Genomic DNA, 144179 nt, shown 5'->3' with positions numbered 1-144179 from the left:
CTCTATAGTTCAACCTTGAACTATGAATTAGTAAACCTAGGGACTGATACTAAACCACAAAACATTAATCTAAGCCTCGGCCTAGCCCCTGAAGAGAAACTAGCGTATATTCGTCTTTTGAGACAATATAAAAATGTTTTTTCCTGGAAATATGATGAGCTGAAAACATATGACACTTCTATCATCCAGCATACTATTCCCATGATCGATAACGAAAAACTTGTCCAACAAAAACTGAGAAAAATCCACCCCAATTTAGAAAATCAGATAAAAACCGAGCTCAACAAGTTATTAAAACCCAGGATAATTTTTCCCGTCAGGCATTCCAAATGGGTCTCCAATATGGTACCCTTTAGGAAGAAAAACGGAGATATTAGGATTTGCATTGACTTTCGGAATCTTAACAAAGCCTATCAAAAAGACAATTTTCCTCTTCCACCTATGGAGCAAATACTGCAGGTGGTGGCAGGTTTAGAACTAATGTCTTTCTTGGATGGATTTTCAGGGTACAATCAAGTGTTGGTACATCCTGATGATCAGTTGAAAACCACATTGAGAACTAAATGGGGCACATATGCATATCGGAAGATGCCATTTGGTTTGATTAATGCTGGTGCTACATTTAAGAGAGCCATGGACATCGCATTCAAAGGTTTAGTCAATAAATCTGTAGTAATTTATTTGGATGATATAACAGTGTACTCCAAGAAGCGAAGCGACCATCTCAAAGACCTGAAACAAATCTTTCAACGGTGTTTAAGGTATGGAATTTCACTTAACCCAAAAAAATCTTTTTTCGCATTAAGCGAAGGGAAACTTCTAGGATTCATAGTGTCAAAGTCCGGTATTCACATTGATCCTGACAGAATCAAAGAAATTTATGAAATATCCCTACCTCATAACAAAAAATCCATGCAATCTTTCCTTGGTCAAATCAATTTTGTAAAGAGATTCGTTCCAAATTTTTCGCAAATCGTGTCTCCTTTGCAAACCATGATTAAAAAGAATTCAAATTTTAAATGGGGTCAAGATGAACATGAAGCATTCAACCTGATCAAGCAAGCTATTATTAATGCTCCATCTTTAGCAACCCCGAATTTTTCAGAATCTTTTATTTTATACGCATTTTCCTCAGATAAGTCATATGCCGCGATACTAACTCAAGCGAATCAAGAGAAAGTGGAAGCTCCAATTGCATTTTTTATCTCAAATTTACAAGGTGCTGAACTCAATTATTCTGATGTGGAGAAACAGGCTTATGCTGTTTTCAAAGCGGTCAAGTACTTCAGACCTTTCTTACTTAAAACCCATACTAAGATCATAGTACCGTTTCCAAAGGTAAGGAATCTTCTAGTACAGAAGGATGTGGCTGAGAAAAGGGCCAATTGGGTTACTGCCTTACAGGAATACAACCTTGAGATCAAACCAAAAAACATTTTGAGAGGTCAAGGCTTCTGCAAAATGCTGGACGGAGCATCGCAAATTTCTGAAACTCCATCTAAAGAGGTACAAATGGGTGAGGTAAGCCTGAACGATGCAGAATCATTATATGCTGATATCATTTATTATCTTAAGAATGGGTATGCTCCTTCACACCTTGATCATACTAAGAAAAGAGCTCTAAGATAAAAAGCTAAACAATATCAGCTCATAAATGATGTTCTTTTCAGAAAAAATTATGATTCTATTCTTCTTAGGTGTCTTGAAAAAACTGAAGCTGAAAAAGTTTTGCAGGACCTCCACGATGGGCCAGCAGGAGGACACTATGCTGGAGATGCTACTGCACATAAAATCTTACACGCAGGATATTACTGGCCCACACTGTTCAAAGACTCACACAGTTACGTGAGGAAATGTCAAGTCTACCAAACTACTGCTGGAAGACAAAAGAAGCCGTCCCTACCACTACAGCCGGTAAACATCGAGCAACCTTTCAGTCAATGGGGCTTGGACATAATAGGTGAGTGTTGTGGGGAAAAGTATCTGACTCGGAATGACCCTATCCCTACTCTAAGGGTGATAGTTCCTTAGCAACAACTGAAAGTAAAGCTTTGATATTTTTCCTTTATGAAAGTACAGAGAAGGAAGAAAAGATTGACCAACCGATGTCTTTCGCTTTTGTCGATCCTGTCTTCTCTCTTTGCCTCTTGTTCCCAGCTCCTTGCTCCTTTTGCCGGCCCAGCTACACAAAGATCCTGCAAAAACAAGAGAGGGAAACTACAAGAAACATGTACTCATAACTGATGCATGGATTAGAATGAATCAAATATATAGATAAAAACAATACATCATTGCGATACAAGTATATAGGAGAACACCAAAGCTTTATTGATAGAAGAAAAAGGTTCTGAGAAGGTTACAACCATAAATGGCTCCAATCCAGCAGCACCTCCCCAGCAGCAAGAAATCTCCTCTTCCCCTCTATAAAAGCAATCACCCAATAGCTCTAACTGTGAACCAACAGCACTTCCTTGCTTTGCACAAAATTCCAGCCTGCTGAGCTCATAGGAGAGAGCTCAATATATAGATGAATTGAGAAAGGATGAGTCAGCTTGCAACTGATGTGTAGCTACCCTGTGTCCTCTCTCTCTTCAGTTAATCTTTAGTTGATCTTCAGTTCTTGAGTCCACTTGGTGAACCTTGCTTCCACTTGGAGAAACAAAGCCTCTGACTCATCACAAGGCGAAATACCTGATCCAAGTGTCATTTTTGGAAGATTCCAAAGAAATGACTCACTGTGCCACTTGTCCTTTCTCGCTCAGCGCAGGTGGCCTTCATTGGTTTTGACTTTCAGCGTAGGTACAAGGAGGAGCAGTTGACATTCAGCGCAGATGCTCAGTGGAGCAGCTGACATGATCCAAAAATAGCCTGTTTTTGAGTGTTTTCAGGTGGAGAACTGATAGGAAGTGCTGTGGTTTGCTGACCTTGTTCCTCTAGGGGTAAGAACAACATGTTTAGGGACTGAGGATCCCTGTAATTATTGACATTTCATGCTCCATGCTGCGAGGCACAAAAATGTCTATAATAGTTGCCCCCTAAAGTATGAGGCCGTTTATCGGGTGAAATGATTTATCCAGAGGGTCCGAAGTTCATTCAAGTGCTGAGAGGTGCCCTGTAATACAATACAATACAATACATTATTTTTCATTCTGTTTTCATGATCTAGCTGAGGCGGGAATTCCCATGCTCAGCTTTATAAATACATTTTGGTACATAGAACAGACGATCGTCTGATGGTAGACTGATAATTTTCTGCTGAAATTATCATCCTTTTGAGGAGGATGATCATCTGCTGTAATGATGTACATATCAAATGTCTTTATGTCCTGAATATATATCGCAGCCCGGATGGATGAAACTAGATCCGGGGTCTTCAATCTCTTCCGATCTTCACTCGATGTACAAGTCGATCCATGAGAGAATTTCTTGAAGTCGAACATGGAAAGACATCGCTTGATTACCGGTCAATGATGTAAACCGTTAACAAGCGCGAGAGGAATCACCGATAAGGATGATGACCCTCAAGGTACTGCATTACAGTTCACGTGGCGTGAATAAAGGACTTGGCGTCAAACGCTACGCAACATCTTCTGGTCGAAGGTCATTGATGTATACCTGTCGCCGGAAGTGAGAAACTTGCCATTGAGGCATGCAAGCTTCAAAGTACTGATGGGGTTGTTCCTAGATCAACTTCTTGGATAATGAGCTCAAGTCGACAAGAAGCGATCCGTCAAAGGAGGGCCTTAATGAATCCCACATCAATGACACGGGACGGAGCTAATGATTTTAGTGGAGGTGAAAACAAACTGTGACATATGATTCAGGGTGGCGATCATGAATGGATGAAGGATAATGTATGGCAGTGGATGGGACACGGTTGACACTTTCAGAATGACCTCTCTTGAACATATAACGACACTGATGCGATGGATCGGTAGCATTACCCCAAAAATGTGGATGGTTTGGCGAAGACCATGGTGATGAGACCGGTGAATGAAACAACCCAACCCGATGTGGTACGGAAGAAAAGTGTCATGTTCAAGAGCGACTTGCTACCATTAAGCTTTGATGTTCTCCCAATTTTTCCCCAGTCATTTCTGACCAGTACCTCTTTATTTTTGTCAAGCTTGAGGAGGATAACATATGCTTGTTCTATAACCTGCCCTTCGGGCAAGCCCATCGCTATGATTTAACGAGCTTAGCGATAGGGAAACTCGTTCTCGTCTAAAGACAAGTTTGTCGCTATTTAATCATTTTAACGAGTCTAACGACAAGGAAAACTCGGTCCTTTTCATTTTTAGAGAGTCTGAAAAGGTACAGAAAGTTAACTCCATAATTCCTTTTTCGTCATCTAATCCCTTAAGCCCGAAAAAGTATAAAACAATACAGAAGGGATGGGTGTTCGGTACTTTTAACGAGCCGAACAAGACAAGCGCTCGATCTTTTTGTGTAATAATCCCTCAGGTCCAAAAAGATTAAAATCTAAAAGAGAGATAGCTCTTCCGGTCCCTTTAACGAGCTGGAAGGCCAGAACTCGGCAAACTTTTCATATTTTACGAGTCAGAAAAGAGCTCAAAGATGACTCGTCTTTTGAGGAACGAGTGATAAACAGGGATAGCAACTGATTCCAGGTACAAAATTGGAATTTTCCAATCACGGCAGTGTCACAAGGATGGCTAGGTGAAATCACTCTTCGCAGATGTTCCTCAAAATGGGTAAACACACAAATGGAAGTGAATGATCGGCCAAATGACGGTGGAGGTGACAATGCACAAACACGACCAAGGCTTTTATGGCTGATGGATTTACAATCTCAAAAGGTTATTTACCGGGATAGGTTCTTTTTTTAGATAAAAATGAGCTTAAACTCTGGAGGGAACATTGCTCACTGCTTTTATTTATTTTTTAACGAGCATGAAGACCGCGTTAAAACTGCTCGGATCTTGCGTTTATTTTTTAACGAGCATGAACCATGTGCTAAAACTGCTCGATATACCAGTCATAAGATAAGAATGCCTCCTCTAAGGATCCATTTTTTATAGAGCTTGTGCCTTACCACAGCTATGCTCCAACTCATCCTTCCTTTATGTAAGTTCGGAAAACGGTCAGATAAATAACCGTCCCTAGCTTACACTCCAAAAGGTTTGCATGCCCCCAGGTATAGGGTAGGATTTCGAGGCTGCCCCTCCTCTCCCCCACCTCTGTTTTTCTTTGGGTGTTCACAGCTACTTGTCATCTTGCCAATCTAATGTTAACGATACTAGTCTTCTCGTTATTTTAAGGGGTCTTACGCGGTACTCAGTCTTCCCGTCGGCCCAACTTTTAACGAACAGCTGTTTGCGACAAGAGAAGAACACTTCTCAAAGACAAAACATTGGTGTTATTGAAGGAGGCTTGCCTTTTTCTTATTATCCGAAGAGGGTTCTATTTGCTGCCGCAAATCAATCTCTTTCTTCGGCGATGTCTATCATTAGGTTACTCAAAGATGGTTATCCTATGTCACAACAATAGAATCTCTTTCTTTGGAGGCTGCCCCTACTTATCCTTCAAAACATTTGTTTTAATGGGTGAGGCTTTCTTTTCCCCAAAGATGGTTACTGCTTGTCGCAATAAGGGAATTCCTACTTGGGCATTGCCCACCTCTTTAGACAAAGGTGCATGACTCTTTTGCCAAACACATAACTTTAACAAAAGAATACTATTCCAGAACAACCCCTCTTCCATCCACGGACGGGGTACGGACTAGTCATATTCTTCTGCGGAAATTCTACCTTATACCCAGGGTTTCTTCTGCCCGAAGCAGACCAGGGTGCATGCCCCCTGGGTTCCAGTCTTTCTTTCCGAATCACTCGCACTCATCGGGAAGGAGGACTGGGGGTGGAGGCATATCTTGGGTGAACAGACCATTTAGGATTGGTATTTGACTATTTGCGATGCGAGATCCCGGAAATGAAAGTTGGTCTACGAGCTTGACCACCCTCCCTTCGTGTGGAAAACACATTACTCTAAAGAGTGAGGAGACTATCGCTCCCATGCAATAAATATAGTCACGTCCAAGGAGTAGGTTATAATCCAAGGGTCCTTGGATGACCATCACGTTCAAATTAACGGTCTTCCCTTTCAATGTAACAGGCACATTGGGGAGGATTCCTAATGGTCGACTGGTTCCTTTATCAAAACCTGAGAGATTTCTTAACTCAGGTAAAAGCGCCGGGGAACCCAGTGCTTTCCAAGCAACAGAGGAAAGGATACTCACAGACGCCCCTTCATCAATGATAGTACCAGCCATAATCATTCTATAGATCTGGACAATGATTCTGAATGGTATACTGGCTGGTAACCGGGGTCTGCCTAGTTGATTCCAATCAAAGGATACAACTAGGTTGCTTGGTGGTGGGACCGAATATACGGTCGGGTATGACCCTGATGATGTTCCTTCCTGCAATAAAGGAATGGGCGCATTTCCCTGACGCTCATCAGAGTCGGTGCTGATGAAAAGAACCTGGATGGTGTCATCCTTATTCTCTTCAGTGAGGGTGTCGCATGAAGATGACTCTTCGGCGACGGTGTCATTTGAAGATGATACTTCTGAAGGTAGAACCGGGTCAACTGCCGTATCGACCTTTGGACTTTCGTCCGGTCTGGATTCAGTAGGTTCATTTTCAGTGACTGACGCTTCAGCCGACCACTTGAGCGGGCCAGCCGTATTTTCAACCAACGAAGGACTTGGCACGAGTTTTTTGTATCCAGGAGGAAGTTTTACCGGTGAAACCGGATGATCTTCCAAAACTCTCTTCGCTTCGTCTAAGAAGGGACAACGGTGGATGGCATGACTGCCTTCACACAACTTACAGGGGAATCTTACTCCCCCTTTTTGTCTTGATCCTTCACTTTCGCTGGTTGACGGAAAGCAATCAACCTGACTGTCAGAGGTTGATGCCCCCAAATTGTGCAGACGAGGGGACCAGTCCCTTAGTATCCGGGGAATATAGGGACAATCTCTATGGAAATGGTCTCCTCTACATATGACACATGGCGATTTAGGCCTGGTCTGTGCAGTGTGTGGGTTTTTGTCAGATGTCTTTTGCTTGCCCCCAGTCACCTTAGGCTCCTTCTTCTTCTTCTCTTTCTTCTTCTTCTCCTTCTTCTCCTTGGGAGGCTGACTTTTGCCGGCTCTACCTTGCGAAGATGAAGGATTGGAGGAAGAGTTATCAGAAGTAGAAGGCTGGTGGGCAGCTCTAGACTGATCTAACAGTTGACTCGATTGATCAGGAACCATGGTGGCCTGAACTACATTGGTCGAGAACAACCAAACTGGCAGGCCTATTGTCAGTCCTGGAAGCGACAATGTGGCCATATGGGGCGCACCCACTTCTCCCCAAGAGGAGAAAGGACTAGGAGTTCCATCTTGTGGACTTCCTTGGTTGGGGCGTTCCATGTTCTCAACTTACAGATCAACGCGGGAGTAAGAGGTGATTATGTTCCGTTTAAAATGAATTTTATAACGACGCTTTATTAGACACAACTTTGCTTTTCATGTTTTAAGAGTCGAGAAAAAGCTAAAGATGACTCTAGTCGCCTTCGATATATTAACGAGCCCGAAGTGACAAATGCTCGGTTGGACTTTTTCAGTTATAGAGTTTGAAAAAGGCCAAAAGAAACGGCTCTGGAGATCTAGGCAGAGGGTGTGCCAAACCTTTCGCGAAACCACAGAATACGTTTTACGGTACGGGTGGTCGATCTTTGTGAATGCTGTGTTCACTGCATCGCGATCAGTAGGGCGGCCGACACGGCTTCCTAAGGATAAAGGCTTTATTCCTATAGGGGTCTCCCAATATACTCGACGGTACGCGGGAGCACAAGTCCGTATTGATACTTATCGCTTCACCGTGGAAGAATCACCCAACCACTCAACGCTAAGATATCACGTTTAACGACGCCGGAACACGTCTCTAGCTTAGACCTCTATGTGTTTGCGTTATGTTTCAATGCGTTGTTATGTAAATTCAATTCATTTTAATGTTGATCTTGCTTAGCAGTTTGCCTTTAAGGATCACCACGAGATGTATATATACAACTTCCTAAATGCAATCTAAGATGAGAAGCAAAACTTTTCAATCTTTCAACTTTGAAAACCTTAATCTACTGAGGGAAAAGAAAGACATCAACTTTTCACACAGATCATAGAACACACACTAAATGCACTTTTTCCTAAATCAACATGCAAACTGTCAATAATGCACATGCACAATGCAGATATTTCTTTTCTTTATCCTTAATGTTGATGTAAGACAAAAAGGAAACTGTTGTATAACTTTGAATCTAATTTCAAGCGAAAGTAAACAAGCTTGTCCAAAATCAAAAGACACCTTAAGATCGACTTGTTTAGACACTGGAAATGTATAGATTCAAACCACAAAATGAAAAACAAACAAACTCAAACAACCATGAACAGTAATAAAACTAGCTCTTAAGATCACAAAGACACTTTTACAGTTCAGGATCTAAGAGGCCACAGCTATACTGGTTTGCTTTTCCCAATGGGAAACTGTAACTGAAACAAGAAATACTGAAAGAACAATCACAATTTCATCACACAACTGAGGCGGAATAATTTCAAGGAAAGTTGGTTTACAGCAAGTACAAATGACAAGCAATCAGCAGCAAAACAACAGTGAAAACAGGGCCAAGACTCAGTGGGAAACCTCAGGAAGACATAGCCTAACTGGTTCAGCGCAGGCTCTGGTCTGTCAAACTGACTCTCAGCGCAGTTCCCGAAGGGAGTACCTGCGCTGAAATGCAGACTGCCTTTGGACAGCCTGCACTGAGACACGAGAGTTGCGTTTACAAGGGTTTCCGGGTCATAAAAAGCTCAAAAATTCACTGTTTTTGCTGAAATAAAAAGCTATAGGTCAAGTACAAGCTAAGGGATGATCAAGAGGATGAAAAGCTATCACAAAGAGCACAAGAGGCCTTGTGGATCAGCTCTTCAAATCATAAACTTGCTCAGAAACTGAGCCAGAGCAGCTGCCCTCTACTTTGCAATTGAAGGACTCAATTGCAGTTCGATTTGGTGCTCTCCTTGTTTATGAGATGAATAGCAAGAAACACAATAAACCAACAAGATACTAGCTCCCCAGTGGAGTCGCCAGTTTGTTGTGGGGAAAAGTATCCGACTCGGAATGACCCTATCCCTACTCTAAGGGTGATAGTTCCTTAGCAACAACTGAAAGTAAAGCTTTGATATTTTTCCTTTATGAAAGTACAGAGAAGGAAGAAAAGATTGACCAACCGATGTCTTTCGCTTTTGTCGATCCTGTCTTCTCTCTTTGCCTCTTGTTCCCAGCTCCTTGCTCCTTTTGCCGGCCCAGCTACACAAAGATCCTGTAAAAACAAGAGAGGGAAACTACAAGAAACATGTACTCATAACTGATGCATGGATTAGAATGAATCAAATATACAGATAAAAACAATACATCATTGCGATACAAGTATATAGGAGAACACCAAAGCTTTATTGATAGAAGAAAAAGGTTCTGAGAAGGTTACAACCATAAATGGCTCCAATCCAGCAGCACCTCCCCAGCAGCAAGAAATCTCCTCTTCCCCTCTATAAAAGCAATCACCCAATAGCTCTAACTGTGAACCAACAGCACTTCCTTGCTTTGCACAAAATTCCAGCCTGCTGAGCTCATAGGAGAGAGCTCAATATATAGATGAATTGAGAAAGGATGAGTCAGCTTGCAACTGATGTGTAGCTGCCTTGTGTCCTCTCTCTCTTCAGTTAATCTTTAGTTGATCTTCAGTTCTTGATTCCACTTGGTGAACCTTGCTTCCACTTGGAGAAACAAAGCCTTTGACTCATCACAAGGCGAAATACCTGATCCAAGTGTCATTTTTGGAAGATTCCAAAGCAATGACTCACTGTGCCACTTGTCCTTTCTCGCTCAGCGCAGGTGGCCTTCATTGGTTTTGACTTTCAGCGTAGGTACAAGGAGGAGCAGTTGACATTCAGTGCAGATGCTCAGTGGAGCAGCTGACATGATCCAAAAATAGCCTGTTTTTGAGTGTTTTCAGGTGGAGAACTGATAGGAAGTGCTGTGGTTTGCTGACCTTGTTCCTCTAGGGGTAAGAACAACATGTTTAGGGACTGAGGATCCCTGTAATTATTGACATTTCATGCTCCATGTTGCGAGGCACAAAAATGTCTATAACAGTGAGATCATTCCTCACTCTTCTAAGCAGCATAGATACATCCTCACGGCAACAGATTATTTCACAAAATGGGTAGAAGCAGTTCCGCTTAAGATAGATAATTCTGAGAATATTGTAGAGTTCATTGATCAATTTATAATCACTGGTTTTGGGTTGCCATCTGCTTTAATGTTTGACAACGCATCATACTTTTCTGGAAATGCAATGACTGATTTTGCACTTAAAAGAGGATTCAAACTTAAATATTCAGCCAATTACTATCCGCAAGGCAATAGGTTAGCTGAGTCAACAAATAAAAAGCCTAATTAGGATTATTAAAAGAACAGTTGACTAGAATCAAAAGAATTGGCACAAAGCTTTGGTATATGCTTTATGGGCAGATAGGATAACGTAAAAAGCTTCAATCGGCACTTCTCCCTTTAATTTTGTTTATGGGAAAGGAGTGGTTCTTCCAACTCACTTAGCCATTCCATCTTTGTCGTTAGTACAATACATTGATGAAATACCCACTTCCTCTTTACAGCTGAGACAAATGGAAATAATTAAATTAGAAGAACAACGAGAACAAGCTAAGAAAACGCATGCTCATCATCAAGCGCTAGTAAAATCCTCTTTTGATTCAAACATAATGACCAGAAAAGATTTTCAGATGGGAGATTTAGTTTTAAAGTGGGATAAGGCTCATGAAGAAAAGGGAAAACACACAAAATTTCAAAGGATGTGGCTTGGTCCTTTTCAGATTGTTGAAGTCATAGGTCCATCAACATTTGTGTTACAGGATTTAGCAGGTAGGAGGGATCCTTTGCCTATTAATGGAAAAATTCTCAAAAAATATTTTCCATAGAATATTATTCTTCTATTTTTGGTAGAATAGTTTTTCTTTTCATAATAAAACCAGTTGTGAGTGGTTACATTAGGTATTTACGAAAAAGACACCAATTCTCTTTCAGATTTTGAGCTTTTCGCTTGTATAAATAGCAAATCTTTTGAAAATTGGTCGTTATTATTGACAGATACAGTTAAAAACTTTAGCCTAGATATGATACGAGTTTCAACTTCAAAAAAATTGATGAAAGCAACTTTTAGTGAAGAAATTGTTTTATATTAGCACAATGAAAGGTATCAATAACAAAATGAAGATTCTCTGTACAATAGCTATTTCCAAAAACTGTATTATTGTCGTCCAGAGCTATCTTAAAGAAACAATGACTTCCTCCCTGCTAAGGAAAATCGTAGCTTTCAGAGGGATAATCCAAGGATACACTATATCTTAAAGAATAAGAGGTCTCATCACGAGCCGGCTTATCATGATCACGGATATCATAACTTGCTGACTTTGCCAGTATTGTCTACCACAACAGGGAAATGACTCAAGATTGTTGCAAACAAAAGACAAGGGGTCTCATCACGAAGCCAGCTTGTTCAGCAAAGTTATAAATCAAGTGAGTGACAGTGTCATAATTTGGCTACCAAACCACGACATTGTTCTTTAAGAATAAAAAGAAAATCAAAGCAATAAGTGTAAATATGGATTTTTCTTTGAAAGTTGTAGCTCACCTTAAGTAGGATACAGGATCATTGTTGGGTAACAGGTTACCGTGTCGAGGCTATAAACGCCTGCTGATAGCAGAGGCTCTACCTACGACAAATGAGCATATTTAAAACTGGCTTACAGAGGAGACTTTATTTATCTTTACAAGACCAAGTAACGGCTAATGTAAATACAAGGACTAGCCTAAGGAAGCAAATAATTAGAATGAAAAGAGGTTGAAACAAAATATCATTGACAATTTAAAGCATAATGTACTCTATCTGTCCATAACAAAGTTTAATTTTCTTAAAAAAAATTCTGCTTTGGAAGTTTGAAAAATTCAATAGGAAAACAGAGATAACTGGTTCTTCCAAGTGAAACGCCAATTGTTGTGGCCACCAACAACCCCCCTCCTTATTTAGTATTAGCAATAACACTAGATAAGTGGGGACCCTTAGTAAAAAATTCAAAGATTTAATTAAAACTCATGTATTATACTCCTTAAGAAAATATCGCATCGCGCGAAGAAGATAGGACATTTCCTTGTGAGTAAAATGATAACATGCGAGAGTGCGATGCGAAATCCATCGCATCACATGCATTAAGAAATGCTCACAAACAAAATCTTTAAGAAATCGCCGATGGCCGATATACAACATCACATATCACAACATTGCATAAAACAGCACATAACTATTTAACGAATTGTAATAATCTGCGATCTTGTGATAATGCGATACTACGATCGGTGTGATCGGTCAACCCTGCGAGAACACATCTTGATAAAAATGCGATAATGCGATAACGCGATGATGTGATGCTACGATGCAAATCGCAGAGATTGTCCATCACAGATTTTCCTCGGCTCAACATTCAAGAAAAATTGAATACGCGCGTTAATGAAAATTAATGAATCTATGCCAAGTGTTAATGAAAGACAGATATATGTTTTTTGAAGAGTTAGTTCATGTTAGGTGGCATGTTTTTGTACATCCATAGAGCTTAGAGCTTTCTTGTCAATTTTTATTATCATTGCTCTCTCCTCATGTGTGAACTGTAGGAATGAAAAACAGAAACAATATGAAGCAATGTGCAGGGAGCGATTAACGAAAAAGGATAAAGCTCCAATGCTCGGAAGCAGAGAAGAAATGCCCTCATGAACATACTGCATGCAACAGAGCCATGAATTCCAGAGCGCTGTTGAGCTATCCATTACAGACCTATCAGTCAGAGCCATGTTTCAATGAGTAGTTGGACAACGTTGATATCAATAGGCGATTTAATGCTCAAGGTTAGAAGCTCACAAAAGCAGTATGTTTGCAAAATTTTAAAGCTTATACCTAGTGAAGGAAAGGCGCTAAAGGCGAAAAACGGACCAGAAAGGACCAGATCAAAAAACAGAGGCAGTTTTCGATGCGCGATTAGCATGCATCACTGAGAAAATTTCTCAAAAAGCAAATTCGCTAACTTCTTAGTCACTCGCAAGCCTGGAAACGCAAAAAAGCAAGGGCAGAGGAAATTTGAGGGTTAACCAAGTGGAATTTGGGGTATTACTGAGCATACACAGTAAATCCACATAGCCAGAGATGATTCTCAAGTATATTTGCTATTTTTCTGGAAAAAAATGGTGCCAGCACTTGCCATCTATTTTTTATTAGCTCAACCAAAAGCGGAAGACAGTCAGCCGACTCTACCCAGGCAAATATTGAATGCTCGCAACATTAAGGAGAAAATGCAGAAATAGTTAGATATTAGATTTAATTTTTAGAAATAATTTTGCTTAGAAAAAGGGCGGTCATTTAAACCGTATCCTGAATCTGTGTAATTAAGTTATTTAGTTAGTAGTATTTAAACCCTTCTCATGCATTTAGAGAAGCGTCCAGAAATTTATCAAAAACTTGTCCTCAGAACATGCACTTTTGCACCCTCCGAGAAGGTTTTGGTGAATGAATGGATCAAGATTTGTTGATGTTTGCATTTGATATCTACTACTGATGTTGCACTTCTGTACTTTTAGTATATGTAAGAGCAAGGAGAAATAAATCATTATTGCTTGAAGCTTATGAGTAGGACCAATCATAAATGGCACTTTTATCTCTTGACCATTTCTGCTTATATGTTAAAGTGATATACAGTTTTTAGTTGTTTATATGTTATTGCATGAATGCTTGAGTTACCATTTGGCACTTTTGTACGGTGGTAGCTATTTATTTATGTTTAATATATGAATAGCTTATTATGCGATATGTTGTTCATAACTGTTTTTCCTAACTTTTTATGCGAAATAGTTCATCTTAATTGATTTCCTTTCTTATAATCACTGAATGATCTTTATTACCAGTTGTTATATGAAATCTCTCTAGATCGCATAATAGAAGAGTTTCATCCCGGGTTAGCATAGATTAGATGTGTTGTTTTTTATTAGATTAAAGTTTGAATTAGAATAGCTTAGATAGTTAGATCAGCAACATCCAATTCTACACACACACACACCCATAGATTGGGAAACTGGTCCCATTATCCCCAGTGGGACCCGCTATACCAAACGGATAAGGAGCTGCCAACCAAGGTCCGGACCGGGCGGGTATCCCCCTTGTTGTCGAACCGATTTTTGGGGCTTCAACAGGTGGTTAGTAAATGAATCACACTCTAATTTAAGTTCAATAGACTGTGAATTAGTTTTTTTTACAAGTTTGTTATCTATACGTTGGTTTCATTCATTATAGTCACAGAAATACATTGTTTGGTTTCTGTAAAATTGCCTATATAGTTTCAAAAAGAAAATTATTATTGTGAAAGTTTAAATACTAATTCACCCCATAGTGCCCCCCCCCCCCCCCCCCCACCCCAAGTTCTTTTCAAAAACAAATGAGTTTATGTTAAGTGAAGGAGTGGGTGAAGTTGATCTTGAGGGGGAGCTGATTAGTGTTGCAGAAGAAACTAACATAATGAAGTAAAAGAACATAAAATAGGATGAAATTATAATGAAATATGTTAAAGAAGATCCTAAGCCTAGAAATATTATCCATTCAAAAGTTGAATTAGAAGAAGCCAAAAATATCGAAGACATCTTATTACACTAAAAGAGAAGGGCAAAGAATGTGAGAATTTGAAAGAATAAGTAGTTTCTCTAAGAAGGAACCTAGAGAAAACATAGGTTGAGTTGAATATGAACCTTAAACACATTAAGGAGTATGAAACATGGCATGAGATTCTAAATTCCCAAAGATATCCTCTTATTAAAAATGGTTTGGGTTATAAAGGAGAAACAAATGAGAAGAAGATAGAGGATAAAAAGATAAGTAATTTTTTCAAAATTTTCCGAAGAGATAATCACAACCATCAATAGCTAAGGTATAAGCTTTTTTGTAGAACACCTCAATGCTAGGAAGGAAATAATGCACTTTAATAGAAACCAAGGAAGAACACAAATCAACAACAATAAAAGATTCATCCCACTCAATAGCATCAAAGGAATAATCCTACATAGTAACAACCAAAGTAACATGACATGAGGACACGAGAGACAGAGGACACGTAAATATGAGTATTCAACTTGAGACAGGGCAACCTCGGAAATAAGACATGGGTGACACATTATATATATATATATATATATATTAAAAAAAAATACTGAAAAAATATTGCTTGACCCATATTTTTTAGAAATTAAAACATCTATAGATATGAATCATGATGATATCTAATACTAATTTTCTAATTTACTATTTAAAATTTTAAAATTTTAGAACTAGCTAGTTTTATTAGTTTACTAAGTCAATCGCATAACATTATATACCAACCAACCAATACCAACTTATATAACAACCATTCTATAGAAAGTTATATAATGTTGACAAAAGTTTAGAAAACCCTTCTATATCATGTTGGTTAAGACTCATAACTTCCTACATCAAATCTTAATAAAAATCCTTTCTAATTAAATTATTAATGTATTGTTAAATTCCTAAACAAACAGTGTTGACTCAGGTGCATAAATTCCCACATATTCACTTGAAAATCAAATATTATACTACCTATTTCTTGTTGGGATTAATAATGTAGAGTCAAATCTCAGGAAACCCTTTCCTCTTCATGTTGGTTTAGATTCATAACTTCCCACATAATAAAAACTATAATTTTTGTTTCAACTCTTTTTTTCGTGTTTACACACAAATGAAAAAGGAAGAGGATCAGGGCATTGGAATATGGAAACTCGCGAGGTATAGCCATCTCTAGCCCTTATTAGATAAATTCATACCCATACTTATTTAACTTATAAATAAAATATTATCTTACCTGGTTGATTCACGCTAGTCTGAGATTGATTTGCACTAGTTTATGGCCTTCAAAAAAGACATATCTAGTTCGATTAGCCATGTAAGAAAAATGTGAATAGTGTTATCTTAACTCTAGGAAGATGTGAAATGAAAATAACGACTAGAATTTGCAAAACCTCATGAACATATATTAAAAAAGACAAAAAACCAAGATGAAATGTTTTAAATTGGGTATTTTCACGGGACACATATCCTAAAATCAAAATATGTTAGGGCATGTTTTTGAAACGACCCAAAAAAGTTTCATGATTTTAGAACATGATGAAAATCATGTCTGACACATTTAATTACTTGTATCATGTCTAGCACGAGGAATGTGAGACATAAGGCTCTAAGGGACACGTCTCGTGAATTGGGTAGAAACAAACAAGAAGATTTGACAAGAAGGAATTAAGTTAACAGAAACCTTATTTATTAAAAAGACAAAATTATCAGATGCCAAAGAGAACATATTAAAAATCACTATCGCTCCCCACATTATGACTTCTTTCTATGGATATTGTTATTTGTGTAGACAAATTGGCCACAAGGCTGTGAACTATAGAGCATATATCAGAAGGGCTGGAATAAGAAGTTAGAAAATAAAATAAGTTATTAACAGATTTGAAATGAAAGGACAAACATAAGCAGGAACAATGACCCATTTTCCTTTCTTTCTAATGTATTTGAATGCTTGTAGTTCCAGAACTATGGACATACATCTTATGAATGTCAACTCAAAAACTTTAGACCACAGCCTTAGGAAAATCACAAGATAGAGGAATACATGCTATGGAAAAAGAAAAAGGAAGAGAAGGAAACTAGTAAGTATGGCCTAGTTCTTTATGATCATAACCATGCGGTCAGTGGTATGTAGACTATGCTTTCCCCATACATATGACCAGAGATAAGAGCAAGTTCCTAACCCTAAATGAAAAAAAACATGGAAATGCCACTTTTGGCAATAATGCACAAGGGAAAAAAATGGGAAAAGGTATAATATGCTTGAATAATGTTAAAGGCAAGGAGAAATATGTATTATTCATAGATGGACTAAAACATCAATACTTGAATGTGAGTCAAATTCACAATAGAGTATATGATGTCACCTTTAGGGCTCAAGAATGGGAAATAAAGTAAGCTAAAACAAGAATGATAGTAGATAAGGGAATCCAAACAAGAAACAATATATATGCTTTGAATGAAGATAGCGAAGAATGTCATTTCAAAAAATAAGATGAGTGTTGGTTGTGACATAAAAGACTAGGGAATAATCTTTGACCATATCATTAGACTCAACAAAAAGGGAGTTGTGAGAGACCTTCCCAAAATCATAAAGCCTCAAAATCCTATCCGCAAATAATGTCAAATAGGGAAACAAACTCATATTCCTTTGAAGACTAAAGATCAACTATCAACTAGGAAGCCTTTGTAAATAGTACACATGGATCTATTTGGACCTTCTAAAACAGAAGAAGCTAGAGGTGAGCATTACTTCATGATCATAATGGGTTATTTTTCCATATTAACATGGTTAGATTCTTGGAGTTATAAATAAAATGCATTTGAGAAATTCAAGGTATTCAAAATACTGGCGGAGAAACAAACAGGTTGTAAGATAAAGTTCATATTGTCATAAAACAGAGAGTTTACATAAAATGAGTTTGCAAATTTTTGTGATGAATATGGAATAAAAATACATTATACTATTGCAGACACACCCCATCAAAATGGAGTTGTTGAAAGGAAGAACATATCATTACAGCAAATTACTAGAGCTATGACATATGAAAGGAACATAACATAGACCTATTGGGAAAAATATATTCACACAAGAGTTCACATACTAAACAAATCATATCTCAAGCCTAACTATGATAAGACAGCATATGAGTTATGGCATTGAAAATGAACATCATTCAAACACTTCAAAGTGTTTGATATTAAATGTATATTAAAAACAATGATGAGAAATTCAGAAAGTTTGATGCTAGGGCAGATTAAGTAATCTTCTTAGTGTACTCTATGAAAAGAAAAGGGTAAAGGTGTTATAATAAAATATTTCACATGATAATTGACTGAATATATGTGAAATTTGATGAGAAACCACCTATCTAAAGGAAGTATACAGGATTTATCAATCCCTGTGATCAACTAGTATTTCAAGAAGATGAGGAATGTGTTGAAGATGTAAACAAAACATAGATCCATTCAAAAGCACCTTCGAGTTATGTACAAATGAACCATCGTGAAAATAAAATTATTGGTAACAAGGATGTAGGATTTCAAATAAGGAAACTTGTTGAGACATCAGATCAATCTCAAATTTCCATGTTGTCCATGATTGAATGAAAGCAATTTTCCGAAGTAAGATAACATGAACATTGGAGATATGCCATGAATGAGGAACTGGAATATATAGAAAATAATGAGACTTGGGAGCTTAAACAAAGACCAAAAGACAAAAACATCATAGGTACAAATTGCGTCTTCCAAAATAAATTGAATGAACAAGGGAAGATTATTAGGAAAAAAGAAAGGTTGGTGTGTAAGGGCTATTCATAGGTAGAAGGATTAAAATTTGAAGAAAATTTTGCTCCAATGGCAAGGCTAGAAGAAATCAAAATGTTTCTTTCTTTTTCATGTCATAAGGACTTCAAAGTATATCATATGGATGTTAAGTCTACCTTTATTAATGGAGATCTTGAAGAATAAGTATGTATGTATAGAACAACTTGAGGCCCACCGACTATCAAATAAACCTAATGATGTTGGTATATTAAAGAAGGCACCATATGGGGTCAAAGAAGAACCATGAGCATAGTATTCTTGCTTAGACATATCTCTTTGAAATAAAGTTTTCAATAGAGGGGTAGATGAAAGCCACTTGTACATAAAATCAGATGACAAAAAATTCCTAGTTGTAGTTGTATATGTTGATGAAATAATGTTGTGAGGCAACAAAAGATCCCTAGTTCAATGGTTTTCTAATGAAATGAAGTCAAAGTTTGGAATGCCAATGATTAGAGAACTTTATGTCTTCTTTGGTCTGCAAATCATATGAAAATCAAAAGGCATGTTCATCTCTCATGAGACATTTTAAAAATAAATTTTCAAAAGGTTTAGAATGGAGGATTGTTCCCTTGTCACCACTCCCATGGTTATTGGATGAAACCTAAGCAAGGATGATGAATTGTAGTAAGTTGATCAAAATATATATAGATCTACGATACAAATTCTATTATACCTAACAACTTTAATACCATATCTGATTCTAGTAGTTGGGTTAGTAGAAAGATATCAATCAACTAAAAACAAAAGTCGTCTCTTAGCGAAAAAAAAAAAAAATATTCAAATATTTAAAAGGAACAATGGATTATGGACTATGGTATCCAATAGGAAAATACTTTTCATTGATATCTTACACAGATGCAGATTGATCCAATTTCATAGATGATAGAAAAAGTACAATTGGTAGTGTATTTTTCTTAGGAAAACCATTGTTTGCTTGGCTAAGCAAGAAGAAAAACTTAGTCTCACTATCTACTACTGAAGTTGAATACATTCAATTCAAGACATGAAGATAACATAAAGTGAACCTATTTCCACCAAATTTGATAATACAAGTGTAATAAGAATACCATATAATCTCTTCCTTCACCCTAAACCTAAACGCATTGTTGGCTTAAGGGGGCCTAACGCAGGTTCACAGTTATTCGCACCAACCAACAAAACCCTAACTACTGGCCCTTTCAATGACAACCTACATAAGACAGGCCGCAGTCTCACCTGAAGTAATACTGGGAGATGGTAGAACCAGGTTTCTACATCTAGATACCATGTGATGTGTATTTTGAAGCCCTTGTAGCTCATATATGCCTTCGCATAGATCTGTATCTTCCTATAGTCCACTACTACAACTCTATCAAACTGCTTCGAGATCTTCGTGAAGGTCTACGATCAGGATTTTGAAACCTAAAAGAAGCAGACTCAAAACATTCGCTTAGTAAATAATAACCCTAGATCTGCCTTCATGCAGATCTCCCTGATTCGCACAACTACCATAACAAGTCTAGTTGCTACCTTCACAAAAATAGTTCATCATATTCTTCATGCATGAATATTAAATGTTTAACAAATTCGTGCTGAAAATACACTTTATTTCACAGAAAATAGATCATTAAGAGATAATGTATAAATTTAAACATAATTAAGAACAAGGCACATGTGCAAGAGATTCTATCCAAATAGTCTTTATTAGATTCAACGTTCAATTTCTAGACTCTTATTCCCTGTATATCCATCTGTAGGGATGCGCTCACTCAGCTATGGACTTGCCAAGGTCTCTGCTTACTCATCTCTAGGAGCCTTCCCCTTTCGCATAAGTATAGGAAACAGAGCTTTCCTTCCTTAGCAATTTTCCCTTACACTTATTCTTCACCAAACGTTATCTCTCTAGACTCACTATGAATCAAATAATTATAGATTTTCTATTACAATACCATGGTCTGCAGCCTATGGGTAAGTCTCAAAAGCATCCTATCACTTACCCATACAAGGTGCTAAAGCCCCTTTGAATCCTACTTCGTTGCGCTCTCCACTTCCACATTTTATGAAGATTACATTCTTTACAAAATTGTACTAAAAAATTTATTAATCTAAACCAAAATTGACCCTAGGGACCCTATCCCAACAGGCCCCCAACATAAATATGGTGACTCTCCCTCGAGTCACTCAGATGGCTTCTCAACCTTGTGGTGGAGCCCACTGAACTGCAACTTTAATGCATTCATCTCCGTAGTACTTTGTACTGCAACCTTCTTCACCTCTACGACTAGCTTTTCTATAGTTCGTCCCTCTACTGCAAACTGCATGGTCCTATGAGTCTGGTGTAGAGCTTTTAGCTTCTCCTGAATGGTCTGAGAAATCTGGCTGGCCTCTTTTGTTCAAGGTTGATGTCGAGCCTTTAACACTAATTCTTTTTGGTGCAATTCATGTAATTGTGCATGTACCATCTTCCCGTCTCGAACTGGCGCTAATGTGTGCACAGTCGCCCTGATCTCATCATATTTATGTTGGGTCTCTTTGATTTTTGTACTCAACCTCTGCAGGTTTCATTCCTCCTGCAAAGTGTCCCATAACTTCAACCTCCAGAGTATTCATATGCTCCTTAATGGATTCATTGCATTGCTCCCTGACCTTTGGCAGAGTAGTCGACTATAAATTTAACTGTAATTTATATATCTTCGTCTGGAAATCAAACGTGGCTTTCTCGATCTAATGTTTTGATTCATTGACTGTAGTTTCCAATTTTACGACCTTCGTTGTAGCTGCAACATCTTCCAGAATTTGTAACTCTGGGACTGAATTGTACACATACATTATTGCTTTTTCCAAGCTCTAACTCTGCGCTTCTAGCTCTTCCTTTTCCTTCAGAGCTTGAGCCTTCTCAAGAAATATATGTTCATCGTTTACCTCAACCTCTGTTGAATCGTAATTTTTCTTATTTTTGATGGTGTTTTTGAGGTCTTAACCCCTTTATTTTGAACCTTTCTTAATGCTTGAACACCCCCTTTTACCATCATTTATGTATTTTGACCAAGAAGGTGTTGTGAACTTGAAGATATGCAAATTATTTGAAAAGGGTATGATTCCACTTTAATTCATAAGTATTTTTGAAGTTAAAAATTTATCTAATTGAATCACCTACAATATCAAAGAATTTGACCACATCTTGTGTAGATAACCCATTTTCTGAAGTAGTTTTTAACAAAATAGCTGCGGAATCCTGTGCTAGCTGCGGAAACCTGTGTTGGCTGCGGAAACTGACAAGTTTCCGCAGCTGCCTGAACAAAAATCTAAACCAAACAACAGTCATAAGCATAGTCAGAAAACCATGTAAAAATCTCTTTTTAGACTATAATGCAATGATTTAACAGCTTGGTGGATGAAGTAAGTGGAAAAAGAAGGCTGAGAGGGTGTATAGGAAGGTGCAGGTTTGAGGCTCAACAATACGTGTTGTGGATGACCATTTTCCTGATATCATTCATTTTTTAACCATGGGTACAACTCTATAAGGATATTCCACTCATCAGAAGAAGGAATTAGTAGTCTCCTCTGCATATTTTTTAGTGACTTCGAGTCACTTGTATAAGATGGGAACATATGAAATATTGCGAAGGTATGTTCCAGAGTTTGAACGCACTAATATCCTTGCCAAAGCACATAGAGGAGTATTAGGAGGACACTACATAGGAAAGGTGACTGCGCAGAGGATTTTACACACTGGGTTATGGTGGCCAATATTACATAAGGATTCTAAGGTGTATTGTAACGCGTGTGATGCTTGCCAAAGGATAGGAAATCCTTTGCGACAAGATGAATTGCCTTTAAATCCTTAGGTTTGATCACATGTATTTGATAAGTGGGCTATTGATTTCATAGTCCCAATACAACCACCTCGAAAGAATACAGGCACGCAATATATTATTATTGCAAATGAGTATTTAACTAGTTGGGTAGAAGCACAACCAGTGAAGGATTGTACAGCTGCCACTACTGCGAAGTTTTTGTTTGAATATGTATTAACTTGGTTTGGATCCCCTAAGGTGTTGATGAGTGATAGGGGTACACATTTCTTGAATGAAATGATCACCACAATGCTTGAAGAATTCCACTTACACCACCAAAAGAGCACGCCCTATCACCTGCAGGTGAATGGAATGGTTGAAGCATTTAACAAAATCTTGGAGAATGTGTTGAAAAAGGTCTACAACACGCAGAGGATTGAATGGATATGCATGTACCAATAGTTCTATGGGCATACAGGATGACCTACAATATCTTGACAGGCCAAATACTATTTAGGTTAGTCTATGGGATTGAAGTGGTGATGCCTATGGAGTACATTGTTTCAAGTCTACGTATTTTAGCTTTGACAGAGATGGCTGATCATGGGACTTTGGAGGAATGAATCGCGCAACTGATGGAGTTGGAAGATAACCACTTTCTTGGAGGATTTCACTAGCAAGTGCAAAAGGAATGCGAGAAAGCATGGTATGATAAGCATATTAGGATGTGCACTTTCGAGGTCGATGATTTAGTGCTGCTATATGATAGCAAATTCATGAGTTTTCCAGGGAAATTTCAAATTCACTGGTTAGGGCCCTATGTTATTAAGGAAAACACGAATGGTGGCGCAGTTGAACTTGCAAAGCTGAATTGGGAGCCATTCCCTGGGAGAGTGAATGGAAGTAGGTTGAAGTTGTATACAGGGGATCCTACCCCTGTGCAATGACTACATGGTAGAAGAATAGTCTTAGTGATCCAGGAAACTAAAAGGGCTTGTGGGACTATAAACTATGTTGCCTAAAGAGGAGAAAAAAATAGTAAGTAGGTTGCGCGATGGAAGCAACGAGTGCACTAGGATGATGCCTCACAGTCAGGTCCAAAAGTAGCTGTTGAAGTCACTATTCATCATTTGATAGCGAAAATATCATTAGGAGGAGCGGGTAGGCGACATTTATGGTGAAAATATTTGGAGATCTGTTGCAAAAGATGCATTGATGATCAGAAAATGGAGGGAATGATCAGATTTGAATTTGAAAACCCCTATAAATATGGCATGGCAACCTACAGAGAAACAATTTGCATTTTTAGAATTGTTTATGAGCTCTAGTTTTTTAAATTTATGAAGCGCGCAAACTAGGAAGCTCCCTTTTCATGTCCATCATTTGCAAATGTATCTACAGTGACCCGTGAACTTAGTTTTGAACAAATGACTGAAACAAATCCCGCAAAGGCTATTAGTTCTGAAGTTATTGTCTTTGACATGGCGACCCCTGAAATTGAAAGCATGGAAGCTACGCCCTCAGTGCCTATGGCGCTGAGGTCGCCTAGGCCAAAGAAATCAGCTACTAAGGAGAAGCAAAAGAAGCATGTACTAGTGAAGCACTCACTGAGGAAGAACTGTAGGTTCAATAGAAAGAAAAGAAGGAAAAGGCGAAGCAACTGGAGAAAATAATGGAATTGGAGGCAAAGGAACTCTGTGATGGAGTTGAGGAATTGGATGATGAGGAGGGTGAGCCTATCACTAGGCTCCTGAAGTATGTCCCTCCATGTAAATGGAAAACAAAAGTAACCAAGGACCTAGGTTCTGGTAAATTTATGGTCTCTATGCCACTATTATCATAATAGGTCATTTTTTAAGGTGCGATGTTAATGTGCATCTCAGTGTTGAAGATGGAGGATTTGGATCTCATTAGCCATGAGAAATTCCCTCACTTAGCTACTAATAGGTACATGATGAAGATCTACTATGAAGAAACCAAGGTTACATGGTTGGAACCCATGAAATGGGTCAAAGGCATCGAGCAGGCCAGTTTACTGCACATGCTTTGTCTACCAGACTTCCACTGGTCGATTATCAAAACTTTGTGTGTGCGCCATCTGCTTGCGCTAGTACATGATGGGTGCTTATGGCTTGATTAACCCATACCTATAACCAATATGCTCATCCATAGGATTACAAAGCTTCCTTATAAAGGGGCGGACCTTGAGAAGGAGTTTGGAGGAAAAAGTGGAGAAAAGGAGTTGGTCGATAAGATCAAAACTAAATTTGGATTGATTAAGAAATAGCACGGATATTCTATCCACTCCATTGAAGACCAAGCGGTGTAATTTTCTGCCCAAATTCTAGCACGAAAGATTATGAGGATATGCCACACGGACAAACTTCTAGCACCAGTGGTATCATTGGCTACCCAGTGCATGAAGGGAGTATAGTACAACTGGGTGCAATATTTATGCAAATAATTCCACATGCACTAACACGGAACATAGGAGGAAGGCAAGGAATTTCACTATGGTTGGTTTCTATTGATAATTTTACTAGTACCATGGCGCCTTCTGGAGGATAGTTAGTTTCCTCCACATGAAGAAGATTTACCAGAGGCAATGAAGTTTTCTTTGTTGTGGGTGATAAAGGATCTGAAGAGGATCAAGGAATTCAAGATTTTATGGATATTGGTTGAAATGGACCTCCACATAGTAATCAGTAAGCAGTCAAGGTTGTCTCCAACCTTGTACGAGTAGTTGAGGGCCTTCGTGGACTTTAAGTCTGACTTCCATAATGTACTAATCAAGGCAAGGCGGGACCCTAAGCATTTATGGAACAAGTTTACATACATAGATTCAGAAACAGATGTGCAAGAAATTATAGGAAGTTGGCCAGTGGAATGGCAACAACCCATGGATGTTGGTGCAGGTACTAGTCAGGGTAGATAAACCATTGCTACTAAGATGACAAATCTACAGAAAGGAAAAGAAGCAGCACCTACAATTTGCAATGTAATTTTTGGAACTGTTTCTATTAGCACCCCACTGTACTTTGTTTTATATATGTTGCTGCTGCTTTAATACATGAGAAGACTACTTTGTTGAGCTCGTTCTTGTGACTGTTCGTTGACTGGCTGAGGTGGAAGAGGGCCCCTACGCACTAAAGCCCTGTATAGTTGTCATTTGATTTCATTATGTTTCTGTCTTCATAATCATTAGCTTGTATATAACATGTTGTTTAGATGTTTTTAAATTCACTATTGTTTACATGTTCACTTCCGTTTTTTTATAGCTGTCAGCTGATCAATGCTTTTCTGCAGGTTTTCTTAGGCAGCCCGGGCAAATTTTCATCTTTTTGATAACTATTGACATATGAGATCATCTTTTCCTTCCTGCTAACTTTCATTTTCTGAAGTTTAATTCCAGCAATGTTCTTTTTCAAGTTGTGATTTGCTTATTTATTTTTCTGTTACTTGGACATCATACTACTCATCAGTTTATGGTTTCTTTCTATAGTCAAGTGACTCTATTAGTAAGAAATCAGAATATTACTTATTGTAGTGTGATTTAGTTATCATATTGCTTAAACTCATTCATGATTACTTCCCATAAGGTAGATTGAGCTGAAGGGTAAAGGATCAGAAGAGTTGAAGTAGTGTGAATAGTTTCCTTTCTGCAATTTAATTCCTTGCAATTTAGTTATCATATTGCTTAAACTTATTCATGATTGCTTCCCACAAGGTAGATTGAGCTGAAGGGTAAAGGATCAGAAGAGTTGAAGTAGTGTGATTAGTTTCCTTTCTGCAATTTAATTTCTTGCCATTTAGATATCATATTGCTTGACTTGTTCATGATTGCTTCTCACAAGGTAGATTGAGCTGAAGGGTAAAGGATCTGAAGAGTTGAATTAGTGTGAATTAGTTGCTTTGCTTTTAGTTTGAGTTTCTTTAAGTTCAATTTTTACTTTCTTTTTCATTCAGTAGCAAGGATACTGGGCCATTGTCATTAGTTCACTGTTTGATACATTTACTTCCTCTTAAGAATTGATTTCATTACAGTTGTTTTAAAGCTTTCTTTTTGAGCACTTTTAAGTTTGGGAAAATCACTGTAGAAATCACCATCACCATCCATACTTAACTTTCATTTTCGCCATCACACATTAGGGAAAGATAAGTCCAAAAACAAACTAAAAAAAAAACTCAAAAAAACGACAAAAGACTAAGGAAATGGTCATCTAGTACATATAGTACACTTCACTTTGTCAGTTTACGAACCCCAGATTGACATTTTAAATAGCAATTTAGAACACACTAAATTGACCAAACATTTTGGCGCCGTTGCCGGGGAAGTGAAATTAGGTAGCCAATTTCTTAAAAAAAAAAAAAACAAGAAAATTTCAAGGAAGGAAAATTGATAACCTTTCAAAGTATGCTCTCCTCTTGCACTTAGTGTGATCTGGAGGATCAGAAAAGAGAAAGTTATTGGTTTAATAGTTTCTTGAGTATGCTCTCTTCTTGCACCTATAGTGACCTGGAAGATCAGAAAGAGAATTATTAGCCCGACTTGAAGAGAAAAAAAAAATAGCATGCATAGAGCAAGAGACTCTAGGGGAAGGTTTTTAGCTAGAGTCAAGAGTTCGATTTTTACAACTCCTTCTACTTCGAGGAATAGACAAGAGAAACCTCCATCATCTCCAACCTACACTCCTAGCCCTAGGATTCCTGGAATTCAAGAGGCAGTAGTTGACTCTCCCACGCCATCCATCGAATCTGAATTAGGAATAGATCCTTTCTTTTCTTCTACAAGGAGACACATTGTAATTGAAGAAGTAGAATCACCTGAGGAAGAAGAGGGAGAAATTCCTCCTTGTTCGCCATTAGTAGAAGAACCAGAGGACTCTGAAATCTCTAAGAAAACTACCATGACAGAAGAGCGAGTAAACGGATTTGGTAGAGGTAGAGGTAGAGGAGGAGGAGGAGGAAATAATGGAGGAGGTAGAGGTAACAATGGAGGAAATAGGGATGGAGATAACTCATTCAGATTTCCTATAGTCGATGAGGATTCTTGAGCAACAATGAAAAATATTTTACCATCTGTCCTCCCAAACTTTCATGGGTTAAGAAATGAAGATCCTGAAACATTTCTATTTGAGTTTGAGGTCGTGTGTCGAACCTATGATTATCTGGAAGACTCTCAAAAACTCAAACTCTTTCCTTCAACATTGAAAGGAGTAGCTTTGAAATGGTTCATGGGATTACTCACTCAATCCATTAGGACTTGGAATGATATGAAACAAACATTTTTGGATAGGTACCTGGACTATTGTATGCCCACCAATCACAAGGATGAGGTATTCAAAATGGTACAAAAAGAAGATGAAAACTTGGAGGATCTACTTGAAAGATTTCAATACAACCTGAAAAGAGAAAAAATGAGTAACTTAGATGAGGAGACCTTGAAAGCCCTTCTATTAAAAGCCATTAGAGATGAATGGATAGATATTTTGAACATGATGGGAAAAGGAGACATATCTCAACTTCCACTTCATGATATAGCAGAACTGTCTGTCCATCTCTCAAGAGGAAAATCTAAAACTGGAAAAGGGCCTAGAGATCCTTCCCTCATCAAAGCAAACAAATCTGCAACTGGATCAATAAGTAGGGCTGAGATTGGCAACATGCTTGATGAATTCAAAAATGATATCTTAGGGAGTCTTAGTGAGCAACTAGACACTCTTAAGATCCACAATAAGTAGAAAGCAGAAGCTGAAGCTTTAGCCATCTTTTGCCCAAAATGTAGAAAAAAACATGCTCTCAGGGAATGTCCCCTGGATGCAAAAGTTGTAGAAACATGTGTGATCTGTTTAGATAATCATGAGACCAAGGATTTTCCTTCAATTCCTGGGCTCAAGGCTGTCTTTCAAGAAGATCCAAATACAATTGAGTCTCTCTGTTTTGTTGCAAGGAGACCTTGGCAAGGGCAACAAAATCAAGGGTTTAATAACTCTATGAACTTTCAACCCCCACCAAATTGGAATCCTTGGCAACAACCTTGGTCCCAACCTCAAAATCCTTTTCAATCATGGGTACAAGGTATGCAAAATCCTTATGGGATATTTGCTCAATTTTATCAATATCCTCCATCTTTTCAAAACCAACAAGCTCCACAATTTCCAAATCAAAATCCACAACTATCATTTCCATATCAACAACAAAAACAACCCTCTCAACAAAATCCAAATTCTCAACTCTTGCTTCCATTCCAACAGAATTCCAATCAATTTCCTTCTTAGCCATTGCCAAACCCCAATAATAAAAACCCTCAAAATGCTTACATGATAGAAGGTCAACAATTTCCTGCCTATATGATTGTTCCTCTCAATGATGTACAACTCAGATCTGGTAGAGTTCTAGATAAACCTCCTATAGATGCCCAAAATCAAAGCATTCCTGAGGAAGAGTCTCTTGAAGCCAATAAGGGCTCTGAAGCATCTCTTCAAAACCCAAATACTCAGAAAGAAAAAGAAAAAGAGCTAACCCCCACAACTCCTATAGTTGAGCAACCTGCATCTTCATCCACACCTCCTTTTCCTAAAAGATTACAAATTGACAAAAGGGTGGAAAAACAAATCTTGTTGCCTGACTATGATTTTCTAGATGAATTGAAGAATGTCTGTATCAAGATTCCCTTGTTACAAGCCATTAAAGAGATTCCTATTCTAGAAAAAACAATAAAGGAGTTGAGTTTTAAAAGACCAGGGAGGAAACCTAGAGACACAAGAAGAATCCACCTGGTAGGGAAAATTGCAGACATCATGATGGGAAAAATTACTATGCAGAAGTATGTAGATCTCGGTAGTCCAATTGTCAAAACACATATCAATGGGGTTGAAATTCCAAATACTTTGATTGATTTAGGGGCTGCTATCAACATTATGAGTAGACAGACTATGGAACAACTGAAACTTCCTAATCTTCTCTTTACACCTACATTACTGCAACCTGCAGATCAATCAATTATTAAACCAGATGGTGTATTAGAACAAATTTCAGTCTCCTTAGACTCTTGGGAATATCCAGTGGATTTCATGATTTTAACTCCCAAGAGTAATTTAGGAGGACATCCTCTCATCTTAGAAAGATCTTGGCTAGCCACAGCCGATGCTTTCATCAGTTGTAGGTCTGGGGATATGTATATTTCTGATGGTAATTCGACAAAGAAATTCAATCTGTATCCTCCAGCAAAAGCAATTACAGAAATAGGAGATAATGAGTGGGTTGATGATGAAGATACTATACAACCTGTCTTTACCATTTTTGAAGTTAGTGAAGATAGTCAAATTCTGAACACATTAGAAAATTTTGAAACATCTTCAGAATATGACCACACACAATTTCATTTAGATTCCGACATTGAGTATCTATCATCTAGACAAATGTCTCTTTTCTCTATGGAAGAATTTGGTAGTTCCGCCATTGAGATCTTTCCAGGAAAAACATTGAATATCAACAAAAATTTGGAAAGATCACAATAGGAAGAACTAACCAAAATCTTGCAAAAACATTCTACTGCTTTTGCATGGGAGTATACCGATATGAAAGGTATTGACCCTAAGACTTGCATTCACCACATCTACATTGAGGAAAACAGTAGACCAATCAGACAACCTCAGAGAAGGATGAATCCAATCCTTAGGGAGATAGTGAAAGAAGAGCTCCAAAAGTTACTTAATGTGAACTTCATTTATCCAATTTCAGATAGCCGATGGGTTTCTCCTTTGGTTATAGTACCTAAAAAGAATGGTAAATGGAGAGTATGCATTGATTACAGATAATTGAGCAAAGCAACTTTGAAGGATCACTTTCCTTTACCCTTTATCGATCAGGTTTTAGATACTTTAGCAGGCAAAAAGTATTTTTCATTTTTGGATGGTTTTAGTGGTTACAATCAGATTCAGGTAGCACCTAAAGATCAGGACGAGACCACATTTACCTATCCATGGGGAACTTTTGCTTACTGAGTACTTCCTTTTGGATTATGTAATGCACCCGCAACATTTCAAAGGGCAGTACTAGGAATCTTTTCCGATCTAATCCATGATTGTGTAGAGGTTTATATGGATGATTTTACAGTTTATGGTAATTCGTTTGAAGAGGCATTAGAGAATTTGGAAAAAGTCCTTATAAGATGTAAAGAAACAAACCTATCATTAAGTCATGAAAAATGATTTATGATGTTTACTGAAGGGATTGTTTTGGGACATCATATTTCAGGAGATGGGATTAAAGTTGATAGATCAAAAGTTGAGGTCATCTCCAAGTTGCCTATTCCAAATTGTCAAAAAGATGTTAGAATTTTTCTTGGATTTACTGGATACTATAGAAGATTTATTGAAAACTTCACCAAAATAGCATCTCCACTCTTCAAATTACTTACAAAAGACTGTGAATTCAAATGGGATCCTAATTGTCAATCTGCATTTGAAACTTTGAAAACAAGAATATCTGAAGCACCCATTTTGAGAGGTCCAAATTGGAAACTTCCTTTCCATATTTCTACAGATGCTTCAGATACAGCTCTAGGAGCTGTGTTGGGACAAAAGGATTTAGTTCCCTATGCCATTTACTACACCAGTAAAAATTTGACTCCCACTGAGTTAAACTATACTGTGACTGAGAAAGAGTCCTTAGCTGTTGTTCATGCAATCAACAAGTTTACACATTATATAATAGGCTATGAAACTTTTTTCCATACTGATCATTCTGCAATTAGATATCTCATGAACAAACCTGTTACTAATGGCAGAGTTACAAGATGGCTTTTACTTTTACAAGAATTCAATATTATTGTGTTGGATAGGCCAGGGAAACAAAATACAGTAGCTGATTTCTTGTTTAGAATCCAAAATACTAACGAAGATTCTCCTTTAGAGGATAAGTTTCCAGATGAATATTTGTTTGCAGTAACTACTAAGACTCCTTGGTATGCAAATATTGCTAACTACTTGGTTACAGGGAAGCTACCTCCACATCTATTTCCTGGTGAAAAAAGAAAAATTATTCAGGAGAGCTCAAGTTATTCATGGATTTCTAATGAATTGTTTAAAACGGGGCTAGATTGTGTGATCAGAAGATGTGTTCGGGAAGATGAAATGCCTGACATCCTCAAGGAATGTCATGATGAACCATGCGGTGGACACTTTGCTGACAAAAGGACTGCCTATAAAATCCTTTCTTTAGGATATTATTGGCCTTCCCTTTTCAAAGATGCAAAACAATATGTCAGAAGGTGTGACAGCTACCAAAGAGTTGGGAGACCGACTCTTTCAAATGAAATGCCATTACAACCACAGTTACTCATCGAACCCTTTGAAAAATGGGCTTTAGATTTCATTGGACCCATTAATCTACCATCTAAACAAAAGAAGGATATATTGGTATGCACTGATTATGTCACTAAATGGGTAGAAGCTAAAGCATTGCCTTCTGCCACTGAAAATTCAGTTGTTCAATTTCTTTTTGAGGATATTTTTACTCGTTTTGGTGTCCCAAGAGAAATTGTGATAGATCAGGGAAGTCAATTTACATCTAACTTGATGGAGAAGCTGATGGAAGAATACAAAATCAAGCAGAGAAAATCTACTCCTTACCATCCGCAAGCAAATGGCCAAGTGGAATCTACAAACAAATTTCTTGAGAATATCATCACCAAAACTGTTCACCTACACAGAAGAGATTGGGCAGAAAGGCTCCCTAAAGCCTTATGGGCCTACAGAACTACATGGAGGAACACAACAGGATATTCTCCCTATGAACTTGTTTATGGGAAAGAAGCCCTGCTCCCCATTGAGTTTCAAGTCAAGACTTTCAAGATGGCAGTTCAGTTGGGGATGAATCTATCAGAAGCCCAAAAGCACAGAATGGAGCAACTAAGTGAGCTAGATGAGATCAAACAAGATGCAATTTTAAGGACTGATCTAGTTCAACATCAAAGAGCTAAGTGGCATGACAGATATATCAAAGAGAGAAAGTTTCAAGAGGGAGATTAGGCGTTACTGTTTGATTCCAAGTTTAAAGACTTCAAAGGAAAATTTCAGACTCATTGGCTTGGGCCATATGAGATTGACAAAGTCTTTAACAATGGAGCGGTAAGAATCAAGACCATTGATGAGTTTCAAACTCCTTTCATTGTGAATGGCCACTGATTGAAAATTTATCATAAGCCACTCTCAAAAGAGGAATTTCTCAAAATGTTCCAAGAGAATTTTGCAATAAGGCTGGTGGAGAAGAATCCTTCTCCCCCATCAGCCTAGCCTTTGCTTCTTTCAGCTAAAAAAAAAAAAGAAAAAAAAAAAATCATATAGGCCTGAAAACCAATCATAGATTGGCAGTCTTATACAGAAAATATAGAGTGAAAATGAGGGACACTTGACACTCTATATTTTCGAAAAAAAAACTCCCGTCCTTCTCTTTCCATCTTCACTCCATCTCATTTGCCATTCCACTTCACCTCCATCTCATTTTCATTTCCATTTCACTTCACTCCACTTCATTTTCATTTCATTCCACTCATTCCATTTCACTCCATCAATAAAAGTCCCTTCCAGGACTCTTTTCATTCAGTTAGTTCTTCTCTAACTATCTTTGTGTAGTTAAGGGGGTGTTGTCTCAGTTTCCGTAGCTGGAAACCGTTTCCGTAGCCAGAAGCAGTTTCCGCAGCCAGAAACAATTTCCGCAGCTAGCATCACTCTATTTTCAAAATTCACAGTCAGTTGTTAGTGCCATAATCATGAAATGCAGGAGTAATTGAGCTAAAGACATGGGGCATCTCCAAGACATCAAAGAAGAGTAATTGGTTAGAAGTCTTGAGCAAGAAATGACAAAGTTTCCAAAGGTATGATAAAAAATCTTTATCAAATAACAATTCAAGTTGTAATTATGCATAGTTATTAAACGATAACAAGTTCTACTATGTGCAATGATTTGATACGATAGCTCCACTACCACTCCTATTCCACGATATCACTCCAGACACCTTGCATTCATTTCTCCAACGGTCTTATGATTATTCTGATTTTAAACTCAAGACTGACTGCACTTCTATTTATTACCCGTACTCTTGAGACGTGACCTATTGTGTTACGGCTCTTCTTAGCCGTAATTTCCGCAGCCGCCTGCTGAGACGTGTAAAAAATTCATACACAGTCACCTAATTCGAAAGAATCCCACCGTTATTCCACTCATTTACCACTCCACTAATACCATACTCCTTGCATGCATCCACATTTTAAACTTGTTCACTACTGCTCACCCTCTGTTCCTTCGGTAATTTGAGTACTTCCATTACCTGTTCTCCATTTCCGACTGCAGTCACTACAGTCATCCTAAAACCCCGACTGCAGTCACTACAGTCTATCCTAAACCATGTAACAGAGCTGTTTTTTTTTTCTAAACCTCACACGCAGAAGAACTCTCTGTTGGGATTTAAAACAGCAGATGGGAAAATTACTGAGACCCGAGCCAGAAGGACCGAAATACTTGGAGGGTTATCCTCAAACTAAGGAATTGCTGAAGAAAGCCAGATGGCTACGATTTATCCAAAAGTTTAAAGGGCATAACAAGGAGGTGACCAAAGCTTTTGTGCGGTCTTTTGATGGACAAACAGTGGAGTTTGGAGACTTAAAGTTTACAGTGACTGAGGCCACAGTAGCAGCTGCCACAGGCCTACCTCAAGAAGGTGAAAGGTGGTTTAAAAATAGAAGTATGGACGATCAAATATGGAGAATCATGCTACAAAACCAAGGTATGGATACCACCGTATTTACAAGAGGCATCCCTGTTCATGCACTAAAACAGGAATGGTCTAGTCCACTGTTAGTCATCCAGAAATTTATCACATGTGAAGGTCGTTTTGGTTCTATGTATATGTATCATGCCAAACTGAAGATGAATTTCATAGAGGGTCACACTCTTAATTTGCCTCATTTTCTGCTATTAAGTTTGAAAAAGATGAGTTTTACAGTTCAAAAACATGTAGGCAACATTGAACCTCATCTTTACCATCATGGATTCATAAAAATTCTTACTGAGGACCAGTTAAAGAAAACTAAGGATACTTGGGAGCAATTCTTGACAAGGAACTACTTCCAAGAGCCGTCTGAGGCCTCTGGAAGCAGTCCACCAAAGATTCCAAGGAAAAGTAGGAGGAAAGAAAGAACATTACAGTCCAAGACTCCCCTACAATAGAAATTCAAGAAATTGTCCAAAAAGAAGAAGAAGATAGAGCTAAAAATAAGAAACAGAAGAAAGAAAAAGGCAAAAGAACCATTCAAGAAGTCTATCCATCCCCTGAGCAATCCATAGAAGAGGATTATCAACCTCTATCAGAAAGATTAATACACCTTCAGGCTGCTGCTATAGCCAAGAAAAAGAAAAAAGGAAAACAGAGTGCACAAGAGAAGAGTGTTAGTCCATACTTAAGGAGGAGCACTAGGCTAAAAGGGAGAGGGAATAGAACCCAAGAAGAACAGTCTCACTTTATTGATTTAGGTGAAGAGACACTTGAGAAATCTCCAGCTCAGCCAAGCATTGAATCAAGTCCTCCACGTGAGTAAAGCCCTTTTCAGCTGGAAAGAGAGAGCAGTCTTCCTCCTCCACTAGATTTTGAGCCTAGTCCGAGAAAGACACCTGAGGTAGATCCTAATCAGCAAGAGGTATATAACTACCTAGAATCCTTAGAACAATCAGCTGCAGGACCGAGTACCAATTTGCCACTTGATGCACAAGTTCAGTCTTTGAAACAGGAAGTATTTGAATTAGAATTCCTAAATAGGCATATCAAATAGGAAAATGAAGCACTCAAAGAGCAGAGTAAGGTAGACAAGATTTTCCATGATAACACTATTCTCCATTTAGGACTGTGGCAAAAGAAAAACAGGAGGCTGAAGAAAAAGTACAAAAAGTTAAGCAGAGCATTGATTAATCTCAAGTTCAAATGTCTAGTCAGGAAACCAAGGATGATGTTAGCATCAAAGAAGAAGAAAAGAGGGCTAGATGTCCTTGCAGAAGCCTCAGAACATATGGATTAGAGGGAAATAACTAAATTTTGGTTGCATGAGGACATGCAACACCTTCACAGTGGATGTTGAGCCTCAAACCTGCACCTTCCTATACACCCTCTCAGCCTTCTTTTTCCACTTACTTTATCCACCAAGCTGTTAAATCATTGCATTATAGTATAAAAAGAGCTTTTTACATTGTTTTCTGACTATGCTTATGACTGTTGTTTAGTTTAGATTTTTGTTCAGGCAGCTGCGGAAACTTGTCAATTTCCACAGCCAGCACAGGTTTCCGCAGCCAGCACAGGTTTTCGCAGCCAGCACAGGATTCCGCAACTATTTTGTTAAAAGCTATGCTACAAGTGTCTTATGATGAAATGAGCCACATGGGCAAGCTACAGGTGACGGGTGCATGGAACGTGTCCCTTCAAATCAGCCAAATCATCCATAGAAGGTCACGGTCAACAAGGGTCAAAGGCAAAGCCAACCAAGGAATTTAGCAGTGGCACGTCTCTGTTTTGAGCACGTGAACGTTTACGTGGCACAGTCCTCAGCCCACGAAGACACCGGCACACCTGGAGATCATCCCCGTAACCTGAATCCAACAGCTACCACTCCGAAGATTTAATAGACATGATGGCAGTTACGCTAGATCTTGGCTGAGGAGATCTATGTGTCCTTGGCAACACAGTTAATAGCATAGGATTCAGTTAGTTAGTTTCACCACTTTTTCATTATAAATAACGCGTTGATGAACGTTGTGTAGAAGCTTTTGCAATGTAATTTTTGGAACTGTTTCTATTAGCACCCCACTGTACTTTGTTTTATATATGTTGCTGCTGCTTTAATACATGAGAAGACTACTTTGCTGAGCTCATTCTTGTGACTGTTCATTGACTGGCTGAGGTGGCAGAGGGCCCCTACGCACTAAAGCCCTGTATAGTTGTCATTTGACTTCATTATGTTTCTGTATTCATAATCATTAGCTTGTATATAACATGTTGTTTAGATGTTTTTAAATTCACTATTGTTTACATGTTCACTTCCATTTTTTTTATAACTGTCAGCTGATCAACGCTTTTCTGCAGGTTTTCTTAGGCAGCCCGGGCAAATTTTCATCTTTTTGATAACTATTGACATATGAGATCATCTTGTCCTTCCTACTAACTTTCATTTTCTGAATTTTAATTCCAGCAATGTTCTTTTTCAAGTTGTGATTTTCTTATTTATTTTTCTGTTACTTGGACTTCATACTACTCATCAGTTTATGGTTTCTTTCTATAGTCAAGTGACTCTATTACTAAGAAATCAGAATATTACTTATTGTAGTGTGATTTAGTTATCATATTGCTTAAACTCATTCATGATTACTTCCCATAAGGTAGATTGAGCTGAAGGGTAAAGGATCAGAAGAGTTGAAGTAGTGTGATTAGTTTCCTTTCTGCAATTTAATTTCTTGCAATTTAGCTATCATATTGCTTAAACTTATTCATGATTGCTTCCCACAAGGAAGATTGAGCTGAAGGGTAAAGGATCAGAAGAGTTGAAGTAGTGTGATTAGTTTCCTTTCTGCAATTTAATTTCTTGCCATTTAGATATCATATTGCTTGACTTGTTCATGATTACTTCCCACAAGGTAGATTGAGCTGAAGGGTAAAGGATCTGAAGAGTTGAAGTAGTGTGAATTAGTTGCTTTGCTTTTAGTTTGAGTTGCTTTAAGTTCATTTTTTATTTTCTTTTTCATTCAGCAGCAAGGATACTGGGCCATTTTCATTAGTTCACTGTTTGATACATTTACTTCCTCTTAAGAATTGATTTCATTACAGTTGTTTTAAAGATTTCTTTTTGAGCACTTTTAAGTTTGGGAAAATCACTGTAGAAATCACCATCACCATCCATACTTAACTTTCATTTTCACCATCACACATTAGGGAAAGATAAATCCAAAAACAAACTAAAAAAAAAAACTCAAAAAAATGACAAAAGACTAAGGAAATGGTTATCTAGTACATATAGTACACTTCACTTCGTCAGTTTACGAACCCCGGATTGACATTTTAAATAGCAATTTATAACACACTAAATTGACCAAACACGTATCGTAAAGACTTCTGTGTCTTGCAGTCCTTCCTCCAAACTGTTTGGTTCTTTCTCCATTTCAATCCTTGACAGATGGTCTCATCCAACATTTAGCCTTCCAAGCTTCACAATCACTTCAAAGTCATATTCTTGAAACAAAATAACCATTGGAAGGTCTCCCCCTACAACATAGGCTTATTGACCAAGTACTTTAGCATGGAGTGATATGTATACATTTTAAAATGTCCACCCAAAAAATAATGTCGAAACATTTGGAGCGCAAAGACCATTTCCAGCCCTTCATGCTCTATAGTGGAATAATTCTTCTTATCCTTTCATAACTTTATGCTCGTGAACACTATTGGATGATCAATTTCTCCTACTTTTGCCTGTGTTAATACCACACCTGGCACAATGCAAGAGGCATCTACATGCACATGGAATTCTTTCTTCCAGTCTAGAAACACGAGAATAGGCATAGTTACCATATTTTCCTTTAGCACATCCAGACTATGCTGAAATTCTTCATCCCAACAAGACATCGCATCTTTCTTCAATAATTTTTCCATTGGCACAGTTATCTGAGCATACGCCTTGATAAAATTTCTATAATACCCAATGTGTCCCAAGGTCACGCGCAGTTTTTTTACATTCCAGTGAGCTTCCAAATTTATAGTCATAGTGATCTTCGTAGTGTCCACCATCAATCCTTGCTTCCATACTACATGGCTGAGAAAAATTCCAAAGGGAACACAAAATATGCACTTATTCAAATTCAGTGTGATCTGATAACATCGAGATGTATCCAGCATAAGGTGCAGACTTGCGACAACGCACTTTACCAACCCAAACACATTCCAATCGTCAAAATAATCCTCCAAAAATATATGGATAAACTCTTTGAACGTCGTGTTGACAACTTGGGAGACGATTGCAGGCACGTTCTTTAATCTGAATGGAATTACTGTATACTGAAAGCAACCCCACTCTGTCACGAAGGTCATCTTACTTCGATCTTCTAGCATGATATTTATTTTATGGTATCCTGAAAATCCATCAGTAAACGAATAAGCCTCATGTCATCCAACATTATCTAATACTTCAACCGTAAATGGTGTTGGAAATGGATCATGCACGCATGCATCATTCAACTTTCTTAGATCAACACATATCCTGATTTCTCCTTTTTGTTTCTTCTCCTAGAAAACAATTGGGCTCACCCAATCAAATTCCTCTAATGCATCAATAATACTAGCATCCAACATCTTATCAAGCTCTTGGCACACCTTTTCCTTATACTTCAAATTGACCCGATACGGTCTTTACTTGACGAGATTCGCATTAGGTTTCAAAGTGATTTTAATTATACCTATAACTCCTACTATCCCCTTCAAATCTTAAAACTTTTTTAGGAATAGATCTTGGTATTCACATGACAGTTCAGCCACCTTTACTTCTTTAGTGTTCAAAGGCTTCAATATATCTGGGATTTCTGCTTTCGTCCTTAAACTTCACGTTGTCCTTCTGTCTCTGGAATTTTAATATTCTGTGGGTCTTCCTCTTCCTCTTCAGCAGTCACATTGTAACATTCCATTGCATGGTGCAACTATGTACTCCAATCTGGATGACCCCATTTGACCAGTTCCTTAGGCGTTCTGAATATAACTTCTTTTATCTCTTGGAGAACTTCATCAATGCATTCAAACCCATCCCCAAAGTTGAAAGTCAATAAGAAACTCTCCCTTAAGATATTCCATTTAGTTATCCCATGGAGAAGCTCTATTTTGCAAATACTAGTTCATGGGGATTGTATCTAAGGTATGACACAATATGTGCACCCATTGTGGTTGTGGCTTTGTTCCCTAGTTCTTAGTCCATCGTGCTAGATGATCATGTGGATCATCCTTCCCACTGTACTTTCCTATAATCTCGTTATTATCATACCCAAACCTTAATATCATCATTCTTTTCTATTCCTTCCATCTAGACATTCTCTCTTTGTGCGTACCCCACCAACAGGCAGGCGTAGCATGCAGTGCCAACTCGAGGGCTTGGAAGCGATGTTCTTTAGGTCCCTCCCTTTTAAATTCATCTAAAAAATAGATCCACATTAGTCAAACCATCATATTGTGGAATCTTCCTTACCTCAGTTGAGACACACTACAATGATTTGGTCATCATATTGCAACGGAGCGTAGATACTTCATGCAACTGATTCTGCTAATGTTCAAGTGCTATTCATCCAAGCCTGAGGTGCAGGGGCTATCCTTGTCGCACCCAATTCATCCATTGGTTGCATGATTGATCCAATATTAATTTCATGTTGTGATCTTATATATCTGATCCAGGTCATCATCATCTTCCACAAATTCATGAACAAGTTCAGTATAACATGCTCCTTCAACAGGGTCCAGTGGTACTACCACCCTAAGCGACTTCCTTTCAAATGTCATCTTCTTCTTCTTCAAGTGTATTATTGTGTCCATATCAAAAGTCCAGTCAATTCCTAGTAGCATGGGGTATGGGTTACTATCATCCACTATTTCAATGACCTCAAAGTCATCCAGCACGCTTACGCCTTCAATGTCTACCGGTACACTATATAAGCACCCCATCGGAATAATCTTTTATTGATTTTCCATACACAGCTAAATAGGATACCATTGTAGTGCATGTCTCCCCATCCTTTCCCACATCTTCTTAAGCAAGACATTTTCATTATATCCCAGATCCAAGATTACCTAGTCCATTTCATATTCTCCTATTTGAGTGGTCAACCTCATCTCGCGCCCTGTTCGCTTCTTATGCTTATTTTTCTCATGGTGCTGTATTCAGCTGGGGTCTTTTATTTATTTGTGCATTTTTCAATTAACTCTTGTATCCATTCTACTTATTTCTTATCACGGATTAACTTCAGCAAGTCTTTAGAAATGTAGCTAATACCGAAGGATCTACCTCTTGTGTCGTACAAGTTTCTGACATTTTCTCCTGGGTTCCTAAGATGGAGGCCTCACTGAAGTTCTTCTTTACTTCCATGAAGGTCTCTTTAGTGCAATTAAGGTCAAATCACATTTCTTTCTTGGCAGCCTTGCACACCCACCAATCTTTCTCTGGCTACTTTCCCTTATCTCCACTAGTGGCCATACCACTTCTTGTTACTATATTTATGCTATGATCTTCTTTGCAGGGCTCCAACCTCATCATCTGGATGTTTTAGATAGGTTGTTGGGGTTGTGTATTGTTTTCTTGCATATATTCCATAAGGATTAAACATTCCTCTATCACATAGTCAAAATGCCTGCAATACTGACAGGACATATGCGTGGGGTTTGGGCAATCTCACACAAAGTGTCCTGCTTTGCCACAATTATAGAAAATTATCTACCCACATCTTCGGCCAACTCTTCCCCCTCTTCCCCATCCTCGACCTTGGAATCCTTTGCACACTGGCCCTGCGCCCTGATCATAAGGCTGGCTTTCTACCTGCATTGTGTAGGTAGGGGTTCTACCCATCATCATCTCATAACTCCTACAATGGCATTCGTCATGACATACAAATTTACAGAAATGGCAAAACAATTGTTAAGGGGTCTGTACAAACTTTTGTAGTAAATGGAAATTATCAGTTGCATGCTGCCTTGTAACCTGACAGATAGCACACCATGGAACAACTCATATGCTCAACCCATCTTTACATTTTGATTTCATGGGAACATACCCTCCCCCAATAAGATAGTTCTTATAAACTAGGCAATGGTCCTTATTGTGGCCATGACCCTTGCATTTTAAACACCAGACTTCAATGCGAACCTTTGGCTAGGCTTCCTTTCCTTTCTTCATGGTCTACAACTCCATATGCATGCTTTATAGCTGTGAGTGAATCTGTTTCACTCTAAGGTTTATATCTTGTATGGTTAAAGCTTCCAGCCTCATAGCTATTTCCAAGGCTTCTGCTTGCGTTGCTATCCTTTTTTGTGACAACAACAATCTTAAGTGTGGTAAGAGCAACACAATATACTAGTCTCGATGCTAGGAATCTGTAATCACCCTATTGGATTGCCTAATCAGGAATTTCAACCTTTGATCAGAATCCCAGGGCGTCTCATCTATATTTTGTCAAATTTCTTTAAACTTAGTCATCGACTGTGCCCCTAACTTAGGTTTCCTAAACTCCTTGTTCAGATCTTGTTGGGTTTCTACCAATGTCATGGTGGGGTTGTCAGTGCAGTACTTGATCTACCATGCCAATGGTCAATCTTGTAAGGCTGTGACTAGTTGCACTTTCCTGATGGTAATCTGTTGTGTCGTCCATATAGCTCTTGCAACAAACTAGAACTGTTTGTGATCTTCTCTCCTGTTGAGGGCCAAAAATGTCTACCTCAACATTGGGGGATAACCACCCAGTCTGGACCTTAAAGCAGCTCCTTTTCCATTTGGAGTAGTGGCTCCGACTGGTTTAACTAGGTCCAGATACCTTTTCCCCATCGCTATTGGTTTATGATGTATCTTTAACTACCAATAGACAAGGATATCAGATCACTTCTTCTCACTGACCGGGCAAGAAAATGACCCTTAAGTTGATTTGGGTTCAGCCAAACCACAACTAAGATTTTTCCTCTTTGAAAAGAGGACTTAAAATAATTTAGAACTTAATCTAAATGCAAGCTTATTCTATAATGCATGCAAAAGAAACTAATCTTAATCCTATCTCAATTAGGTAGATATAGATCTCACCCAACCAAGAGCAATATATTTAAAGTATTGAGATTTAAATATGTCTTGTTTATAATAAATATCAAATTAATGAAGTAATTCAATTAACTAACATTATGGACACCAAAACACATCCTATTGAGACCTATTAACTGAAATAATCAATCAATAACACTCACGAATAAATTCACAAAAATGATATTGATTGTCAAATTAGTAAATTCAATAATTAAACAATAATATGCAGAAATAGTCACAACATAATACTATTTAATAAATCAGTTTTATAAGACAGATTTCTGAGTAAGTAGTTACTCAGAAATCAAAATTTAATCCAGAAGAACATAGATACATAATAACAACATTGAGACAAATTACCCATATTGACAAAAGTGCACAAACATGAATAAAATGACACATTCCTGTTACCATAAAAATGAGACTGATATTTGAAACAATAGTATTAAAAATATCAATTTTTTGCATCCATTTCTCTGTCCCTGGTCTCCAATAGCTCTTTACATTGCTTGAACTTCTACTTTCAGAGCTGAAGCCACAATAGTGCAATATTTGTCTTTCATGGATAATTCAAGTTAAAAAGTCAAAATCCTCAATAATCCCCAAAACTAAGATTTTCTCTCCTGCCTCCTACAATTCTAAATTCTTATTACAGAAGTGTTTTTAGAAGTTCAAAATTGTAGAGGAGATAAACCTCTTATTACATTCTGTAATCTCTTATTTATAATATTTGCAAAGGAATTCTTGAGAAGAAAGTTTGTTGAAGAAAAATCTACCCATTCTAAATTTATTTGCTAAAAAATCCAATCTTTAATTATTGAAGCCTTCTCATTGATTGAGATCCTTTTCTCCCTATCTCTTCTATCTTTTTCCTGCAAAAAAAAATCAAAATAAATTAAAATGCAACAATAAAATCAAAATATCATTTCTGGCATTAAAACAAATCCAATCAAATGCAATTAATTAAATAATTGAAAATAAAATATAAGCTTTCTATTGATACCTGGGATGGTTTAATTGGCCAAGGATATCATTAACGAATAGATCTGCATTCAAAAGAGGCTTGGACAAATGAAAATGCAGAAAATAAAACTTAGAAAAATTGATTTTGTTGAAAAATTCAGAGCTTGATATTCTGCATAACTTTCGACCCAATAAATGACCAAATATGTTAGTGAAACCTCCTCAGAAATGTTCTCCTTGATTTTATCTTTCCAATGAGCCGTCCTGAGCCTCATTTGGCCAAGTAAAACTTAATCTATGAGCTTGCAAAGTTGAAGAGTCAAATTTGGCATAATTTTGGAATTTCTGTTGCTGTGCTAAAAAAATCAGATTTTTAATGAAAAATTTAATCTTAAATTAGACTCTAATTATCTCATAATTAATTCTAATTAAATTGTTAATTTTATGAACTAAACTAATTATTTAATAAACTGTTATTAATTAATCTAACTAATTAATATAATTAACTATTTATAAACTAATCAATCTAAATAATATAAATAATAATTACATTTTAATTTAATTAATTTAATTAAAAGTTATATATTAATTAAATTAATTAATTTAAAATTTATTATTTAAACATTAAATATTTTAAACTAATAATAAAAAATATAAACTAACCTACCACTTCTCTTTACTCATTCACCCAGGTATGAGTATTGAAACTTTTAAATGAAAACAAGTTTATGAATGCCGCTTTTGACTTTTAATGATCAGCAATCGGAATCGGGGAACGGAGGTGTCGGGGTTTTATGAATGATGCGATCAAAAACTCTGATCCGATTAGAAGCCCCGATGCGAGCGAATTTTTTTATTATTTTTTTAATTTTATATATATTTTATATTTTTAATTTTTAATTTAATTAAATTAATTATATTTTATATATTAATTAATTTAATTAATTTAAAATTTAATATTAAACATTAACATTTTTTTATTTTGGTTTTATTTTCATGAATTTTAATTTCTAAACTACAGCCATTTCAATGTTCTGGGTTTTGGAGATTAGTAATTAATTTGAGAATTGGAATAAGTTATTAAAATCTCCATGTTTCATGATTTGGTTGGAAAATGAAAAGTGTTAGTAATAATTAACTTGGGGTTTATATTTAAAATAAATGCATTATTGAACTAATTTATTTACAAAAAATGGAATATTGTACATTTTATGCATTTTTAACGCAGGCGACATAAATGATTAAACTTCAAAAGAGTGTCATTTACGAACCAGTTGTTTAAATGAGGTGAAACAAGTATCAATGGGAAGCATATAAAAAATGATTTTAACAAAGCAATCAAAACAAGAATCCAAATAAAACAAAAAATTAACAAAAGTGTAGGATAATCAACTAAATAAAAATCCTACAATGTGTTTAGCCAAAATTTTTATAAAAAGGGTCCCCATTATTTGAGATGAACAAGTCAAAAATGGGGGAGTTGTGTTTTACCACAACAATGGTGACACACGGAAGAAGAACAAGTTATCTCTGTTTGGTATGAATGATATTTTCCCAGAATTCAAGTAAAAGTAATTAAATAAGAGAGACTTATTTTTGAAATGTTTGATTAGTTTCATTAATCTGAATAAAAGCAAGAATCATCTTACTATAGTTTTTCTTAAAATTTCTCATAAATTATTGTATTTCTAAACTCTATATTAGCCCTTAATTAGTTGTAGAGATAAAGCAGGGGTCACTTTACAGCTTAGCTTTTAAAATATACTCATTTGTCACAGGTAGAGCCACTGCTGCCAGCAAACATCTATAGTCTCGATAAGGTTACCTTTTAATCATAAATGATTCAGAATCTCATCTATTTAAGAATTATTGATCTAGAGATAAATCCATTTATATATGTTTATTTTCCTTGAATTTGTTTTTTTATTTTTATTATTTTTATTTTTTATTCCTAAAAGCCATTGTCCTGGTTTGGTAGCCAGATAGTTGACAATGCCATTCACTGGTTATAATTGGATTGAACAAGTTGGCTCGTGATGAGACCCCTTGTCTTATAATTGTTTGCAATCATAAGCCATTACCCTGGTTTGTTTAGCAGTGTTGGTAATTTCAGCCTATTTTCCCCTATGATCATGGTAAGCAGGCTCATGATGAGACCTCTTATCTTTTAAGTTTAAATATATTTCTGGATTACACTCTAGAAAAAATAAGACTTTTTGGGATAGGGAGAATCATTGACTCCTTAAGAGTTAAGAATGACAATTTCAGAGTTAAAGGTACTTTGTTGTAAAGTGTCTTTACTTGGTTAAAAATAATTTTTCTTCATTGATAATAGAAGTTTGAAAAATCTTAATAAAATATTGAAATCTCAAAATGGTTACAATTTTGATGAAAAAGAAATTTCTCAAATTTTTTGATACTTTGTCAACTTCTCTTGTTTTGTAATCTCTTCCTTAAGTATGTCTACCTTTATAATAAGAAAATCAAACTTTATTAAGAGATTTTAAGAAAAAGCTAATAGGTGACTATTAACAATTTTTCCCTATGTATGCCGACCATTGTTAGGTAACAAGAAAGCCTTCCATATAAATTATGAAAAGTCACCAAAATCAAAACTGAAAACCAAAGGAAAAGAATTCTTAAGCTAAAGTGAGAAAAGAAATCAGCAAACAAAAATACAAATTAAGAAATTTAAAAGTGGAAAGAAAAATCCAAGTTTTGAAAGATAAACCCAAATAAGAATGTTTATACCAATGTCTCAACAAAATGAAGTAAAGGAAAATAATCATGTAATGGTTCCTTCTTATGTCGAGATTCAGAAAAATCATAGCTTGCAGGGTTGTAAATGTTTTAGGTTTTAGATAATAGTGATGATAAAATTTAGCCACAATGAAAATTTTTTGTCTCATGTCAATCTTCTTGTTTCAAAGTATCATCTTAATCATTTTCTAAAAAATGAATTCTTAAAGAAACAGATTAAAAGTTCAGGAACATCCTAGTGTAGCTATTTCAATGAAGATTATCGCTGCTTCTTGAAATAAAACCAGGAGAAGAGTGTAGGACTCTGAAAATATGATCTGGAAGAGGATTGAAAGCTTTTATGAAGAGCTACAAAATAGACTTTTATATCAGCATAATTTTAAAAACAAAAATGAGACTAAATTAACGAAATGGAAATTAATGAAAGTGGGTAAAAGAATCTTACCATTAGATAATTGCTTTTAATCTTACCTAAAAGGTATCAACTTCTCCAAACTCGCTGACTTCTTATTTTAATTAAAATTAAGAACATGAAGAAGTCAAACTAACCAAAATCCTATAACCCAAAATCATTATTTATTTTATTTAAACTAAAGCAAACAGAAAAATGTAAAAATGGAATTGTTTGTGTTCAAGGGAATCGAAATTAAAACAAATGCATTAGAAATAAGAATGAGAATTTGAAGTAATTAATTATTCTCAAAATATTATAAGTTTCATAAAAATTGATGATTTTTATAGATTGTCCAGAATTAAGACCAAATCCAAGATAATGAAATTTAAATATGAAGATAGAAAGATCTTGAATTTCTTATTAAATTATGGGATCATATATTTAAAGCTGAAATGTATGAGAAATCGAAATGATTTGAATATGCCGCAAATTTGTCATCAATCCCTTTCTTACCATAGTGGTTTCTAAATATTGCTTTAAATTAACACAATGCCTTATCGGATGATTCACATTGCATGTAGAAGCATGTGTTGGAGTTTATTGCATCAGAGGTTGCAATAGCAAATTGCTAATATGAGATCATGCAAAAAGAATATGTGCGATGAGATGGAGCGATCACATCATTGAAGAAATGTTATATTGAGCAGCGGGGAATAGCCACATTGTGCCTTGCACATCGCACATCGCACATTTCCGATTCGGAATTGTGATGCAAGCATAAATAAAAATGCGATGAAGTGATTGCAATATTGGCATATCAAGATATTAAAAAGTAGTCATGTTGTAAATGCCAATATGATACTTGCAATAGGGTCGATGCGATGGATGGCAGGGCTCTTAGGTGGGACTGGATTTGGACCTTAAAAGAAATTGGCAATCAACAAAATTGAATACCTGCTGTAACATTGTTGATACACCGATATGCGATGAAAAATGGACCCAATGGATTTATTATGAGAATTTAATATCATATCAGATCCGAAACATCAGTACTTTTTAAAATTATGCCTCTATCATTATTGCGATTGAACAGGCATGACATTTCTTATGAACTTGATTTAAATGTCATATTGGGTCCAAAATTATGTGTACAACACAATATTGGTAAGTCAATTATCGAAGAGCGGTGATTCAAGATAACTGATAATATATTCAACTGAAAAACTCTGATATGTGAAATGCGATATGGCATTTTACAAGAAACTGAATGAAGTAACACATCGGAGGTCTTGTATCAACAATTTTTTATCGGTAAACAATAAGAGTCACTTATGATGGGATATTGTGAATATATATCCATTGTAGTATTAGCAATATGAAGATCAAGTTGAAATGTTTGTGATATGAATCCTGGGATACTATTTTAAATTTCACTTGAGTTTTCTAATGACTAAAAGAAAAGTTAAAGAATACTCAAATTCTAATGAATCACAAATAAAGTTTCCCTGAAACTGTTGCAAATTTGGAATGGGTTTGCTGTTTACTTCAAGTTTTGAAAACAAATGAAAATCTGCAAATAAAACACAACAAGAATAAAAAAATAAACTAAGGAATAGAGAAACTAATAATAGATGAAAATGAACTTGTAAATGCGTACCTGGAAGAGAATTGTCTGTGGATTTTACCTCATGAATCTTCCAATTCTTCCTTCGATTTATCAAAATTCTAACTTTGTTCAAACTCATCTCATTATTTATTCTAAATTAGAGTTGGAAATCAATCTAAATAAAATCTATTTATTCATGCTGAGGAAATCTGAAATTCATAAAATTTACCATAAATAATATGAAAATATGCTTCCCTTTGAATTGCAACAACAATTTATTACCTATACTCATTCTGAATTAACTTGAGAAAAATATGTATTGTTATAGTGACTGTTCAATAATGTATTTAGTAAATAAATATGATGTGTATTGCAGCATCAAATAATAAACTAAAGATCAGAATGGGATAAAGCCATTAATTATGGAAAAAATCAAAATAGAATTAAATGTGTGCACACAGCAAAATGGACACCCTTTAGGTCATTTTAGCAAATTTAGAGGAAGATAATATGAACTTAATGTGATTACCATGAAAGGTTATACTAACTAATAATGATTGAATTGGAATTAAGCTTATAATAGACAGTCATACATTTCATGGGATAATGAGATCATGAAACTTTATCTCATCGAAATCTTTAACAAATAAATTTCAGAAAAAAAATATTATAAGGACATCTCGAAATGGAGAAAATTGGCTTTGAGGTAATTGGTGCCAAGTACAACCTCAATTGAATTTAGTCAAGACATTATTCAAAATAGGCAGAGTAGAGGTATTGCTGCAAGAAATTTTGATTTAAAAATGGGAAGCAAGAATTAAAAAGTTTATGATGAGGAGAAAATGTTTCATTGAACATGCATGAGAAGGGTTGATTGCTTTGCTTTATTTATATCTATAAAACTCTTGAAAATCAATTAACTATATGAATTATACTCCTATTCTAACCATATACATGAAAATGACTAGGTATAGTCATATTTCCAATGTAACCACTTTCTCATTTTAATTCTTGCATATATGTATAGCTCAAATGTTAGTAATAGAAATACAAATATAATTACACTAAGGAAGATAAATTTGTAAATAGAATTTACAGTTATTGTTAGCAACTTAATTAAAATCTCATCCTCTTGAAATTTCGTTTCCTATTGAATACTAATTGGATCATAGAAATCTGGATGGATTTCTATTAATGATTTGGAAATGTTCAAAAGAGGAGATGACAAGCTAGATTGTGGATATAAGCTTTTAAATTCAAAGGCCTCGAAAAAATTGTTAGTGTTATGTACAAATGTTAAGTTCTTAACAATTTTCCTCGGAGGAAAATTTTCCAAATATTTTTCAAATGAATTAATGAAAAATTGATGAAAGTTTGTTAGATATAATGGAAGATTATTAATTCAATTAGATTGCTGGCCATATTATAAAAATACACTCTCTTGTTGATATTTCCTTTGAGAAGGTAGAAACAATTGGTAAGAGATGAACATCGATTGAAATTGAAATATTAATAGCTTTTGATGTTCATGATTATAATATGAAACTTCAATTTCCCAATCGAGCAATGCAGCAATTGAGTGTTCACTATTAAAGTGTTCAATATGCTAGCGTAAAGTGTCAAAAAAGATATTAGAAATAAAATTAGAAAATAAATCTAAATTTGAACAAAATAAGTATAAAAGAAAAATGAAATGAAATTACTATTTATACAACTAATGTTACAGCACAATTGGGATTGTTTTGAAATAATTTCTTTTTTATAAGGATCGGCCACAATTATGGAATTTGAATAATTGCCAATTCCAACTTGTGAATTAGAAAGAGAATTATGATTATGAGTAGGAATGAGAGTTTGATATGAATCATAAATTGGAATGTTTTCTCGAATAGTGACATCATGAAGATAGTTTGCTATTATAGAATGAGGATTGGTTTGAAAAAAAATTTAATTGAAATGTCCCTCATTCTCAGATGTTATTTGAATTTTCTCAAGAGAATTCTCTTAAGAAGAATAAAAATCATCATCTTCAATGTCAGAGTAATTATCATAAGTGACTTCACAATATTCTCTAGAATTCCCTTTGATTTTGTCCAATATATCAAAACAAGGAGGAATAAAAATTTCATGTTCATTAAAGGCAAAAGAATGATCAATAATTGTTTCTCTATCTTGATAAAAATTAATTGATATTTAATTTAGATCAGCCTCTATATTTTCTGAAAGATCATTAATACCAAGAGGGGAAAAATTACCATCATTAAAAATATCAAGATAAAGGGAAAAATGTGAATCTGAAATAATGCAATTAAAAATGTCACTATTTGAGAACTCTTGTACATTATGATGATTGTAGATTTTAGATTCTAGATCATTCCTTTCTGTACTCACGCTTTCTTGAAGAGGGTTGCTTTGCTTCTTTGATTTCAGCATTTGTTCATCATGGAAAAACTCATAAATTTGTACAGCAATTTGCATTTTATTATTTACTTTGATTGCTGCTTGCACTTGTTGATTTGAATCTTATTTTCTGAATTTAATACAGAGTAATTTTCAGATTTCAAAGTAGTTTTTTCTCCAAAATTGTTGTTGTTGTCTTCGTGCATTTGAATAAAAATATTTTCCAAGATTTGTGATACCACTTCATCATAATTTATTTTCACATCCATATTGGAATTCTCATTTATGTTGGAAGGGGATGGAACAAAGATTGAACAAATTTCATATGGATTAGTAATGGGAGAAAGAAAACAAATATATTCAAACCAATCTAGTGATTCTTCTTTCGTAGGTTTATCTTCGACTTTAAATCTTAAACAGTTCAAATGAAATCGAATATTAAAATCAATAACGTACTCATTTTCAAACCTTCGTAGATATTCAATTTCATCACATACATGTTCATAATCATAGCCGTCAAATTTAGAAATGAAAATTGTAACAAATTGATCCCAGTTGTGAATTGAGGCAATCGGAAGAGCTCTACACTATTTTTTGGCTTTTGCTGCAAATGTGAAAGCAAAAATTCTGCATAAAATGCCTTCATCAATTCCTTGAAAATCATAATTTAAAACATTTTGAATAAGTTGAAACACATGATTAAAAACAGAAGAATTTCTCTTACCATTGAACTTTGCCTCAGACTAGAGTCTTACCACTTTGGGTGGAGTATTGGAAGATGCACGTCCGTGAATACAACTCCAAATTGAAAGTTTAAGAGGAGACATTATGATTTAAAATTGAAAAGACTTGAATAGACAATAAGTCTCAGGCCCTCCTTCTAACACCAAAAGTGTTGAGGGCCAAAAATGTCTACTTGAACATTGAGGGATAACCACTTAGTCTGGACCTTAAAGCAGCTCCTTTTCCATTTGGAGTAGTGGCTCCGACTGGTTTAACTAGGTCCAATTACCTTTTCCCTCTCACTATTGGTTTATGATCTATCTTTAATTACCAATAGACAGGGATATCAAATCACTTCTTCTTTCTGATCGAGCAAGAGAATGACCCTTAAGCTGATTTGGGTTCAGTGAAACCACAACTAAGATTTTACCTCTTTGAGAAGAGGACTTAAAAGAATTCAGAACTTAATCTAAATGCAAGCTTATTCTATAATGTAAGAAAAAGAAACTAATCTTAATCCTATCTCAATTAGCCAGATATAGATCTAACCCAACCAGGAGCAAGATATTTAAAGTATTCAGATTTAAATATGTCTTGTTTATAATTAATATCAAAATAATGAAGTAATTCAATTAACTCACATTATGGACATCAAAACACATCCTATTGGGACCTCTTAACTGAAATAATCAATCAACAACACTCAGGAAGAAATTCAAAAAAATGGTATTGATTGTCAAATCAATAAATCCAATAATTAAATAATAATATGCAGAAATAGTTCACAACATATTACTATTTAATAAATCAATTTTATAAGATAGATTTCTGAGTAAGTAGTTACTCAGAAATCAGAATTTAATCCATAAGAACAGAGATACATAATAACAACATTGAGACAAATTACCCATATTGACAAAAGTGCACAAACATGAATAAAATGACACATTTCTGTTACCATAAAAATGAAACTGATATTTGAAACAATGGTATTAAAAATACTAGTTTATTGCATCCATTTCTCTGTCCCTGGTCTCCAACGACTCTTTACATTGCTTGAACTTCTACTTTGAAAGATAAAGCCACAATAGTGCAAACTTTGCGCTTTATGCATAATTCAAGATACAAAGCCAAATCCTCAATAATTCCCAGATCTGAGATTTTCTCTCCTCCCTACTACAATTCTAAATTCTTATTACAAAAGTGCTTTTAGAAGTCCAAAGTGCGAGAGAAGAGTAGCTTCTTATTATATTCTGCAATCTCTTATTTATAATATTTGCAAAGGAATTCTTGAGAGGAAAGTTTGTTGAAGAAAAATCTGCCCGATCTAATTTTATTTGCTCAAAATTCCAAATATTTAATTGTTGGAGCCTTCTCATTGATTCAGATCTTTTTCTCCATATCTCTTCTACTATTTTCTTTTAAAAAATAAATCAGAATAAATTAAGATGCAACAATAAAATAAAAATATCATTTCTGGCATTAAAACAAATCCAATCAAATGCAATTAATTAAATAATTGAAAATAAAATCTAAGCTTTCTATTGATGCCTAGGATGGTTTAATTGGCCAATAATATCATTGACGAATAGATATGCATTCAGAAGAGGCTTGGACAAATGAAAATACAGAAAATAAAACTCAGAAAATTGATTTTATTGAAAAATTTGGATCTTGATATTCTGTTTGATTTTCGACCCAATAAATGACCAAATATGTTAATGAAACCTCCTCAGAAATGTTCTCTTTGATCTTTTCTTTCCAATGAGTCATCCTGGGCCTCATTTGGCCAAGTAAAACTTAATCTATGAGTTTCCAATGTTGATGAGTCAAATCTGGCATAATTCTGGAATTTCTGTTGCTGGGCTTGTTATCGACATATTTGGGCACTGCAAACCCAATCATATGTTCCATAAACCAAGGGCTTATAAGCCCCTAAAAATTTTGTTTCATACCCTAAAGGAGCAAGGTCATCTGAGATTATACGACTGGCACGAGCAGTTTTACGCGAAGTTCAAGCTCGTTAAAAAATAAACCTAGCAATGAGCATATGTTCCACTAGAGTTTAAGCTCATTAAAAAATGAACCCACCTTCAGTAAATAACCAGTGCGACCACATTATTATCTTCTTTTAAGCCTTGGTCGTGTTCTTACCATCACCTCCACTCTTTTTTTAGCCGATCATATGCCTCCGTTCAATTGTTTACCCTTTTTGAGGAACAGTTGCGATGAGTGATCCTATTAGCCACCTTCTTTACACTGTCGTGATTGAAAAGTTCCAAACATTACCTCGAACCAACTGCTATCCAAGAAAATCACTCGTTCCTCAAAAAACGAGTCTCCTTTAAGCTCTTTTCATCTAACTTGTAAAATATGAAAAGATTGCCAAGAAATTGGCCTCTCCAGCTCGCTAAAGTGATTGGAAGTGCCATCCCTCCTCTAGATTTTAAACTTTTTGGACCTGAGGGATTAGTACACAAAAAGATCGAGCGTTTATTTTGTTCATCTCATTAAAACTATTGAAAAGTCATCCCTTTGGCATTGTTTTATACTTTTTCGGAGTTAAGGGATTATATTACGAAAAATGAATATTAGAGTTTCCTTTTTGTCTCTTTTCAGACTCTCTAAAATTGAAAAGAACCGAGTTATCCTTGTCGTTAAACTCGTTAAAACAATAGCGACAAACTTGTCCATTCAGACAAGAGTGAGTCTCACTGTCACTAGGCTCGTTAAAACATAGCGACAGGTTTGCTCAAAGGGAAAATTATAGCACAAGCATATGTTATCCTCCTCAAGATTGACAAAAATAAAGAGGTACTGGTCATAAATGAATGGGGAAAATTGGGAAAAAAACTTGAAGAAACTTTATTGGTAGCAGGTCACTCTTGAACATGACACTTTCGCTCTATCACCATGATTTAGTTGGGTTGGGTTATTCCATTCACCGGTCATATCACAATTGGTCCACCGTACCATCCACTTTTGGGGTTAATGCTACCAATCCATTTCAGTGTCGCTGATATGTTCAAGAGAAGTCGCTCAGAGAATTCACCTATCCAGCTTGTGCCTCATCCGTTGCAATACTTTTACGCTCCATTCTTTCATGACCGCCACCCTGAACCTTGTATCATCAGATCGTTTCACCTCCACAAAATCATTTGCTCTGTTTCTTGTCGTAGATGTGAGATTCATTAAGGCCCTCCTACAATGGGTCACTTCTTGTTGACATCAGCTCATTATCCAATAAGTCGACCTAGGAACAACCCTTTCAGTACTTTGAAGCTTGCATGCTTCAATGGCAAATTTCTCACTTCCAGCGACAAGTTTACATTAATGGCCTTCTACCGAAAGATTTTGCGTGGTGTTCGACATTGACTCATGTATTCGCACCATGTGAATTGTACTGCAGTACCTTGAGGGTCATCATCACCATCGGTAATTCCTCTCGCGCCTGTTAACAGCTTAATCATTGGCTGGTAATCAGGCAATGTCTTTCCATGTTCGACATGAGAACATCTTTTCACATGGACCAACTTGTACTTTCAGGTGAAGATTGAATGAGTTTTGAAGACCCTAGATCTAGTTTCATCCATCGGGGCTATGATATATTTAGGAAAATAAAGACATCAAATCTACGTCATTGCTGCATATATAATCATCCAAACCAAAGGATGATGGCTCTACCATAATCATCAATCTGCTACACATACCATTGTCTGTCTTATGTACATGAAAATGAATTTATAAAGCTGAGCATGGGAATGCCTGCTTTAGCTAGATCATGAAAATATTATGAATATAATGTATTGTATTTTATCTTATTATAGATCACCTTCTAGGTCAAAAAACCTTGGATCCTCATTATAAAGCATTTCACCCGACATCAAAATATTTACGACCTCATGCTTTAGGGGGCAACTGTTATCAATATATTTGGGCACTGCAACCCCAACCATATATGTCCATAAACCAAGGGCTTCTAAGCCCCTAAAAGTGTTGTTTCCTACCTTAAAGGAGCAAGGTCAGCTGATTACATCATCTCCGAGAAGTTTTCCATTAAAAACTACTCAGAACTAGTCAAAGCAGGGCCATACAGACTGCCCAGTGCTAAGGGTGTGATGCATCTCACCTGCCTCATGCAAAAATTGCGATGCACACTGGAAAGACCTTCTGTAGGGTGCGATGAGCGAGAGCAGACAAATGGCATAAGCAGTTTGCTAGGTGGAGACCCTGAGAATCTTCTAGAAGCTGATCATTTGACACTTGCCTCTTTGAATTCACCCAAGGATGAGTAAGAGATAATGAAATCTCCAAGTGGAACTAAGAACTATCAGAGAGATGACACTAATCAAGTTCCCGGAAGCTGACTCACCCCCTTGCAAACATTTATATATGGACCCCTCATCCCAGACATCCAAGAGCTGGAATTTTGTAATTTGGAAGGGAGTGTTGCTGGTTTCTCTTTGAAGACATTGTTGGGTGATCTTGCTTTGTATGAGGTGAAAAGAGCTTTCATGCTAGGAGGATGGCGCTGGGTCAGACCAAGTGGTTGTAATTCTCTCTTATACTACTTCTATCAATAAAGCTATTTGAGTTTTCCTCCATATTCTTGTGTATCTCTGAATATTGTGTTGATATATGCATTTGTATGGTCAATATATATCTGATCCTACATTGTTTACAGTGATAGATCTCTATACTTCGATGGTATTATGATGCTTTGACTGTACAGGTGCTCTTTGAAGCGGGACAAGTAAGGAAGGAGTGGCGAGATTCTATCGAAGGGGAAAGGAAACAAGCAAGGAGCCAAGCGAAAGACTGAGGTTGGTATTATCTGCTTCTTTCTCATCTATCTCTCGTAAAGGAAAACACAAGTGACTTTAGTTTGTTTGTTTCTAAGATAGCTACCCATCTTAGTGGGACTAGCAACTCTGAGTAGACACTAGTTTTCCCGATAACAAGACTAAAAAATCATAATTTTAATTAAAAATTTAATCTTAAATTAGACTCTAATTATCTGATAATTAATTCTAATTAAATTGTTAATTATCAACTAAACTAATTATTTAATAAATTGTTATTAATTAATCTAACTAATTAATATAATTAACTATTTATAAACTAATTAATCTAAATAATCTAAAAATTAAAAATATAAAATATATATAAAATAATAAAAAAATTCGATCACATCTCGGCTTTTGATTGGATCGGAGTTTTTGATCACATCATTCATAAAAAAAACCTGACACCTCCATTAAAAGTCAAAAGGGGCATTCATAAACTTGTTTTCATTTAAATGTTTCAATACTCACTCATACGTGAGTGGATGAGTAAAAAGAAGTGGTAGGTTAGTTTATTTCTTTTATTATTAGTTTAAAATATTTAACATTTAAATAATAAATTTTAATTTAATTAAATTAATTAAAATTTATATATTAATTAAATTAATTAATTTAAATTTTATTATTTAAATGTTAAATATTTTAAACTAATAATAAAAAAAATAAACTAACCTACCACTTCTCTTTACTCATTCACTCACGTATGAGTGAGTATTGAAACTTTTAAATGAAAACAACTTTATGAATGCTCCTTTTGACTTTTAATGACCGTCAATCGGCATGGGGAAGGTGTCGAGGTTTTATGAATGATGCGATCAAAAACTCTGCTCTGATCAAAAGCCTCAATGAGATCGAATTGTTTTTATTATTTTATATATATTTTTTATTTTTTATTTTTAATTTAATTAAATTAATTATATTTTATATATTAAGTAATTTAATTAATTTAAAATTTAATATTAAATATTAAAATTTTTTATTTTGGTTTTATTTTCATGAATTTTAGTTTCTAAATTATAGATACTTTGATGTTTTGGGTTTTGGAGATTAGTAATTAATTTGAGAATTGGAATAAATTACTAAAATTCCAATGCTTCATGATTTGGCTTAAAAATAAAAAATGTTAGTAATAACTAATTAGGGGTTAATATTTAAAATAAATTCATTAATGAACTAATTTATTTACAAAAAATGGAATATTATACATTTTATGCGTTTTTAACCTAGGGCACATAAATAATTAGACTTCAAAGGAGTGTCATTTACAAACCAGTTGTCCAAATGAGGCGAAACAAGTATCAATGGGAAGCTTATAAAGAATTTATTTTAACAAAGCAATCAAAACAAGAATTCAAAGAAAATAAAAAATTAACAAAAACGTAGGATAATCAACTAAATAAAATTCCTAAAATGTGTTTAGCCAAAATTTTTATAGAAAGGGTCCCCATTTTTTGAAGTGAAAAAGTAAAAAATGGGGGGGTTGTGTTTTACCACAACAACTTCCTATCCCTTTAAAAACTGGCATCCTCATCGCATTCGCCATGTTGAATGCTGGAAGTGGAGGTGGAGGTGGAGGTGAAGTTGTATGCATATGAGGTGGAGGAGGAGTTGGAGGTGGAGTGGACAGATGAGGTATCCTTGGGATACCTTGCTTAATTAACTGATGTACACTTCGCGGTTCAGTCAACATCATCCCTTTGTTGTCACTAGAAGGGGGTTCAATGAGCAGACTGTACTCTGAGCATGATCCTTCGTTTCTTCTAAAGAATCTCCCACTTCACGTCACCACAAACATCAAGGTAACTTCATAACCCTCTTTTCACATAGCAGCATTTTAATCCAAGTCTTTAATGATTTCAAATACTTACCTCATGACCCCTTAAAGAGCTTATGTTATGCTTCGTTATAGCTGATATTTCTATCGATCATGAACTCAGTCACAAAACTTCCAAGTGTGTGATTAATCCAATGATCCATAGCCCGTGAGATATTTCTTCTTGATGCTTCCAGATGTCACACCAGTTCCGAAGTCCACACTATAGGGTCGTCAAGCCTCTACATCCCTTCACTTTCTGCCAATTTAAACAGCCATTCCTGTAGTTCATCAGTGAAGAAATAAAATAATTATTTGGTCTCATCTTTGCATAAATATATATAAAACCACATGCTCCTTGGATAATTTAGGGCTCTTGTTCTCTTGCACCTCAAACGCATGTAATTTTATGTCAATCCACTTCTCAATATCTTTCTTTGTAGGAAACCAGTTATGACACATCTCTTAGATCAAACTTACGACAATAGATTCAATTGTTGGCTTAAGGGGGCTTGACCTAGGTTCAAAGTTATTCGCACTAACCAACAAAACCATAACTACTAGCCCTTTCGGCAACAACCTCCATAGCATAGGCTACAGTCTCACCCGAAGCAGTATTGGGGGATGCTAAAACTAGGTTTCTGCATCCAGAGACTGTGTGATGTGTATTTGGAAGCCCTTGTAGCTCAGGTTTTCCCTCATGTAGATCTGTATCTTCCTATGTTCCACTACTTAAAATCTATGAAACAGCTCCTAGATCTTTGTGAAGGTCTACAATCAGGCTTTGCAGACCTAAAATAAGTAGACTCACAAATTTTTTTTAGTAAATAATAACCCTAGATCTGCCTTCACACAGATCTACCTGATTAACACAGTTATTACAACAGATCTAGTTGCTACCTTCGTGAAAATAGTTCATCATGTTCTTCATGCATGAATATTAAAGATTTAACATATTCGTGGAAAAATTCATTTTATTTCATAGAAAACATATCATTAAGCGATAATGCATAAACTTAATCATAATTAAGAACAAGGCAGAAATGAAAGAGATTTGGTCCAAGCAGTCTTTATTAGATTCAACATTCAATTTATAGACTCTTCTACCCTGCGCACCTAACTGTAGGGGCCCGCACGCTCATCTACGGACTTGCCAAGGTCTCCACTCACTTAGTTGCTGGAGCCTTCCCCTTTTGCCTCAGTATAGGAAACAGAGCTTTCCTTCCTTAGCACTTTTCCCTTACACTTATTATTCAGCAACAGTTATCTATCTAGATTCGATATGACTCAAATATTTATATATTTTCTATTACAATACCATGGCCTGTGGCCTATGGATGAGTCTCAAAACCATCCTATCACTTACCCATACAAGGTGCTAAAGCCCCTTTGACTCCTACATAGCTGCATGTTGTGCTTCCACATTTTGCAGAGACATTGTACATTCTTTACAAAATTCTACTAAAATTTTGATTAAAGTAACACAAAATTGCCCCTAGGGGCCCTATTCCAACAAACATTCCTATAAAATATAAGTTTCTCAGAGAGAATGTTATAAAAATGGAGTATATATCAACTAAAGAACAAATAATTGATATATTCATCAATCCTTTTGGTAAGAGAGCCTTTTGAATATGTAAGGAAAAGATGTGAATAGTCCCTCCTCCTTCTTATCATTAGTTTAACTTCAAAGAGGAGCATCTAAATATTGTTGGACGATTGAAAAATCAGAAGATGGTCTAAGGGGGAAATACAAGGATGGGTAAATTTCATCATGTAGAGAAATATCAATTTGGTTCAACTTTGAAAAGGTTGACACTTAACACAAAGAGCTTATGCAGTAAATGAATGACCAACACACATCAAAGATATATCAATCCTGGAGGTAGAATTTATAATCATAGGAACAAAAACAATCATTTATCCATATTTACACCTAGAGGTGTATTAGTAACAAGAAAAATAGATTCTACATGCATATACAAGGGTGGCAATGAAAGCACATGAAGAGCATGAAAAAGATAAGGATAAATATGACTAAAGTGTATATGACTAATCCTAATGATGTTTCCTTTATGATGGATCACAAGTAAGATCAATCCTAATAGACATTGGATATCAAAGGCATATAACTCAGTGGAAATGTAATCATTGGAGGCCATGCTACCTATAGACACAAGCCATAACATGATCAACCTCACACCATCATGAAGCTATTTTAAAATATACACCTAGAAAAAGGTTTCTAATCACTAGAGGTTCACTAGTTTTCAAGCTCAACCATGATCCAAGTATGGTAATTTAATAAACTCAACATCAAAAGTCACATGAATTTTCTTTTGTATGCAGGTTTCCGCCGTCATAATTTTGTTGGTGATGAGAGTTTCTTTTGGAATATTGTGTAGTATCATTTGAGTGTTTGAAGTTTTGGGTGAACACTTCACCCAATTTCTGGGACAAAAAGCTATATAACTGATACAAAGATTGTTATACCATGGATAAATAGATAAAGGATCTGACTATTAGGGGATGTAAGGGATTTTTTTGAATGTTAAAAAAATTATTAATAATTATTGAGGAAGAAGTCAAATAAGAATAAATAAATTAAATAAGAATATAAATAAATAAATTATTGGATTAGGATTAAATTAGAATTAAAATATTTAGTCAAATATTAAAATAATTAATTATAAATTATTAATATAAATATTACTAATATCAATATTATTAATATTAATATTACTAATATTAGCGAAAGGTCAAGATATGAAAATTATAAGAATGGAGAATTCATTAGCATTATTGGAAAATTAAAACAAGTTAAATACGAATAAATGGGATTAGTTATAAGAAAAAATTAAATTATTCATTATTTAGATTAGGATTAAATTTTAACTTAAATAGTTAGATTAGGATTAAATACATTAAATTAAAACTAAAATATTCGTTGAAATAATCAAATTGGCTAGGGGGTTGGTGTAAAGGAAATGTGAAAAAGAATAATAATCGTTATTAATAACATAAAGTCAAATAACAATAATTAAAAATAATTAGAAAAAAACTATTAGAGATACAAAATTAAAAAGGTATGTTAGAAACAATGGGGGTGGAATCAATATTTCATGCCCAATCAAAATTTACATAGTTTACCCTTTCATTTTCAAAGTTATCTAAATCACTATTTCATTGGCAATACATTATGTTGTGGATCTAGGCATATTCAGTAAACCATGAACGACATTAAACAAAAGAGCATATAAATCATGAGAATGAAATCCATCAACACATAGGGACACCTAATTCTTAGCTGGAAATCCCAAATGGGAAAAACCACCATTGTTGTTGTCTCTATATTTCTTCTTTATTATTATTAAGAAAAGTATTCTTACATCTTACAGTTACACAGACTCTTAGTAGTCCTCAAGCTCCTATCTTCTAGAGGCTACCACCTTGTCTTCTTCCTCTAGCTACCACTAGAAGGAAGCTACTACTCCCTCATCAAATTTACTAGCCACTACCAAAAGGAAGTTACCACCCCTTCATTGAAGGCTCTAACCCTCAATATTTTCAGCTCGTATTTTTAACACATCTCCTTATGGGTTTACTCAAATTTCGAGCAACAACACTTTTTGGATGCAAAATTTGATTCCTTATACAAGGACTACCATGTTTCATACTATTGATGGACCCTATTACACAAAAAATGAGAAATAAATGAAAAATGTGATTGCAATCATGTTTTTTGATATACTTATCATTTTTCATGTAGCAAGGTCCATTGAAAGTATGTAACATGGGTACTCAATGAATGAGGAATTAGATTTTGCATCTAATTACTACTCCTGCTCGAAATTTGAGTAAACCCCTAGGGAGATAAGTTGAAAATACGAGTTGGAAAAGTTATTTTATTATTTTTTAATATTTTTAATTTTCACTCGAAAAATGGTGAATCATCCCCCATGGTTGACATAATCATATTGAATCTTAATGTTTCTTATAAAGTTTATTTTGGTTGTACATTTTTCTTAGGAGGCCTATTTTAGACCTCAAAATTCTCCTAATTAGCAACTCTTTTGGTTTTCACGTTGTTTTTTCATTTTTGGGGGCGTTTTGGGCTAGAATTATCACTTTGAGGTCATAGTTATCATTTGATTGGAAACTTTTTTTATTCACATTAGATTCATAAGCCTCTACCTTTGTCTTTCATACAATCTTTATTATACAAAACTATGTCAAAATCAATGATCTGTACACACTACATACAACTTAAGTCATGAAAAACCTTTATATTCAAGGACAAATCGGAGTATCTAAATTACGCAATATTGAATATAAAATTCAACCCTATGTACTCAACTTCTACAACAAGACAATGTGATTCAAGTCTTGCATACAACATATGTCATAGGTCTCTGCATACACTATCAAAATAGCACGCTAATCTCTATCCAACAACACATTGGTATGTGCAAAAAGTCAATGAAAGTTCTTTTATAATGTAACAATAGTGAAATAGATTATGAAGTAAACAAGGGAAGAAGTATGTTAATCAACTGCAACATGGTTAATATCTCTGCAAATTCCCTTATGCAAACATTAAGAAAATATCTTCTCCAAGTAGATAATAGTGCACCTAAGTGTCTCCCTGTAGTGAAATAAAATGATCTTTAGACATATTCCCAATATATACAAATCATATAGGTTTCTAATCTTCATATTCAGTCACTTTTTAGTCATCCATTTTTATCTATAAGTAAACAAGAAATTTTATCCTTTATCCTGTGTTTTTTAGACATTGTACTTACCAACTTGTAACATTGAAAACTAAATTCATTTTCCCTCCATTACACCTACAATAGAAAAATCATATAGGTAGATATATTTTCCCGCATATCTCTCAAAGCTAGACTCAATTTGAGACTCCTCCTTGTGCCCTAGTGCACACATGCTCCATAACACATCACAACAAATAACTCATCAACTGCACACTCTAAGATGATCCAATTTCTTTCCCTTTTATAGCCATTTTTCCTTGACAATACCACAAGATATTCTATCGGATATTGTGATGGTAATTACTGATGGGATGAAATAGATGTTACTTTTCCTTCTACACAAGAATTTCTTGGGAAATTCCATGGTTTTTCCCTGCATTTTTCAATTTTTCAACACTTACAAGTAGTAACACTCCATAGCCTTTCAGTAAGGTCGTTATAACACTCCTCCTAAAATGAGAACCTCTGTTACTCAAGGCTATTACACACCAATTACACTAGAAACCTAAGTTACCTTTGTTTTAATCCTTAAATGTAGTCAATCGTGAGCCAAAACTTCTTCCAACTTCTGGGATGCCTTCTCCAGCACCTGTGGACCTATCCAAACCTTGAAAAGACATAATAAAATCTCAACAAAAACATCATACTCTTTAGTAATTAGTTATCCATCCTTAATTATTTGCTTGTGTTACTTCACTTTCAAGTAGCTACAAACCTTGTCCATCCCCTGCAACCAATCGAGACCTTGTGCAACTTTTGCAACTCTTATTCAATCATTAAGACTCCCAGAATTCCTCTACAACCAATATGATTCGTCATCCATCCATGAAATAGATAGGTACATTATTTATGCACACTTGGCAATAATGTCATAGTGTGACAAGATCATGAAGACAAAATATGACAAGAGTTTCATAGTGTGGCAATATAATGTAACACGATCATAATCCAAGTTGACATAGTGTGATGAGATCATAGTGAGGGTTGACATCAAGGCCAAAAAATTAGGATATAATTCCAACATATCACCCTTTGGACTTTATTTCAACCTTTTGCAAAATACCAAGTCCTTCTCTCCCCCTTTGACATCAAGGGTAAGGGGCCATGCAAGGCTGAGAGAAGAACTCACCCTGAAATGCTCAACACTACTTCGTTGAGGATACTTCTCTTGTAAAGAACTCAATTACACAAGTTGACCACCTCCTAAGAATATACTAGAGCTACCAACACTTTATCTTCTTTAATTGACATTCTAGTGATATCCATTACAAGTACAAGGCTTTATGAAGCAAACACATGGTCGTACATAAGCACATATGACTGATATATATATCTCCTATAAGCATGCTATCACTAATCAAAGACTCTATGAATCAAGTTTACATCAATCACCCAAATAAAAATGTCTATATCAATGATATACATGAAAATACGTGACCTTGACACCCAATAGCCCATACATGGCTAAATATGACAATGTGTATAATACACACTAAACAACATGGATCTGTTCATGACCAATGCACAAAAATATTGGGTAATGGCTAATCAAATGCACACACATGTGCTCTCCTTTATGCATGATCAATACACTGAGTTGTAAAAGTACAATACGTGTGGCAAATGTCTACTTTCAACACATCATCCATAAAAAATAATTTCAGAAACAACATATTTGTTGCTTTCATCAAGATATGGATGTAACCTCAAAGAAGACATTTTGCAACATCTAAAATCCTCACAAGCCATTAAGTATAACATCAATATAAATTTGATCAGCCACATATTTAATACCAACCAAAATCAACAAATAAGTTTTTGTAGTGGAAACATAAATATCATGAAATAGTGAAACCAACATATATATATTCTCCTCATAAAATAAAGTTCCAACCAATAACAAACAAAGAATCAAAGAAGAAATGTAAGAAAACTGATCTATACAGTAACAACAACATTATGGAATGACGCACCATTAATATCGCATGAACTCATCATAGGTCAACACACTCGCATACAATCCCAAACATCATATAGTCATAAGTTACAGACTCCTCAACCTATCATAATTCCTACAATAAACCAATGTAATATGTAGCATGTTTTTCTAGGCATTTTTCCTTTTCTGCTATCAAAGGACCATAATGCCAACAATTGGAGCTATATGGGGTTCTCCCCTTAAACCTATGCTAATGCTTCATCACCCACCTTGTCACCATTTATAAATCTTCTTTCAAATCCTTAAGTGCATTCATTAATATATCAAGAGTCATCCAAATTGTGAATATTAATAAGGGTAATATGGCTGCCACATTAGTAGGGTTTCAACACAAGGATTCATAATTAGCAATACATTACGAAACCAATGAAATATAACACATGGAAACCTTATTTGCATGCATCACTCCCCTTGATATTATGCACCTCTTTGCAAAGAACAAGTTGACCTTGCAGCCTTAGCAATCATTAAGTTCCTACGTTGTCATCATTTTCTTCCCTTTAGGATATGCACCTCAATTACACTTAAGCAGTCCTTTTAGAAATATTCATCAAGTACAATAGAATGCAGTGGGAACTTTATTCCCCTCCATCTCTAACTACTACTCCTTCTTCCTCCAAATCCACTTCTTTTGGTTGAATTAATTAAAAATTATGGTCTTCCAACAATATTTGATCATGTGTCCGAGACTGAAAAACACGTAACACATCATGAAATAGCAATATTGTTTGGTATTGGTGAAATATCGCACCCTTGCATGGATTTTTGCTATATTCCATTTGGTAAATGTACAGTTAGTGGCCTTATGGCCAATCAAGTTAGAAGTATAATAATAATCATTAAATCGACTTGTATACCTAAGGGATAGTCCGGTCTCTGATCCTTATTTCTTTATTTATTATGAGTGACTTGATTCATCTTGCTTTTAAAGAGCCTCAACATAACCATGTGGATCTATGCCTATTAGATCTAAATCCTTGTGATTTTGAATAACATTATATTCAAGACCTATTTTAATTAGAGGTGAGCATTGATCATTAAAAATATTCTTTAATGTTTCAGAAGACTTTAGTGATCCAGGTGGATGTTGGTGGCCACCCACCTATCCCACTTGGACCGCCACCACTGTCTCTTTCAAATTTTTAGTTTCTTTAAGTGTAGCACAATTTACTATTTTTAGTAGTTTTTGGGTTTTAAACTTTCGGAGTTGTTTTGATTCCCTAAATGACGTTTTTTTGGCAATATTGTACCAGCGATTTTCTGTCTAAAATCATATTTTCCATTGTAGTACTTGGAGAGATATTTCTAACGGGGTATCATGTGCATCAAATGGAGATAATATGACCAAGTCACGACCGCGGGAAATTGGCTTTCCAAGTAACCCCAACGAGGCCCATAAACTCTTAGTGTTACATCTCCTCGGGTTAGGGTTTTAGTTGTTTAGGGAAAAATAAAAATTCCCTTGAGCCTCATTGTAATGCAGTTCAAAGGCATGTAGCTGCCACATCTCTTCTCAGAGATAAGCTACCATCGCCTGAGCTAGTTTCTTTCCACTTTTATTTGTAAGCATATTTCAGTATTTTACATTAATGAAATGAAGTATTATTTTTGCTACATATTTATGTTTATGGTTATACCTGTAATTTGTTGTGTTCCTATTTAAATCTAGATCAGTGGTATCAGAGTGATTTTCTCTTTCTCTTTTGGTTGGTCAATGCACTTTGGGCAGATCGGGTCAGCCAGAAGAAATCCATTGGTACGTCACCATTTGAGCTTGTTTATGGAGTTGATATAGTATTTCCTACCTCTCTCGCTACCCCGGTAGCCAAACTTCTTCAGGAGGCCAGCAGTGAAGAAGATCCCATTCAGAGAAGGTTGAATCAAATGGTCCACTTGCAGCAGACCATAGAAGAAGTTTTTAAGAACGCATCCAAATTACAGGAGAAGATCAAGAAAATTTATGACAGAAAAGCAAAGGCAGATAAACTTCAGTTCGATGATGTGGTGTTGAAGTGGGATGCAAGGAATGAGGAAAAAGGTAAGCACGGTACGTTCGAGAATCTTTTGAAATGTCCTTTCAAAATTGCAGCATATCGGGGTCAGAATTCCTTTCTTATGAAGGAAATGAAAGGAGAAGATTGTCCAGGAGGGCCGATCAATGGTCGACTGCTCAAGCTGTACCATTTCTGAGTTATTAACACTACTTCCACTGTCATTGTAAATACCATTTTTATTTTAGTTTGGTTTGAGTTTGTCAAGTTAGTCTTCAAGTCATTTCAATGTCAATTTTGAGTCAATTTTTTGGTCATTTTAGTTTCATAAATGAGTCAGAGTCCTGTGTTGTTTTTCGAAAAAATGACTCCATAGCCCAATGGATGAAGGCATTGTCTAGCTCTTCCAGAGATTTGATGTTCTTGGCACCTCCAAGGAGCTACCATCCCCCATTGGAGCCAATGTTAGAGTCGGTCTCGTCAGTCCTCTGTTAGAGATCAAAAAAGTTTATGCATTTCATTTTTACAAGTCCCGCTCCATTCACCCAGCTGCATTCTGCTAGGAGCATGCCATAATTTAATGGAAAAGGTAATACTAGTCATTTCCCCTCATTTCTGGCTCCTGCTAGCTTAGGTCTTTTGTCAATGATCACTAAAGTCCATGACAGTCAAGGTCTGGTCCTTTAATGGACAAAAGTCATTTTTGATCATAAGGTCTAGGGATTAATCAATTTGGTCTTTAAATATGTCCAGTAATGCCATGCAGTCCAGAGTGAGGCCCTTACACACTTATGATTCAGAGAGTTTCATCATCATGTGGATAGACTTCGACTCTTCTTCAAAACTCTGTTTTGAAGAAAAGTCAAACAGTGTCATTTGTGATAAAATTTTCAAAAAAGGTCGCCAATTGATTTCTTTAGATGCAGTCATGGTTTCCATGGCCAGATGTCCTGTCACGCAATCCCTGCAAAAAGTACCAAAAATTTCATCATTTGAGCTAAAATTTCAAAGGGAAAGTGAAAATCAGTGTTGCTTTAAATAAATGAAAAAGTGTCAAAACATAACATTAGAAAAATGGGTTTTTGAAGAAGCAAAAATTTAACTCATGACTTCCAAGTCTTTATATACAAGTTTTCACCAAAATCAAAGTCATTGTGCGAATCAAGTGCATAGGGAAACATTGCAAAGTGTTTGAGTGAGCATCGTGCGTGTTTGGAGCAAGGTTGGAGGTAGTTTTCAGGGCACGGCGCATATACACAGGGGTGCAGCGCACACAGAGCCATCCCTTAGTGCATTTTTTCAACGGGTGCGACACATATAACGGGCACGGTGTACTGGGTTTTGCGCGCGACGCACACCCACAGAGGGCCAAAACCGTGCCAAATCACCTCAAATTTATTGTGAAGCCCATCAAATCGAGAGGTAGGCTCTATGACATGACTTGTTCATCAAAGTTCATAAATGATATGGTGGTTTATGGCTATGTTTGAATGCAACAAAACTCATAAAATCAACAACAGGAAAACATTAAAGGCCATTGTTGCTAGGGTTGCATAATTGTGGTATTGAGGCCAAGGTTCCATTTTCACCCACCATTTTTCCCTCACCTACCATTTTTCTCTATCCTCCCTTTCTTATTTTTCCTATTATCCCTACCCTAAAACTCTACCGAACCCTATTCTCTGTTCCCTCCTCTTATTTGTCAACATAACACCCCAAAAACCTACCCTATCAAATACCCAAACCCCCTACATATCCCTAAACAAACTTCTCCCCATAACCCCTATTCCCATCACATTACTCCCCTCCTAATACTCCCTTTTCTTTCATTGTTCCCCTTGGTGACAGATATCACAAAAGCACCCACCTTCACACCATCATCAAAGGGAAGCCTAAATACAGTACACACAGCGGTCATGGCATCACAACATTCATCAAAGTATGAGATGGAGACACAAAGTGACTCATCCTCAGAAGAGCAGGCTCCCAGGAGACATCACAAGAGTGGCAAACATGTTAGGGACGAGCCAACCACCCTCACAGAATTGCAGGCATGTCCTCTTGCTATGTCATGTTTCCAGCATCTATCATGTTTTGAGTTTTTTCAAAGAGTGGCTAATATTCAAGTTAATCATGAGTTGGCCCGTCTTTTTGTGCTTCACCTACATTGAGATCACTCTATCTTGGCTCAGGTCACCTTCACACTGACACCTGAAACTATCTCATTAGCAACCAACATATCGAATGTTGGAGAACCATGGCACAAGAAATAGAAAGTTGATCGGTAGCACTATGAGCCTTACATTAAGGCCAGTTGCTTGAGGCATCTCACAAGAGTCTTTCCATTCAGATATTTGAAAGATGAATATGCTCCACTCATGAAGTTGATCGTGAAGTACTTCAGCTGTGAGGGGAGGTTCTCTCGTCTATATGCCTATCACATCAGGTTGCTCATGCACTTTACCAGGGTACGGATGATGAACATCCCATTTTTCATTTGCAGGAACATAGAAAGGATGAACACCTTCATGCAGCACAAGACCCCTCAGCAGCAAATTAACAATGTTTATCACTTTGCTCTTATTAAGATTTTGGTGGATCATCAGTTAGGATTGCAGGGCATTACTTGGGATGACTTCATCTCCCGTGACCTCTTCAGCACTTCACAGGTAGAGTCAGAGGTTGAACATGAGATAGGTTCTCCTTCTCATCAGTATGAGGGCTATGAGACCACTACTATGCCAGTATTCATGACCTATCGGAGAGGAAGTAGGCATATTTTTTGCAGCAGCAAGGCGAGTCTTATCTCCACCCGGGGTGGAAGGGGCATCGCTTCCGACATCAGCACTATAGGTAGAGGATAGAGGTAAGGAGCCAATGCATGATGAGGGGCCTTTAGGTGAGCCATCAGGTGAATGAGAGACCAAATTAGTTCTCCTTCATGATGATGATACATATACAGAACCGACAAGTGCACAACTCAAAGAGATCATCCAGGAGCAGCAATCAGAGATCGAAGCCTTGTCCCTTGATTTGGAGAGGGCTAAGTGGAACATGAAATATCTGGAGTAGAGGAAAAAACAGCTGGAGGATCAACAAGTGATCATGGAGCTACAAAACATTTGTGAGCATCGCCAAGCTGCACAAAGGAGAAGAGTTGAGCTCGCGTCATTGGAGCAAGAGATTAATGAGGATCGGGAAGCCAACCTTGAGAGAGTTAACATGCACTTGGATAGGCTGCTAGACAAGGCCAACAAGGACCATGCACTGTTGAGACACATGGCTTTCCACTACATGGTGCGAAACAAAGTATGCAAGGCCCGAATTAGGAATTTGAAGGCTAAATTGAGGAAGGAAATCAAGAAGCAAAAGAGGCAAAGGGAGCTCGATCGACTTCAGATATTGGCCGAAGCTTCTTTGGCCCAGCATACCACTTCATAGAGAACCTCCAGCCCAAATTCAAGAAATTTGGGGCAATTTTGGTCACATGGCAAATTTTTGGTCACAACACAGGTTTTTTCTCCCTGTGCTTAGGATTGGGAGCTCCAAGTCACAAATGGTTTGCATTTTTGGATTCAGCATGCAAAATCATGACTACTAGTGCTTGTACAAGAAATTTGGACATGATTTGAGTCTACAGGAGGTCAAAAACACTCAAAAAATGACCTCTCTGCCCCTATTTTGACACACAGGAAGTAGTCATGGGAGAATGAATATTTGGAGGGGCAAATGAGCATAAAATTTAGAAATTCCACTTGGTTTGGAAAGTAGATAGGCTAGGATTTCCAACAAGCACACTTGGGCACATTTTGGACTCCTGCAGCTACCTCAAAATAGCCTCCAAAGTGGTGCAGCGCATATAGAATTGGGCGCGACGCATATAGAGAAAAAGGTCAAAATCACGCCTATTCCACGAAATTTCGATTCGCGACTTATCCAAGTGGGCCCGCTCATCTAAATTTCACTTTTTTGGCACCTAAGGCAGCATTTAAAGTATTTTCACTCCAGATTGGCTTCTATCCGAGTGGCAAAGGAAGGCAAACAGTCACCCAAGCCATTTGTCATGTTTGTAACGCTGCACCTATAGCTAATGGTTGGGTTTCCACCTCCATTTTGCAATGATTCGAGTAACTCCCCAACCCTTGGGCGTTCTATCTCTTCATGGCACATTCTATATATTGTATGCAAACTATTTGCAAAGGGTTGGTTGGCTTGTAATTTCTGGGAGACTGTGGGAGAGAAACTCAGTTCTTCATTGTATATTTTGACAGAGGATTAATGAAAGGCGGCAGCTTTGTTTCATGAGATTCATGTGGTTGTGAGTGTAGCACATGTGTCTCTTATGTTTCATATGTATTTCATAATGTTTCACAGTTCATTTCATATTCATTTCCAGTGAAATTTTCTAAGCTAGATAAGGTAGAATTCATTTTTATTGCTCTGTCTGTGGGAAAATTTCATGTTCAATGTTCTTCTTTTGTTGAAAAGGATTCATGTAATTATTCCCTTTTCACCCTCCCAAGCAATTCCTCCATTCTGCGTTATTTCAAACTAAATTTCTAGACTTTCTGCCTATCTTGCCTCATGAAATAATCTGTGCCTTTCTATTAAATTCTCTGTTCATTGTTGTCCATTGGTCCCATACCATCCCAGAAACTCAGTTATTCATAAAAAATTTCTTTCTTGTATCCATATTTATTTACTAGCCTAAGATCAATATTTCACTGCTAGTCATCGCAGACCATTCCGTTTACTTATTCGCTGAGCATGACTGGGAGAGAGCCCTCTCCTGTTCTGGTAGGGCTAGCTACTAGACTGAGCGTGGTTTGTGGTTACCCTGAATTTTGCCTTCCTTCAGCCTAAGGCAGATTTAGGTGCTAACATAGTGGCGACTCCACTGGGTACAAAATTAATCCCCTTACTTCTAGATAATTCTAAGCTTCTGGATGATAAGTTTAGGATTTGATAGGCTGAGTAAGTTGTTCATGTCCTTCTGATTTTTTCGAAAATAGCACGCTGGCTTCGAGACGGTATACCAGAGCCAATCCAAATCTGGATCCTCCTCATATTTATGAAAACCCCAACTTGATTCCAAGACTCCTTCGTCAAGAGAACAGTATAACTCCTGTGTTCAGATCCCATTCATGTCCTGACATTTTTGAGTATCTTGAAGAGCTTGAGTTTGATGAGCAGTTTGAACTATCATTGTTCAAGACCAAATCTGAAAGGTTTGTTGACTATAATGTCCCCGATCCAAAATTTCTTGTAGACTTAGAAACTAAAAGGGCTAACTGGTAAATTGATAATTATATTGCGACACAACTTCAAACTTCAATTGCTAGCCCCTTACAAACTGTGCACACCCCTCCAACACCTCCAAGGCCAAATCCACCAAGAGTGATGGCTGCCCGTTTTGCACCCCTGGTTCTGCCTCAAGTTCTAGATGATATGCCCGTAGATTATCAAAGCAAAATCCCGTTTTTTGATGGCACTCCTAACAGCATTACTTCTCAGCAACATGTGGACAGAATGGCAGATTTCTATGAACTTCATGAGATCGATGCAGACAATGTGGCAATGAGACTCTTTGTACAGACATTTACAGGTGATGTGAGGAAGTGGTTCAGAGGTTTTCTGGCGGAAAGTATCACTACCTTGGCCGACCTACAAAGACAATTTTTAAACCGATGGGAAGTGAAAAAGAATCCTCTTCAAATTCTGGCTGAATATGAGCAAATCAAACGAAACACTGGTGAGTCAGTCCGAGACTATTGTGTTAGATTCAATTCAGTTTATAACGAAATTCTAGATCATCTAAGGCCACCTGTGGGACTAGCCATGGTGAAGTTCCCGGATGGTTTTGATGCTGACATGGCTTATAAATTAAGAGAGAGAGAACCGGCCATAATGGAAGACATGCAAAAGATAGCGGTCAGCGTTGAAGCAAATCTGTTGTCCAAAAGAGTTAGAGCGAAAGCAGAAAAGAAGGTCACAGTCAAGGAAGATTCTTCCTCAATGGATCAATTACTCAAGAAGGTGGAGCAGATGCTTGAAAGGGTGAAACTTGACAAACCAGAGCCACAAGTTAGAAATCCTAACTTTCGTGGTCAGAAACATCCACAATATAGAATAAGACAGAGAGATCAGCGAGCCCAAGGGCAGACAGCACAACAGCCAGTACAAACACCTTTGCAGCAAAATTTTGTGCATGGACTGGAGTCAGATGAGGATGGGAATATAATAGGTGAAGAAAACCACCTCTTTACTCCTGATGATTTGCCTATTTATCTCACTAAGGAGGAGGAGTATGCAGAAAGTTCAGTTGTACACAAAGATGTAGATTTTATTCTAGCAAACGACACCGTCTTGGAGGAAGAATCAGATGAGTACCAAAGAGGATATATGAATGCTCTGTCCGCCTGGCAGCAGTGATATTCACTTGGAAACAGAGATGTGCCGGTCAAACCAATTCAGAAAAGGAAGGATGTTGAGGCATCAAATAATGATTCATCAGTTACACAAAGGAAAGGAAAGGAGGCTGTTGGTCCGGAGAGCAACAAATCACCATCAGCAGAACAATCACATCAGCAAGTTGCATCAAAAGAAAAGGAAAAGAAAGAAATCCAAAACAAAGACGTAGAAAATATTCTCGCTTTTAATTTAGAGAATGAGATTTCTAAATTAAAGGTATCCATCCCCTTGACTGAAATAATGATGAACAACACTTACAAAAGAAAGTATCTAAAATGTTGAATTTGGACCCAATGTCCGACATGGTGAATGTCGAAGACGATCAACCTGAAATGATTTTTGGGCTAGCATCGAATGGTGAGTCTCCTGATAGTGATGTGCCACCCTTTTATATCAGTTTAAGGTTGCATGATTTTGTGTTACATAATGCCATGTTCGATTCCAGAGCTTCTCACAATCTCATGCCCAAGGCTATTATGGATAAGCTTGGTCTGGACATCACCCGGCAATACCATGATCTCTATTCATTTGATTCCAACAGAGTAAGATGTATAGGACTCATCAAAGACTTGGTTGTGAGTCTGGATCAGCTCCCAATGAAGAATGTTTTTATGGATGTTGTTGTAGCAGATATTCCTCCCAGGTTTGGCATGCTTCTTTCCAGGTCTTGGGTAGCAAAATTGAAAGGGACACTACAGCCAGATTTCTCTTATGCAATGATTCCAGTGTTTGGAAAAATGAGGAAATTGTATCGGGAACAAAAAATGAAATACATGATCATAAGCAAGGAGAGACCAATAAATCATCCAATTAACTATGTACATACAGATTTAGAGTCTTTTGTTTTGTATTCAGATAGTTTTAATGATATAGATAGTCAGTTAGTAGAAGCAGATGATATTCCAGAAATAATAGAAAATTTCAGAGAAATTTTAAAGAAAGAAGGACAAGAACAACAGAACACTGTTGGGAAATTAGCTGAAAGTAATGGACAACAAGCAGACAAGGCATAGCAAGTAGATTTCCAGCACTTGCAAGAGGAGGAAGAAGGTTTGTGGACCATGGATTTCGATGGAGCAGTGGGAAATGATGGCACTGGAATTGGAATTTGGGTACGCAGTCCTTTCTCCACCCCGAACAAAGTACCTAGTAATGTGTGGATATGCTCTTACAAGTTGTCTTTTGAGTGTTCAAACAATGAAGCTGAGTATGAAGCTCTGATTGTCGGCCTAAATATTCTAAGAAAGTTGAATGCTAAGAGGATTTTCGTATATGGCGACTTCGAATTGGTAATTAAGCAGGTCAGAGGCGAGTATCAAGCAAAGCATCCTAGAATGCGGGCTTACCGTAATGAAACTCTAGACATCCTAAAATTATTTTCAGAATACACCTTGACATGCGTGCCTCGTATACAAAATAGTATTGTTGATGTTATTGCCAACGCAGCAAGTAGTTTGGAGATCCTAATGAACTCTAGCAATAAATTCGAAATCCATGTCAAGCATCGTCCAACCATTCCAGACAATCAGAGATACTGGCAAGTGTTCCAAGATGATGAGGAGATTGATGATTTTCTGCAAAACAAAGGAAAGTTCAAAGAGACCTCAATTGATGTAGAAAATGACGATGGTAAAGGTAATGGTATAGATGAGGTGCAGATCAATGAAATGGGCGTGTTGCAGCTGAAGAATAACGTTATTCCTAAAGGCTTGATACCTTTAGAAGAAATTTTTGATCAAGATGATGTATCCTGCAAGCCAACATTGCAGCCAACAGAGAAGGGTGTAGAAGAGGTCAATATCGGAACAACTGCTAATCCTAAGTTGGTAAAATTGTCCAAAGCATTACCGCCAAAGATCAAGGACAAATACATCAGTTTGCTAGCTTCATTTGTAGATGTGTTTGATTGGGACTATTCTGACTTAAATACATATGATACCAATATAATTCAACACACTATACCCATCAAGCCTAATCAAAAACCATTTAGACAGAAGTTGAGAAGGCTAAATCCAAAGTTGTTGCCATTTATTGAAAAGGAGATAAACAAGTTGTACAAATCGAGGATCATTGTTCCCATCAAATTTTTAGATTGGATCTTTAATTTGGTGCTCGTACGAAAGAAGATAGGTGAGATTCGCTTATGCATTGATTTTATAAATCTCAATAAAGTTTCGTTGAAAGATAATTATCCACTGCCCAAAATGGACCCTATACTTCAGCGAGTAGTGGGAGCATCTCGTATGTCACTACTTGATGGTTATTCCGAATATAACCAAGTTTTTGTCCATGAAGATGACCGAGACAAGACAGCGTTCACCACTCCATGGGGAACCTTTCATTACGCTAAAATGCCTTTCATTTTAAAGAATACGGGTGCCACATTTCAGCGTGCAAAGGACTTGGCTTTTGAAAATGAGAAGGATGTCTTTTTGGTTGTGTACCTGGACGATTTGATGGTGTTTTCCAAATCTGATGAAGAGCACATGTACCATCTAAAAACTGTCTTTCAAAAGTGCAGAAAATATGCCTTTTTGCTGAATCTAAAAAAGAGCTTGTTCACCATGGAGGAAGGCAAACTACTCGGGCACATTATCTCAAAAGATGGCATTCGTATTGACCCAGCATGTGTGCAAGCAATTCAGCAAATCGATCTGCCTTGGAATAAGAAAGAGATACAATATTTCAATGGTAAAATGAATTTTCTACGCCGCTTTGTACCTAATCTTGGTGAGCACCTACGAGAGATGACAAACATGCTTAATAAGGACAACCAAGTGAAGTGGATGGAGGAGGCTGTAAAATCTTTCAATTTAGTCAAGTTGGCTCTTTCTTTAGCTCTCGTTCTAGCTAGCCCAGACTACACTCAGGATTTCATATTGTTTTCATTTGCTTCGGAGCACACCATGGTAGCTATGTTATTTTAGAAAAGAGATGATCATGAAAGACCCATTGCATTCTTCAGCAGAGCTATAAGAGATGCAACCTTAAAATACAACATCATTGAGAAGCAAGCCCTTGCACTTGTGAAGGCATTGAAATATTTCTGGGTATATATTCTACATTCTCATATTTTGGCCTATGTTCCTAATGCTGTTGTAAAAGATGTTTTAGTGCAGACCGATCCGGAAGGAAGACGAGGCAAATGGATTGTAGCCTTGCTGGAATATGATGTGGAAATAAAGCCTACAAAGCTGGTTAAAGGACAAGGATTGGCAAAGTTAATGGCCGAATCAAACTTGCATGCCTTGGACATAAATCTGATCGCTGCTATGTCCGATGAGAATGAGGAAGCATCATCAATTCAGGTATCGGAAATGTTTGCTCTTTCTCCATGGTATTCAGACATTATATATGTGCTTAAAAATTTGTCACCACCGCCCGACATGACTAGAAACAAAGCAAGAACACTCAAGTTGAAAGCTGCCAAGTTTTGCATTCTTAATTCTGCACTTTATTGGAAAGATCCCAGTGGCGTTCTTTTGAATTGTTTGGTGGAAGAAGAAGCAAAGTAGGTCATGGAGGACTACCACCAAGGAGACTGTGGTGGTCACCTTTTTTGGAATTCAACAGCAAATAAAATTCTGAGAGCAGGGTAATATTGGCCAAAATTGTCCGCTGACGTATATAACACAGTTAAGTGCTGTCATAAGTGTCAGATTTTCGAAGGAAAGCAGAAGTTACAGCCTTTGCCACTTAAGCCTATTGAGGTGAGTGCCCCTTTTCAGCAATGGGGATTGGATTTCATTGGTGAAATTCATCCCGCTTCTTCCGGTCAGCATAGATGGATCCTCACAGCGACATATTATTTCACGAAATGGATCGAGGCAATTCCCACCAGGTAAGCTACTGATGCAGTAATCATTTCATTCCTTGAAAATAACATCTTGTCTCGCTTTGGTTGCCCGAATAAGTTAATCACTGATAACACAGCAGCTTTCAAATCAAAAAGGATGGTAGAGTTTTGTCATAAATATCACATCATTTTGGGTCACTCAACTGCCTATCATCCACAAGGCAATGGATTGGTGGTGTCTTCGAAAAAATCATTGGTTAGCATCATCAAGAAGCTGCTGGAAATAAATATGAAGAGTTGGCATAAGAGGTTGGTCAATGCACTTTGGGCAGATCGGGTCAGCCAGAAGAAATCCATTGGTACGTCACCGTTTGAGCTTGTTTATGGAGTTGATATAGTATTTCCTACCTCTCTCGCTGCCCTGGTAGTCAAACTTCTTCAAGAGGCCGACGGTGAAGAAGATCCCATGCAGAGAAGGTTGAATCAAATGGTCCACTTGCAGCAGACCAGAGAAGAAGTTTTTAAGAACACAAACAAATTACAGGAGAAGATCAAGAAAATTTATGAAAGAAAAGCAAAGGCGGATAAATTTCAGTTGGATGATGTGGTGCTGAAGTGGGATGCAAGGAATGAGGAAAAAGGTAATCACGGTAAGTTCGAGAATCTTTGGAAAGGTCCTTTCAAAATTGCAGCATATTGGGGTCAGAATGCCTTTCTTCTGAAGGAAATGAAAGGAGAAGATTGTCCGGGAGGGCCGATCAATGGTCGGCTACTCAAGCTGTACCATTTCTGAGTTATTAACGCTGCTTCCACTGTCATTGTAAATACCATTTTTATTTCAGTTTGGTTTGAGTTTGTCAAGTTAGTCTTCAAGTCATTTCAATGTCAATTTTGAGTCAATTTTTTGGTCATTTTAGTTTCATAAATGAGTCAGTGTCCTGTGTTGTTTGTCAAAAAAATGACTCCATAGCCCAATGGACGAAGGCACTGTCTAGCTCTTCTAGAGATCTACTGTTCTTGGCACCTCCAAGGAGCTACCATCCCCCATTGGAGCCAATGTTAGAGTCGGTCTGGTCAGTCCTCTGTTAGAGATCAAAACTATTTATGAATTTCATTTTTAGGAATCCCGCTCCATTCACCCAGCTACATTCCGCTAGGAGCATGCCATAATCTGACGGAAAAGGTCATGCTAGTCATTTCCCCTCATGTCTAGCTCCTGCTAGCTTAGGTATTTTTTCAATGATCACTAAAGTCCATGACAGTCAAGGTCTGGTCCTTTAATGGAAAAAAGTCATTTTCGATCATTAGGTCTAGGGATTAATCAATTTGGTCTTTAAATATGTCCAGTAAATCCATGCAGTCCAGAGTGAGGCCCTTACACAATTATTATTCAGAGAGTTTCATCATCATGTGGATAGACTTTGACTCTTCTTCAAAACTTTGTTTTGAAGAAAAGTCAAACAATGTCATTTGTGATAAAATTTTCAAAAAAGGTCGCCAATTGATTCCTTCAGATGCAGTCATGGTTTTCGTGGCCAAATGTCCTGTCACGCAATCCCTGCAAAAAGTGCCGAAAATTTCATCATTTGAGCTAAAATTTCAAAGGGAAAGTGAAAATCAGTGTTGCTTTAAATCAGTGAAAAAGTGTCAAAACATAACATTAGAAAAATGGGTTTTTGAAGAAGCAAAAATTTAACCCATGACTTCCAAGTATTTATATACAAGTTTTCACCAAAATCAAAGTCATTGTGCGAATGAAGTGCATAGGGAAACATTGCAAAGTGTTTGAGTGTGCATCGTGCGTGTTTGGAGCAAGGTTGGAGGCAGTTTTCAGGGCACGGCGCATATACACAGGGGCGCGGCGCACACAGAGGGCGCAGCGCACACAGATCCATCCCTCAGTGCATTTTTTCAATGGGCGCGACGCATATAACGGGCGCGGCGCACTCGGTTTTGTGCGTGCTGCACACCCACAAAAGGCAAAAACCTTGCCAAATCACCTCAAATTTCTTGTGAAGCCCATCAAATCGAGAGGTAGGCTCTATGACATGACTTGTTCATCAATGTTCATAAATGATATGGTGGTTTATGGCTATGTTTGAATGCAAAAAAACTCATAAAATCAACCACAAGGAAACACCAAAGGCCATTGTTGCTAGGGTTGCATAATTGTGGCATTGAGGCCAAGGTTCCATTTTCACCCACCATTTTTCCCTCACCTACCATTTTTCCCTATCCTCCCTTTCTTATCTTTCCTATTATCCCTACCCTAAAACTCTACCAAACCCTATTCTCTTTCCCCTCCTCTTATTTGTCAACATAACACCCTAAAAACCTACCCTATCAAATACCAAAACCCCCTATATATCCCTAAACAAACTTCTCCCCATAACCCCTATTCCCATCACATTACTCCCCTCCTAATACTCCCTTTTGTTTCATTGTTCCCCTTGGTGACAAATATCACAAAATCACCCAGCTTCACACCATCATCAAAGGGCAGCCTAAATACAGTACACACAACAGACATGGCATCACAGCATTCATGAGAGTATGAGATGGAGACACAAAGTGACTCATCCTCAGAAGAGCAGGCTCCCAGGATACATCACAAGAGTGGAAAACATGTTAGGGATGGGCCAACCACCCTCACAGAATTGTAGGCATGTCCTCTTGCTATGTCATGTTTCCAACATCTATCATGTTTTGAGTTTTGTCAAAGAGTGGCTAATGTTCGAGTTCATCATGAGTTGGCCCGTCTTTTTTTGCTTCACCTACATGGAGATCACTCTATCTTGGCCGGGGTCACCTTCACACTGACACCTGAAAATGTCTCATTAGCAACTGGCATATCGAATGTTGGAGAACCATGGCACAAGAAACAAAAAGTTGATCGGCAGCACTATGAGCCTTACATTAAGGCCAGTTGCTTGAGGCATATCACAAGAGTCTTTCCATTCAGATATTTGAAAGATGAATATGCTACACTCATGAAGTTGATCATGAATTACTTCAGCTGTGAGGGGAGGTTCTCTCATCTATATGCCTATCACATCAGGTTGATCATGCACTTTACCAGGGTACGGATGATGAAAATCCCATTTTTCATTTGCAGGAACATAGAGAGGATGAACACCTTCATGTAGCACAAGACCCCTCAGCAGCAACTTAACAGTGTTTATCACTTTGCTCTTATTAAGATTTTGGTGGATCATCAATTGGGATTGCAGGGCATTACTTGGGATGACTTCATCTCCCATGACCTCTTCAGCACTTCACAGGTAGAGTTAGAGGTTGAACATGAGATAGGTGGTCCTTCTCATCAGTATGAGTGCCATGAGACCACTACTATGCCAATATTCATCACTTATCAGAGAGGCAGTATGCATTTGTTTGCACCAGCAAAGCGAGTGTTATCTCCACCCGGGGTGGAAGGGGCCTCGCTTCCGACATCAGCACTACAGGTTCAGGACAGAGGTAAGGAGCCAATGCATGATGAGGGGCCTTCAGGAGAGCCATCAGGTGAACGAGAGACCGAATTCATTCTCCTTCATGATGATGATACATATACAGAACCGACAAGTGCACAACTCAAAGAGATCATCCAGGAGCAACAATCAGAGATAGAAGCCTTGTCCCTTGATTTGGAGAGGGATAAGTGGAACATGAAATATCTAGAGCAGAGGAACAAATAGGAGGAGGATTAGCAAGCGATCATGGAGCTAAAAAACATTCGTGAGCATCGCCAAGCTGCACAAAGGAGAAGAGTTGAGCTCACGTCATTGGAGCAAGAGATTAATGAGGATCGGGAGGCCAACCTCGAGAGAGTTAAAATGCACTTGGAGAGGCTGATAAGGACCATGCACTACTGAGACACATGGCTTTCCACTACATGGCGCGAAACAAAGTATGCAAGGCCTGAATCAGGAATTTGAAGGCTAAATTGAGGAAGGCAATCAAGAAGAAAAAGAGGCAAAGGGAGCTCAATCGACTTCAGATATTGGCCAAAGATTCTTTGGCCCAACATAGCACTTCATAGAGAACCTCCAGCCCAAATTTCAAGAAATTTGGGACAATTTTGGTCACATGGAAAATTTTTGGTCACAACACAGGTTTTTTTTCCCTATGCGGCGCGGCGCTTAGGATTGGGAGCTCAAAATCACAAATGGTTTGCATTTTTGCATTCATCATGCAAAATAACGACTACTAGTGCTTGGACAAGAAATTTGGACATGATTTGAGTCTACAGGAGGTCAAAAACACTCAAAAAATGACCTCTCTGCCCCTATTTTGACACACAAGAAGTAGTCTTGGGAGAATGAAGATTTGGAGGGGCAAATGAGCATCAAATTCAGAAATTCTACTTGGGTTGGAAAGTAGATAGGCCGGGCTTTCCAACAAGCACACTTGGGAACATTTTTAACTCCTACAGGTACCTCAAAACAACATCCAAAGTGGTGTGGCGCATATAGAATTGGGCGCGACGCATATAGAGAAAAAGGCCAAAATCGCGCCCGTTTCGCGAAATTTCAATTCGCAACTTCTCCAAGTGGGCCTGCTCATCCACATTTCACTTTTCCAGCACCTAAGGTGGCATTTAAAGTATTTTCACTCCATATTGGCTTCTATCCGAGTGGCAAAGGAAGGAAAACAGTCACCCAAGCCATTTGTCATGTTTGTAACGCTGCACCTATAGCTAATGGTTGGGTTTCCACCTCCATTTTGTAATGATTCGAGTAACTCCCCAACCCTTGGGTGTTCTATCTCTTCATGGCAGATTCTATATATTGTATGCAAACTATTTGCAAAGGGTTGGTTGGCTTGTAATTTCTGGGAGACTGTGGGAGAGAAACTCAGTTCTTCATGGTATATTTTGACAGAGGATTAATGAAAGGTAGCGGCTCTGTTTCATGAGATTCATGTGGTTGTGAGTGTAGAAAATGTGTCTCTTATGTTTCATATGTATTTCTTAATGTTTCACAGTTCATTTCATATTCATTTCCAGTGAAATTTTCTAAGTTAGATAAGGTAGAATTCATTTTTATTGCTCTGCCTGTTGGAAAATTTCATGTTTAGTGTTCTTCTTCTGTTGAAAAGGATTCATGTACTTATGCCCTTTTCACCCTCCCAAGCAATTCCTCCATTCCGCGTTATTTCAAACTAAATTTCTAGTCTTTCCGCCTATCTTGCCTCACGAAATAATCTGTGCCTTTGTATTAAATTCTCTGTTCATTATTATCTGTTGGTCCCATACCATCCCAAAAACTCAGTCATTCATAAAAAATTGCTTTCTTCTATCCATATTTATTTACTAGCCTAAGATCAATATTTCACTGCTAGTCATCTCAGACCATTCTGTTTACTTATTCGCTAAGCGTGACTCAGAGAGAGCCCTATCATGTTCTGGTAGGGATAGCTACCAAACTAAGCGTGGTTTGTGGTTACCCTAAATTTTTCCTTCCTTCAGCCTAAGGTAGATTTAGGTGCTAACAGATTATATCAACAAATTGGATCACTATGCAAATAACCAAGCCAGTTCATCAGCTAGTACATCTGCACCCAAAGCATTACCTATAGGCAGAGTTCTTTATGACAGCTTGGATAACCTCTTTTATGTTGAGCACGAATTGAAAGACTTGTTTCTTGTACAACCCAATTTTGTAAAATATACTGAGGCTGATGAAATCTTCAGGAAGCTACAAAGGACCAGGATACCAAGGGATGAATGTTGGACAGATTTGACAAACATTTTATAATTTACCTAGGTAAAAAATAAAGTGAAGTATTTACCATGGTCAATTTGGTAAAAGAAGATGAATGAGGATAAAGCACGTAAAGAGTATCAGAATACGTTAAAGAGTATTAGAACAGGTTAAAGAGTGTTAGTTAAAAATCAAAAGAAATTAGCTAGCACATAACTACGAGCAATATAGCAAGATGCTCAATCATAGGGCCTACCTCCAGCTCATTCACAAAAACAGGGACAACAAGTCAGCAGCTCACTTTCAGTTTCTATCTTCGAGACCATCTGTCTCTACTTTTATGTAAAATATATTTAGCTTTCCTAGAATATATCTCTCTCAGTTAAGAGATATTTTGTTGTAAATTTTTGTATAAGTACTTCCTCATTCAGAGTACTTAGGGTGGATTCTTAGACATTTCTGTAAACTTATTATTTTGGAAAAGAAGTGTTGATTGGACAACTCTTGTATGGCTGGCTGGAAGCAGTAATAAAGCAAAGGACTTTCACAGGATTCATGTGTCAAACAATGGTAAAATAAGTATTCTATATCTTGTGTTTTACTGTTTTCTAGTTTAATATTTCACATGTGTTTCATATCTAAACTATAAACGAAAAAGTATATTTCAGAAAGTGCTTTATTGCATTTTGTTTTTAAAATCGTTTATGTTCTTAATGTTTTCATCTAAACTATCATAGACAAGGAATTCTTAGTTGCTCCTTGTTTCTTAGTTTATCATTGTGGTCATTTAGTAAGAAATTCTTAACTGCTTTTTATTAGTGATCACCCATTTTCCCTCCCCTCGAAATTTGTTGAAGGATTCTTACCTACCCTTCCTCCCTTTGGAGATCATTCCGCCCTTTCAAGTTTCCATTTGTCTCTTGTTTAGCTATCTTGCCCTGTGAAGCCCTCCTTTGTTGAATAAACCCAATTCAGTTAAGCCATCTTCAGTTGACTCCATATCCCAATGGCATGAAATATTTTTTTACCCATCTGCTATTGAATTCCACCACCAATCAAAAATCAAAGCCCCCAAGCTTTCACAATTAGCCTAACACCTTATTAAACAAAGCTAAATCATAAAGACAGATCCCTCTCTGAGTATATATTGGCTAGATTCTGTACTTAAAAGTTGGTTTGTGGTTACCTCGGACCCCTTTCCTCCTTCTGACAACTTCGAGGAAAATCAGAGTGATAACACTATTATTACAAAAAAACCATTGTGAGTGTTGAACTAAGTAGATATGAGACAAATATTATTGAAGTGTGCTACAATTATGTTGAGAATGTAAAATATCTTAGATATGGAGCTACTATGTAAGGTAGAATACAAAATATGAAGCGTTAAATCTTTATTTCTAGATTTATCTTCGAAAAGAAATGGTATTCATAAGTAGATCTATGAGGGAGAAATTATGATTTGGTGGACATTCAAATGGCTCAGAGAACCTAAGAAGTAAAGTTTGCAATTGAGAAAAAAAATCAGAGAGAGGAAGTAGGTCTCTGAGTAAAGATTGTTGTGAGGGTGACCTTTTAATTGAAGCAACATCGATCTAAGTCTAAAAATTAATGGAAATGGGATTTGAGTGGCTAGATAAAGTTGATTTTTTCAAATCAAGGAGATTGGTGTCTCTAGCAAGTTGGTGCCTCCAAACAAGTGGGTGTTCGTGCCTTCAACAAGTTTGTCCCTACATACAAATGGGAGTTGCTGCTTCCATCAAATGAGTACTTGCAAATAAAAGGGGTTCAGTGCCTCCTGTAGGTTGTTTCCTACAAAATCTAACGTAAATTAAAGTTGGTGCTTGCATTTACACTAAAATCAAAAGAAGTTTTTTTTTTTTAATATCATAAGGGTTTCTGCGTAAATTATGTGTTGATATGGTGTGAATTTTAATTGATGTACGATTGTGTTCTTTAATTCTTTAAATTGTTAAAAAGTGATTGATATTATTCACCCACCCTCCTAGTATCAACTTAATTTCCAACAGGTGTTACTATGTTTTCTTAAAGTATTGTAAGCTAAATTTGTTTTAGGTCACTATGTCAAGTACCTTGAGATTGGTAATTATAGATGGTAGGTCATGGGCATACACAAAATCAAAAGAATTCCAAGCATGACCCATTAAAAGTACCTTACACTCTTAGGCATAGGCTTAACCCCTACGCCCAATATGATATGATTTCATATACCGTTTATTAGACGCAACGTTCAATTTCCACCCTAACCCATATTTTACTTCAACATATCAAATTCATTGCTTTATCGTGTTATGTGATATCTTTAATTAATGTGTAGTATGATGATGGAAGAATGGGTTCGGCCTTCAGGCCATATAAAAAGTTCAACTAGGTGAGGTCTCATGGATAAACTGAGAAATTTGGCAATAGCTCATGTGATCCTCAACAATGCTTGATTTTTAGAAAAACTTGTTATGGATTGATAGAGATTCCTCTATAATGTGTGTGAGATGTTTTTTATATAGATTATTATGTTATTCCTTGTAAATATCAAATCCTTTCATATTTGTAGTTATTATAATATCATAATACTCCTACATTTCCATCTTTTCCATACTATGTAACTACTACACTTTGTTGTAGTAATTATTTTAACAATATTATTTTTTCAATAATTAAAAGATTATTTTTTATATGTAAAAAAATACTTATCAACCGAGATCCATCCTATTTAATACCCATTCTTTCCCATCCTATTTAATACCCATGCTTTCCCTAATACTACAAAGCAACTAATAATAAATGTGTCTTTGTTGAAATTAACTTCTATGTTTAGAAACAATATTAATGTAGTTAAGATGGGATACTTTTGCACTTTTTTATGGCCTTCAAAAAGGACTTTTCAAATGAATGAAATATATCAACCACATAAAGCTTTATATAAACCTATTTAAGTCTTCATTACAGAACGGGTATAACCGTCTTAATATATCATATAGAACAACATAAAATTGATAATTGAGAAGGAAACAAAGTCCTTAAAAGGACACTGGCCAAATATTTGACCTAGGTTTCAATGTGAGACTCTTTCGTAGATTACATTTTTGGTGCCCTCTTTGATATATCTAGGGGACCTTCCCCATAGAAAGAAAGATTTGGTATAGATTAAGAGTGAATCCTACAAGTACTTTGTCCATAACGAGAGTTTCCTCCACCTCCGTATTCATTTGCAACGTAATAATTTATCTTTAACTTATTAGTGATATATTGTAGACACCCTTCAACTAGAGTTAAATATTACGAGTTAATATTTAAATTTTTTTTATTTATTAGTAAACATTTTGTAAATTCATAATAATGCCTACTTTGCATTTCTTTGTTACTGTTATTCTGAATATTAGTTAGTAACCTTTCTTTAGAAACGATCCCATTTGTAGTTAGTGTAGCAAGAGTTCCTATATTCTATTCCATGTCGAGGAGGCTCCTTTGAGTATAAATACAATTTTTAACCATGAAAAGGAAGTGTTCCCGCTTATGTTTCTAATCTCTTAAGTTTATTTTAAGAGACCCATAATTGAGTGATTAGGCCAAAAGAAATTAAAACATTCATATGTAAACACTTATTTTTAAATAATTATTCATTAAATTGATTAGTTATTTTTAGTAGATATTAGTCTATTAAGAGAGATAGAAGTTATTGTTAATCAAAAATATTTTGTGGTGATTTGTGTATAACAATTTACAACAATAATGTAAAAATGTTGAATCTAATAAAAAGTTAAAATGCATTATATTCTAAATTTATTTTATTTATTGACATATCTCTATAGTTTCACATAGAAACACACATGTTAGGGAAAGTAATAAACCTAATTCAGAAGACATAAAAATACACATGTTAGGGAAAAGTAATAAACCTAACTTAGAAGACATATTTAACTTGGGCATTATCTCTCACATGTAGAGATTTGAAATATGTATCTACAAAAACCATTACAATAATCAAATATTGTTTAGAAAGGCTTCTAGAAAGCCGATATAGACATTCAATTTCCATTTTAACTTTTAGATCTATGTTATGTGTTGGTTTTTGCATGAGGAGAATAAATTGTGTTTATATTACCACACTAATAGTTAATAGTTAATATTTGTAGGAGGAAGAAAAAATATGTGGCTTTTATTTTTAGGGATGGTTGGAAAACTTTGCATTGTAGATTCCAAAGGAGCGAGATGATTTTTTCCAATTCCAAATGTTTCCATTCTACATATATTTTTGGTGGTATTTTTTTACTTCATTAAGGGTTTTCATAAGAAATTTTATCTAATATTAATATCTCAAACTTTGGATGAAACTAGTATATCAAGATTGAAATATATGCAAAGTGGTATTTAAAATTGTGTATGCACTTATTGTAGTAAGTGTTGTAAAATGTATTTTCTAGCTTAGCCGTCTTTGGAATATTGTTGTTTTGCAAAATTTACATTTCAACTTAGCTTCTTCTAGAACCTTTTAAGAGTAAATCCATTCAATACCTTTTTTCTTTGAGTTTTTAGTATTTTGGTTTAATTTTACCTCATTGATATGATTTAGCATTATTTTAATGTTTGTGGGAAGGAAGTACACTCATAGTTTAAAATTAGTGATTTATGAAATTTTCAAATTGGAAATTAGGATTCTTATGAGATATAAAGCCTCAAAATTCCAAGTGAAATTGTGAAATCATAGTAAAAGGCTCAGAAATATGAATATAACTCTTAAAAATAGTAAAATAACAACCATTAGAACCTTATAATCATCAAATTAATGTACTGTAACCATGTCAGAATGTAGATAGGCATAACATGATTATTTATAAGTAAAAACCCCACCTTTAAAATGTATATCTAACTATATCTATTATGTAATTTATAATCAACACACAAACTATTTAACTAATTAGCATCGAATTTTCGGAAACAAGAGCAAATATGATTTATTTGTAGTGACAATATTCATTGTGATTTCATAATTGAACATTATTTGAATTCCGCCAAGTGCAACAAAATTTTTGGGGATGACTCTCCACCCAACCCTAGTCTCGGTTGTACATAATCTTTCTACAACTGGCCACCCTCGAGCCCTCAATCAACTAGTACTAACAAGGAATCCTTTGTCTCACAACACTTTTCTTCCAAAAAAATGAATTAACTATCTCATCCTTCTCATCGTCCATTAAACAGATCATCGGTTCCAAAAATAGAAAGGGGTCTGCATGCACACATTCCATATGACAACATGCCAACTTTTATTTCTTTACTTTAAGTTTTTCTTAATTCAATATTTCTCCTAAATTTAACTATTTTTTATTTTATTCTTTCATTTTTTTACTTTTTTGTCAACTTTATTTATTCATACTATTTTTATAGTTCACACACACACACACACACACACACACACACATATATGTATATAACTCCAATTTATTATTTATTATTATTATATTTTTTTCATTATTTATTATTTATTTACTTATATATTAATATTATTTTACTTAATTTAATATTATTATTATTTTGGGACATTACATACTTTCTCTCTTTAAGGAACTTCGTCCTGAAGTCAAGTTGAATTATTTAACTTTTAGTTTTTTTTTTTTGGTTATTTATTACCTCAAGTTTTCCCTACACCCTCTGTTGAACTAGTATACTAGTAGGCATCAAAAGTTTACACATCACAAGGGAAAACCTAAGGAATCTCTGTCCTTTTAACCAAATTTCAGAACCATACATAGAGCGTCATCGATCTATACCATAGCCCAAGGATGGCCCCAAGGCTCGCGCCAAGGCTTAGATCTTATCCGCCCCAAGGCAGGCCTTTAGTCCCAGTACTCTTGGACTCTGGGAATCTCATAAGGCTGGCCCACTCCCTCCACAGTCACTAAGGTGCATAACCCCAACCATCAAATTCCTCACACCCCCTCAGGACTTCGGCATACCAACCTAATATTACACGGTCAACTTCCTCATGATTGTCTCATAGCCCCTCAGTATTTATACAGGACAAAGGAACCAATGACATATTTAGTGTTGATTATGTCCCCATCCCATATTGTGTTACATATTCTCCCTCACAAATATGGGCTCCCAGGATATCATCAAATAAACCAGCGCTCTTGGTCCATTTGTGGATTTCTTGTTAATCAAAACATCTAAATATTCAACCAATGCATTAATTATAACATCATAGTATCATAGAAAATATTCCACATGCCAAGTCTTGCATGTCATCATGAGACATAACATCATTTTTAAACATAGTATTTTGAATAATAAAGAATTGCATGCTCATGCATCTCATAAAATATACATGCAATTACCACATGCTTCACATCATGAAATATCATCATAAGTTTTAACATCAACATATCTTCTCAAAGGTATATCATGACATCTCATAATAAATAGAACCACATGTCAACATAACCTCATAACATATCATAAATATGAATATCATCTCAATACACATCAAATATAGAGAAATAATACACTTTAAGTATTATTATCATGAATCAATTTCATTTTCTTATATAAGCAATGAATACCAACTATGAAATAAGATTATTCAACATTCATCTAGAATATAGGTTATCTCATCCATATTATTAGTGTCATGTTTTCGTCAAAATATCAGTTACTTTTTAATGATCATTTCATATTCTTTCAACTAGGAAGTTGATAATTTACGCAGTGGTTAAAGTCATTTATGTACATCATTAACATTCGAATGAACCTCAACACTTTAAGCCTTAATATCTTGTCATGTACTCTTCCCTACCCAATGGAATTTAGTGAAATTCATCATTAATATATTATTGGTCGTACAATAATTCCTTAAATCGCCAATATCGAATTTAAAATCCTCTAGTTTTACTTCAATTTACACCTTTGGCTTACCGATTCCAAGATTGTTGTATGTAATCAAGTATAAATAATAAGTCATTATGGTTTGATATTTTCTCGTGATTAACTCATCCATACAAAGGGTTGGTTGATCCTTGTTGATGTATCCATCAATTTTGTAACTATTGTTGTTCACCCTCAAATATTTTCTTATCTCCTCAAGTTCCCATCTCAATACCACTTGATCTCTGTTATTGTAGATTCACCCTTCTTCAAGTTGGACTAGGGATTCTTCGACTTCATTTTTTGCTCGTTAAATACTATCTTTGGTTCATAATTTGAGGTATTGAATCGTCACCACCATTTTCATCCACCAAAATATTTTATATAGTTTGTGTGCTTGGCAATAACTTCTTCCATTTCCTAGGGCACAAGCTTGATAAATTTCTTCTAGAAAAAACCTCAGTATATTATCAATCTAGTCTTGAAACATGAGTGAAATTTAGTCAAGTACATCCTCTTTTAGTTGATTCTAACTTCTTTTGTCAATTTATGCATAATCCTTCTCAAGGACTTATTATAGAATTTTCATCGACCTTTCTTACACTTCATGCTAAGATTTTCCTCATTAATCTCATAGTCTATCCCCTTTTCCAAAAGTAGATTGTTGCTATTCTCAAATATTTAATGCTTAATCATTTTCTTCATTTTTTCATTTCTCACCAATTATAAGTTTTCGTAACTAAATATATAGACACTTAAAATTGCATAAATCATCAATACAACCCTTACCAATAATATTTAGTCATCGTTCATGCTACTTAGTCCACTCATCAATATCCTTAAGAAAATTTGTTGTTTGAAGGAGACATTCCTTCACTTCCTCATACTATATAAATACAATTTTTCCTACTAATATCAATTTCTTAAAATTCCATGTCTACTAGCTTCATACATGAAAATATCTTCACTTTCTTGAATTTAAAGAAAAAAAATAAAAACATATTATCAAGTCAACTTTAACTTTTCACCACTACTAATTGTAGTTCCTCAACTATTATGGATATTTTTATGAAAATAAAACTTATGTTCCTGCAATTGATCAATTTTATTGAGTATTATCTATGTTTAAACTATTCCCAAAAAAATTCCCTCAAATTCTAGAATAGGCTACTCCTCGTTGATTTCTTACACTCATTTATGAAACTTGCAAGTTCATCCATATCCCTTCATCCACAAGGTAATTTTCTCAACATATATTGCTAATATGGTGTATGAAACTTAGAACTTTCCTTCAATTCTTAAAATTTATATATTGCTTCCCATTTTGAATTTATTTGATGTCATAAAAAAGTCATCATCTTCTATCAACATTAGCTACTTCTATTCTACACCCATTGTATGTTGAGCATTTTTTGGGTTTAATGATCTAGATAAACATCTTGTGTCACAGTTTTTAGGAATTAACCATACATATTACAATAATTAATGTATATTAATCATCATGCAACATAAATTGGAGATCCATAAATGCAATAAATTTCCTTAAAGTGAACAACTTATACTAGATAACTCTTAGAAAAAAAACCAAAAAAACCATAACGCAAATATTAGATTGAGATTTAATACTTTCCATTATCAAGCTACATACCACCACAAAGTTAAGAAATAATTGAGGACACTATAATTGCTAATTGGTCGAAATCTTATTACCATTAATTGAGGACACTATAATTGCTAATTGGTTGAAATCTTATTACCATTGTTCCCCCTCAATGAAATGACTCATAGAAAAAAATAAAGATATATTGGCCAAATTGCATAATAGTCTCCATAAATCCATCTTATTTTTATTTATTTTAAAATTTAATTGTAAACATTGTTTCATATTTATATATAAATATTCCCTCCTTGGAAATATCTTAAATTAAGAAATAAAAGTAATATAATTTTTTGTTATTTGAAAATACAAAAATAATTAACAATTTTCAAAAAAGCTACTTACGCAAAATCTTAGCTTTAATTATAAGCATACCTCCTATGTATCAATATTCACATTTATTTTAAAGCCTTAAGGAAGTGATCAAAGTGAAAAGTCTTTATTACCTTGGGTCTATTTGTTTGAATCCAAATATATTTGATTTCAAATTTGTTTTTTTTTTTTTTAATTAATATCATGAATACTAGATAGATAAGCATGGCTCATTGAAACTATTTATAAATTTAAAAATAAATATAAAAATTGTAGAGAAAGAAAAAATTCCAAAATTTGTTCTTTATTCTACATTATATAAATGTATAACTTTTTTTACATAATTGTCACTTTATAAACAAGTTAAAAACAAACAATATTAAAAATAGTCTTACAAACAAATATGATAATATCCCCTTTCCAAACAAATAAATAATCTTACTTATTTAACATTTAATTAATTAATTCATTCATTCATTCAATCAATCAAAATATATATATAAGAATGGTTTATGTTAAATAATTTTTACTTAAAAAATATATAATATTTCTTTCCCATCTAATTTTAGTTTAGAAATTACATTATTTAGCATATCTCTTTTTGTTTAGATAAAAAGTTTTTATCTTCCCTTCTCATGCCCATTCAACCACATCAATAAGTATGCCCATTCAACCACATCAATAAGTATAAGAATAAGAAGGAATGGACTAGGTAAATTAATTTATCTCAATAATGAAGTCTAGTGGTCTCCTTGAGTTGGGAGCATGCACGGACTTTGTAAGTTGGGTTTTCTTAGCTCAGACAATAGAGTACGTGACTTTGTAAGAAAATTTCATTTTCTAATTGGTTCTGGGTCTTTTATGATCTCTCTATGGGATCTGGTACATGCAAATTTAAAAATTTCATCTTTTAATTGGTTCGGGGTTTTTTATGAGCTCTCCATGGGATCTATTACATGCAAATTTAATTGTTAATGAATGGTTGAAAGCACTCATATATTTCACACAAAGGTGTATGCATCAACACACACACACACTTTACATTCAAAGATTACTCTAATATATAGAGTTTCTCAGATCTAATTTATTCCTAACTTAGAAGGAGTTTGAGAGAATTTCTCAACCATCTCAAACCAACATCTCAAATATAGGATGTAAGCATTAACTCCAACATCCCCTCTTAATGCTTACATTACATACATTTATTGAAATCATCCACAAACAACAAAATACACAATCATTCTTTAACTGGTTTACAACTTATTAGTATAGACTCCATCAAGTTTCCTCAACAAGTTGGATTCCCGAGTTCGACTCCCAAATCAAGGACCTCTCGAAGTCAATTACCGGACAGTGTCCCAAGCCATTGCATAACCTCATTAGAAGACCATCCCCATGTCTTCAACGGATGAGGGATTCTTCCCAAGAGCCTTAACTACAGTACTATACGAACAATCATCCATGTTGAGCCTTTTCACTGAGTTGTTCTAAAAAAGTTTAAGAGGTTCAAATTTTTCATTGAATTCATCATCAAAATTCAATGGATATTCATCTATGGCTATATTTATTGATTCTTTCCCTTTTAACAGATCAATGGCATGACTTCTGCAATTCCACATTGTATGCCAAATTTTCCTGCAATAGTAGCATTCAATTTCACTTTTGTTTGCAGTTTTCTTTTTCATCCTTGTCTTTGTAAATAATGCATTTTCTATTACAGAGTTCTCTTTTGTATCCTCTAGTTTTAGTCTCTTTTCTTCTGCGAGAAGTGTTGCAATTGTCTCATGCAATTTTTGTGAAGACATTTGACTCAAAGTGAAGACAACATTACTATAACTTGAAGGAAGACTATTTAGTAATATTTCTTTAGCATCTTCATCCTCTACCTTAGCACCTGCTTTAGTTAATTGTCTTATAAGAGACATTAAATTGTTTACTTGAGTGGACATAGATGTCTCTTCATTCATTTTCAGTCTAAATAATTGCAAATTTATGGAAAATTTTTGCATTTGTAGCTTTTACACCAAATCGTTGAGTCAAATGTTCCCATATTTCCTTAGATGGTTTAGTGAGATCTACAAGATGTAATTATGAATCTGAAAGAACAAGTTCAATAATGGACTTAGCTTTGTAGTCTCTATTTTTCCATTCAATTAATTGTTTAACTTTTGTAGGTGCTACTTTTGAACCATTCACTATGCCCAACAAATTTTTCTTCATTAATTTCATTTGAAATTTTACTTTTCATGAAGGGAAATTTGCACCACTGAATTTTTATAAAACCATAAACTCCATGATCAAAGAAGAATATTAAAAAAATACTTGTTTAAACTTCAACACTGAGGTACCTTTCTGCAATTAAAAAAATGCTTCAATTGCTTTGTGAAAACACCACTCAATGAAAACCAACAAGTTTGTCCTCGCGTATCTTCTAATTTTCCAACACTCTTTGACTCACAGGAACGTGGTCACCTGTTAGAGTGTTGATCAGATTCAACGCAGAGAAAACGTGATTGTGGTTGCATTCACTCCAGGCAATTCCTATTTCATGGCCTATTGAATAGTTAATACGGCCTGACATGCAGATCATTTAACTTTTGCCTGCTATTTCGATGAGCGTGCTTTCGCTGAAAGGACGAAAGTTAAATAACCTACATTCCAGGTCGCATTAACTATTCCATAGGCCATGAAATAGGAATTGCCTTCACCGTAGGCTCTCTGTCAACAATATGTACTCCACCCTGTCAACAGTATGTACTCCACCCATGAAATTAATGTTGTTTCAGACGTTGGATGACACCGCGTGTTGTTCCATTCCATAATCAATAGAACGCTTTAAATGCCTAGAAGGAAACCTCTACTCATTACCTTATCGGGTATGGAAGTGTGATATCGCCCGTTTTTGTCTAGCGCGCTTCCTCCCGTCACACCTAATGCGTATGTCGTATGAACAACTTCCTCATCTACGCTCCACGACTTTTTCTAACGGTAGCCTCCACCTCGCCGTCAAGCTACGGCTCCTCCTTTGCATCTACACGCAGATCCACGTCATAGCAAGCTCAGAGACGATCTACGAACAACACACTATTAATTAATTACACAACCTCTCTCATAATCCCATCGCGAGCAATTAATTACACAACCTCTCTCATAATCCCATCGCGAGCCTGAAGCTCCGATACCATGTTAAAGAATGGTTGAAAGCACTCATATATTTCACACAAAGGTGTATGGGTCAACACACACACTTTACATTCAGAGATTACTCTAATATATAGAGTTTTTTAGATCTAATTTATTGTTAATTTAGAAAGAAAAGTTGAAAGAATTTCTCAACCATCTCAAATATATGATGCAAGCATTAACTCCAACATTAATTTGCCCTGGCTTGTAAGAAGAAAATTTGAACTCAAGTCAGCCTTATTACAAAAATCTCTAAATTGGCTAAAATTAGATGAGGGATACTGTAACACCAGTCTTCAGTGCAATAGTTAGATCTACAATCAAAACTTAAACCAAAAAATCTGTCCAAATTGAATAAACCTGCCAAGAAATTCATAATCATTATTTTTTTTTGGTACAAGAGCTCCCTTTAATAATTGTTCTAGTATCAAGTTTGTTTGGTGGCTAATGGTGATTTCCTATTTTTTCATTTATATCTGCTAGCCCATACAATTTAGATATCTCTTACAAATAATTTGTGTCCACATAGGTTAACTCATTGACAACTTAAATTCTTTGTAGTGGCAAAAATTACTTTATATTTGGAAAAGAAAAATCCAAGTATCCTTTAAAGTCAAGCAAATATACAAGGTGATTAAATAAATAAATTAAAACGAAGTATTATGAATATAAAAGGGTAATTATAATAGGTATGAAGAATACATTGAAACATTTAGAAGAGTATATTTGTGACCGTACAGGCTTAAAGATTGCTATGAATTAATTAAAGGTCTCGGTTTAGGCCAAAACTTTCTAGGCACGTTCATTTCAGTTCGTTGCCCTAACACTCTTTATCTCACCCATAACCTAGATCTCGTTGATCATTTGACAATAACGACTAATAACATGACGGAGGGTCACGTCAAGAGTGGTTGAATTAATGGCAAATTTCCGTTTGGACCAATTGAGCGTTGTGCTTTTCTCCCCCGAAAACAAACTTTGAGAATACCAGCCTTCACAAAATTTAATTTTAGAATAAATTCGTAGGTAAGAAGATCGTAGACAAAAATTAGAATCTTTTATTTTATTTTTCTTAAATAAAAATAATTATAATTAGAACATGCATGTATCCACTTATCATGAATGTAAACAAAGGTGGTATAAAGTTTACTTTAATTAGAACATGCATGTATTCACTTATGAAGAATGTAAACAAAGGTTGTATAAAGTTTATTTTCATTAAAATTATTTCAAAAAAATTATAATAACATATCTAAGATTATACCTCATACAATTATAAGTAAACAAGAAGCAACCAAGTTTATATTTAATGATTTAATCAAAGAAATTTAATGTACTAAAAGCAATGATATTTATTTAATAACTTGTATGATAATTATTGTGAAAAAAAATGATATTTATTTAATAATTTATATAATTATGGAAAAAAAAAAGATAGAAATTGTATTTATCTCTCAAATTTATTTTAATTAATATTTTTATTTTCATTGGAAAAAATTATTGGTGAATTTAATTAAGTATTTTTGGATGGAAAATCTAATTCCTACTTGTCTTAATTGTGATTCTTGTTATGTAAAGGAGTCCGTTCCTATTAGTTAGAAGGCATTTCCTAGATTGGTGTGTGGTTGAGATATTCTCTCAACCAAGTGATTGTGTGTCAAAGATAGTTTCCCTACCTTGAGAAAACACTTCATATATTTATTTGTAACATTATTTGATTAAAGATCATTTGGATTTCCTTATGGAAATTTAACATGGTATCAGAGCTTGTGAGGGCCTCGGCCTTGGCCCCTCCTAGGTCGAGGAAATAAGAGAGTATATTCTATTGTTTTATTTTTTTGTTTGTCCATTCATTCCGATGAAGCTCGGTAATGTGTGGATGAGAAAGAGCAATGTGAGAAACCCATGTGTTCGAGAGAGTGCGTCAGATCTGGTGTTCCATATTTTTGTTGCTATGTGGTTGGAGAGAGAATGGAAAAGCAATAGGATGTCCAACCTAGGGACAATTGAAGAGTCCAACAAACATAGGGCATCCACACTGGACACTGGTGGGTGGCCAATACAACACTTACAAATCGATTTGGATTTTTTTTATTACAATTCATCGATTTTTTGGGGTTTTCTGTCATTAAGATTTTTTTATGGGATTGAAAATTGTTCGAGGGAGAAGGCCTCATTCAGAATTTGAAGGCATTACACAGCCTAAAAGATATGTGGTCTCATCGATCATGGCTGAAAAAATACTCGAGTAGGCCTTGGATCAACATATACAAATTAAGTGTTCTTTTCCTTTGGTGTATTGAAAATTGGCATCAGTCATGGGGTTGTTCATCTTTGTTGTGGTTAGCATGGGGTGGTAAACATTTGATTGTTCGTTGAGCACAATTCACACTTTAAATGTTGGATCTGCATAGTGGCAATGGCCTTTTGGAGTGGAGGATGCGTGAATTGGTGGACTTAGCAGCATAGCCGGTTGGGATGGAGTTTCTTAGCATAAGGTTTGCTTCAGATGCAACCATTAGAGCATTATTTGAAGAGATTTCAAAGAAGAACTATTCATAGAGCTATTGGATAGCACATGAAAATCACAATGTAAATCGTGGAGCCAACGTTCTATTGATCTTACCATATTTGTGGTTGTTATCTTTTGGAAAGGTCATCGAGCGTATATGAAGTCATACGAGTGTGACTACGGGAAGAAAGATGTCGCGGTTCCATCTATTGGCAATGTAGAACCATGGAGTGGCCTATTAGTGCCTGCAGTCCACAGCTAGCCGAGAAAGGGAGCTGGAGTGTGTTGTTCAGGCCCATGTCTGAGGGCGACAGTATCAGTGCTGGTGCAGATTAGAAAGAGTGGATACGCGTAGCAGAAGTGTTGAGGGCCCAACCAGGGCTCACATGTTTTTTATGTTAATGGATTAGCTGACGATCATGATTCCTTATCAGTTGATTTGTGATAACTACAAACAAGGAAGTCTTATATATGGAACACAAATTTGTATTGGTCGGTATACATTGAAGGGAAGATAGTTTGTAAGTTCAATTTCCGAGGGTTTGGAAGATGTAAAACCAGTGATTGTGGAGGAAACCTGTCAGGATTGAACAACATGGTTTTTTTCGGCCCTACACTGTTGGCAACTTTGTCAGCTAACATTTGATAAAAGTTGCGAGGATTGACCTTGGGTGTGTCCTCTAGAAGAGAATCTGCTATAATGATAGAAGGAATTGGAGAGGCTTTTTGTCATGGAATACCCCATGATGACCTTTTGAGCCTGCAATTAAATTGAAGAGCTTCACACTTGTCTTGTCCATGTTTTTTGTTGACTCATTACAAAGGAGCTCTTATTTCAAGATCCATTGTTTAAATTTTATTTCTTAGAAAGTGTTATGTCAGTGATGTAATTATGGATCAAAGAATATAGTGGAATTTAGTTTGGTCAACTATTGTCACACATTTGTGTCTTTGTTTGAACTGGCCATTCCAACAATAGACAAATTTATTAGGAATGATTGACTACTAGATATAATGAAGACACGACACTAAAAATGGTAGTATCAAAGATTGGAGGATGATGGACAATTGAGTTTGTGTGAATTAGTGTGAGTTTGTGGAATAGCCTCATGACGTATTATGTGTCACATAAATTTATTAGTAAGCAAGTCTAGGATGTTTTGTAGTGGTCTTTGTAAAGTATGTACCTGGTAACCCCAGAGTTGGAGTGTGTAATGTAAGCCAGATGAGGCATGTGTACCCCCATAAAGTTCGATGTAATCTTAAAACCAATTTGTATTTGTAGTGTTGGTTTGCAACCACATGTGAGAGTCAGGTGAACAGGGATTCCTGTAGGCATGGTTTAGGGTGAACTGAGAAAACCCTGGGCCTCGTTAAGTTGGGTCTGTGGTGAGCCTTGGTGGTTGAATTGAGTGCCTTGGTGGTAGAGTTGAGCTTTCATGGCAAAGTTGAGCCTTCATGGCTAAAATGAGTGCCTTCATGACAAGGTTGAGCCTTTGTGGTTATGTTTAGCCTTGGTGGCTTAGTTGAGCCTTGGTGGCTGAGAGCCCTTGTTGGCATGGTTGAGGGTAATCTGATAAAACCCAGAGCATGGTGATGGTTAATTTGATCAAAACCATGATGATGATAGAGGGGGATTTGCATGTATAGGTACATGTATGCAATTATAATGGTTGACAGAACCATGTATGAAAAGCACATCCTAGTAGACTGGTAGTTGCATCGGTTGGCACCCATGCATTTTGGTGGATGGTTACTCCTTTATATGGACATTGACATATTCTTTTGTTGTGTTTGAGCAAGTATACTTTGCAAATTGATATTGAGACAAGTAGTCATTAAGGCAGAGTGTTGGAAAATGTAATTCCTACTTGTCTTTATTGTTATTCTTGTTATGTAAAGGAGTCTGTTCCTATTAGTTAGGAGGTGTTTCTTAGATTGTTGTGTGGTTGAGATATTCTCTCAACCAAGTGATTGTGCGTCCAAGATAGTTTCCATATCTTGAGACAACACTTCATATATTTATTTGTAGCATTATTTGATTAAAGGTAATATAGATTTCCTTATGGAAATTTAACATTTTTCTCAATCTTTTACCTAGATGTCACATAGAGTTGAAACCTACTCAGATACCATGTCTAACAACTTGATCTGAAATGTTGGGAAAACTTGTTAATGTTATGCAAGCTCCCTCATCAGTATTAAAAATGTGTTTAGGATTGTCTCAAATTAACCAAAATGTGAAGGATTATGTGTCAAGTATTAAGTGTCTTTTATGAGAAATTTATGAGATTAATTAGTTGTTTAAAACACATATACAACAAGTAAATTGTAGAGAAGTAAAACACAACAAACTCATAACACAAAGTTGATAAAGGAATTCACCCCTCATGGGCTACATCTCCTTCGACCTACTTCAATGGCTAGGCCCTCTTTGGATTAATGGTCAACTCTATGATTACATGCACCTATAGTGTGCCAATGGCTTTTCAACCTACTCCATTAGATTCAAAAGACCTAAAATCCCCAAAAATGACTCTTCGAGCTCTGCAATTGGAGTTCAGCTGATTTAGGCTTGACCTCCTCTCTTGGTGGCCCTCATTTTCCTTAAACTTCAACATAGAAAAACCATGTACATAAGTGCCTTTCTACCTCTGCAACCTATTTCACTGTGTTCAAAGCATCCAAATCATCTATTAATGACTCTTTCTAAGCTAAAATTGGTTGAAAACTACCAAAGTTATCGCCTCTTTAGTTTTTCCTAGGAAATCTCCACTAAATCTAGAGAAACTCCATTTAACTCTGCCAAATTTGGAGTTAGCATCGAATTTATTAGACCTACCAAACTTCTGCCAACCTAATATTCCATTAATTAAGGGTTAAGTAATGGTTAATTAACGTTAAACTCGCTTAATTCGTTAATGGTGTAGCTATGATGCAGGAGCATGAGACAGGGACAGAAAACACTTCAAAATTATTCCAAAAATACAAAAAAATCTACAAGAAAAGGAGTGGGGTCCTTTAGCCATCATTTCCATGTTTTTCTAGCTAAGCATAGAGCTAGAATATAGGGTTAGATCATGATGTAATAAGTGTTAATTAATCCACTGTAGTGGATATTCTCGAGGAGAATACCTTGCAGAATTGATAGGATTAGTTAGAGTAGTGGAGATTCTTGAGGAGAATACCTTGCAAAACAAATAGGATTAATAAATTTCAGCCTCTGTATTAGGATCTGGTTGTTAAGACGAACCAATATTTATGTAACTTTCACGCTATTGTAAAGGTATTTTTACCGAGTTGTTTTATCTCATATTTCTTAAGGAAAGAAGAGGATATCTCTGTGTATTGGTTGATCCCGGAGGCATTGTGACCTCTGAAACCCTTTCTATGTGTTATCACTCAGGTTGTTCCCCAAAAGCAGTGGGAAAGGGGAATACAGCCGAGGTAACCACTAACCAATATTTTAACTGCAGATTCTAGTCAATCTGCAACCAGAGAGGGCTGTCTCTTTAAAATTTAGCTTTTCTTTGAGGTATTTTGGGCTAGTTATGAAGTACAATTATTTGTTGGGTGATTGGATGGTGACATTCAATAAAACAGGGTTGCAAAGTATGAGAAGTTCGGACCATTGGGTTAATGGAGTCAATGAAAACAAACTTCTGGGTATGCTTTCTTTGGCAAAGGAAGAACTACAGAGAAAGATAATTAGCCATGGAACAATTTTCAAGCTGGAATAAGATGAAATGGTGTTAGGGAATGAAAGGCAATTAAGAATATTTCATTATGCTAACAGGGGGAAAGTGGGTAAATACTACCAAGGAGCAGTTAATAATTCCTTAATTGTATTCATGGTGCAAGAACTAGGGAGATAGGAGCAGTCAATAATTCCTGCCTATGCTAGTCCTGAAGAAAACATAAAAATTGGCAGGAGTTGAACATAGAGTACAGCAAAGTAAATTCTAGGCTATTCTTTCTTCCTGCAATTTAGAATGTGATATGCAGATGATATATAAAACACAGGAGCAATAAAACAAGAGTTAAAAAGACTTATTGATCCATGAGGTAATACGAGAATTCTGCAACATATTCTTCTGCCATTAATTCCACAACCAACAAGTTCATTAGCAAAGCATTCCAACAATCTTTATTTAGAAGGGTTCTCAAATTTACAGCGCATGTCCAGAATGATGTTCACCAAGCAACAAGAATACATCTCTAGAGGAGGTATTTATACAAAAAGAGTTACAAAACATCTCATAGAGAAAATATCAAGCAATAACTTTATCCATATACTTCTTCAAAGGCAGTAAATGACATTGAAAACAAAGCGCATTGAATGTAGGAGTAACTCCGTTGTACTGGCTGCCTTAGGTGGTCTGATATATTTGAATTTTTTACTCAACAAGTCGTCTGGTAGTTGTCTCTTTAATTTGCGTTCCTGCGTTGTTGTCCCGGCCTTTTCATCTGCGCCTGGTTCCGCTTTAATGTGTTTTGGCGTGCCTTCCTTTTCTATTGTTTTCATTCTCATGATGTGTGGCACGTACATTGAACTCGATTAAATGCAGAGAACCAAAACTACCTTGGTAAAACCTCCAACATGCCCTGACACCATTGGTTTGTTGGCAATTGGTGTCTTTGCAGTTTTGTTAATGTTTCATTAGCTTTAATGTACCTGTAGTAATTGGGTTGGACTTCAAAAAGATGTGTTATCTCATGCTCAATGTAGAATAGATTTTCCAAATTGTCACATGAGATCTGTCAAGAGGGAGGTACTATGCCTTCTGAAGTGCTTGATGATGCTGTAATCTGATTGGTAACATATGTATTCACCCTGTGTGCATATTGTTCATGTGTCAACAGTCTTTGATTACTGGTCAATAAGCTGGGTAACCCTTTTCTCTGCAAGACTGCGAACTTCTCTGTAAAGGCATTTATTTTTGTTTGCATTTCTTGGCACTTTCTTTCCAGATTCTGTACAAAATTCCTCATGCTCAGCACCTTTTTCACTGTCAAAATGGTACCTGTTTTGTCCCTGATATCCAGAGCTGCTAGGTGTTCCTTGGTATGAGTATTCAAAAAATGAATTAGTTTATTTGCCTTCTCGGGCATGTTTCCCAATAATGCTCTGGCCTTTTGAATCTCAACTTGAGCTATTTCTATCAATTCAATTTGCTCATGGATTGTTTGAATTGATCTCCATTGATCAGTGATGGACTAGCCAATTTTGGTCCACAAAATTGTTTTGATTTCTGATAGAGTTTTATGCAGGGTAAGATCTTTTTCTAAGGTTTTTACCTTATTTTCCAAGGCCTTTACCTCTCTTGTTTTTTCAGCTGCGGTTATCTTGGATTTATCATAATTCACCTCTAGCTTGGCCAGTTTTTCTTTGGCTTCCTTTAGCTCTACCATTTGGAGTTCTAAGGCCTTTATTTCCTTCATCATCTCTTCCATGCTTAGGCTGGTATCTGATATTGTTGTTGTTGTTGCTGTAGTTGTTCCTGAAGCTGACGTACCTGCTGTTGATGTTGGGATAATCGGAGGGACTGTTGTTGTAGTTGTAGGAGGATCTATTGTGCTTATTGGAGTTGTTTCTGGTGGCTGGGAGGACAACTCTCCCTATTTTGATTGTAATGCTTCCTCCAATGCCTTCTCTGTTTCTGCCAGTCTCTCATTGATCCTCATCAGCAAACCCATCGTGTCATCCTCTACTTTCTACTTTGCAACTTCTACAGCTTGAGGGTGCATTGTAATTGGCAGCTTCAATTGCTTTCTGAGGGCTGCAATATCTTCTTCTTTCTTTTTTATTAATGCCTGGATACCTTTGGGATCCTTGGGATCATGTCTGAGCTCTATGATAATTTCTTCTAAGGATTTAATCCTGTTATCCTTAGCCAAAGAAGAAGCTTTTTCCAATTCCAATTGAGCAGAAGTATTATGTAATGAATTTTGCAGTTTGTGAGCTAATAATGCTTTGTCTGCCAAGGTGGAGTACACCATTTCTCTGGTTTGTTTATGTAATTCAATCTGGTCCATTGGGTGGATGTCTTTAGAGAGAACTTCCAGATTGGTCCTGATATAATCAGCAGTTGACTATGGCTGCCGCATTGTGGGCTGACAAAAATTAGAATCTTTTATTTTATTTTTCTTAAATAAAATTAACAAACTTTGAGAATACCAGCCTTCACAAAATTTAATTTTAGAATAAACTCGTAGGTAAGAAGATCGTAGACAAAAATTAGAATCTTTTATTTTATTTTTCTTAAATAAAATTAATTATAATTAGAACATGCATGTATCCACTTATCATATCATGAATGTAAACAACTTATCATATCATGAATGTAAACAAAGGTGGTATAAATTTTATCTTAATTAGAACATGCATGTATTCACTTATAATGAATGTAAACAAATATCATGAATATAAACAAAGGTTGTACAAAGTTTACTTTCATTAAAATTATTTCAAAAAAATCATAATAACATATTTAAGATTATACCTCATACAATTATAAGTAAACAAGAAGCAACCAAGTTTATATTTAATGATTTAATGAAAGAAATTTTATGTACTAAAAGCAATGATATTTATTTAATAATTTGTATGATAATTATTGTGAAAAAAATGATATTTATTTAATAATTTATATAATTATGGAAAAAAAGAAGATAGAATTTGTATTTATCTCTCAAATTTATTTTAATTAATATTTTTATTGTCATTGCAAAAAAAATTATTGGTGAATTTAATTAAGTATTTTTGGATGGAAAATCTAATTCCTACTTGTCTTAATTGTGATTCTTGTTATGTAAAGGAGTATGTTCCTATTAGTTAGAAGGCGTTTCCTAGATTGGTGTGTGGTTGAGATATTCTCTCAACCAAGTGATTGTGTGTCAAAGATAGTTTCCCTATCTTGAGAAAACACTTCATATATATATTTGTAACGTTATTTGATTAAAGATCATTTGGATTTCCTTATGGAAATTTAACATGGTATCAGAGCTTGTGAGGGCCTAGGCCTTGGCCCCTCCTAGGTTGAGGAAACAAGAGAGAATATTCTATTGTTTTATTTTTTTGTTTGTCCATTCATTCCAGTGAAGCTCGGCAAAGTGTGAACGAGAAAGAGCGATGTGAGAAACCCATGTGTTCGAGAGAGTGCGTCAGATCTGGTGTTCCATATTTTTGTTGCTATGTGGTTGGAGAGAGAATGGAAAAGCAATAGGATGTCCAACCTAGGGAGAACTGAAGAGTCCAAGAACAGAGGGCATCCACATTGAACACTGGTGGGTGGCCAATACAACACTTACAAATCGATTTGGGTTTTTATTATTACAATTCGTCGATTTTTTGGGGTTTTCTGTCATTAAGATTTTTTGTGGGATTGAAAATTGTTCGAGGGAGAAGGCCTCATTCAGAATTTGAAGGCATTGCACAGCCTGAAACATATGTGGTCTCACCGATCATGGTTGAAAAATTACTCGAGTAGGCCTTGGATCAGCATATACAAATTAAGTGTTCTTTTCCTTTGGTGTATTGAAAATTGGCATCAGTCATGGGGTTGTTCATCTCTGTTGTGGTTAGCATGGAGTGGTAAACATTTGATTGTTCGTTGAGCAAAATTCACTCTTTAAATGTTGGATCTGCATAGTGGCAATGCCCTTTTGGAGTGGAGGATGCGTGAATTGGTGGACTTAGCAGCATAACGAGTTGGGATGGAGTTTCTTAGCATAAGGCTTGCTTCACATGCAACCATTAGAGCATTATTTGAAGAGATTTCAAAGAAGAACTATTCATAGAGCTATTGGATAGCACATGAAAATCACACTGTAAAGCGTGGAGCCAACGTTCTATTGATCTTTCCATATTTGTGGTTGTTATCTTTCGGAAAGGTCATCGAGTCATACGAGTGTGACTACGGGAAGAAAGATGTCGCGGTTCCATCTGTTGGCAATGTAGAACCATGGAGTGGCCTATTCGTGCCTGCAGTCCACAGCTAGCCGAGAAAGGGAGCTGGAGTGTGTTGTTCAGGCCCATGTCTGAGGGCGACAGTATCAGTGCTAGTGCAAATTAGAAATAGTGGATACGCGCAGCGGAAGTGTTGAGGGCCCAACCAGGGCTCACATGTTTTTTATGTTAATGGATTAGCTGACGATCATGATTCCTGATCTGTTGATTTGTGAGAACTACAAACAAGGAAATCTTATATATAGAACACAAATCTGTATTGTTCGGTATACATTGAAGGGAGGATAGTTTGTAAGTTCAAATTTCCGAGGGTTTGGAAGATGTAAAACCAGTGATTGTGGAGGAAACCTGTCAGGATTGAACAACATGGTTTTTTTCGGCCCGACACTGTTGGCAACTTTGTCAGCTAACATCTAATGAAAGTTGCGAGGATTGACCTTGGGTGTGTCCTCTAGCAGAGAATCTGCTATAATCATAAAAGGAATTGGACAGGTTTTTTGTCATGGAATACCCCATGATGACCTTTTGAGCCTGCAATTAAATTGAAGAGCTTCACACTTGTCTCGACCATGTTTTTTGTTGACTCATTACAAAGGAGCTCTTATTTCGAGATCCATTGTTTAAATTTTATTTCTTAGAAAGTGTTATGTGAGTGATGTAATTATGGTTCAAAGAATATAGTGGCATTTACTTTGGTCAACTATTTTCACACATTTGTGTCTTTGTTGGAACTGGCCATTCCAACAATAGACAAATTTATTTGTAGGAATGATTGACTACTAGATATAATGAAGACATGACACTAAAAATGGCAGTATCAAAGATTGGAGGATGATGGACAATCGAGTTTGTGTGAATTAGTGTGAGTTTGTGGAATAGCCTCATGACATATTATGTGTCACATACATTTATTAGTAAGCAAGTCTAGGATGTTTTGTAGTGGTCTTTGTAAAGTATGTACCTGGTAACCCTAGAGTTGGAGTGTGTAATGTAAGCCAGATGAGGCATGTGTACCCCCATAAAGTTTGATGTAATCTTAAAACCACTTTGTATTTGTAGTATTGGTTTGCAACCACATGTGAGAGTGAGGTGAATAAGAATTCCTGTAGGCATGGTTTAGGGTGAGCTGAGAAAACCCTGGGCCTGGTTAAGTTGGGTTTGTGGTGAGCCTTAGTGGTTGAATTGAGTGCCTTGGTGGTAGAGTTGAGCCTTCGTGGCTAAAATGAGTGCCTTCATGACAAAGTTGAGCCTTTGTGGTTATGTTTAGCCTTGGTGGCTTAGTTGAGCCTTGGTGGCTGAGAGCCCTTGTTGGCATGGTTTAGGGTAATCTGATAAAACCTAGAGCATGGTGATGGTTAATTTGATCAAAACCATGATGATGATAGAGGGGGATTTGCATGTATAGGTACATGTATGCAATTATAATGGTTGACAGAACCATTTATACAAAGCACATCCTAGTAGACTGGTAGTTGCATCGGTTGGCACCCATGAATTTCGGTGGATGGTTACTCCTTTATATGGACATTGACATATTCTTTTGTTTTTTTTGAACAAGTAGACTTTGTAAATTAATATTGAGACAAGTAGTCATTAAGGGGGAGTGTTGGAAAATGTAATTCCTACTTGTCTTAATTGTTATTCTTGTTATGTAAAGGAGTTTGTTCCTATTAGTTAGGAGGTGTTTCCTAGATTGTTGTGTGGTTGAGATATTCTCCCAACCAAGTGATTGTGCATCCAAGATAGTTTCCATATCTTGAGACAAAACTTCATATATTTATTTGTAGCATTATTTGATTAAAGATAATATATATTTCCTTATGGAAATTTAACATTTTTCTCAAAATTTTACCTAGATGTCACATAGAGTTGAAACCTACTCAGATACCATGTGTAACAACTTGATCTAAAATGTTGGGAAAACTTGTTAATATTATGCAAGCTCCCTCATTAGTATTAAAAATGTGTTTAGGATCATCTCAAATTATCCAAAATGTGAAGGATTATGTGTCAAGCATTAAGTGTCTTTTATGAGAAATTTATGAGATTAATTAGTTGTTTAAAACACATATACAACAAGTAAATTGTAGAGAAGTAAAACACACCAACTCATAACGCAAAGTTGATAAAGGAATTCACCCCTCATGGGCTACATCTCCTTGGACCTACTTCAATGGCTAGGCCCTCTTTGGATTAATGGTCAATTCTATGATTACATGCACCTGTAGTGTGCCAATGGCTTTTCAACCTACTCCATTACATTCAGAAGACCCAAAATCCCCAAAAATGACTCTCTGAGCTCTACAATTGGAGTTCAGCTGATTTAGGCTTGGCCTCCTCTCCTGGTGGCCCTCATTTTCCTTAAACTTCAACATAGAAAAACCATGTACATAAGTGCCTTTCTACCTCTGCAACCTATTCCACTGTGTTCAAAGCATCCAAATCGTCTAGTAATGACTCTTTCTAAGCTAAAATTGGTCAAAAACTGCCAAAGTTATCGCCTCTTTAGTTTTTCCTAGGAAATCTCCACTAAATCTAGAGAAACTCCATTTAACTCCGCCAAATTTGGAGTTAGCATCGAATTTATTAGACCTACCAAACTTCTGCCAACCTAATATTCCATTAATTAAGGGTTAAGTAATGGTTAATTAACGTTAAACTCGCTTAATTCGTTAATGGTGTAGTTATGATGCAGGAGCATGAGACAGGGATGGAAAAGACTTCAAAATTATTCCAAAAATACAAAAAAATCTACAAGCAAAGGAGTGGGATCCTTTAGCCATCAATTTCCATGTTTTTCTAGCTAAGCATAGAGCTAGAATATAGGGTTAGATCATGATGTAATAAGTGTTAATTAGTTCACTGTAGTGGATATTCTTGAGGAGAATACCTTGCAGAATTGATAGGATTAGTTAGCGTAGTGGAGATTCTCGAGGATAATACCTTGCAAAACAAATAGGATTAATAAATTTCAGCCTCTGTATTAGGATCTGGTTGTTAAGACAAACCAATATTTATGTAACTTTCACGATATTGTAAAGGTATTTTTACCGAGTTGTTTTATCTCATATTTCTTAAGGAAAGAAGAGGATATCTCTGTGTATTGGTTGATCCTAGAGGCATTGTGACCTCTGAAACCCTTTCTATGTGTTAGCACTCACGTTGTTCCCCAAAAGTAGTGGGAAAGGGGAATACAGCCGAGGTAACCACTAACCAATATTTTAACTGCAGATTCTAGCCAATCTGCAACCAAAGAGGGCTCTCTCTTTAAAATTTAGCTTTGCTTTGAGGTATTTTAGGCTAGTAATGAAGTACAAGTATTTGTTGGGTGCTTGGATGGTGACATTCAATAAAACAGGGCTGCAAAGTATGAGAAGTTCAGACCATTGGGTTAATGGAGTCAATGAAAACAAACTTCTGGGTATGGTTTCTTATGGCAAAGGAAGAAGTACAGAGCAAGATAATTAGCCATGGAACAATTTTCAAGCTGGAATAAGATGAAATGGAGTTAGGGAATGAAAGGAAATTAAGAATCTTTCATTATGCTAACAGAGGGAAAGTGGGTAAATACTACCAAGGAGAAGTTAAGAATTCCTTAATTGTATTCAGGGTGCAAGAACCAGGGAGACAGGAGCAGTCAAGAATTCCTGCCTATGCTAGTCCTGAAGAAAACATAAAAATTGATAGGAATTGAACACAGAGTACAGCAAAGTAAATTCTGGGCTATTCTTTTTTCCTGCAATTTAGAATATGATATGTAGATGATATATAAAACACAGGAACAATAAAACAAGAGTTAAAAAGACTTATTGATCCATGAGGTAATACGAGAATTCTGCAACATATTATTCTGCCATTAATTCCACAACCAGCAAGTTCATCAGCAAAGCATTCGAACAATCTTTATTTAGAAGGGTTCTCAAATTTACAGTGCAGGTCCAGAATGATGTTCACCAACCAACAAGAATACATCTCTAGAGGAGGTATTTATACAAAAAGAGTTACAAAATATCTCATAGAGAAAATATCAAGCAATAAATTTATCCATCTACTTCTTCAAAGGCAGTAAATGACATTGAAAACAGAGCGCATTGAATGTAGGAGTAACTCTGTTGTACTAGCTGCCTTAGGTGGTTTGATATAATTGAATTTTTGAGTCAACAAGTCAGTTGGTAGTTGTCTCTTTAATTTACGTTCCTGCGTTGCTGTCCTGGCCTTTTCATCTGTGCTTGGTTCCGCTTTAATGTGTTTTGGCGTGCCTTCCTTTTCTGTTGTTTTCATTCTCATGATGTGTGGCACGTACATTGAACTTGATTAAATGCAGAGAACCAAAACTACCTCGGTAAAACCTCCAACATGCCCTGCCACCATTGGTCTGTTAGCAATTGGTGTCTTTGCAGTTTTGTTAATGTTTCATCAGCTTCAGTATACCTGTAGTAATTGGGCTGGACTTCAAAAAGATGTGTTATCTCATGCTCAATGTAGAACAGATTTTCCAATTTGTCACATAAGCTCTGTCAAGAGGGAGGTACTATGTCTTCTGAAGTTCTTGATGATGCTATGATCTAATTGGTAACATATGTATTCACCCTGTGTGCATATTGTTCATGTGTCAACAGTCTTTGATTGTTGGTCAATAAGCTGGGTAACCCTTTGCTCTGCAAGACTGTGAACTTCTCTGTAAAGGCATTTATTTCTCTCTGCATTTCTTAGCACTTTATTTCCAGATTCTGTACAAAATTCCTCATGGTCAGCACCTTTTTCACTGTCAAAATGGTGTCTGTTCTGTCCCTGATATCCAGAGCTGCTAGTTGTTCCCTGGTATGAGTATTCAAAAAATGAATTAGTTTATTGGCCTGCTCGGGCATGTTTCCCAATAATGCTCTGGCCTTTTGAATCTCAACTTGAGCTATTTCTATCAATTCAATTTTCTCATGGATTGTTTGAATTGATCTCCATTGATCAGTGATGGAATGGCCAATTTTGGTCCACAAAATTGTTTTGATTTCTGATAGAGTTTTATGCAGGGTAAGTTCTTTTTCTAAGGTTTTTACCTTATTTTCCAGGGCCTTTACCTCTCTTGTTTTTTTAGCTACAGTTATATTGGATTTATCATAATTCACCTCTAGCTTGGCTAGTGTTTCTTTGGCTTCCTTTAGCTCTGCCATTTGGAGTTCTAAGGCCTTTATTTCCTTCATAATCTCTTCCATGCTCAGGCTGGTATCTGATACTGTTGTTGTTGTTGTTGTAGTTGTTGCTGAAGCTGAGGTACCTGTTGTTGATGCTGGGACAATGGGAGGGACTGCTGCTGTAGTTGTAGGAGGAGCTATTGTGCTTATTGGAGTTGTTTCTGGTGGCTGGGAGGCAAACTCTCCCTATTTTTATTGTAATGCTTCCTCCAATGCCTTCTCTGTTTCTGCTTGTCTCTCATTCATCCTCATCAGCAAACCCATCGTGTCATCCTATGCTTTCTACTGTGCAACTTCTACAGCTTGAGGGTGTATTGTAATCAGCAGCTTCAATTGCTTTCTGAGGGTTGCAATATCTTCTTCTTTCTTTTTTATTAATGCTTAGATACCTTTGGGATCCTTGGGATCATGTCCCAGCTCTATGATAATTTCTTCTAAGGATTTAATCCTGTTATCCTTAGCCAAAGAAGAAGCTTTTTCCAATTCCAATTGGGTAGAAGTATTATGTAATGAATTTTGCAGTTTGTGAGCTAATAATGCTTTGTCTACCAAGGTGGAGTACACCATTTCTTCGGTTTGTTTATGTAATTCAATCTGGTCCATTGGGTGGATGTCTTTAGAGAAAACTTCCAGATTGGTCCTGATATAATCAACAGCTGACTATGGCTGCTGCATTGTGGGCTTGAAGTGACTAAGGGTCATTTTCCCTTCTTAAATATCATAGGCTACAATTAGCCTTTATTGATTTGCGGGAGCCATTCTCAGTAATTTATTATAAAGTTGGATCCTTACTCGCTCATTTCTAGTTTTTATTTCAGTAAATTCTTTCTTGATATTCGAGCCTTGCTTGCTCTGTTGTTTGCTTTGTGGCTTGGTGGATGTAACCTCCACACCATGCTGCCTCTCTAGCTCTTGCTGATATGAGCTAGCTGATGTTTCCAAAATTGGAGGAGTCTGTTGTTCAATTCTTGCCTCACCGCTCAGGTTGCCTGTTGACTCTCCCAAGAGTTCCTCTTCAGAGTAAGGATTTAACCTTTGCCTCTTTTCCCCTTGCTGTTTTGCTGATCCAGTTGCAGGTGTATCTTCTTGCCTGTCTCTTTTCTTTCCTCTTTCCTCATTGAGAGTAGTTTGTAACACAGGGATTTCAGGTACCTTTGTTTGTGTTGAAGGACCTTGCCTTGGTTTTGTTCCTTTGATGTATCTGGCTGATCTGCCATTGTTTTCTGTTCCCCACCTATTACTTCCTTGCCTTTAGCTGATGCTGTGCTGGCCCTTTGTGATGGTTGTTGAGAAGTCCCGGCAAAAGATGTGTCACCTCCCAAGTGCTGGGGCAGCTTGAAGGATGCATGTCCAAAAGAGTCCAGGTCAAGCATTTTTCAAGCCCTTTCATAGCCCTTTCCAGTTTTTCTTCTTCAGTAATCTCTTCAACTAATGTGCCTTCTACCCATTCTTGTTGATTAGCATATTGTTGAATTTCAGGGATTTTGTGGTGAACATATCCTGTAAGCTTGTTTTTGACTCTTCTATAACTTATGAAATGTTCAGGGTCATATGGTGACCAATGAAAACTTTGTTTCAACATAAGTTGATCTCTTAATATCTTATCTGCTTCCTCCCAGGCTTCTTCCCTTTTATTGAAGATAAAAGGGCCCAATTGATTTCTTATCTTGAGCTGTGCCTTTTTCCTAGCACCATAGAAATGAGTCAAATCTGAACTAATAAATTGCCTGAAGTATTCCAGGGCAAAGAGTCTCATAGGGACATACTTTGGCAGCTTGTAGGGGGATAGCTCACATCCATAAATTCTGATCACTATGTGATTTTGGTAAAAATACCAGTCACCAATACTATATTCCTTTGAGAGATGAAAAATTTTCTGCATTTCAGCAGAGAGCCTGGCAGGAGGAGTTATTAATAATAGAGAAGTAGTTGGATATATGAATAGGTCTATAAACTCACAATATGTATAAGGGGAGTTGTGGACTTCATGGAATACTGAGGTCCAGAAAATTACAGACCTCCTTTCTCCTTTGAGGTCCAATCTTCTAAGAGAAATTTGAAAACTATCAGGTTGATAGTACAACAACAAATGATAGATGTAGGATGTGTATTTGAACACTCTTTCTCTGTCCAAGCTCATGAATTGCTCATGGATTTTATTGGCTATGAAGGTGGCATAATCATATTGGACAACAGGGGGCTATCCTGGAGTGAATATGGACATCAACACTAAGACAGTTTCATCAATATGCTCACTGGTTTTGAAACCCAGAATGTAGGAAATTATATCAGTAATGAGTATACCAGCTTCATTGAACCAGGCCTGATTGAAAGGAGGTGGCTACCTGGGCTGGCAGTCTGGTTTCATGAACAATTGAGAAATTCTTGTAATCTCTGAACTGGGCAGTTTGGCACCTTGTTCAAGCAAGAGTCCCATGGTGAGGGGAGCCAGAGGATGAGTTGGCTTAAAGTTCAACATCTCATATATGGATTGAGGAGTAATATAGAAGAGGAGAGTCCCAGATGGAGCCATAACTGCTCTTTGTGTGGGATCATAATTTGCACAACATAAATGGATGAAATCAGGGAGGACATTTACTGAAGGGAGGTAGTAGATAGACATGTTCGACTCCCAAATTCCAAAGTCATCAATGTTGCTTCTGTAGCTATTTCTAATTTCACAAAAGGCTTGCAGGTGAGGCTTGTCACCCATCGTATCCCTAATTTGGAAATCCCTGTCAGCAAGGGGCATCCATTCTAATTCCTTATGTGGTACATTCAAGGGGGCAACATTGAGGGCCACTAGAGCCTCCATTTTCAACAAATGTTATGACTTCTCAACTTGTGGTTAGGGCGTTTGCAGCAATAATATGGTAAAATGACAGTTTGTGGGCTATTCTGTGGTAGTCGGAGGCGGAAATAAGCTTAATTCCTACTGGACGAGTGAATTTGCAGAGGGAAACACAGTTCATAGGTTTTCTTTGAAAAAATGGGTAAAACAGTGATGTTAATGCGAAGGTGTAGAGGTAGCACAGTGATTTTAACTCGAATTCTGGTTATCCAGAGGATTTTTATAGAAAAACTTGAAAATACAGGGTTTACAAGCGAGTTTTGGGTAAATACATGTTCTATAGATGCTTGGTGCACAATCTGGGTGGCAGACAGAGCTGAGGAACTGAGCAGCGGAGTTGATTTCCCGGGGTGGTGGACTGTACAGCGAAAATGGCATTTTGGACGTTAAAAACCATGCAAACATCGCGTAGACAAAACAAAGTGAAATGGACAAAAAACAACGTTTAACAGATTTTTAACAAAAATTTTGATTTTGGCGAGTTTTTGGCACGCTTTGGTCAGGTGACGTCATATTTTTCGGTAGCGGGGGTACGGAAGGTGACTTGGCGCTGATGTGGCAGACACAGTGGACGGAACAGTGACGGGGTGGCAGCGGACATGGGCGCTGACGTGGGCACTAACATGGGCGACAACGTCGGCAACGGAAAGCGGGGGCGGTTTATGGTTTCATCGCACCGCTTTATGTACCATGGTGGTTTTGGGCCGAATGGACGCGATAAACTGTGGGGGTGACACGCGCCCCGTAGTATGGCGGGAATACCGCTTTTCATCAGGCACTATTTTTCGGACATCAGAGGGGTTCCGATATGGATGTGAGCCGTCCGATCTGTGGGATCGGATCCGACAGTTGACGGGACGAAGAGTTGGTGGAGGCTTATGACACGGGGACCCATGTAATATTTAACGTTTTATATTGTTCTCGGGGTATAAAACATTGGTCATCGGGATTATCATATGGTTTATGTTGGCGGCCTTGGTTATTTGTTTAACCAAATGTTAAACAAATCCCAGTGGAGCACGTGGAGGGTTGTTATTGGCCCCGGGTGGACCAATAGCTCCCGAAAAAAATTAACATATGGCCATAACTTTAGCCGCAGGGGGATATTTATGATAGTTTGGGATTTTTATGTATATTTTTATAAAAATAGGGGTGGGGATACATTATACAGGAGCTATACAATAAATTTAACATTAATATGGTTTTATGAATGTAGAACGCTAAGTTTGTAAGGTAGAAACTTAGGTTTTTAGGGAAATGAGAGGGTTCTTAAGCAGCAAACTTGGGTAGCTTAGGCTTAAGAGAAGACAAATGTTTTACACAAGAAATGTGGCTTTATTCTTTAAGCAAAATATCATTCTACTTAAATCTTTACATGAAGATGTGGGGTATTTGAGAGTATTGAGTAGATCTCAATCTCTTTAGGGGAGGTTAGTGAGTAATTGCTGTGAGAGGAATGAGGGGAAGTTAGACATGCAACATCTGATTTGTCACCATATTTTTCCAATGGTAGATATGATACCTTTGAGATGAATCATCTTTAAAAGACAATATTATTCATGAACCTGCTTCTGCAACACCAAGACTACCTACCCATTTTGCTATACCTAACATTTTTTCTTCATTTTCCTCGGGTGCATTTGAGCTAGCAAACCCTTTCTCACTTTTGTTTTCTTTTAGCTGTCCTCCTATCTAAGTCTGCCCTTATTTCTTCCAAGGGCTCAGATTTAGCTGTTGAGACACTTTGCTTCTCTGCCTAACTATTTGTTATCCAAGCTTGAACTGTTTGGACAAACTTTATTCTTTATCTCTAAAACAAGTACATTCAAACATGGGGAGGCCAAGGTTGAGCTATTGGGCCATCCATGAAGTGTGACAGAAGTCACTGATTGCACATTGTGAAATTCTTCAAAAAATGACATAGTAGTGGCATTTTGGGCTAGCACACTTTCCTGGTCCTCTCTTTTGGGGTTCATTTTATTTTTTCTTGACCAATTCATTATTTTTCCCTTTGATTATTCTTTTAGGGCATACCCTCTTTACATTTTTAAAATTTTTTATTTTTTGGAAAATATGGAACATTTGCAGCATGGAAAGGATGATCATATTTGGCATATGAACACTTGTTTGTCTGTTAAATATGGTATTTATGCATATGTTTGGTTTTCTCACATCGCTTACTTGTAAGTCTTTATAATAGTGGTTCAGCCTAGTTTTCTAGTTAATACTCTGATAAGAGTCAGTTTGAGTGCTTTTCCTTCATATCGGCATGCTCTGTTTCCAATTTATGTAGCATTTTAGTCTCGCAATCTAAATTCTTGTTTACACTAAGAAATAGTGAAAAACATAGTCCAAATTTGAAATCTGGACTTGAAATCTTATAAAGCACGACCTATATCCATATCGAGTCTATAAGCACTATCACATCACATCGCTTCAGTGGAGAGGAACCAGGCTTATTGAACCACTGAAATCCGATATTGCAATACAATCGAATCCAAAATATTATAGAGGAGGACTTATATTCTATCGGGGTCGTGAAGTGTTATCGCATCACATTGTTATGTGTAAAGGGAGCATTGAACCTATCAATTAAGATCGTCAATAATGCTACAGTATTATCACATCGGGGAAAGGCCGATGGTGAAGCGCCAATAGTGTTGTTCCATTTCTCATGGATTAACCTGCCAATAGTGTATTTTCATGTATAATTGCATTATGGGCATTTTAACCTGTCGATAGTGTATTTTACGTATAATTACATTATTGCTATTTTCAATAGCACCGACAGTGTATATTGTAATTCCTATGGAATTACAACGCCTATAGTGCTAAAATGGGCCTCTGTTATGAAATTGTTCCTGATAACAAGGGTTGAGCCAATTAATGGAAAAGGATTGGTGATAGTGGCCAAAAAAGGAAAATTTATAAAACAGTCAGTCTAGAAATAGATGATTGATACTCCAGTTGAGGAAGATGAAGGGATTCGGCCAGAATTAGAGGAAATTGTATTAGGATTAGAGCGTTTGTCGATATCACCTGCACCTAGGCCACCAAGTTAGCACTTAATGCTAGCGGTTAAGGTTTGCAAACTTGGTCACATGGAGGAGGTGAATGCTAGCGGTTACCTCCAATACGACACATATTCAAAATTTAAATACAATATGTTCCCCATACTTGTTAAGTCATACAATGGTGGTGTAGTGGTAATGTATTGCACTTGTGTGGGCGAGGTCATGAGTTCGATTACCCGACCTACCACTATAATTTTAAATGACCTTTGAGATGGCACGTGGTGTCCTCTAGGGTTGCCACATTTCACCCTCTCATTGGTCCAACCAATGTGTTGTTGACCAATTTGATGCCAACAAGAGTCAAAATCCGGTTAAGCCACTTGTGGGAATATTCCTAGAATATTATTTTTGCTGACTAGGCTGTATGGATGCCTAGTCATCTTCCCAACCACAAAATTTTGCATGTTTGACAAAACGGACAGCGGGCTCTAACTTTCTCATACAAACTCCGTTTTGAGTGAAATGGGTTGTCGGATCGTATCGCTAAGATGGACAATGTCATTCAGGTTTTGATCGATTTTGAGCAGTTTGATTTTTGAGTAAAATTTTGCCCCTATTCTAGACTCCAATTACAACCCGAAAATCAAAATATATATCTAATTATATCAATGATGTGATTTATAATCAATACTCAAACTATTTAAGTAATTAACATAAAATTTTCGAAAACACGAGCATAGATGACTTACCTGTAGTGCCGATATCTCTTACTTGTGATTTCAGAGTTGAATGCTATTTGAATTCTGCCAACCGCAACACAGTTTTTGGGGACGACTATACACCCAAATGTAGGCTCAACTGCACATAACCATTCTACAGTTTGTCACCCCAAGCCCTCAATCAATTACTACTGCCAAGGAATCCTTTGTCTCACCAGACTTTTCTTCCAAAAGAATGAATGAATAATATCATCCTCCTCATCATCCACTAAATAGATCAACCGATTCCAAAAATAGAAAGAAATATGCATGCACACATTCCATGTGTCAACATGTCAATTTTTATTTCTTAATTTTAATTTTTACTTAATTCAATATTTTACGTAATTTAACTCTTTCTTTATTCCTACTATTTTTATAGTTTACTCTTATATATGTGTGTGTGTGTGTGTGTGAAGTTTATTATTTACTATTTTATTTATTTACTATTATTATATTTTCTTCATTCTTTATTATTTATTTACTATTATTGTATTTTCTTTATTATTTATTTGCTTATATATTAATATTATTTTATTTTATTTATTATTATTATTATTACGGGGCATTACACTATATCGGCAATGGTTGTTGTGTCAACATTAAATATTTCAAAAATAAATGAAATTATTGCTACACAACTATTTTTCGTAGTAGAAAATTCATAATATATATGGTTGCAGATGATATTGAAAGATCTCTAGTACTAAGAGTGAAGTACCAGATCCTAAATGTTTTTCTTGTAACCCGAAAGCTCAATTTTCCAAACTTCATGTCTTGTTATATATTTAGATGAAGGCTACTATGGTGTTTCAATATCTTCGACTTTAATTAGTATTTCATGATTAATTTGGTTTCCAAACTATAAAATTCATCTCCACCTTGCTTATGCTATGACAATTTGTCTACAACTCTTTTAACCAAAACCATGTATAAATGTCAAACCTCATAAATAGTAAAAATTAAATATATTTAACGGTTGGCTACTTTCATGACATATGTCTAGATTGTTGCATTAAGAAGCACGCTTTAGGGAAAACCCTTACATTGATCAGGAATGTTATTGCATTTGGTTGTATATTTGATGGATTTTCATTAAACCTAGACCATTATCTATTTTTTATTTGCATGATATGTTCCTTAAATAACACCCTAGTGCTTTTATGTTTCTTTCCTTTTTCTTTTATATCTTCATTTAATTACTTTCATACGTGTTTCTTTGGATATGCCAACAAGATATTTTGACTTTCCATGTCTAGCTAGGGTCAAGAGATACCATTTTTCATATAGGATGTAGACTACACCCTTAAAATTCCAATTTCTATTGCATCTAAATGTAGTTAAGTATTTTTTCAAGTTAATTTGGATTGAAAATGTAAAATGTGACTTATCTTTGTTCATTTTTCATGTTTCTGCACTATATTTAAACATATTACACACATATATGCAATTAATGGCTGGGTTATTTTAAACCATCCAAAGCTATATACAGTGTTTCATTGGAATCACAACATTTTTTTATCACACCACATTGGAATCAGTTAAAACAAACTTTTTATTTTTATATCTTTTCGTTTTCTTTGTACTTGTATATACCCTATTTAATTTTATCTTCCAATTTTGTCGAACATGGAATGTCTTGTACCTAACCCCTTTAGCATTACATATTTTACTAACATGTAACAAAATTAGGTAGCACATTCAATTAAGTTTTGTTTATGCTGAAGACAAAGTTTCACTGTATTTTAACAATTTCACTAGGTCAAATCATGGTGTTTATAGTCCATGGTAGATGTTTTTCATGGTCAACTTGGACTGCTAACTTAGTTACCACTATTTCCGCCAACTATCAGCATGATCCACATGGAAATATTCAACAAGACATTCAATTTATTTAATTAGAATATGCTAGATAGATGTTAGGTCAAATTTATTACTGTTTTAGAAAAAATCAACTAGTTTAACACTTGTGTTTCTAGGCTCTAATGGTAATTATTACTTATCCGCCTCATCTATGTTATCCATATCTCAGTCATGTATCCTCTGCCAATATGTCGCTTATTAATGGATTTCCTATCAACATCACCTAATCATTGAACAAATTAAATGTGACTATTGACATGTTTAGTTTTATTAGAATGATGAGTTTAATGCCTTTGATTGGTTTAAGAATTGTTGTTTATAACTATTTATGGTATTCCATCATTGGTCAACTCCACCATGCTTCTAAATGCCATCACCTGACCCTTTTATTCACACAAATCCTACATGTTCATTTTGTATGACAACCCCTACCAATTATGTTTCAACTATTATCATTGCATCTACTTTTTCTTACATAAACTACTATAGAATCTACCATTTAAGGCTCAACACCTTGTAAGAAAATTTTTGTCACCCATAAGTAACTCCCCACCTCAATCTATCCCCATAAAATCTAACCAATTATTTAGAATGGACAATGATTATATATATATATATACTCTCTTTGATCATAGAAACAAGATTTTGAAGAAGGACAGTTAGACTCTCTTTTCTTAAGGTCTGATAGACCACATTGGTCTTAGTTGACGTTAATCATCATCATCATCAATGATCAAAAAATCACTTTTGAAATTATTAATAATTACTAACAAGTAGATTTAACCAATTTTATTTTAACTTTTAAAAACAGTAAAAATAATTTGTCTTATTCTTGATAATATGCAACTAATACATTATCACAACATTCAAAGGTTTCATCATTACTTTAATTTTTTTTTTTTTTAAATTACATTATTATATTTAAACAATTTTAAAAAATAAATACAAACAACTTGATGTCATTTGATTTTAGTGGTGAGTTTAAAATCAATTTGACATCATCACACCTTTCCTACCAATCCTCCATACATATAAGACCAATTTAACATCCTCTCACGCAATGAACAACTTTCTCATATACACTCCCCTTGAACAACGTTAAAGCCAACCCGATTCCATAGAGATACTCGTCAGTTTTATTAAAAGTGTAACATAAACAAAAATGCTTACTCCATTATGTGTTGGTGTTTAGGATCCCACCAGATACAGATCTAGTTGAGACTCATAGTAGCAGAATCACATTTATATTAATATAAATGTGGTTGATAAACACTCGATAGGTGTATATCAACTAATATCAATATCACTGATAATATAATACAATATTATTAATATCGTTATTAATAATATTATATAATATTATTAATATTACATATTAATAATATTATATAATAATAAATAAATATAAATTAATGAATAACAATTTAAAATAATTTTAGAAATAAATAATAGTACACATAAGCAAATATTATAAAAATTATTTAAACACAATTTAATAAACCCAATAGAATAAACCCAAGTGAATAATAATAAAAACCCAAGGCATTTTACCCAATGGAGTAATATTAAACCTAATGGATTAATATTATAAACCCAAGGTATATAAACCTTAAGATAAATACTACAAATGAGACACTCTTTGTCACAATGCGACATTGAACCATGCTTGACCATGATTGATTTTCATATTGAGACAATCTTTGTCAAAATGCGACATTTGACCATGGTTGGTTATGATTGACCATGGTTGACCATGATTGATATTATAAATATTGTAAACGCTAAAATAAACATGGTTGACCATGGTTGATTTTCATATAGAGACAATCCTTATCAAAATGCAACATTAGACCACGATTGACCATGATTGATATTATAAACCCAAGGGATTGATATTATAAACACAAGGGAATAATAAACCCAAGGGATTAATTCTAAAACCCCAAGGGATTATGAACCCAAGGGAATAATATTAAACCCATGGGACTAATATTATAAACCTAAGGTATTACCCTAAGATAAATATTATAAACACTAAAATAAATATGGTTGACCATGGTTGATTTTCATATTGAGACAATCCTTATCACAATGCAACATTTGACCATGGTTGACCATGTATGTTTTTCATATTGAGACAATCTTTGTCACAATGCAACAGTGGACCATGGTTGACCATGGATGTTTTTCATATCAAGACAATCTTTGTCAAAATGTTGCATTCAACCATGATTGACCATGTTTGATTCTATAAAACATGGTTGACCATGATCAACCATGGTTGACCATAATTGTCCATGATTGTCCATGGTTTTCACATGGAGACAATTTTTGTCACAATGTGACATTTGACCATGGTTAACCATGGTTGAGTATGATTGACCATGATTGATATTATAAACCCAAGGGAATAGTAAACCTAAGGGATTTATATTATAAACCGAAGGGAATAATAAACCCAAGGGATTAATACTAAAACCCCAAGGGATTATGAACCCAAGGGAATAATATTAAACCCAAGGGACTAATATTATAAACCTAAGGTATTACTTTAAGATAAATATTATAAACACTAAAATAAATATGGTTGACCATGGTTGATTTTCATATTGAGACAATCCTTATCACAATGTGACATTGGACCATGGTTGACCATGGATGTTTTTCATATCGAGACAATCTTTGTCACAATGCTACATTCGACCATGATTGACCATGTTTGATTCTATAAAATATGGTTGACCATAATTTCCCATGATTGTCCACGATTTTCACATGGAGACAATTTTTGTCACAATGTGACATTTGACCATGGTTGAGTATGATTGACCATGATTGATCATGATTGATATTATAAACCAAAGGGAATACTAAACCTAAGGGATTTATATTATAAACTGAAGGGAATAATAAACCTAAGGGATTAATACTAAAACTGCAAGGGATTATGAACCCAAGGGAATACTATTACAATGAGGGGACTAATATTATAAACCTAAGGAATTACCCTAAGATAAATATTATAAACACTAAAATAAATATGGTTGACCATGGTTGCTTTTCATATTGAGACAATCCTTATCACAATGCGACGTTCAATCATGGTTGACCATGTATGTTTTTCATATCAAGACAATCTTTGTCACAATGCAACGTTGGACCATGGTTGACCATGAATGTTTTTCATATTGATACAATCTTTGTCAAAATGTTGCATTCAACCATGATTTACCATGTTTGATTCTATAAAACATGGTTGACCATGTTTCATTCTATCAAACATGGTCAACCATGATCAACCATGCATCACCACGGTTCCCCATGATTGCCCATGATTTTGACATGGAGACACTTTTTCTGGAAATGTGACATTTGACCAGGGTTGACCATAGTTGACTATGATTGACCATCATTAACCATGGTTAACCATGGTTGACTATGATTGACCATGATTGACCATAATTTATATTATAAACCCAATGGAATAATAAACCCAAGGGATTGATAGTTGGACCATGGTTGACCATGGATGTTTTTCATATCGAGACAATCTTTGTCAAAATTTTGCATTCGACCATGATTGACCATGTTTGATTCTATAACACATGGTTGACCATGGTTGAACATAATTGTCCATGATTTTCCATGATTTTCACATGGAGACAATTTTTGTCACAATGCGACATTTGACCATGGTTAACCATGGTTGAGTATGATTGACCATGATTGACCATGATTGATATTATAAACCCAAAGGAATACTAAACCTAACGGATTTATATTATAATCTGAAGGGAATAATAAACCGAAGGGATTAATACTAAAACCCCAAGGGATTATGAAATGAAGGGAATAATATTAAACCCAAGGGACTAATATTATAAACCCAAGGTATATAAACCCTAAGAGAAATATTACAAATGCTAAAATAAACATGGTTTACCATGGTTTGTTTTCATATTTGTGAATACCCAACTATAGGTCCTCTAACTACTACTACACTCATTCAAATAAATTTCACTAATTTTCATAACAAGGAAAATTCCAGGTTTATTAAACATCATAAGCATGAACATAAATTAATTTAATCCACAACATATATAACTTGTAACAATTTATATGAAACATGTATAACTTGTAATAATTTACATAAGTAAAATAAATGATTGATAATACATATTCCAATAGCTTAGTTGAGATGCTCCTGAGCTCCATGCTCATCTTGACAACCCAACTAGATGTGCCTCCTAGCCAACTAGGAAGTATTTCCTAGCCCAGGGAACCTCCATAGTTTCCCTAGCCCTTCGAGCCCAAGTCTAACCAGATGTAGTGTGTCCAAATTTAACAAATACTCTCCAGATCCAAGTTTGATCTCCCTCATATTTCTCCACATCCCTCCTCCAAATCAAATCCTCTAAACCAAAACCAAAACCAAAACCAAAACCAAGACCAAGGATCCCCCCCCTCTCATCATCCTTCCCCTTTTATGCCTCTTCCTCCCATCCACCTCAACCACCTATCATTAATGTCATAACTACCCCCTCATCCTTTCATTTTACTTTTCTTAACATATCTTCTCCCAAGTAAATTTGAGAGGACATTTTGGGGATAAGATATGGGTATTTAATTTGGTAATTAATTTGGGAGGACCATATCTTCTTCCAAGTAAATTTGAGTGGACATTTTTGGGATAAGTTATGGATATATAATTTGGTAATTAATTGGGGAGGACCATACCTTCTTCCAAGTAAATTTGAGAGGACAGTTTGGGGATAAGATATGGATATATAGTTTGGTAATTAATTGGGGAGGACCATATCTTCTTCCAAGTAAATTTGAGAGGACATTTTGGGGATAAGATATTTAAATTGGAATAAATGGAAGGAGACCATATCCTATCCAAGATTAAATTTGAGAAGACAAGTTTGGGAATTGAATAATAACAATAATAAATTTTATATTAGTAAATAAAAATTACAGTTTCCCAAATGTAGGTATTTACCAATATTTCTTTATAATTATAAGTCAATATTTTTAGGTAATTTAAACACTAATAAAATTTGCATGATAAGATTGGGTGGGGCATTACATACACCCCTCCTTCATAAAATTTCGTCCCGAAGTTAGAGTAGAAAGATACAAGGAGTTCGAAAGTAGTTTGACAATAAGGCATAACAAAATAAAGAGAGAGTTATAGTAGTAAAATTTAACAAGTTAGGCAATGATACCACTTCCCATCAAGAGTCTCTCACTAATATATATCTTCATATCCTTCCTAACCTACTTCCTTTCCCACACTATCCATCCTCTGTTGTTATATAATGTGGCATCGACTATACCAATCTAACCACTGACAAAACCAATATGGCGGAAGCATCGACTATATCGACCTAACTTCCCCAACAGGCAACTGACAATCGTCATCACACGTCTAGGGGAATGTGTCCATCACTGCCCTCACACGATTCCAGGTTTGGAGGTTACACTATGGGAAATACCTCCACCCCTCCTTACACTAGGGTCAACACCAACTGGCAATCATCATAACATGTCTAGGGTAGCCATCACTGCCCTCCAACAATTCCAGGTTTGGAGGTTGCATGGTGGGAAATACCTCCACCCCTCCTTAAACTAGGGTAAACACCTTAATATGGACCACACTATAGCGTTGGTTGGATACTTGTCATCGAATAATCCAGTCAGGTAGTCTTTTCACCTTCCATTACATTTTATCCATGTCATAATAGTGCATATCCAATAGATACAAAATGTAATAAAGCAATGTACATCGTACCTTTCCTCATTATATGTCTTGACCTTCCCCAATGGAAGAGTAAATCTTGGCTATCATATAGTTATTTACAATCTACAGGTTAATTCTCATTCATGCATATATATATATATATATATATATATTATATATATATATATATATATATATATATATATATATATATATATATATATATATATATATATATATATATATATATATATATATATATATATATATATATATATATATGAGTAATCTTAAACATAATGTTATTAAGTCTAATATCCACGCGTCAATTTTGTAGTTCATACTGGAAATAAATCATAATTTCACTAAGTCATTCATTAGATAAGTCATATCCACTTAAGCCATACATGAAACAACAATAGCTCTGATAAGTCATGCACTAGATAAATCATCACCAAGTAAGTCATCAAGACATCCACCAAAAGGGACATGACTTATGCAACAAAGGGTGGGTGTACTACTTCAAAGTTCAACAATCAAAATCATGAAACAATAATCCAAGTGAAACCCTATGAACACATGCAGACATGCCCAACAACTAATTCGCTATGTCAAGGAGCAATAATTAACCAATAATATTTAAGGAAACTCTCAGTTGATGGATATCCCTCATCATAAATGTGTTAAGGGTAAATCAAATGTTTGAGTAATGTTATGCAAGGATCTCAATCACATTTCAAACACCATATGTGCGAGATACAAGCCTCCAAATAAGAAATGATGACGCCAACCAAGGAAATAATGTGCATTGTCTAACATGGGATATCAATAATAAATCATAGTAAGAAACCCCCATGGTTATGTGATTTTGAGGGCAACGACACTAGGTAAGTGCACATAAGAATAACTTTTATTAAGACACCTCAACACTCACCAGAGGTGATCAACAATGTCATGAGGGACAATAATCAAAAGGAGGCTAATTTGCAAGATGAATTCATAGTTATAGAGTGCTTGGAAGCTAAACTTTTGGGTGATTATATTCATGGAGAAAACACACCACCTCCATCCGCTAGTAGTTTCTGGATGTAGGGGATTTGCCTTTAGCTTCGTAATGTTTAGCGTTACATGGGGGCCATGTAGTTGTTGGTCATGTTCCATGAACACTTGCACCTTATCTTGCTCTTCTTCCTCATATATCATGGGAAAAGAAATTAGAAGTTTCTTGTGGTAGGAAGAAAGCTTAGTAGATACTAGATCTCTCTCTTTTTGTTGTTTAAAAGAAGTGCCTAGAAATTAGCATTTGTTTTGATTATGGCCTATTTCGTAAATATTGTATGACTTTTTAAGATTGAACTTTGAACTTTCCTTTAAAGTTTGAACTGTTTACTAAATATAACAACTCTTTGGTAATGAATATGATGCTTTGCTTCATTTCATGGTTGATGTTATTTATTAGCTTTTGTCGATGAAAAATTTCATATGTCGAAACTTGAAGGTTGATGTTGCAGAACATGGTTGATGATAATATTATAACTAATAAATGATTGATGTTATTTGTGTACCAATTAGTTGGCGCTTTAATGATCATCATTAATCTAGTAGTTAAATATATGCTTTCATGTTTTCTGTAGTTGACTCAACTTTTTGCATGTTTTCTTTTGAATATATATATGCAACAATTATATTAAAACATCTATATATATTTTGAAACATTCCTCTACTAGAAGAATTCCGCTTCCAACAACCTTGGGAGGGGGAATTTTGATAAGCAACTACATTGGGGCTAACTTATTAACCAAACCCCTCCCATGATTAATAATAAATGGAGGTCATTAAAAAAAGTTTTGGCTTTTTTATTTTATTATGTATATATCTATATCTATATCTATATATATATATATATATATATATATATATATATATATATATATATATATATATATATATATATATATATATATATATATATATATATATATATATATAGATATATATAGCGGTATTCGATTCCCGTGTGTGAAACTTGATGGCCTTACCCAGGGTTAATGGTTTTCATTTCTAGCTTTTAAATTGGCTGCTTAATAAGGGTTATCTGTATGTTGAAACATAATCATGATCATTATTGTTTGGCTTGAAGGTTTAGTTTGGAGCTCCGCATTTTTGTGTAGGGCCTGACACCGAGTGACCCAACTGGTTCCTAGGATTAAGGTGACTCTATTGGTCCTTATTTGAGAGCCTCCAGGTCTCACTATTGTTGTTGCATTTTCAGGGAGATTTTTGGTTTAAAGAAGTTCCTTCACCAATTTGATAAAGACATTGTGGATGCCCATGGCAGTTTAATTTACATGGCACTAGCATGGGAAAATTGGAAGCATGATTTTGAGTAGCACTTAGAGGCAAACAAGGTTGGGGTCTAGTTCACCCTTGAGGCTATATATGTCATTAGCACTTGAGACTGGTAAGAGGAACTGTGGGCCACTGTGGATTTTGTACAAGAAGCATACAAGGTCATCCACCATTCCAGACACCATATCTGACCTGGTAGTGTGTATTTCAACTCACATAAATATTGACCTTACACTTGGCTTGTTTGATCACTTTGTTGATTTTGCTGCATCTCGCCTCAAATAGGAGTCCAATATTGCTGGTGAAAATGGAAGTTTGGAGACCATGTTGACTTTGTATATGACACCCATTCTGCACCTACACAGTCTGGTGGTGAGGAGAAGCAGGTTATTGCAGTAGATCCTGATATAATTTCTGAGGAATATAAGCACATGTACGAGGAGGCAATTTTAGATAATGCTCCCGAAATTGAGAGATTGAAGAATCTTGTAGAAGAATTGCAGAAAAGTGAAGAAAATATTCAAGGGGAATTGCTAGAGTATTATGGTCTCACAGAACAGGAAAAAAACATAGTAGAATTACAAAAATGGCTCCAACTAAACATGGTTGAGATTGAAATGCTCAATTTAAAACTGAATTCTTTGGAAACTCAAAAGAAGAAACTTGAAGAGGAAGTAGAGGAATCTTCCCTAGTAAAGAAAGAGCTTGAATATGCCAAAGCAATGATTAAAGAATTTCAGAGACAGATGCAAATGGAATCTATGCAGACAAAAGAGCAACTTCTTATGCTCAACCAACAAGTTGTTGTTCTTCAAGACACCGAGAAAAAGTATTTTGAAAAGAAATTCAAGATTGAGAAGAAACTGCATACTTTGAAAGAGCTGGAAATCAAAGTGGTGGAATTAAGAAGGGCCAAAAAAGAGTTGCAACATGAGAAGTGGGAGCTGATGCTAAAACTAGACAATGCAGAAACCCAAATTGCTTCCCTCTCTAAAATAATAGAGACAAAGACAATGCAAAAGGCAAGAGAAGAGCTGAAAACTTTGAGGCATGTGAATGAAGATCTGTTAAAGCAAGTGGAAGGTTTGCAAAATAATCGATTTAGTGAAGTGGAAGAACTGGTGTATTTAAGATGGGTTAATGCATGCCTACGCTATGAATTAAGGGACTACCAACCCCCTCCATGAAAACTAACAGCACGACTATTCAACAAAAGCTTGAGCCCAAGGTCACAGGAGAATGCAAAGCAGCTTATGTTGGAATATTCAGGACATGATTCTCTAGCATTACATGACAAAGAGTGTACAGATAATGACTCCAATAGTCCATCATCCCATACATCAACACCTTCTGAGAGTTGTGATTTTGATGAATCCTCTTTAGACAACACCTCTACCAGACTAACTCAATCGAAGAAACCAAGCCTAATTCACAAGCTAAAAAGATGGGGGAGAAGTAAGGAGGGTTCTGCAGTGTCATCAGTTAGATCAACTAGAGACGGAAGAGGAACTAGGCCTATTACAGGTTACAGATGTCCAGGGCATGAAAGTCTAGGGTACAGAAGTCCAGGGAACAGAAGTCCAGGGCATGAAAGTCCAGGGCACAAACAATCTATTTAAGGAAGCTCGTTAGAATTTATAATGCTGATAAGTTCAAGCACTGATGCTTCCATTGCCTCTTTAACAAGACACAATGGCCCCAAAACAAAGGCAAGGTGAAAATTAGATACTTTCCTTGAGACACATGATCTTGCAGCAATGGTTGATTCTCCTAAAAAGGATGACTATCATACATCAAGAACAACTCTGGATATGAGTGACTCATTAATCAATGTGGCAACTTCATCTCAACTTATGTCAAAGTCTGTGGGAGGCATGCATGGTGGGGAGCATCCTGACTCTAAATTCAGACATAATTTATCAATACAGAGAGAGAATGGCATCAAAGAAAGAGCAGAGCAAGCAAGAGCAACAAAGTTTTCTGAAAAATTGAAAACTGAGGCACTGGCTGAAAGGGTTATGCCAGAGAAGTTTATAGACACTATTCAAACAAGGGGATCTCAAACTGATTCAAAAAATGGCAATGACCGTGAAAGCAAGGAACTTGAAATTAGCAAAATGACATTTAAAGGAGTGCAAAAGAGGGCTCCGAGGGTTGCAAAGAAACCTCCAAAGCCATCCACTGGTTCTTTGACATACAATAATTCTTCATCAAAAGCTTCCCATGCCATACCTATCTCCCCACCTCCTCCACCTCAACCTCCAGCTTCCCCTGGTATGATTCCAACTCCACCAGCACCTCGAACTAACATCCCAATTGAATCTCAAGGCAGAGCATGAGATAAAGTGCAAAGAGTGCCACAGGTAGTTGAGTTCTATCAATCGCTAGTGAAAAGAGAAGTGCAAAAGGAAATTTCAAATGTGGCATCCACAACATCAACCAACATTTCAGATGCTTGTAGTAACATGATTGGAGAGTTTGGAAACAAATCTGCATATCTTTTATCTGTTAAAATTTGTTTGTTTTGTCTAATTACATTTTTGTTAATTATGTAAGACAATATAGTTGCAAATTCATAAGCAGGTTGGTTTGGTGCCATAATCTAGTGGCTGTATATGTAATTTGAGCTTATCACTATTGTCTCTGTGTCTGTTAATTTTTCTAGTGAGCATTTGGATCAATCATATAACTCTCTGCACCACTTTCCAGTGAAGTTACTGCATAATGAGTTTGTTGTGCTATTTATAACCTTCGTAACTCTAATTTTATTAATTTTTTAACTCTACTTTTACCTTCTAAAATGATGGGTGTCCATCTTAATCTATAGGTGGATATCTGTCTATTCTTTTTATATATCTTAGATCCGATTTCCTTATCAATCCAACAGATTCCTTCTTTAGGATACTATATGTGGAATCCCTTCAATTTGTTGAGAAGGATGTCTAGATATGTCCAGATTCTAGTATCCTGGTGACATTGGCCATCTACCTGTGGAAAAAGGTATCATTTGTTGTAGTTTCCCTTTATGTTTCCATGCCCTTCTTGAATTATTGGTTCTTTTGTTTGAACATTTTGAAATACCTTGTCAACAAAGCTCATAATGAAACGACTACATGAGTTATGTGGAGTCTGGACATCTATTATTTCTCTTGCAGCATCTTTAAATGTATAGGTTGTTTGTTGCAGGAAGATGGGATGATGTAGCAAAGGTCAGAGCAATGATGAAAGGCAGGGGCTTGATAAAAAGGCCAGGATGCAGCTGGATTGAAGTCAATACTAGGAACCAGTTGTTCTTTCGAGGAGACTGATCACACCCACAGTCAGAGAACAAATATGCCAAGTTGAGAATCTCCATGTAGGTGAAAAATTCAGGGTATGTTTCTGTCTCTTTGCGATATTAAATGAGAAGAGGTTAAGGTCTATATTCGATTTCACATGAGCTTACAACACATGCCCTATAGAAATTGTTTAAATCACCTACGTGAAGGGTGACATTGACAGTGCCACCACACTCATCTAATTGTTGCGTGAGAATTTTTTTGTGATGGATGCTCACAATTTTCAACATTTTAAGGCTACATTATGTCATTGTGGGGATAGTTTGTGAAGCTTATTGAACAAACAACATAACAAAATACCAGAGTACTCTCTTTTGAAATTGTGTTACAAGTCATCTGGTCAAAAGATGAGAGGTGATGAGTTGGCTTCTGGAAATTTTTGAAAGAAAGGCTCCAGTTCGGGTGATTTTTCCAAAATCACAAGTGGAGGAGGATTTCCTCTTTTCCATGCATCTATGAGTAGGTGGCAAGCCTACTGGATCTACAATGATATTATCTGGAGATGGAACAACAACCGTTACTCACTATTGGAATGAAGCTACATCCCTATATCAGTTTGAGTTACCATGGGATGTAGGGAAGGTTCTAAATGCCTCAATCATTCCGTCGGTGGATGGTGGTGAGGAAGGTGCATGGATAGTCCTCACAGAGAAAGCAGGTTTATGGGTAATCCATAAAAAATCTATTCTACTGGGTGGTGCTGAACCACCAGAACAAAGTTTGTCCCGCAAAAGGGACCTCCAATGAAGGAGTTGTAGAAGAAGAAAGGAAAAACCTCGTGGTTGGAGGTAATTTTTCTCTTCGAATAGCAATTACTAAGGCATGGATCGCCAGAGATAATGGAGAAAGGGTTGTATTGAAAGGAGTTAGCTAGAGTACTACCCAAGATGAGGAAGCAGAAAGTTTAATTGGGCATCTATTTCAAAATTTTCTTAACTCAAGGAAAATTGAAGGAGCATTTGAAAAGCTCCATTAGGCTAGTGCATTTGAAAGAGACGGGGAAATGAATGTATTTACCCATGCAAGTCGAGCTATTGTTGACACACTTGCAAAACACTGGACAATAAGCAGAGGAGAAAATATAGCAATAATGGCTATTGTATCTTCCCAACTTTTAGAAAATCAACACCAACATCAACAATTTTTACAGTTTCTTGCTGCCTCCAAGTGCCATGAGGAGCTTCAGATGAGGCAGAGAGAAGCTTTACAATCCATCACGGGACATGGTGAAAAGCTTTCTACCATGATTCGACTCAGGGAAATGCTTAATGCATCTACCCAGGCTAGGCCACAAAGCAAGGTTGAGTCTCTAAATACTGATTTACAACATAATGAAATTAGTGGCTCTCTTTGGGATCTTGTCCAGATTGTTGGTGAGAAAGCTCATTAGAATAATGTAATGCTGATGGATAGAGAGAAAGTAGAAGTGTTTTATAGTTGAGTTTTTGAGTTGGAGGAGTTATTTTCCTATGTTTAGCAGCATCTAACTTATGTAGTAGGAAGGAAGCTGCCACTTTAGTTACAAATATAACAACTTCGTGAAATCTCAATTTCTTGCACAAGTGTAGTACGCACTGCTATTTTCTATAGAGATATCCAATATTCTATATCCAAATAAATGTGTAGATATAAATATTGGTTATGAGGATATTGTAAATATACAGGTCCTGGCTTCCAATGGAGTGCATGTAAAAAAATTCTCAGACATCTTGCAGACATGGTGCCATGGAGGCATATAGGATTTCAGTGGAATCAGATTGGGCATCAGCTGAAAATAGAGAGCATACACCTGCCATGGTTGACATAGGTGCTCAAGTTTGCAGTGAAGGCAGTGATGAAGCACGAGGACTTCTGGAATACAAAATGCCTGGCTTTGTGGAATACCCCTGCGGCGAACTTTCTCCTAAAGGGAGAGGCTTATATGGAAATGAAGATAACATGAGAATGCAATATTTCCCAGGTGCTTTTGAGGGTCATAAAGGTGCCATATTTCCTCGTAAGGAAAGGAAAAACATACTGAAGGCATATCTGCCCAAGAATTTTGACAGAACTTCACAAGAAATAAGCCATCGGTTTTCTGTGGGAAACAATCCTGAAAATGATTCAGTTAGCCTATCACCTCCAATGCCTAGGAAGAGATCTTCTGGCAATTTGAATGTTGGTGTCATTCCAACAAAGCGCATCCGTAATTCCACTGTTGCGGCAAGACGTCCAGTAGGAGTTCCCAATGCAGGGACAATTGTTGCTTTAGGAATTGGAAATAATACAGAGGCCTCAAGTGGAGATACCAGTTCACAACAAGAGGCCTTCAGTACATTAGGAGTTGTATCTCAGCTCCGGAAAACTACAGAGGTTGATTCGGCAGGTGCTTGTGGAAGCCATCTGATTTATGATGTCACAGATACATCATTCAAGTTAAAAAAACAGAAGAAAAAGTCCAAACCATTTGGTGCAGTGATTTTTTCTATCACCAGAGATGCTGGAGGGGTTTCTGGCCCACCTGGAAAAGGTTCAGAACCTAGACAGATATGGCGTCAAGATGCTATTTTGCAGCAAGAGCAGAGAGAGAAAACAAAATGGAAAGTGGATTCAAAAGAGAGGCATGGCCAAAATTTCTGAAGCTGCAAAAGGTCTTGTACGCCAGATGCTAGAGCCTGATCCCAAGCTACGATTAACAACTCAGCAAGTACTTGAGCATCCTTGGTTACAGAATGCCAAAAAGGCTCCAAATGTTTCCCCTCGGTGATGTTGTGAAGACTAGGCTTAAACAATTTTCTATGATGAATAAGTTCAAAAGAAAGCTTTAAGGGTTATTGCTGACCATTTATTTGTGGAAGAAACCAAAGGCATCAAAGATATGTTCAAGATGATGGACACTGATAATAGTGGTACAATATGATATGAAAAGCTGAAAGCAGGTCTTCATAAGCTCAGTTCCCATATGGATGAATCAGAAGTGCAGACATTAATGGAGGATGTGGATGCTGATGGAAATGGTCCACTAGATTATCGAGAATTTGTTGTGGCTTCGCTTCGTATGCAGAGCATAGACAATGATGAGTACTTCTGTAAGGCATTTTTGTACTTTGATAAAGATGGCAGTGGTTACATTGAAATCGACGAGTTTAGAGAAGCCTTAGCTTATGACTTTGGTCCAGATGACATAGATGTGGTAAACAACATTTTTAATGAGGTGGATGTAGACAAGGATTGAAAACTGTGAGGATAAATTTCTGAGATTTGACCTGGAGTATCAACAGATTATTGTCTTGGCAACAAAAAAAAATCGAAAGAAGCAACTCCTGATATTCTTGCAACACATTGCATACCTTTAGCTATATCTCATGATTTGAAAACGTTAATCAGTTTTCCAGAGGTGACATTCCTTACATTATGATTTGATTATTCGGATGAATATTGTTTGCTACTTCCACAACATGTTAGGAAAGATGCTAGGATGGGGATATCAAGAGGGTACTACTCTCTTTGGTTTTGGCTATGACTTTCGACAAAGTAACATGCTTCAAGGTGCAGATTTTGAACCTAAGCTCTGATACCACATGTGAAGACCTAATTATTGGTCCTCTAACTACTACTACACTCATTCAAATAAATTTCACTAATTTTCATAACAAGGAAAATTTCAGGGTTATAAAAAATCATAAGCATGAACATAAATTAATTTGATCTACAACATGTATAACTTGTAACAATTTATCTGTAACATGTATAACTTGTAATAATTTACATAACTAAAATAAATGACTGATAATACCTATTTGAGTAGCTTAGTTGAGATGCTCCTGAGCTTCATTCTCCTCTTGAAAACCCAACTAGATTTGCCTCCCAACCAACTAGGAAGTATTTCCTAGCCCAGGGAACCTCCATAGGTTTCCTAGCCCTCTGAGCCCAAGTCCGACCAGATGTAGTGTGTCCAAATTTAAAAAGCACTCTCCAGATCCAAGTTTGATCTCCCTCCTCTTTCTCCACATCCCTCCTCCAAATCAAATCCTCCAAAGCAAAACCAAAACCAAAACCAAGACCAAGGATCCCTCCCCCTCTCATCATCCTTCCCCTTTTATGCCTCTTCCTCCCATCCAGCTCATCCACCTAACATTAATGTCATAACTACCCCCTCATCCTCTCATTTGACTTTTCTTACCATATCTTCTCCCAAGTAAATTTGAGAGAACATTTTGGGGATAAGATATGGATATTTAATTTGGTAATTAATTTGGGAGGACCATATCTTCTTCCAAGTAAATTTGAGAGGACATTTTGGGGATAAGATATGGATATATAATTTGGTAATTAATTGGGGAGTACCATATCTTCTTCCAAGTAAACTCGAGAGGAAATTTTGGGGATAAGATATTTAAATTGGAATAAATGGAAGGAGACCATATCCTATCCAAGATTAAGTTTGAGAAGACAAGTTTGGGAATTGAATAATAACAATAATAAATTTTATATCAGTAAATAAAAATTACAGTTTCCCAAATGTAGGTATTTACAAATATTTATTGATAATTATAAGTCAATATTTTCATGTAATTTGAACACCAATAAAATTTGCATGATAAGATTAAGTGGGGTGTTACAATATTGAGACAAACGTTGTCACATTGCCACATTCTACCATGGTTGACCATGGTTGGCTATGATTGACGATAGTTGACCATGATTGATATTTTTTTTTTATGTGTGGCTCATGACCACCCTTGGTCACTGGGTGGCCACTACGTCCATGATTCATTAGACTAGGATGATCGGCGGGGATCAAACCTTTCGGCCATCACAAACCTAACCCCAAGAGCTTTCGGTAATTGACCCTGTGACCTCCCATCTGGCGAGGCCCGGACTTGACCGTTTGAGCTAACTCTTGGGGCTACCCATGATTGATATTATAAACCTAAGAGAATAATAAACCTGAGGGATTGATATTATAAACCAAAGAGAATAACAAACCTAAGGGAATAATACCAAAATCCCAAGGGATTAATAATAAAACCCCAAGGGATTATGAACCCAAGGGAATAACATTATAAACTTGAGGTATTATCCTAAGATAAATATTATAAAAACTAAAATAAATATGGTTGACCATGGTTGATTTTCATATTGAGACAATACTTATCACAATGCAATGTTGGACCATGGTTGACCATGGATGTTTTTCATATCGAGACAATATTTGTCACAATGCAACATTGGACCATGGTTGACCATGGATGTTTTTCATCTCGAGACAATCTTTATCACAATGCTACGTTCGACCATGATTGACCATGATTGACCATTTTTTATTCTATAAAACATGGTTGACCATGATCAACCATGGCTAACCATGGTTCACCATAATTGTCCATGACTATCCATGATTTTCACATGGAGACAATTTTTGTCACAATGTGACACTTGGCCATGATTGACCACGATTAATCATGGTTGAGTATGATTTACCATGATTGATATTATAAACCCAAGGAAATACTAAAGCTAAGGGATTTATATTATAAACCGAAGGGAATAATAAACCTAAGGGATTAATACTAAAACCCCAAGGGATTATGAAACGAAGGGAATAATATTAAACCCAAGGGACAAATATTATAAAACCAAGGTATATAAACCCTAAGATAAATATTCCAAACACTAAAATAAACATGGTTGACCATGGTTGATTTTCATATTGAGACAATCCTTGTCACATTGCGACATTCGACCATGGTTGCCTATGATTGACGATAGTTGACCATGATTGATATTATAAACCTAAGAGAATTATAAACCCAAGTGATTGATATTATAAACCAAAGAGAATAATAAACCTAAGGGATTAATACCAAAACCCCAAGGGATTAATACTAAAACCCAAGGGATTATGAAACCAAGGGAATAATATTAAACCAAGGGGACTAATATTATAAACCCAAGGTATATAAACCCTAAGATAAATATTATAAACACTAAAATAAACATGATTGACCATGGTTGATTTTCATATTGAGACAATCCTTATGAATGTTGGACCATTGTTGACCATGGATGTTTTTCATATCGAGATAATATTTGTCACAATGCGACGTCGAACCATGGTTGACCATTGATGTTTTTCATATCAAGACAATATTTGTCACAATGCGACGTTCGACCATGGTTGACCATCATTGACCATGTTTCATTCTATAAAACATGGTCAACCATGATCAACCATGGCTGACCATGGTTCACCATGATTGTCCATGATTTTCACATGGAGACAATTTTTGTGACAATGCGACATTTGACCATGGTTGACCATGGTTAACCATGGTTGACTATGATTGACCATGATTGACCATAATTTATATTATAAACCCAAGGGATTGATATTATAAACCGAAGAGAATAATAAACCCAAGGGATTAATACTAAAACCCCAAGAGACTATGAACCCAAGGGAATAATATTAAACCTAAGGGACTAATATTATAAACCCAAAGTATATAAACCCTAAGATAAATATTATAAACACTAAAATAAACATGGTTGACCATGGTTGATTTTCATATTGATACAATCCTTGTCACAATGCAACATTCGACCATAGTTGACCATGGTTGGCTATGATTGATGATAGTTGACCATGATTGATATTATAAACCTAAGGGAATAATATTAAACCCAAGGGATTATTATTATTATTATTATAAATTCGAGGGATTATAAACCCAATAGAATAATATTAAACCCAAGGGAATATTATTATTATTATTATTATTATTAAAAAGTATTTTAATAATGTTCGTGATATGTAATTTTTTTAACGGTTAATCTCTTTTCACATTTTGTATATATATAATGTCAAGCTTCATCTTAATTTCAAACTTAAAAATTAAGGAAAAATTTGTAGGTAGAGGCATTTGATCTCTTCAGGTACTTGATAAATCCAAAGTTAGGTTGAATTTAGGATTTTGTCTATCCAAGTTAGTTGTGTGATACTCTTTCAACATTCTTATATATGGAGATATAGAAAATATTTCAATATCAACAATAAATAAAATATTGAAGTTAACTCTGTCACTCACATTTAGCATGAGCTCCACTACCAAGATCTTAGGGTTTTTTTATCAGATGGCCTAAGATTTTGTGGGTTGGTTAACCATAAGTCTCATTCACAATGTTTCCAGTCCAAGTCAATGGCTCTGTCATCTGCAACTAACCATAGAATTTTTGGACATCACCGATACCTTGTGATCACTTTAGTTATGTATCAAAGTTCATGCCTAATCCAACTTCCAACTTCCACCGATACCTTGTGATCGCTTTAGGTATGTATCGAAGTTCATGCCTAATCCAACTTCCAACTTAAGGTGGATGAGGATCTTTTGACTTTTTTATTTTTATTTTTTTAATTGACACCCTAGATTGATTCTCAAGGGAATATGCTCAACATATGCTTAGTCTTAATGTTTATCAACAACTGTAGTGTGTTACCGAGTTTGTTAGGTTGGATTGACTTTTAATAAATTTAAAAATTATATTTGTGCCACGTGGCTCCCTGCCCACCAATTTCCTAGGGATTTGAGATTATTCCAATTCTAATATGTTCATATTCTAATTAGATGGGGAAATTAATATATAAGAAAATTTTATTTAGCAAAAATGGTCCATTTTACAATAAGATGTGTAATTCCTTTTTTTTCTCAAGTTAAATTAGATTCGTGCCATGTGGCTCCCCCACCAATTTCCTAGGGATTTGAGATTATCCCAATTCTAATAAGTTCATATTCTAATTAGATGGGGAAATTAATATATAATAAAATTTTATTTAGCAAAATGGTTCATTTTACAATAAGATGTGTAATTCCTTCTTTTTTTTTCAAGTTAAAGTTGACCCATAATCTTTTTTAAAAAATTATTAATTTATTTTTTATAAATATAAAGAGATTTAATCTTTTAAAGTATAATAAATTTAAAAACTAAAATAAATTTACATTAATTTAAATAATATTTTACAATAAATTTACATTAATTTTCAATGTATAAATAGATTATTGACACACTCAATTTTCTACAAATTAATTTATATGACTAAAACTTAAAATTCCTAGAAATTCCTGTGAAATTTTTGAAAATTACCCCAAAATAGAAGGAAACAAACATATCTCAGAATTAATCTATTACTTTAACAATAACTGAAAAAAATGATCTTCATTTTAAAAATATACATGCTTTATAAACACGTGTGACTTCTTTATTAATGCACAATCCAATTTAAAGGCATTTGTCCCCCACCAAAAGGGTGAGTATGTGTGGTTGTTTTATTGAAGCATAATCGATATTAAAAACATTTTTGTTTTTTCTTTTAAATTATTGTGCTCGTCACCTCTCCATTTATTTGAAAGACCGCATTCCATTGGTGGGCACTACTAGTTTTCCCTTATCTAATGATTGAAAAAGAAAAGCAAACACTATCATCTTGAAATTATGTTATGCAACATTAATGCTGAAAATATTTAGTAAACGAATTTTGACAGGCAGCATGATAATAACATTTTTTGGATAGGGTGGAAAAGAAAAACAACTCTATGGTTTCCTGATTCTACGGGAACAATTACCTGGTCAAGTAACTCTCTTGAAATTCTTATGAAACCTTGTTAATTTCAATGCCATGCCTGCCTCATGTTTTCCTTTCCTTTTAGACCTGGTATGAACACACATGAATAGTTTCATGAAGACATTCATTTTGTTGCACTTATAAACATTTTTGGAGTTGTCAGTCCATCTCTAACTACAAATTAGCAGCTTATTCAACAACCACACTATGATTTTGAACTATCACTTATAGATCTTTGTAACAGGTCTATCCATGAAATTTAACAACATAAATGCAATATATATATATATATCTCTATATGTATATGTATATGTATATGTATATGTATATGTATATGTATATGTATATATATATATGTATATATATATATATATATAAAATTTGACATACACTACTCATTTATTAATCAACGAGGCAACATCTATCCATAGAATAGGTTGGGTTATAAAATAAACAATGGTCATAAATACTCACGGCGATGAACGATATTATTATTCACATTTTAGCGGTCACATAACAGACCTATTCATGGAACATTCTTGAAGGTAAGAGATTGCAACTGGCAGTTGCAGGTCAAATGTTTGGCATGAGGGCTAATCTCCATCGTAGACAATGGATCATGGATATGACGGTCGTGATTCAACAACAAGAAGTTAGGGTAACCAAACCCTATCACATACATCGCAATCAATCCTCATTCGCTACAGCACTTGAGCCTACTCGACCTCTGCAAGCTGCACGACACCAGCTCCCACCGAAGGTCCAAGGTAGTCTTCAGCCACCAACAGGTAAAGAACGTTCATAACTCCATTGTTTGCATCAAATGGCTAGGGTTTTCTAACAATTTTAGCCATTAATTTATGCGTTTGGATTAACGTCACTAAGATTTGGTACCAAGATTCTCCTTGCTGCTGGAATACTCAGTGACTATGGTGAAATACTAACAAAAGTTATAGTTTAGCTTGCACAATAACAAGTGAGTTCCCGAATCCAGGTTTTTGTCCGTTGTTTGAATGCATTCTATCTCTAGTTACACCTCAGGTTGACATTACTTGTCATTTTCACACATAGGTTCCACAACAATATTCAAAGCACACTTCTCATCTTTTGTTTGTTGAACGTAAGGAAGTCTGCAGAACTCCTGTTGGCTAACAAATCCACCCTTCTGCCTCACAGGTGTAACTTCCAAATTCCCTGTTGTTTGTTGCAGGTTAACATGGTTGTTTGTTTGTTGATCCAACCAACAACACCAACAATAGTCCACAGAAATAGGCTGAAAACAATAGAACCTCCAACAATGGAGTTCGAGAAATACTCTCTGCAACACTTGGCATTGACCCCATTCACTCAACCTGTGTTGCGTTGTGTAAATTCTAGTCATGGATAATGTTTCAGATGAAGCATATTCCCGACACTTTAAATCTACATCGTTCGTTCAAAAGTCCACCTACCTTCATCCATCTAAAGTTCCACCTAGATTTCACATATAAATGCCTATCAGCAAACAATTTTTCAAAACCTTTTATGCTTAAATTCATACTCCTCTCTCGATTTTTTATCAGTTTGGTTCGAGCTTCAAATCAACAAAATTAAAAACCAGGGAAAAAAGTTATTATAATGTTTTAAACATTTAGTGTCAAAGAATTTTTGTATGTTCTTTTTCTTGGTTCGGTTGAAGCTTTGAACAGAAAAATTAAAAAATAGGGAAAATAGTTATAACAATGTTTTAAACAATTAGTGTAAAAATGATTTGGTATGTTTTTTCATTAAATTAGTATAGATTTATATCAATTTTAGATCTATTAAGCATTAAGAGATATTAAATATCTTCATAAACAAAGTTATTTTTGAGTGCAAAAATTGAAGAAAGGTTTACAACTAAAGAAATTTGATTCCTCTCAGCAATTTGAAAATGCTTAGGTAAGATATATTATTTATATTTATGTAATTTTTTTAGCCCAGGAAGTAACTCCACAATGCAAATTATGTTTTTGCATTAAGATTTCTCATGGATATATAGATGGAGGGAGAGACTCTTGGGCTTCACCTCCCAATGTCTCTTCATATTCCGAATCTCCTTATTTTCTATCTACATTATTTACATGAATTCGCTAATCCCAAAGATTAGGTGTCAACATTCCCCCCCTTAATATGAAGGGATGTTAGTGAGTTGAAGCATTATTCTAAATCTTTCAAACTTTTCTGTTCCAAGCGCCTTGTTGAAGATGTCTGCAATTTTCTCATTTGTGGAACAATGGCATAGATGGATTGTCTTGGCCTCAATATGATGTCGAATCAGATGGTATTTTGTATTGACGTGTTTTGTTCAATCATGTAACTTTGGGTTCTTGGCCAACTTTATTGCAGAAGCCTTGAATGCAGTTGAATGCATTTGTTCTCCTACAAATCTTTTAGAATTTTCCTGAGCCACATAATTTCCTCTGTTGCTTTAGCTGTTGCCACATATTTTTCCTCAGTTGTGAAATCTACTGGAACTGATTGTTTGCACGATCTCCAAGAGACAACTCCTGATCCAAGACTCATAGCATAACTTCAAGTAGATACCCTAGTTTCTTTGTCTCCATCGAAGTCTGAATTAGAGTATCCAATCAAGCTGAAGTCGACCACCTGTGTATACTTGAGTCCAAAGTCTTTAGTTCCATTCAAGTAATTTAGAACTCTTTTTGCAGCAGGCCAATGCTCCTCACAAGGTGTTTTCATAAGCCTGGAGTGGATTCCAACAACAAATTAAATGTCTGGTCTAGTAGTAGTCAGGTAGTTGAGACTTCCTACAAGCTGTCTATACTTTGTTGCATCCTCAAATTATTATCCTTCAATGGATGTGAGCTTCAATTTTTGTTCCATTGGAATAGTCAAAGGATTGCACTCAACCATGCCAAGCCTGTTCAATAGATCTCCAATGTATTTCTTCTGAGAGAGGAATATAAACTTTGGGTGTTGAGTTACTTCAATACCAAGATATTAGTGAACATAGCCCAAGTCAGTCATTTCAAAACATTTCCTCAATTCCTTCTTTAAGGATGCAATGTAGCTCTCATTGTTCGCTGTCATCAAAAGATCATCTACATACACCAAAAGATATACAACTATTTTCCCAACTTTCTTGAAAAACAAAGTTGCACCATCAAGATCATAATGTTTGAAGTTGAGTTTCATAAGATGCTAATTTAACTTTTCATACCAGGCTCACAGTGCTTTCTTGAGGAAATACAAGGATTTTACAATCTTGCATACTTTTTGTTCTTGGCCCTTCACAAAAAAAGACATAAAAACATGATCTCTCATATCTCCATTCAATAAAGCAGTTTTTACATCCATTTGATGGAATTTCCTAACATTCTTAGCTGCCAAGGCAAAGAGTGTTCGAATGTTAGCCCATTTTGTTATGGGGGAAAAAATATCATCATTATTGAACCCTTCCTTCTGTGCAAAACCTTTTGCACATATCTTGGCTTTGTGCTTGTCAAGTGAGCCATCAGCTTTATACTTGTTCTTGTAGACTCAGTTGCAGCCTATCGGTTTGGTTCCTAATGGAGGATCAACCAGCTTCCAAGTACCATTCTTTATCAAGACATCATACTCCTTTTGCATCACTTCAATAGCAGTATTTGGGTTAGTAGATTGTCTCTTCATTATCTCTTTTAAGTTGATGATCATTTTTATGTGGATTGTTACATTTTTCAAAATAGGATGTCCCTGGATTTAATTGAACAACACCACTCAACAGTACTGAATATCTCATTATATTAACTAACTCGTGTACATGCTTGATTATGCAATAATCTTTAACCTGGTCCTAACAATTTTAATAATTATGCAATGCAGTACATTATGCCATGGAACAGTAAACCTCATATATAAAAGAAAGGAAAATTCTTATACTTGATCTTATACTTTTGTAATCCATATTCATTATGAGATTTTCTTTCAGATTAATCACATCATTAAGTTATGGTCATCTAAACATAACTACTCTAACAATTACAACTAAAATACATTTTCAAAATATTTGAGAATATATAATGTTCAATGATTAATTATATTATTTAAGTTTATCTCACATTAGAATACACAAATATTAATATCTACCAACAGAAATTAAAGGATTCCCAGATGCGGGTGTATAGACAGGCTTTAAATTTGATGGGACAGGGGTGGGACGAGGTGGGACGACACCTACCTACCCAGTACAGAACGGATAATCAGCTTCTGAACGAAGGATCTCGACATTTGAGAAGCACATGGTTCATTTGCTTTATTTCAAGTGGCTCTGGATCTCCCATCTTGTCCTCCGCTCTAGTTAATGCCTCCGCACACACTGGCTTGCCTCAGACCTCAGCTCTCTTCAATGCAATAGTAATGGCGGGTGCTTCTCATTGCGTGAAAGGGGAAGATAAATTAAGGCTCAGCCATGGGCTTGCTGTGGAGCTGCTTTCGTCGCTTCACTCACATTACTATCTAGCTTCTGGCCTCAACTCTAGTTTTTGTCTGTATGGTGTTGGTTCTGTCATCCCTGCTGCCTCTCATGGCTTGAAAGGGGAGGTTAATCTGGAGCTATGCTCTAGTCTTTTTGCAGAGCTGCCTCCGTTAATCCTCTAGTTTTTCTCTTGGGCCTCTGGCCTTCGTTTTGACGTTTATCTGATTTTCTCTAGCCCTGTCATCGCTGCTGCTCAGCCTCGCTTTTCTCCCACTGCTGTTGTCTCCCCTATGCCTCATCTATCCCATAGAATGTGCTGCCGCAGGGGCCATCCTCGGCGTACGCCTTCCAGCCCTTCCTCCGATTCACCCTCCCTTTCCAGTGATTTCTTTGCTGGCCACTACCCTCGCACCCGCAGTGGGAGAGGGCATCTTCATGCTTCCAGCCACTATCCTGTGCCTTCTCCCTTGTCTCGCTCCGCACTTTTCACCTTCAACTGCTCTTTGAACCGCCCAAGGATAACCACTCACATTTCGATGGTCTTCCATGAGGAAGCCCAGTTGGGGGAGTCTAGCTCGCATCCAGAGGGCCTTGGCTCTATCATTGCTCCAACTTCGAACCTCCAGATGGGCATTGGTAGTGCGTCTTTGCAGGCTATGGATGCTCAAGCTCGCAGTGCTCATGATGTTGTCATGGTGCCGGTTGATCCTGGTCCTTCCAAATATGAAGCTGCTCTTGCAAGGGATCTTCCTGATACCAGTTGGTGCCGTATAGTTGAAGAGCCTCCAGATGATTAGTTTGCTCACTGTTGCCTTGATATCATGCCCTGCAACCCATACAATTGGGCAAGTTTATGCTCAAACTGCTATGTGGAATTTTTGTTTATTTTTGAATTTCTGTAAACTCTGCAATATCAAGAAGATCATAACTTGTTCCCCTGCATGGGTTCTGATAACTGGTTCAAGACTGAGTTCCCTGTCATTGGGCAGTCTCGTTATATGCTTATCTTGACAAGTC

At 36.0% G+C, this 144179-nt stretch overlaps 1 pseudogene; it reads left to right on the top strand.

Moving 5' to 3' along the window:
- The first annotated feature begins 66429 nt into the window (after positions 1–66429).
- On the top strand, positions 66430–129339 carry LOC149207100 (protein CHUP1, chloroplastic-like; annotated as a pseudogene).
- Positions 129340–144179: the final 14840 nt, after the last annotated feature.

Source organism: Pinus tabuliformis, chromosome 1_2 (assembly GCF_031772625.1).
Source record: "Pinus tabuliformis cultivar Carrire ecotype Pingquan chromosome 1_2, CPIR1, whole genome shotgun sequence".
In the NCBI taxonomy this organism is placed as follows: Eukaryota; Viridiplantae; Streptophyta; class Pinopsida; order Pinales; family Pinaceae; genus Pinus; species Pinus tabuliformis.
The sequence above is the reverse complement of the archived record's forward strand: the minus strand, read 5'-3'. Positions and strand labels throughout refer to the sequence as shown.